Here is a 144,179-nt window from a genome sequence, read left to right as displayed (position 1 = left end):
CAATGAGGGATCAAGTTCCCAGGAAAGTTGCCTCGAGACGAAAAATAGTTTCCGGTTGGGATCCCGTATACTTACTCATTTTTTAATCATTTTTATAACACAATTGCGGACCGCCAAAATTATGTGAAACACTTTATTACGATGTATTACATCACATCGTATAACAATCGTTTACGAAATACAATAACAAGTAATTAACTTAAAGTGATGTATGTATTCGGGTAAAATACACACGATAAAAGAAGAAAAAGAAAGGATTTTTAGAACTACATATAAGCAAGTAATCAAAAGGCAAGTTGCAGCCACGTTTTATACGAAGTGCACTTTTACGGACACAACGTCTATAGGGTCATACTATTATGTCCCAAATTTCATACTATTATGAATAAAAGGTCAATGATCGATGGTCAGTGTCCGTGACAGTGTGAAGTTGGATATGATGAACCGTATGGTAACTCGACAGAGAGTATATTTCTTTTCCGTACTCGTTTACCTACTACTTACACAGTTATTCGAATATTATTTGTTTATCAATACAAAACTTTCAAAAAATAACTGTTGTTTGTCCGCGAATGGTAAAATGATTGTGTGAGTGTTTTATTTGTTTACTATATGGATGAGTAAGTTCAGTGTTTTTTGTTTACGTTGTGGCATTAATAAAGAATAATACTATGTATAGAAAGGACAATCTCCGCGCCGACCAATACGAGCTTGGAGCGAGTTTGATTTAAGACGGGAACCACTTTAGTCTATTTAAACCGTAAGCCGTTAGGGAGCACGAGTGCGCACGAGATATATTTGTCTCCCTCGCACGCATAGGGTAAGACGGCATACCATAAGTACGAGATTTTTGTATGCAGTCTTTCAGCTGTAATTATACCTTTAGATAAGGTAAATAAGATTTAAAAAATGTAAAACCTTTCATCAAAAAAATAATCAATCATCTTTCTCTATTAAAATAAAGCTCGCTCCTAAAGAGCCGGTATAAAGAACCGCCATTATATTCTCAGAATATCATTGTGATAAGTATCTGTGAGACTAGTGGACTTTTACTCTTTCTATTCTGGAGACAAGCGGCTTACCCGGTGTGGGTAGCTGTAAGAAATGAGCTTAGAACTTTGTTCCTCTCATCTTTAATAGCCACTTCACAAAACAGCTTGCAGGAAAGTTTTTATCGTGTTTAAAAAACAAAGGCACCGTTTAACACAAAAAAGGTTTTCCACAACCGAGCATGCATTTTTCGATACTTATCAAGTTATCACACATATTATGCGACATTATACTTCAACTTTGTTGTTTCTGACAGTATATATCACTAATAGGTTAATGCATTTTAGTTTAAAAGCTAATTGGCTTCCTAATTGATTTATTGACCAGGCATTTTTAGCCTGTGGCACAATTCCCGATAACACAATTACGGACCGCCAAAATTATACGAAACATTATTACGGAATATTACAACACATCGTATAACAATAACACTCGGGATACATCGTTTACGAAACACAGTATGTCAAGTAATCTTCTTAAAGTGATGTATTCGCGTAAAATAAAGTGGAGTTAAGTCTTAAAGCAATTTGTATTATTTCGCTCCATGTTCCGCTTAATTATTCGCTACATCTAGGCAGGCAGGTGCGACGAATCTGTATTTATTTGCATTAAAAATAAATTTTGCCGAGAGAGTGGCGTAATTCAGGATTATGATCCGACAGCTGCGCCAGACAAATTCGCATTTGTGGATTAAATCTTAATTTCGCTATCAACTTGATTAATACATAATACAACAATTCCGCATCATGTGTGTAAACGGCTAATTAATCAATAAACCAGCTAGAAGCTTGTGTATTTAAATATTCAAGCTTTATAAATACATTTCTTTATATTTATTAATTCTGTGATAGAAAAAAATATCTTTCTCTGCTGAATGTAGTGCTCATTCATTAACCTATTCATTCCAGAAAGGCGCCCCAGTTCAGAGCTGCATTTTAAGAGGAAAAGATACGGGAAATTCCTGATTTAGATTCTAAATAGATAGAAAAAATCGAATCTGCCATTTTAAATCACGTTCAATCCTGAGTAGGATGCACACAACTACGTTTAACAATCATCAGATTTAGATATCTTTTAAATACAAATACAATCAGGTAATGCCTGTAATGTCCTAACTAAACTAGGGATCACAAAGTAATTTCTGTGCAATGTTGTGCATCGCGTTAATTAACAAAAGAAATTACGTGTTATGTTTCTTCAATCCAGTAGCACATTCAATTTTTTATACAATTAAAAAAAAACTTCAAAATAACGAAGTATAATGTTGCTATCAACATTAGATACTTCGTTATTTTGAAGTATTTTTTTAATTGTAAGTATGAAATAATTAAATGTGCTACTCGTTTGGAAAAACATACTACGTAATTTGTTTTGTTAATTAACCCGATGTACAACATTCTTGTCTGTAAGTAGATACCATCTGCTGACAAGCAAAATAATTTAACTTTGTAAGTATGCCAAATTTTTGTTTATCAAAGAATTAAGTACAGAAACAGCCGGGGGCAGCTTGTAACTGTACGACGAACACAACGCACTCGTACAAAATGTGGAAATGAGGTCTTTTGAAAGAATTATTATACCACGAATAATGTCATTTGAGATGGTTTATGATATCTGATTTTGTAAATATACAGATAAAATACACACGTAGGCGAATACAGGCCCGCGGCGCGCTTGACTATTGCTCACGAACAAAGGGCTGCCACAAACAAACAAAAACGTGATTTAGGTGAATACAGAATGACGGTGAATGTGGAGGGCATATAACTCCCTAATTATAACGGCACGATGGCACAGGTTGTCTCGGAGTCCGCGATGTTCGCTTCCTGCCGACGTATAGAAATGTTTGTGTTGTGTTTATTTCAAATTACCTCCTCGAGCTTCCATGAAAATCGTGTTCTTTGTAGAGCCAAACCACTGGGAATACATTCTACGGTCATTGTTTCATGACTTCAAAATTCGGTGCCGCACCTAATTTTGTAATGTATGATGCCCCTAAAAGCAGAAAGTATTACTGTCCTCTTTATCTGCCCCAAATGGCAATGATAATGACGTTTAGATACTAATCATGAAACATTATTTCAAACAGACATTTGAGTAGGTAAACGAATAGTTTCGCCCAATGATTCTTTGAAAAGACAGAATCATTATAAAAGAAAGAAAGACAATTATATATATATATATATATATATATATATATATATATATATATATATATATATAATATATATGTCTACTAGTTTAATGGATGGATGTATCTACTACATAGTTTAATTAAAACTTTGATAGACTTAACTAGATGACTTTTAGTTGCCTGGAGTTTGAATATCTTAGACGTGATTTTTTTAAATGTAAGTAGGTAAAGTAAATAAGCCCATTCTTTATAATAATAAATACCTATATTCAAAAGTGCTAATGAGTGTTTGTATGTAAACGTATATATCGTCATTCCACATCATTTACCTGTGGCTTCACGGCTCACACTGCTTTAAGCTCTTGGTTAAACGACTGTTCAACTGCGACGCTAGATTGTTTTACAAAATGTCTGTCTATTTATTTTAAGCCACATTTCACCTTTCGCACGCAAGAAGCTAAATTTACAAACACAACCTTGGCAGTGGGAACACAGTAGGTAGATAAGGGAATATAATAATTGAAAACATTCGAACATTGTTCAGTGATTAAGTAATGGTTGTGTGGTGGTTTAGTAGAGGTTTCTTTAATTAGTACCAAAACATACATATGGAGTGATTGTGACTACACAATCACAAGTCATTGTCCCGTTTTTCACACGGTCCGCTTACCTAACCTGAAGATTTGACAGGTCCGGTTTTTTACAGAAGCAACTGCCTGTCTGACCTTCCTACCCGTGACAGGAAAACTACCCTAGTACAGGTTAGGGCACATACCTCCGAAGATGTTTTCGTTCACCGCTGAGCACGTCTTTATTCTGCACATTTATGTTCTAAAAAATAATTCGAAAACAAATTCGATAATCATTGGTTTAGGCCTGTGCTGGATTCGAACCTGCGACCTCAAAGTGAGAGGAAAGCGTTCTACCAACTGGGCTACCACGGCTACACCAACTACACAATCACAAGTGCGGAAAGAAAAGATTTATTTATTTATTTGCACACAAAAGAAACATAAAGGAGAATTCTTCCAGCTAACCTACGTGACAAGGAGACATGCAATGTATAATGCTATAGATAGTATCACAATTTGTACGCGTATGTAGGTATACCTCAAATCTGCATTTTGCCATTTTTAATATCATGCTTAATTTTATTATTAATAAATAAAAAGCTTAGTTTAACTTTCACTTTACCTAGGTTAGCAATTAATTGAAAACAAAACTACAGAAAGTCACGTCAATAAAAAATATAAAAACGATATTATCGTAAACATGTGACCAACCCTTCGGGTCACAAGTGTTAAAAAGCCGGTGTCTGACAATTTTGACACGTTAGGTAAGCGGACTCCGGATCAAAGGCTGGGACAAAGAGAAGAAACTTAATACGTTGGATAAATCTTTAATCCTTGAAAATGCATAAAATCAAAAGAAGTTTTTCAATCAGATACAAGAACATTCAAATAGAAAGAAAATCCTTTGTCCGACAGCTAAGAAGATGCGTAACTAAAATACATATCTCACGGATGTTATCCATATTGGTGTCAAAGCCGCAGTATGTTTCCGATTTCCTTTTAACTTTTCTCATTTTTCCTAAAAGGGTTTTTAGGGAAAGGTTTTTCACGCTTCTCCAAACTCGTTGTTAGATAAAAGTGCGTGTGAACAAGGCAAGGTGCGGCCCCTATGCTCCATCGGTCAATACTGTAATGAGTTGTTGCAGTTTGCTTGAATATCCCTTCCGGAAGAATAAGACCCAGCGATATCGGGTATTTACGCTTCCGGGAGTTTATTTACAACACACATTCGTACACGTATTCCCTATTTGTATTTCTTATCCCCACACATCGTAAAAAACAGGTTGCAGCTGCTTGAGGTTTTACGGCGCAAATTAAACATGTATGACATACCACACAATTTAATCATGCAGTCAACTTGCGCATCGTATCTTATGTAAGTAATATATATAATATCACAACAACATAACTATATTCACATTTAGGATAGTTAAAGATACGTCCATCGCAAGAAGAACTAAGTACCCACGCTCGAAATATTATGATGAATGATTACTAATTCGAATAGGTACAAAAATATCGAGATAAACTTGTTAAAATCGAACCACCAAATGCGGAGGATGTAATTGATCTTCGATAATGATGATAATCCAGGCGTATTTGATTGTCGCTCATTAAGCAAATTGAGAATTCTCAGAAAACATTTATGTAAAAACTACCGCACACAAAATAAATGAAGGTAAGCTTTGAACCTCCGCCTATTACAGGAATGAAGGGCTGGTTTACACAGTTTACATCACGTCGCTAATTCGAAGGCAGCAATTGCGGTCTTTATCTAACAGGGACCTTGGAAATTTCAGCTCTTTCGCTTTTATTTTCCGCTTACCTTTGTATACATTTTCGTCGACCCATCGCTTTGAATTAATTTCACGCCAGGGCGGTCGTTTGTATTTCTTTTGTTTCGAAGGTAGGGATGCTTTTGGCCCCAGTTAAAGATATATTTGGGCCGTTAGCACATTGCGTCGAATTTGAAACCGGCTATTTATTTGCTTGTCTCAATAGGCGTCGCCGCGACTCGTATTTCAGATTTAATCAAGTCTGACAGCATGATTAACGCCACCTTGCGCGTTCGACGAGCTATCAATGCAAACGCCGACACTTGATTTCGGCCCTATTAGTAGAACGCTTTTAATGGAGAGACGTTTCAGGCCGTTGTTGTTCGAAATGTTTGCGCGCAAATGTGATTAGCTTTGAATGAGAACGTTTCCGATTCTCGGGGTTATGGATCAGACGGTCGTTGACATTCTGATACGTTTTGAAAATGTCTAAAGCAAATTTTAATCTACTTCGGAAGTTGTATTCGAATATGTAATATTTTCATTTGAAATTAAATAGATTTCAAACCCTGGAAAATGGCCACTCCTCTAAATTGTAACAGAATTCGTTATTCATAGGCGCAAAACATTGAAAGAGCAATCTAATTTTGTATGTAATGGATTCTTTTCAAATGAGAAAGACTACCTAAATCTAAATAAAGATAAACTAACATTGTACATACATCTCAAGGTAATGACACTGACTAGGGCGCCATATTTGTTATAAAATTAAAACAAGTAGGTAGTAACAAGTAGGTAGGGTTAATCAAATCTTTTATGGAACTATCGGGATAAGCATTAAGCATGTAATAATGAATGAAGGTAGCTCATTTGCAAACATTTGATTCTGCTTTGTATACAGACTATGAACTTTTGTTTACCCGTGGGCATTTCTATGTTTGCCCTCAGCAGGCATTATTGCACGCGAATTGCAATAGCAAATTGACTGGAAAAGCTAACAACATGTTTATTTGACGTATTGTATTGTATCCGGGTTTATCCGAAAATACTAAACAGATTTTTTTCTACCATTCCATTTCCATTTACAACTTTTAATTTAAATGATTTTTGCAATTAATCAGTTTGTATAATATCCATAACTCACCTAGACGCCATGGCCACGTCGCGTCGCCAGCGACTTTTACTAAATCATTTATATTGAAATGTATGGCAGGTACCTACCTAACTCACTTGACGACACATTGGCAACTTGGCGCCACTTTGGGAAGACAACAAAACCATATAAATTTGACGATGTTGAAGGCGACGTGACCATGGCGTCTTGCGTGAGTTATGTATCTTATACAAACTGATTAATAGCAAAAAACATTGAAACATAAAAAAAATTGACGACATTGGAAGCGCTCCATAAAAAGGATATGCCTTAATTTTGTATTTTCATCCAAGACCAAACTCTTAGCGCTATTTCATGTTTTAGTGTGGTTTTAGTCCTGAGGTTAAAAGTGATAAACATACTTAATCAGATTTCTACTCTAATGATTAACGCTCTTGACCTATTCATTCAGAATAAGGTCAGCTACTTCCGTACTGGAGATAAGCATCGCGGCTCCTAGAAGTTGTGTGCGCAACTTCTCAATGTCGTTATGTGAGTTTACCCATCGGCTTAGGAAACATTTTCGTAAGTTTAGCTGGCAACTATGTAAAATATTCCTTGTTCACGCAGATAAGTTAATTGCGAGCGGTAATATATTTCGAGGCACGTTCCTCCGTCTCGATCGCGACTGACTTATGGAGCAAACTTGTTCAACCATGTGGCTTTGCCTCTGACACCTGGCAGTAATTAGCTCAAAATTTATCGCTCTTACTTACACCTTCGTCGTTACTCGATCTAAATCATTGTTTCATTTTCACTGACAAAGGATGCCGAGTTCGCTTGATAAATGTATGCAGCAGCTAGACAGAATGTAGACTAAATTACACTGCGCTGTCCCTCAAGGCTTAATGTTGTTATGGTGATAATTTGTGCAGATTTCTGTAATATTATTATATTACAGAAACCGTCACCCGTCGCTATTGCGGGTGACGTTTACAGCACTAACAATTTATAATCTTATAAGAGAAAAAAAAGAAGTATGTTTGCTCTCTTATATATTATGTCATGTCAGTATAAGTACGAGTATTTATGTATTACTTATTTAGTTTATTAACCTACATCACTACCGTATGCTGACTGACTCGAGGACCTTGATGCATAAAAGATTTCAGAGTTTTGCAAATAGTTTGTGCATATAGATTTGCACGAAAGTGCTCCGTAACGGTCATTAAATATTCTATTAATTGTCAACAGTGACCGCTGCATTTCATTCCCTCTAAAAAGCGGGCTGCCAACTAAAAATTTAGTCTCCAAAATGTAACAGAAAAGTAACTCCATTACGGTAATGGAAAACAGTGGGCTCTCACGTTGCTTGCTAGAATTTTTTTTCGCTTTACCATCGCACCGATGCCGCAGTGCAGTTACAGAAATACATGTATCAAAGCTCTCTTTCATTTGGATAGGTGCACAGCAGCTGCATGCAGGAAATATCGGCTTTTATTAACATTACACCGAACCACAAATTACGAGCGAGCTCCAGCTTTTGCCAGTCATTTTAATAATTTCAATTTAAACGCAAGCGCTCTTCGCATCACAAAAATAGCTTATAGCCTCAAAAGTGACTACAGATTCTGTTCATGACCCGCATTTAAAGCCAAACATTTAAAAACGTAGTTAAATGTCTGTAACGGTTCGCTTCTAAATAAGAATGCCCGTTTAACAAAGAAAACACTCTTTTTCTATTTCTAGGTTTTTCTAGTTCAATTGTTTTACCACCGCGCAGTTAAAAGAAACACCTGTATTTAACTCGCAAGCAGTATAAATAAGAAAGGCATGCCTAATGAAAGTGTGTCTGGAAGTTTATTGCCTGCCGTACTTTTCCTCATTTAACCTTTGTCGCGGGCAGCTCAACAGTTGTTCATTCGACAATAAAGGCCTTTCTTTTATTGCGTGTCCACTAAAACGTATGCACCGTTCCGTTACGAGCGCGAAAATTAAGTTTTACCCTTAGCGCTTTCAGCAACGAGCTAAATGTACACGTTATACATAAACAACCAGGGAATTCACCACGAGTATAACGGAATACTATTTAATGGAAAAATTTAATTTACGATAGGTAAGGTAATCTACCCGATTTTCATATTTTGCATACAAAATAGTGATGAATTTCCCTTCGCAGGTGTGTCGGACGCGTCGTTGATGGGTGCTGCCCACAGGGATTTTGAAAAATGTAACCTGCATGTTTCCAGGTCACTCCCATGCTCTTGTAAGATGAGATCGATTGCGATTACCTACCTCCACTATTGAATCAAACTATGTCAACATGTGAGGAAGCGTGTGTTGCGAACTGTACTAGATAAGATCGCTTTCCTTCCACCAAAACGTTGAAAATGTTTGATTCGTACTGATCCCATTTTCGAAGTAGAATTAAAGCGAAACATCAAACCTACATTTTCGGCAATATAAGGGGAACGACAAAGGCCAGTAGTTCGATTGGTTGGTCCTTGGATGTCTATTCATGGTTCTGTCGCGTAATGGGGGCTTAAAAGTTGCCATAATTGAGGTTTTCGTCACAGGCGGCGAGCTCTCATTGGAATTCTATACAAATTCCTTTAGACATTTTCTGTTTGCGGACAATCATCTTATTTATCAATTCACAGTAGCTTCACTCGCTTTGTTCTACAATTCAAAATTTATTTGTTAAGTTAATATTGCCGTTCTGTTTTTGTGTTGGTTACGTACCTACTTATTTGGTACTTAATAATAGAGTGTACTAACTTCATAGATTTATTATAATAAGCAAATCTAGCAAGATAGGTTTGGGAAAGGAAAGTTAGGTTAGAAACTTTAACTTAATGTATTCCAGACTTTCCAGTTAATATTTATTAACTTTGGGTACATTCATAATTTTGATAGGTTTTATTTGATTGTTTAAATAAATCTTTTAGTGATTACGTTTCAGCATAGCACAGATTATTAGAAGAAATTAGAAGTGTGATGCTCCTTGCCGGAACACAACTTCTAGGTAACGCGATAAAAGCTATAATAACGTGCATACCAAGAAAAAGAAATAGTAAGTATATCAAAGTATTAAAAGAATATGAACATTATTTGTGGTCCGGCTAGGGAGCAGTCTCCCCAACCAGACCACTGTGGATCTCAGAGATTACGTGATGTAATCAAGCAATAAGGACGTAAAACAAGTAGGAAAAATCTCAACGAAGTATCTTCAGTGCGCAAATCTTAATCTAGCTTAGAATTATTTAAAAATTGAATTTTCTAACCTAACTTTCCTTTCCCAAACCTATCTTACTAGATTTGCTTATTAAAATCAATCTATGAAATTAGTACACTTTATTGTCGCCACTTTATGGAAGTGAAACTCTAAACAATACTAACACATCATATACAAATAAGTAATATAGTCACGATTTGATTTTTGTTTATAAATTAAAATTAAGAAGACATCTAGACACCACTCACTTAGTGAAAAATAACTAACTGAATAATAGATAAAAAGGAATGATGGCGTTGACAGCGATTCCCGCTAAGGTGAGTCTCTTAATAGAGAGATTGTGTTTTGTTTAAACTGTACAAAAAACTAACGTATCTGAAAATATTGGCGAATCCGATTTACATCTTTTGCTATTTTCAATAAGACACATTATTTTAGCAAAATATTGCAGATACGACAGTTAGCAAAGTCAGCCACGAGTTGACAAACACGATCGCGCCACTCCCTGTAAAAAGACTCGCACCATAGGGGGGGCTGGGTGATTCGCTGGCAACGCCAAAATTTATAGTGGTAAAAAAAACTGTGATTTGAATAAAAACACTATCCACCTTTGAATAAAATTATCAGAAAAAATAATGGTTACATCTCGATGAATAACTCGTACCACCGAGCTTTTGTAACTAATTATAAATTTATTTGTTTATTTACGCTATCCCTCATTTTAATTCATGAAACGTTGTTACGGCGTTTAATATATTATTTAAGAATTCATAAAACAAATTCCTATTCATAACCTGTTTGGCTTTATTAGGTGTTTATTGGGCGTTTGTAAAGTGACCGAGACAGGATGTTGATTGTGGAGCTGGAAATAAAATGGAGGCAGCAATCGAAATGCTAAATTTCATGCAATCACATCGATTTCGGCTGGTTGATATTCCAAGGGTTCCTCCACCTGTGAGCATTATACGTTCATCTTCCTAGCATTATCCCGTTTTTCACGGGGTCCGCTTACGCAACTTGAAGACTTGACAGGTCTTGGTTTTTTACAGAAGCGACTGCTTTCCAACCCGCAAAGGGAAAACCAGCCCAATACAGGTTAGGTCACGTACCTCCGAAAAAGCATTTCTCGGGAATGTAGGTTTCCCCACGATGTTTTCTTTCACCGCTGAACACGTGAGAATCATTTATAATCCAAACGTGAATTCGAAAACCAATTCGACAATCATCGGTTTAGGCCTGTGCTAGATTCGAACCTACGACCTCAAAGTGAATATTATTCGTTATTGAACACAAATCTCCCTGAACATTTAATAAACCTATTCCACTTGTGTCATTCAGTACTTCGAAAGCTAGAGAAACTAAAGGGTCTCTCAAGTCCGCTGAGGGCTCTCGATCCCCTGGTTAGACTCATTACACTACACTATAGACCTTTTAAACTGTCCATATCTTCACCTTTACTTGGCGCGTAACTAAGTATCTCGCAAGTGTCAAAAAGTAGCCTCCTCCCTGTTTAAAAAATAAAAAGTAGAAGTTTGTTTTCGAAAGTTTGTGAACGCCGCACATCTATGTCCTTATGTTAATTTGTTGTCAATGTTAAACAAAGACCTTCGAATGACGACGTTACCGAACATTTTAATCGTCACGTGTTGCGTCAGTTGTTTCCTAGTGAAATAGGTACATGACATTGTATAAACAGTAACGCTACGTATAGAGGGACACTTTCCGCCCCGCACCGACACGAGCTTGATTACCTCACCCCTCCTTTGCGAACGGCTACTTTAGCCTATTGGACTTTAGCCTATCTAATAAGATGTGCGTAAGGAGTAAGGGGAGTGCAGTCTGTCTGTCTCGTTCGCACAGATGTGGTAAGGCGAAACACACTGCGTCGGTGTAGTCTCTGTGAGAATAGGGTTTTTGTATGGAGTGTCCGGGGTGTGACATGATTAAGTAGGTGTAATATTATACTGTGTCAAAAATTAAGAATAACTAAGTACATAGTATTACCTCCATTTGACTACAGCTTCACGAGATCGGGCATTATTCTGAGCGGGCTCGTACGTGGCCGGGGTACGGCCCGGCTTCCCTCACAGCCATTTACATGTTTGTCCATTTCGAAATCAGCGCGTGTGTACGGATGGCACAGATAGTAAGCTACATAGACAGTACATAATTTTTACATTCTTAGGCCGCGGTCAGGGACGCGCGGCGCGTCAAGCGCTGCAGGAAAAACAAACGTATGATAATGTACTGAGCCTTCACGGAGAGGCGTTTTTGCAGGCATTTGTTTGAATTGTAGCATCACATATGACGCAACGGGCAACGTGGCGAGTGACGTGATATAGGTGACGCGGCAGGAGACTTGACTGCTTGACGCGCCGCCTCTCCATATGAACGGAGAAAACGCTTAAGGCTGCCCCCACATTGGGCGTTGGCCGAGCGTACGCGTTTCCTGAGCGTGCTGCCGGCGTCGGCGCGGCGCGGACGTCGCGTCAGCGCACCGTCTGCGGGGCGCGGGCTTCGCGTTGTCCAGCGCCGCACAAGCGCTGCGTGAACGCCGCGATCTCAGGAAACGCGTACGCTCGGCCAACGCCCAATGTGGGGGCAGCCTAACGTCCCACGCAACGCGCCGCGTGACGCCCCGCGTATCCCTGAACGCGGCCTTACACGTACAGTTGAGCAAATAAGGCTACTAGTAAAACAACTGTGATTAATATTTGTCTATGAGTGTTACTCGGTAGAGCGTTGCAAAGTTCGCATCGCAGCATAATAATATGAGTATGTACTTTCATCGGTAGGTAAGCGCTAGAAAGTAAACACCAATAAACGTTTAGTACGCAACTCGTTTAGACTGACCTACGTCGCTCTTTGAATAACTACTTAGGTAGCTATCTAGCGTCGACTTTACGGCAAAAAAGGAAACGAAACTAATTTCTGTTCCACTCAAATAGAATAGCCACGAAAAATCGATGATTTGAAAGCTCGTTAAGTAACGCTGGCATGGGTATGCGCCGTAATGCGAAGTCTAGTAACTTTTTAGTCTGTGACGGATCGCCGCTAATAGGCCGGTTGTCTCCCGTGCGGTTCACGGAGATTTACGCTTCCCGGCCAATTTGCATAGTAGTAAATAACAGCTCTGTCGGTACAGCCCCGCTTATTTAGACGTTATAAACTGATTACGCACTTGATAACACCACCCCACATGTAAATGTCTGACTACAGCACCGGAATATAACAGCCACGGCAATAAATAACACGACCCACGCAATTTTCGGCTGGGAAATAAAACCATTTGCGACCGAAATATTTGTAGAAGTTAACCGAGTCAATTTCTAAGTGTTTTCACACCGGATAATGCTGGGTAACGAAGTTGGTGCGTGCGGTTGTAGATGAGGTACGCGAGTGCAATAACTCAAAACGCTTATGTTTACACAAAACCTGTTTATGTTGTGACCACAGCCCGGTCACTCCACACCATAATCTCATTCTTAACGTCTGCCACCTAACGTGTAAGTGAGAGCGAGACACAGTCTCCGCGCTTTCCCCCTTACTCTTTAGCGACTTACGGATATTAAAGACTAAAGTAAGACCGTTCCGTTCTATACTTATTATTATTCTTTCCTTTACAAGCTGTTAGTGACATCGTAACGAATACTAAAGAGGGTGATTCAGACGATAATTCTGAGTTAATATCAAGTGGAATTTTCTGTCGCAAAATTCAAGTTTCTTTTTATATTTTTTCCTGTATTTTAGCTTGTGACAATACGATTTATGACGATTAATAAAATCATGTATCCAACACACGGAGTGATCCAACGTAGTAACATAGTCGTCTGGTTAATGGCAATAGCTGGCCAATGGGAACGGAATTCATATAAAGTGTGAAGTGTGATCAATAAAATGTGTCAGTATCTGACTTCGGTATGATTCATTGCAATTTAAAAAAAAATCAATAAAAAATATTACTTAAAATAATTAAAATTTGTAATTTCTGGTTGTGTTCACGTCTTTTTTATTTTTATTTAAGTACTTATATATTATTGCACTGCCTAATAATAATATGCAGACTAGCAACAAGTTGGGCGACATTTCATAACCAACAATTTTTACAACGTGAATAAACGAAATAATATTTTCACGTTACAAATGTATTCCCATAATAAAATTCGCAATTTAAAAAATTGCCGACGAAAAACAACTTTATCGCAAATAAGTGGAATCCACGTATCTGTGTAATGACATTTTGTTTCAATTTACGCGAATATTTTTGTTTGTGGGTCGTTGTTTGCTCCGGCCCGCGACTGCAGCCCCGAACCAATGTGCAATTCCCCGTGATTGAAGATTTAAACTTGTTATGGCGAGATAAATTGGTTGCACTTTGATTGCGAAACAAATCAAACGAGCCGTACACCAACCGCGGGACAGTTTCATGCGGCCAGTTAAAGTGGACTAGACTAACTGCCGCTTTAGGATTTCTATGAAGAAATAAATGTAGTGAAACTGAGACAAATCACATGCTTTATTGTTTCACGAGTAACCTATCCCATATGATGGTATAGTCAAAGGCATATCCAACGCAAGATAAATTAGGTACCCACACCTTACCGAGCTTTGTAGACCTACGTAATAGGTGGTAAGTCGCTCTTTACATTAATGATCAAACCAACAGTGTTAGTGAAAACTGCACTTAAGATAAATTAATAAATCATTGGTGCAAGTCTGCCACCGAGGTTCGAACCAGCACAAGCGAGCCGGTGTACCATAGAACAAGAGTGACTACATTAGGTTCAGATAGGAAAAAATAGATATCAATCACGTTGATTTTTTATTTATTTATTTAATCTTACAACTATCATTACAGGTTATACCGAATGCGACAGTGTATCTTATACAGGGTGTTAGTGACATCGTAACGAAAACTTTGAGGGATGATTCAGGCCATAATTCTGAGTTGATATCAAGTGGAATTTTCCGTCGCAAAAGTATGGAACGGAAAATAATTTAAATAAGCTCTAAAATTTTCATGACTTCTCCGAAACGGGAAATTCCACTTGATATCGACTCAGAATCATGGTCTGAATCATCCCCTTCAGTATTCGTTACAGTGTCACTAACACCCATACCTACTTGTATGGCTACTGTATGTACTTGTATGGGGTGTAAGTGACATCGTAACAAATACTGAGAGGGATGATTCAGCTGATTATTCTGAGTTAATATCAAGTGGAATTTTCCATCGCAAAAGTATAGAATTGAAAATAATTTAAAAAAAACTAAAAAATATTAACTCAGAATCATGGTCCGAATCATCCCTCTGAGTATTTGTTACGATGTCACTAACACCCTGTATAATGTGTAACTTATAATGGCTTATAAATACGATCTTAATTCAACTAAACATTATAACAAATTACAAACAATATTGTCCTTATGAATTCACTCTGAGAGCAGCAGAATACGTCGATTCTCTCTGCCATCATATTCAGATAGCATAACGCGCGCGTGAACGGCGCGTTCGCGAACAAGTTAGTACGAGAGCGTGGTACCGCCAGCAAGCTCGGCCGCCGCCGCCGCCGTCGCCGCCGCCACACATACCTATCAGGCGCACACAGCCCTACTAAGAGCAACACCAGCATTTATTAGAAATAATGATTAAGTTATTCTGATGTTCAGACCCAGTAACCATGCTTCGTTTTTGCTTGAGTTGTTATGTAAAAGTTAGGGTGTAAATTTTTACGACGCATTTTTATTTTCCCGCTCCTTACATTCATTATATTCAACAAAGTCATACCAATTCTACATCGTATTTCTTCATAGTTATTTCTTTGGCATCAAATAAATTTTCATTCTAATTTTGCGTATGGCAATTATACTCCAACGAATTCCCTAAATTATGTTTTAAAGGTACTTATTAATACTTCTTCAGAAAACAACGGAAACCGAAACTCTTCTCATTAAGTTTCGCTTCGTTGAGGTTTTACAACTTTCGGCCGACCTCAGATCAAAGGTATATTTATTCAACAGGATACTAATTTAATAGGATCAAGATGACCGCATTCAAGTTAGTTTCTAGTTAATGAACCACATAGTTACGGAGAATGGGATTACGGCTATACCCACCTACTTAAAGTTTGCTGCAATCGATCCTATTGAGGCTCCATAGTACTTCGAAATATCTCGTAGTATTACGAGACACTATTTATATTATAAACTCTAGAATAATCTATCTATGTATATCGAGCACTTCATATAACTTTCCTATTATTTTTCTTCTTTTTAGCGCTCCAGTGATCAAGAATAGGCCTAAAATACATAATACCTAGTAGAAATTCTTTAATGCGTTTGCGTGGGAGCAGACATCATTCAATTTGAACGGGATATTGAGATAGATTGTGTAGTACAAACACAAAACGGAAACGTGTAAAGGATTTACGGAGTATCTTGCTACATCTCGTTAAGACGTGGGAAAAGTCAGGTTGGGAATATGCACGTCGTAAAATATCGAAACTCTGCCAAGAATATATCAGAGACGTGTATAATGTGCACGTTGATTTTGACATGAACTTATTTAGATTTAAGTTGAAACTAGTAACAAAATGGTGCTGATTCCTGCAAACGCCATATTATTTTATTTTAAGTTATACCTGTCATTTTCTCATCCGCTGAAAAAGAAAGGGACGGGTAATCGACAGATAGAATACACGTCAATTTTAAGCAGAAATCTAAAACAACCGTCTAAAAATTTTACATCGGCCAATAACCCGACAGAATTAAGTTGACAGCACACGTCAAACGTTTTGTATACCAGGGAGATACCTTTTTGATTCGGCCGGGTTATTCATTCATTTACTCATCCTTCCTAAAATTAAGAGCTGTCAATCATCCGTCCCTTTCCTTTTCGGTGGATAAGAAAATGACAGCCATAACTTAAAGTAAAATTAGGAGGTGTTTGCTGGAATTGGGGCCACTGACTAGTTATCAAACAATAAATTTTGATAAAATATTACAATAGAGTTCTGTTACCTGGTATTAAAATATAAAAAACCGTTTAAAAACTAAAACCCGGCTACTTATCACGCTCGAAAAAGTATGAAACAAGAAAATATTTCTCTAAAATTCATGTGAATAGTGTAATGTTTGAGTGATAAACCGTACCACGGCTATGTTAGTTATCACTATGATAACTATTATTTTTCTGATAAGTGAATTAGGAGTTAGGAGAGAACCAGACGTGCATGCACACATACATTATATAGCGCTCCTTTTGGCTTCGCCACAATCTGGTAAAAAAAACAAAAACCAATCCAAAAAGACCGTCAGCTTCATTCTTGTCTCACAATCAAGCAAAACGCTGAATATCGTAAACGTTTCTGTTCATTTAAGTATAGAAATTCTGTACAGGTACACCATATAATTGAGTACATAGCATAGTGCGCGATGAATGCAGACGTCCTGAATACAAATTACTTTAAAGCTATCGAAGAACCGAACGGAGGTAAGCTCGCTGAGAGTGTGATGGCTCATTAATCAGTCTTAGTTACAAGTAATCGACATTGAAACAATTAATATACCTATAATATGTTACGTCAGTAGGCACATAATAGGACTTGCTAGGTCTGAGAATAAATATAATATATATTATTAGTGTAGGTTGACAGCCTCCGTGGTCTAGTGGTTAGAGCGTTAGGCTCACGATCTGGAGGTCCGGGTTCGATTCCCGATGGGGACATTGTCGAAATCACTTTGTGAGACTGTCCTTTGTTTGGTAAGGACTTTTCAGGCTTGAATCACCTGATTGTCCGAAAAAGTAAGATGATTCCGTGCTTCGGAGGGCACGTTAAGCCGTTGGTCCCGGCTATTAGCCGTAAAAACACCTCCACCAACCCGCAGTGGAGCAGCGTGGTGGAGTATGCTCCATACCCCCTCCGGTTGATTGAGGGGAGGCCTGTGCCCAGCAGTGGGACGTATATAGGCAGTTTATGATTATATGATGACTTGTCTATACCTTACTGAGGCCCAGATTATAAAAGAAACTAAGGAAAAAAAGAGTCGAAAAAGGGGGGAAGGTGTCTAGTATTAGGGAAGGTGTGGTAAGGGGGGAGGGTGATTATAATGCCATATCAATATGAATAGTTTTAAAACAATTACACAACTCAGCTTCGTAAGCTGGCGTCCTCCTAGCAGATTAGTGTAAAGCAATCGACTGGGAACCAAGCGAAGGCTTCGCGGCGAATGTTCGCCTCATTAATCACTGCAGCCTAGACTACCATTTATATAAGTTCCACGTGTCCTTGTAGTTTAGAACGTGACGTGTTAGTGACATGTGTGAAGAGCAAAAACGGTATAGTAGACATGCGAATTTGCTAGTACTATTACCTATTAATCAACATAAACAGCCTATATACGTCCCACTGCTGGGCACAGGGAGATACCGAAAGGGGTATAAGATCATACTCCACCACGCTGCTCCACTGCAGGTTGGTGGAGGTGCTTTTACGGCTAATAGCCGGGACCAACGGCTTAACGTGCTCTCCGAAGCACGGAATCATCTACGTCTACACCAATCTACTACAATCTGCTACGACTACACCACGGAGGCTATTATTATCTTTGTGTTGGCATTATTAATCATTAGATAAAAATGAAACGCAAATTAATACAAGTACGTACTATATAGCAGTAGTAGTACTTAGTAGGTACGTATAAGCACCTATGACCTATACCACAGAATATGGAATAATACTACGGATATTACTACTGCTTATACTTTGATTTCAAAGTAAGTTGGTACATAATACAGACACATATTGTCTAGTCTCAAGAATTTATTTATCGACCAATAATAGCGGTGAGGTTTTATCTGGAAGCCAGATTATTTTAAATTAATGTAGTTTCTACTTAATTGGCGGACGGGGATTCTGTGCCTAAATAATAATAATACCATAGCTCAAAATAAATTGTAGGTTATGATTTTTGTTTTGTATAGCACTTACTCGTGCTTATAGAAACTCACAAAGAGAAAATTTAGGCTTCGGCTTAATGACGATACATAGATCGAAAGAATTTCGCATGGACAGGAGGAGGACCCGGTGGTGTAAAGGTTAACAACCTCGTCCCGGCTTGAAAGAGCTGCGGGTTCAAGTCCCGTCCGAGTCAGATTTATTTTCGATTAAATTTTTTCTCTTTGTAAATTGTAGGTTGGTATATGTTACCTATATGTATCTAAACAGGTTCTCCTAATGGATTACTGTTAAGTAATTATGTAAGTAAGTACCTAAATGTTGTTTGTGTGTTGCAAAATTACGAGGGGAGGTCTAAAAGTTCGCGGAATGAGGGGGAAGGGGGTCGAAATTAAACACGAAACTATTTTTCCTTTTCAATATATTCTCCCTTAACCTTAACACATTTTCCGGATCTATCAAATAATTTGTTTATTCCATCATAAAAAAAAGATTTCTCTTTGCTGTCAAAATAGGCCGAAATTGCAGACTTGACTTCTTCATCATCGCCAAATTTTCGTCCACGCAGTTCCTTTTTCATTTTTGGGAACAAATAATAATCGCTGGGGGCCAAGTCTGGACTGTAAGGCGGGTAGTTTAATTTTTCGAACCCGCATCGGTGAATGGCAGCCGTCGCAACATGGCACGTGTGGACGGGTGCGTTGTCGTGCAAAAGGAGCACACCTCTTGACAGCTTTCCTCTTCTTTTTTCCTTGATAGCCTCTTTCAATCTATCCAGTAAAGAAGCGTAGTAATGTCCCGTTATAGTCACACCACGATCTTTATAATCAATCAGCAAAATACCTTCTGTATCCCAAAAAATAGTGGCCATGATCTTTCCGGCCGATTGTGACACCTTAAACTTCTTTGGAGGAGGTGTGCCTTTTTTATGCCACTGCATCGACTCTTGCTTCGACTCAGGTTCATAGTGGTGAACCCAGGTTTCATCTCCAGTAACAATCCGGGCCATAACTTCTTCCTTATTCTCTCCACAGAGCTCTAAAAACTGGCGAGAACACTCGACACGCTCGCTTTTTTGAAGTGGCGTGAGCATTCTTGGAACCCATCTTGCGCTGACCTTAGTCATCCCAAGATGTTGATGTAGGATATTTAAAATACTTGTTTCGGATACACCGACCATTGCTGCAAGCTTCTTCTTCTTCAAGCGGGTATCTTCTAATACAAGTTTCTCTACTTTTTCGATGATTTCCGGTGTGGTGGCCTCAATGGGCCGTCCGGAGCGGGGGTCATCTTCAATCGACTCTCTTCCTTGCTTGAAAAGACTATGCCACTTGTAAACCATGGTTTTACCAGGGGCAGAGTCCGCGTAAACTGCTAACAGCTCTTGAAAAATCGTCTGAACTTAATGACGGCGCGGTGTTCAATTTTCTCCATATTCGCTGAGTTCTTCCCGATTCACTTGTTTGCTGGTCGATAGTTCAAACGTTAATGACCCGATTTGCTTCAAACTTGGTACATATACTGTTAATGAGGTGTGCAACTAGCGGCTACCTGTACGAGCAAACCAACCCCCTCCAACCCCTCCATTCCGCGAACTTTTTGACCTCCCCTCGTAACTAAGCCTGCCAAGGTAGACAGGAGAGCTTACGCCAACCATCCGCTTGAAGTTTTAATAATTATCTTCAATAACCAGCAGTAAAGCGTAATTTCTAAGAAAACCTGTTTATGATAACTCCAAGCACAAGAACTAACGTATACAAATCAAATCTTTTCAACTTCAACTTAAGGCTGCCCGCCCACGTCAGTTCAGTTTGTAGGACAGATAATCGGGCTGATTTTTCCTCCGATTCTAATACCCGGCCGATACATTTCCGAACGATAATCGGATCGATCGGGATGCACCGATTTTATTTGTGACCGACTTTTTGAAGGACGTGGGCGTTGCACTATTGCGAGCAGTACGTTCTATTTTTCTGATATAAAAAGTCGGTCGCCGATTGTCTGACGTGGGCGGGCAGCCTTATGGTTGTATGGCAACCGGTCGTCATAGAGAAGAGACTGCCAATGTATTCAATTCTTTTCTAAAAACTTAATCATACTTCATTCTGATTCATGGTCATTGTGACTTTAGGGATGCGACACGAAGCACGTAAAGCAAAGTGAGCGAGGTAAGCTAAGTCAGACAAGCGGCGTGAGCTGTAGCGGTGAGCTTCAACTATAAATCACGCGAAGCCAGCGGCACTGCATTTTATCCGTCTCGACTCGATCGCGGATTGATGGTAACGGATTCCTTGTCAAACTGTCTCCTGCGAATGGCAAACGCTAATTTTGCTTTATGTACGTCATTACGGAATGAACGAATTGCCAATAGAAGAAAGATTTTGTTAAGGAAATCAGTGGAAATGATGGTACAATAGTGAAAATCACAATACATCTTTGTCATCTGTTAACACTAGCGCATCGATTTCATCTTAAATAGATTCATGTATGACTAATGTCAAGTGTGATATGCAATTTTTAAAATAGACTAAGTACACAATAAGTATTTCAGTTACCGTCCGGGTGAGAGCCTTCAGCGCTCCCCATTTGTCCGGCCAAGTAGTTAATGCCATCTACGGCAAATCTACAATAAGTCAAGTCAAAAAAAATCAGTTACCGTCCTACAGGACGAAATCAGCTATTTGGCTTTTGTGGAAATCAACCAAGTTACACGCGTGTAATAAATATATAACGGACTCTATCAAATTGACTACTAAGTTGTATTAGTTAAGATTTTAATTAGGTTTACTTCCGATTATTCGCATTTGGTATTTTGAGTTTCGTATGCAAATCGAATCGGGTGTTTAATATCGATTTGAAGCGGCTCATCTTGAGTGGAGTTGTAGGTGGCGCTGGTGTAGCTAGTGTCAGGAGAGTAAACAGGGCCCACTGCGAAACCATTTGCTCCAAACTTCAATACGATATTATTTACGAAATTAGTTCTATGTTAGTGTTAACATTAATTATATGGTGACCACAGAGTGCCCTAACCATGAAATATCAATCAAGCAGTTCGGGACTCCGTTATATAATATACAATGTCATTTTTAATTTAAAATCTTTGTCTTTAGACAAACATTTTTGGATAACGTATTTCTAGAGATTCAGAGAACTAGGTTGGCATAACAAATCTTTAGACGAGATTTAAGTAGACAGTATTATTGGCTTGTAGATTCTTTGGACAAATTGTCTTAACGAACCTTATTAGTGGGGCCCGTGAGACAGCCATTACTTGTCTTCTTTCAGCCGACTCATTGCTATAAGTAATTTTTTTTAATTATTTTCAAAGCAGAGCAACAGTAAGGGAGAGGGAGAAGAAGGAAGAAGGGGGGAAGGGGAGGTGTTAATAAGCGAGTCAAAATATGAATCAATCCCAATCGAAGATACACAATGTAGTATACATGACCAGTTTTTTTTTATATTAATTAAGGTACGAAGCACACTATCTAGCAGGGAACCTTACAGAATGCGCCAGGGACTGTGCTAAAGGTGCTACTGGAACACGGCTGTTAAAGTGAAGTAATTAAATTAAGGTTTTCTGTGACTAATTAATTACCTACGAATGATACAGTAAAAATAACGTAAGTTATTATTTATGTACATTTTTTTTTATTAAATTGTAATCGATCATATCGTATGTACATTGAAAGAAAATTAAGAAAGAAATCGATCTGGTATATGATCTCTTGTTTTGATTCTGGTGTCAGCGTTATTACTAAGCCGCCAAAGGCCCTTGACATGGTTGATGTAACAACTACTTAGGTACTTACATCAGTAAGCCTTAACCAAGACCAACGGCTTAACGTGCCTCCCGAAGCACGAATAAGATGATCTTATAAGATGACTTTCGGACAACCAGATGACCAGGCTGTAATGTCCTAAACAAACTAAGGATCACAAAGTAATTTTTGTAATATTTCCCCACAGAGATTCGAACCCGGGACCTCCGGATCGTGAGTCACGAGTTACGGCCGTGAGATTTATGACAAAATTATGATAGTACCTAACACAAACTAGTCAAAAATAGCTTCGGGATTCAATCAATAAATCTGGCTATTACATTATGCAAATCAAGCGACATTGCGCGGACATTCCACGTAACGACGTCCCCCGTCCCTAGAGCACCTACTTTTCACGGATTTTTATAACTTTAAGCAAAAATCGGTGTAAAAAAACTACCGTTGAAATTGTTCGGAAGTTAAAATGTCATTCCTTATTACAGCGGCAGGAATGGTCAGAATCTATTGAACTCATGACGTGGGGGAGTTCGCCTCCTATATTCAGTGGTAATTCCTAAGAGGACGTCGATTCCCTGACTTCCGGACACGAGTTTCATATTTCTGTTTTGACGTGGCTTATTGTAGATTTGCCGCAAATGGCATTAACTACTTGACCGGACAAATGAGGAGGGCTGAGAGCTCTCACCCGGTACAGAATTTAAGACAACAGGCCTGAGGGTGCCCAGTTGGGCGCGAACCCCGGGTCAGGGCAAGAGGTTCATCATTTATTATTTACTTTATTATATAACCGATTGATGAATGCGGAGGAAGCAAGAAAAGTGTGTCCGAATCGAAGCAAATTGATTTCCATAGTCTGTGCTTAGCCGGTGGGAAATAGGCGTGAGTTTATGTATGCATATATTATATAAATAAACAACGAATTACCTAATACTTATAACTATTAATAACTCTGTTTTATCAGAGTTACTAATTGGTATTTCTCTTCTTGCAACTTTGGCCATTACTAATAGGTTAAGTACCTAATGTTAGTAACTATTTATCCATACGAACATATTTCTTTTTGAACACATTTCTGTGTGGTTCAAAACCAAAACAATAGTTTGAAGAGTTGTTTAAATTTTGGTGTTTCGTCAACTGGGCCCCTCATTTCTCTTTCACACGCGTCAAAACAGGCTGGTAAAGAAAATCACTGCAGCTTTCATTGTTTGTGACATCTGGCCGCCCGCCAACAATGCAGGTTCGCAGCCTGCCACGTTCACGCCCAACTGGTTTTCACTAAACCTAACATAGTTCTAAGACAGCTTCATTAGCATGTGCTAATTACAGAGAAAATGTAATCGAAAAATGTGACCGAACGGGATTTGAACCTTCTTGTCACGCCTCCACCGGGTCCACATCCTGTCCATTCGAAGTCAGTATGCCGACACCACGTCGTTATTTGGGGCTTATAATGTATGGCGGTATATGCTAATTTATAATGAACGAAATTAACATTCAATCGGTCAGTAAACATTTGTATGCTTATTTTTTCAATCTCCGACACGACCTCATAATCACTTTTAATTTGCCTTTTTTGGCATAATTTACTGTAAAAAATTTAGAAGAAATTATTCATTATTTGGCCGGATAAATCGGTCTCATTTAGATCCGTGACATATTTAATTTCTGTTTATTCTTTGCCCGTATCAAAGCACAATAGTCAACAACAGTCATTGTTTCTGCCAAGTCTGACCCTCTGGCTGCGTGCCAACAATGCAGGTTCATAACCTTCCACGCCCAAGTGATTTTCACTAAAACTTGCCTAAGTTGTTCTAAGATAAGTTCATTAGCATGTGCTAATTTCAAATGAGCCCTTCTAAAGTATTTGGTTCTAATGTTACATGTCTCCTCTCATCTGATAATTTTACTGAAGATTCCACTGTATGTGAGAATATAGATATAGAAGTTTATTGGTGTTAGGGATTTTTTGGTAGTGGTGGTAATACAACCTGTGATATTTAAACATTATATTATATTATTATAAGATATATACCAAACTATACCTGACTTCCTTCATAAAATTAAGTAAGTACCTACTAAATCTAGCATTCAGTTCCATCATCTACGTATCTCTCGAGTGAGAAAATGCGAACAATCGCATCGGTACACTTTATTTGTCTGACCAAGCAATGCCATCCAAAGCAAAAGGTACATACAGTAAAACACATCAAACAAAACTTCCTCGGTTGAAAATCGGCGCAATGTGAGAAAGTAGTAAAGTTTAACAATGCAAGCTTGATCAATGAAGCAACAATCAGTTCTAATAATAATATCATTATCTTATTTTACAAAGACCACTCACCACCTCTGTAACATCTCTCAGAAGATTACATGTACAGAGTCAGCTTAGCTCCATCTACTTTCTGTAAAATGATAGGAAATATAATTTTTCATCGATGATTTCTGACAATTTACAGAATCGTACAAGGTCATGCGTACGTAGGATCCGTCTATCGATCTTTCAAACCCACAACACAACATAAAGAATAAAATAATAAACCTAAATAAGCTTTAAATTAGAAGTTAAGATAAATATATACATTATTGATAAGACAGGACACAAGATACAGAAAATAAGAAGACATCAGTGTAAACGACTATATTCGTATAGTTACTTTCTGATTAAACTAGAGCCGTGGTAGCCCAGTTGGTAGAACGCTTGCCTCTCACTTTCAGGTCGTAGGTTCGAATCCCGCATAGGCCCAATAAACCAATGATTGTCGAATTTGTTTTGGAAATCATATATTATTTGAATCATAAATAATTATCACGTACTCAGCAGTGAAGGAAAACGTCGTGAGGAAACCCACATTCCCGAGAAATGCATTTTCGGAGGTATGTGACCTAACCTGTATTGGGCTGGTTTTCCCTTCGCTGGTTGGAAGGTCAGACAAGCAGTGGCTTCTGTAAAAACCCGAACATATCAAATCTTCAAGTTACGTAAGCGAATCTTGTGAAAAACGGGATAATGCTTACTAATTAAACTACAAATAATTCCTTAAAAATATCAAAGATATCACACAATTTAAAAAAGTTAATGCCTAATAAATTATAATTAAGGCCTTATATTTTTTTTAGAGTTCAATAAATAATTGAATACACTACTGCGAAATATTTATCAAAATATTATTCTCGGTACATATTAAATTCATTCAAGCCTGTACACGTATTCATTATTGTAAACAAGATTATCGTTCTCAATTCTCCAATATACACAATTGCACATTAATGTAAAAAGCTTTAGTATTTGCTTTCACAATGTTTGTGTAAATATCACAACACGAACTGTGATTTAAATAAAACATTGAATAAATGCATTTATGGTAACTTTTTATATAACTTTGTAAATGACATGACTGTTTTGTAATACTTTATCAAACATTTTGTTATCTAAACAGTTATGTTGCTTAGTAATACAAAGTTCAGTAGTCACTCTGTTTTGTAAACAATAACCAAAGTTGTGCTAAATGTTCTTCTCGGTGATACTGCTTGTCTTCCAAAATATGTTGAAGAGGTCGGAGGACTAGGGCGAAATTAGGGTTAATACAGCTTGGACTTACTATTATTGTACAAAAGTCCCCAAAAAACACTACAATAGGATGAGGGTTTCGGTAATAAAACTCCAAAATCCTGATGTGGAAGATTCCAAACGAATTTATTGATCGCCACCAGTACAGATCTCATGAACCAAATAATAGCGCGTTTCAAAATACAACTAGCGACATCTAGTGGCGTTCGGTTGGTACTAACCTTTTAAACTAAATAAAGCATGCAAACAAAGTGTGACGCGTTAACATACCGCCCGCCATGGACCAAGTCCATTAACATATAATTAAGGCGTTGCGATATGTCTATAACTATATATGTGAATGAAAAGGTAAAACAAATGGTATTGTTATCTAAATTATGTGAAAAATCTAAATCTAACATGTGGTCAATTGACCGTAAAAAAAAGTAAAACAACGCAAAAATAATAAATGATTAACAAAACTTAAAACAACTAGGGCATGCAGGTCAACTTCAACGATCCATTGACAATAATAAGTATGTAAAGCATATATTATTCTGATTTTGGTAATACAATTAACTTCGAGATTGGCCGCTTAATAGTATGTCCCTTGCACTTCAGACTGACAACTCGAGTGAGTCCATCCTGACCTAGGTGTTTGTGAGTTATCAAACCATACAACCACCGAGCTGGAGGAAGTCCGTCCTCTTTAATGAGGACTACATCACCGACTTCTGGTTCCGGAATTTGGTTCGCCCATTTATATCTGTGTTGTAATTGTGTTAGATATTCTTCAGACCATCTTCGCCAGAAACCTTGAGTTATTCGTTGAGTAAGATGCCAGCGTTTCAAGCTACTTATACTGGACGTCTCATAATTATTTTCGGGAACAAGTACCAGTGGCTCACCGACCAGGAAATGGCCAGGTGTCAGAGGACGTGGATCGTTTGGATCACACGACAACTGTGATAACGGTCTCGAATTGAGACAAGCCTCGATCTGGGCGAGAGTAGTTGTCATCTCTTCAAAGGTAAGAGTGCTTGTGCCTATGGTTCTTGCAAGGTGGAATTTTATGGACTTAACCGCAGCTTCCCATAGTCCTCCAAAATTTGGAGAATGAGGAGGTATGAAGTGCCAAGATGTTCCATTTGTAGCAAACCAATCTGCAATCTCAACAGCAACACTCGAGCTTTCGACATCAAAGAGTTCAGCAAGCTGTCGGGCAGCTCCTACAAAAGTGGTGCCATTATCACTCCAGACTTCGGCTATATGACCCCTTCTGGCTACAAACCTCTTAAAGGCCGCCAAAAATGACTCTGAAGTCATGTCACTGACGACTTCAAGGTGAATGGCTTTTGTGGTCATGCACACGAAGACACAAATGTACCCCTTAGTGGAGTGATGTCCCCGTCCTTTATTGGCTCTGATGTTGATCGGACCCGCATAGTCTACACCGCTTTTAAGGAAAGGCCGATGTGCCGTGACTCTAGAATTGGGCAATTGCCCCATCATCTGCTGATTGGCTTGGCTAGAATGGCGTACACAAGTTGCGCATTTTTTGACAAACATGCGAACTAAATTTCTAGCTCCAATTACCCAATATTTAGACCTCAAGTAGTTTAGAACTAGTTGAGGTCCTCCATGCATTGTTCTGCGATGAGCTTCATCAATTAAGAGATTGGTCAGATGAGATTTATGAGGGATGATTAGGGGATGTTTCGTGCTCTCCTCAAGATAAGCATTATGAAGTCTACCATTTACTCTCAATGCTTGTTCGTCATCTAAGTAGGGGTTTAATGAAGAGAGCTTACTCTTCTTATCAACTCTACCAAATTTTTGAAGACCTTCAATCTCCCTTTGAAAGTGTTTCCTTTGGCACATCCTTATACAGGTAAGTAACGTTTTATTTATTTCTTTAGCTGTTAACCCATGGTCTAATCTTTCAGTTTCCTTTATTTCAGATGTCTTCCAGCGCATGACTCTTCGGCAGAGCGACAGTACGCGGGTAAGTTTTGTCAATGAGGAAAAACGCCTCATCAAGTCTTCACTATCATCTATTTGGGTATCTACCGTCACGTGACTCTTCAACTTTGTCTTCCTTTCTTCCAGGTTAGTGTCTTTAATATCTTTCTTATTATAATCTATGTGTAAATTCCATAAAGATGCAGGTCCGTGGCGCCACATGGGCGACGCAAAGTGTGACGCGTTAACAATTATTATTACTACTATTATTATTACTACTAATATTATTATTACTACTATTATTACTACTACTATTATTATTACTACTAATATTATTATTACTGCTATTATTATTACTTGTATGTCGTTTTCATATCTCGGGTCTATGGAGGCCCCGACTTTTGGAAGCGTGTGTGGGGCCGAAGCCAACACGTAGAGGCCCCTTAAGACAGTTTAATCTAAATGTGGTGTGACACCAACCGGCGATTATCCTTGTATGCACTATGGGAGTGCACCCAAAGACAATCCCCGGTTCGTGTAGGACTATTGCAGATTATGGGAACAAAGGGAACTGGGCTATTGGGTTGGGGGTTAGTGGACCGGGATTTTGGAGCTATGGGGGAGTATGGCGCCTGCTCATTAGCCTATTATTACTAATATTATTATTAGACTTGTTATTATCATATCTTCCCCAAAGTTAAATAGTACATAAAGCTTGTATAATTTACCTAATATATTGTGTAGTTAAAGCTAGGTATTTATCAAGTATATTCCCCAAACAAACTAAGTCAAATTCATTTAAAAACATTCAACGTTATTATCAAAGTTAACATTTTTAAAGGTCAATTTTACAAAGACTTTTATGACTCGTCATTTAACAAGGTTTCAGCTGAGGAAAAGAAATCACTAGAAACTCAATAGAGACACTATCTTTACTTCTACCCCTCCGTAGGTGTATTTATCAGGTCCACGACCAAAGTACTTTGTTGTGTAATACAAGTAGTTTCCAAACGGAAACTCCCAACTCATTTAATAACATTATGAAAATCACTTGAGACATCGCACAGAATGGAAGAATATTTAAGCTACAATTAACAAATTATAAGTAAGAAACTCTGCCTGCACAAACATCTTTCGCTCGCGTGTTTGGAGATAAAGTTTCTGAATTAATTTGCCAAATAACGCCGAAACACGAGATTTAAACTTACCATCCAACTTTGCTTGTTAAATGTTAATTGTTACCAGACGGAATATATGCCGTTTAAATGACTCAAATTTATTTATTTTAATTTATCCGAGTACGCAACATCAATAGACTAGGAATGTCTAAGTAGGCTGATAACAAATCTAAACCAAAAGAAGGCTTAATTTTCTTTTTATATTGGTTTTGTTAGAGTGTGAGAGTGAGTGCAGAATAGAGATGCTGTAACACTGTCTTATACTATGGTATACTATGGTATACTATGGTATACTATGGTATGGTATGGTATCCTAAGCGAATAAATGATTTCTGATTTCTGTAGAAAATAAAAGTACTTAGACTAAAAAACAGTTATTATCGCTGTAACTGGAACTATCGACCACAATTTTAATTATTGGAGAAACCTTGCTTCGACCCCCGGGGTTTTCTAATGAGGACATTGATAGACTAGATAAGGCGAATTCAATTTTTAAAACGGATTCATGAGGGCGCATTACTCTGCAGGAAATGGAATGTCGTCGATTTATTTTAACCACCCAGCCCTGTTCCAAACCATTAGCTTTTTCAATCCAAAGATCGGTATAAAGTGGTAATGATGACACAAGAGTGTTATTATTATTGTCCCGATATTCTCGTTTTATGATACGGCTTTCATTGTCGAGCAGCTGCAATCTAAATAGTCACTGCCACTGCTCAAGTTACTTTACATCCACCGTTGAGAATTAGAGGAGAGCCTCTAATTCTACTTAAATTAGCTGAAAAATAACGCCCTTCAGCCCTTTTCGTGTATCAAATAAATCTTCACAAGTTACTCCGCGCTACAAAGTATGTATAGGGGCCTATATTATCAACACACTATATCAAAACATACTCTGAAAAGGCCAAGACTCAGGCGAATAGTTTCAATGTATTGAGAAGGGATGTGAAAACAGTTTAAGTAGAAAGGATAAGTGTGTTTTCGTAGCATGTGTAGAGAAATTCGACACCCACTCGGCTATTTACGGGCGATGGTGCGATAAGCATTTTCTCTTTCAATACCATCAAAGAGACTGGCCGCCTATTCAGGGCTACACCCGACAAAATGTAGCCCATAAAGGGAATAAGAAGATTGCAACGCTGTTTCTGACTAGCTCACAAAAACAGACCAGAACCTATTTCAATAGCGTGTAACGTAAACCCAATGCTCGCGTTACTTAACTTTTTCATTTGAAGTTGGCTAAGCGAAACATTATCCGCCGTAGCGAGCTCCTGATGAAGCCTATCAAATCATTTGTCGGCATAGCGACGCGAAACTTCGGCTATTATTCCGGTCGGTTTGCTAAAACAAAAGTGTTCTTAATTCTTGATCTGGGATTTCATGTGATCATTACTTTCCTCGGTTCGTTTCCCGCGAGTCAGGGCCCACCACTGCCGGCGCCCCACGGAGCCACCGCACCCGGCCCGCGCTGCTCGAGATGAGGATTCGTTCTTGTCACAAATTAAATTTTAGCAAGCTACCACAACCAGCAATATTATGAAACATTATCCTTTAGACGAGTTCCACGCTTCGTATAAAAGCCCAAATTGAGCTATCTTATTTTATGCTCGGTGTTATAAAATTAAACCGCCTGCGTTTACATTGTGTTTAGACAGAGCCGTCTTGTGTAAAAATCAACTAAACAATCTGCCTTATTTGATAGAGCTAATAAAAGTTATCGCGTTGTGCCAAATTACCAACTTATTCCTGAGTATTATTATATTACTTAAGGAATCTATTGAGTTTGCTAAAGTACCGAAGGCTTAGTCAGTAAGAAATAATTCCAAATATTAGTGGCACGTGTTTATCATATATTTTTTAACATATAAATATTGCACGAGGAATACGTTTTCAATGCCTATACGAATACTTATTTTTTTGATTTTACAAGCATTTCCATTAGACTGAATAGAAATGTTTTGACTGGCGTCAATATTTTTATACACGATTTTTACACACTGATTCAATTAACTTACTAAAAAAAATAGTCTGAATGATTACATAATCCCAAATCATCTTTACGTACCTACTATATATATATATAACATATACCTAACACTCAGGTTTACTTGAAAAATAGTTCAACCCGCATTACAACAGTCTAGTCATTTTTCATTGAACACCCTTGTTTTATTCCCTTAGTAAGTTCTCATAAACTCTACTTTTACCTCCATGTCAAAGACAATCCCACAAATTAATATGGTTACTTCACCGCAAGATCTTTTTTTATATTTTGTATGTAATGATATGGGAATGTTCACGCCCATTTCGCGGAACTTTTATTTCGTTGAAAGCTAGACCAGCGCAGAAAAGAACATGAAGAAAATTGCACCTCCTTTATTGGGTTATTCCGTTCCACATGTAGTAGGTAAATTGTTACAAAAATCGGCTAGGTTCCGCGTGAGCGCCAAAAGTGGCGGCGGACGAAGCGGAAGTCAGTGTTGCTAGCGAGGAAAAGGTAAAATGCGGGACTAACTACAGAAGAAACGGGACACTTATTTTTTATCTAGAGTTAAGATAAACGAACTTTCTTTTCAACTACACACTTCTTTCTAGCTCCTATGTATCTACATCGGAGTTGACCTACTTAATGTACCGCCGAATTTTATTTAATCAATTCATTTAAGTATATAATAAAATAAAACCAGTGAGCATACATGATGATTTTGATGAGAGTAGTGGAAGAAGCGAAAGAGGTGTTTCAGGATCGTAGTAAATGGCATTCCGTAGTATCTGCCTGCCCTTACTTGGAAATAGGCATGATATTATGAACGTATGTAAGTTATAAATAATTGGCGGTGTTTTAAACACTAATTGCAGGAACTCTTAATTAGTTTTAAACATCTATATATAAACATTTATCTTTCTTTCTTTATAAAGCACTTACATTCATAAATTGCAGCATTGGAATAAAAGATTGATTGTGTTATATACTTACGTAGAAATTCATACTCTACTTACCTACTTATAAAGCTTTTATTAATTTATAAAACTAATAAAAAAAACTCTGGCAGTTTTATCTCGCTTTAGCGAAGTCAAAACTTTGCTGATAGCCCATTTGGAACTTTACAACTATCCTTTAAACTTCGGTGTAGTCGATTAAAAAGACTTGGTTTTTAAAAGACATCTGGCAACACTAGCGGAAGCATTCCGCTCGTAAATCCGAGGAGCAAGCCTCTTCCGCTCGCACGCTACCAACCTGATTAAATTCTCCAACATTAGCGCGTTCAGGCAACAGATAATACATTCAATCGACTCGCTCCCGTTCGATTCATTGATTTATTCACTGATAGCTTTTTACCCGAGAATGAGCCCGCTCTATAATAAATCTTCTAATCTTTCCCAAAGAGACGTTACGTTTCGCTCTCTGTACCTAAATTACGAAAGTTTTGAACGTAAAAATGTGCATTTGAATTATTTTTTCTCGCATAGGCAATAATTTGATTTCAAATAAAAAAGGATTTTAATTCTTCATACAATTCATTATTAAATAAGTGAAACATTGGTGCTGATTCCAGTAAGTACACAACATCAATTTTTTTTTAAGTCAAATCTGTCAGTTTCTTATCCGCCGATAAGAAATGGGACGGGTAATCAACAGACATAAAATTTATAGAACACACGTCAATTTTAGGCATAAATTTAAAATAACCCGACAGAATTAAGTTGACAGCACATATCAAACATGAGACATGCATATTTTATTCGCCCGGGTTATTCTTTAAAATGAACAGTTGTAAATCATCCGTCTCATTCCTTTTTGGCGTATAAGAAAATGACAACTTAAAATTAGGAGGTGTCTGCAGGAATCGGGGCCATTGTGTACTTAAAGTGGAAACTTTGGAAACCAAACGTCCAAACCCCAGTTTGGCACCGTTAATGAGGAAACCAAAAGCCATAAATAGTGCAACCCTATTATCGCGGCAGGTAAGGTCCGAGTCGCGACGCTCGCGTTTTGATTGCGATCACAGTAGCCGCGCTCCAATCAGATTTGCCGCTGATTTGCGGTCCGCAACTCGCGCTAAAATCCACTCACCTCGTTGCAGGGTAGGTAATGGACTTACATGAAATAATTGGACCTAAAGAGTTCAGTAATTACGTTTAACACACGAATGTGAAACTCTTGATACACTATAGTACAGCCAGATTTTAATACGACTAGGTGCACGGAATAGTTCATAAAAAGATAACAGAAACTAAATCGTACATTGGCAGCTGTTCAATCGACGAAGCGGAAATTGGAGACGAGAAATGTCAAGAGACCACCGTGGAAGATATAAAACATGATAATGTGCATAACACATGTAAGTACTAAAATGTATGTGCAGATATTTATACGCAGTTTTGAAGTAACACTTACCCATAAACATGCAAACTACTTAGGGATTCGGAAGACCAGTATACAAATTTAACCTACTTTAAAGAACAACAACTTTGATAGATTACACATTCATAAATAGGAATATGAAGATATTTCAGTAGCAAAGGCCGGAGGCTATTAAATATGAAAATACCCAACGTCACTTTAAATTCTGAACACAAACAAACAAAAGTCCCAAACGACCAAAAAGACAGAAGCCAACTTGAGCTATTCTCGACCGATAGCAGTTTTTAAAAGCGTTTTTATTAAGCCAGTAAAGGTATTGACTGCAACTTGAGGGGAGTGAAACTTGTGAAATAAGATTGGGCCTGTCTGGTAATGGCTTTCTTGTGTACCGGAGACAGTTTGACGGCTAACTCGAATTTCCTACTACGATATCCCCGCGGAACTTCGCGATGCAGTCCTTATGCGCTGACACTACATGTCCTAGATTTTGTTCTTTGCTCACTGTTTAAGACAGCTAAAGTGCTGTGAAGTTCAACTGTTGCTGTTTAACAAAGAGAAAACTTGGCCTCTTTGTTGTTTTCCAGCTTTAAATCTGTGGTTTGGAAAATCGCTCTTGTGTGTAAGCGATAAAAGGAAGAAATATGGCTAGATTAATGTGATATTGTATACCTTCCCAAAATATTTTTTGAACTGTATTGTTCAAGGGGTAACACATAGAAGTAAATACATCAAAAACTCTCCTAACCATTATTATACACACAATCAAGTTATTCAATATAAAATATAGCTTTAAAGTCCGATAGTAAAAAAGTAAAGAAACACAACTAAAGCAAAAATCGCAGCCTTAAGCTTTTACTAGCAATATCGTGCTCCAATACTTTGAAACATTTTGAACCCGTGTCCACTGAACCGTGGACTAAAGCCCAGACTATGAGTTTTGATTTAGACTTCAATACTTCTGACGGCTCTTGCAAAAAAAATAAAGAATCTTTCTTTAATACTTATCTAGATAGGCAGAATCATAAATCCTGTGCAAAATACATGAATACTTTTGTGAATATTTACCTGAAAACATGTAAAAGCGGTAAGTGTTTTCCTGACAAGTCAAACTGTTTCACAGTTTGTTGTTCAACATGTTGATAGGCTGGACTCACCAAAGGCACTTACGACTTGGTTGAAAAAAATGAAGTCATAAATTGTCTCTTTGTCAACCAACAAAATAAAAATAAGCAAGTTAATTTAATATGCCGTCATAATGACGATCAAAGTAGAGATTACGACAATAATGTTTTTGTAATGTTTGAAATCACGAGCTTCCTGATGAATAAAATAAATAATATTTACTAGTACTTAGAAGTTTCTTCACTGATTATGAGTGGAACAATGAAAGTTTTGCTCCGTAACCAATAATAATCGTTCCCTAATATCTTCTGCGTGAATGATTCCCTAAAGTTTAGCCATTTATTTTTATTGCCCATTTTCCTGCCTAACAATGGAATCTGGTATTATTTAAGTTTCATGTTTTATTGTCCTTTTAATCGAATAGTCGTAACTTTTAAAGCCTGTGGGTTAATTGTACTTATAAATATAATCTAATCTGGTTATAAAAGAGTGTACTTCAAGTTTTAAAATAGATCCTTTTAAATCAATATAATTTCATGCGAACATACTGGAAAAATAAATGTAAGTAGATTCCACCATTTTTTTTGACGTGACTTATTGTAGATTTGCCGCAGATGGCATTAACTACTTGGCCGGTTAGATTCCACCAAAGTACCACCTAATAATATCTAATACAAGTAGGCAATCACATTTTTTACTAAGTTATTCAAATCACATAACCTAATTTGACGAATTACAGCTCCTGTCTGGAGTATGAACCTACTTACTTATAAATAGAAAGTTCAATATTAGCAATTACATATTTAGTAAGTAGGTATAATGTGAAACATGTAACAATATAAGTAGGTATGATAGATAGGCGATGTGGGTTCGACAGCGTAGTGGATAGATACCCTGTCCAACTTTGACTGGAAGCTGTCGATAACAAACAACGCATACACCAAACTCTATATAAGTACCTAAGTATCTTAACCAAGATATCTTAGTTCACCAACAAGTGAAAGAGACATAATTTACATGACAGGCAAGTACACGGTAATAATATATTATAAAAAATATATTTTTGTAAAGATACATTTATATAATTTTATTTAGGGATCCGAATTCCTGTGGCACAGCGATGCACTTGAATAATTCTCTTTTTTTATGTCCCGTCTCACACTATTATTGTCTTTCGCTGGTACAAGAATGAAACAGACAATAGTTACCTTATGCTCATAGTGACGGATGCAATGTGGTTTTTTCACCTTACGCTCATGTGATGGTAGAAAAACGACCAAGCCACATATTTTGCCTAATGTGTAGAGTTTGTGAACTTAGTTTTTGTATAGTTAGGGCATGTAGAGTTAGAAACACTACATGAGATCTAATAACTTTTTGAGATTGCGATTCAAGTACTTATACTTATTCTCACACATAATATTTAAAACAACTCGTGTAATTATTATACTGCAGTTAGTTCATATACAGCCATAGAGACACTTAATACTAGTTTTAAGGCAGTAAATAAACAGAAACTTTGTAAAAAAGGTTATGAATGCATGAGATTAATTGTTTGGGGACTGATATTAGGCAGCCAAATTACGAGGCTGCTATTTTTAAAACAAGACGTATAGGGCCCCTTGTCGAGGTTTTTCTTGCAGCGTCTTTTCCGCGGCTATTTAGGCGGATGAGTTCGTTATATAAAAATTGACGATTCAAATTATAACTATGTTATCTTCTGAATAAAGATAATTTTGAATTTGTATAAATCATAATTGATTCAAATAAAATCGTAGGTTATTTACACGTGCCAAAACAATATTATAATTTCGCAGCCGACAGAAAAATAGAGCTAAGTAAATATTTTTTTTATTCTAAAATACTTTTCTAAAATACTTTGCTTGATTCTCAGTCAGAAGTCAAATATGTAATCATGAAATTGACAGTGTTCAAACCTACGTAAGTATCGCTTTCATGATTTATTATAAAATAAATAGCGGTTAGTTAATGGAAACTTTCACTTCTTCTTTTTTTCTTTCTTTTCTTTTTTTTTTCGATATCGATTTTGCGCGGGACTCAAAGCTATTGACACTTTTCGAGCTTTATATACGTCGAACGATATTACAATGACGGACTTTCCATACTCCGTTTTTCAAAATAAATATAGGTGGCGCTGTACAGTTTTGCCCTCGATTAACCTTATTCATGGATAACAGACATATCCATCGTTTATTTTTAGTTTTAGCTATAAATGATGACCCTTGTTATTACACCTAGGCACGTCACATTTTCCATCCATTATTATTCTAACCACATAATTCTACACAAAATCTGATCAAAATATGAAGCAACAATTATTTTTATATATGCCTCTGTCATTGCATTATATTATTAAATAATTATGTACCCGAGCAATGAGAAAATAAATAAATCTGTACAGCGCTATCTATATTTTTTTAGGGGAACGTATTCTGGAAAGTTCCTCATTGAACTCACATAGGTACTAACAATGCTCGTTTCAAATCCTACCACTTCACCGTCTAAAAAGTAGCATTTTTTGTAAATTATTTAAGTCAACAAAAATTGCACAATACTTAAAAAAAAATAGTCACGGCCTCCGTAGTCCAGTGGTTTGAGCGTTGGGCTTACGATGATCCGGAGGTCCAGGGTTCAAATCCAGGTGGGGACATATCACAAAAAAAAATGTGATCCCTAGTTAGTTTGGTTAGGACATTACAGGCTGATCGCCTGATTGTCCGAAATTAAGATGATCCGTGCTTCGGAAGGCACGTAAGTGTTGGTCCCGAATACTACTTACTGATGTAAGTAAGTAGTCCTTACATGAGCCATGTAAGGGCCATTGGCGGCTGAATAGTAACCCTGACACCAGGGTTGATGGGGTTGGTAATCCACCTCACAACCCACACGATAGAAGAAGAAGTTATTCCGTTTATGAGTACTTACTTCCCTAAGAACCTGCACAACACAAAGTTTAATATTCCAATCCAATGTTTATAACCTAGAACAACTAGTTTTTTTCCAAAAATATCGTCACGTAAATTTAGATGCAAAAATGGTGCCACACGTCATGTGACCTGACAGGTAACATTGGAATCAGGGGCCCCGGCCAACCACGGGCAACCACAAATCAGACGTAAATCAGATTTCGAATCCACGTCCGTGATTGCAAACGAATTTGTGTTCTGCTGTTGTGTTATGCGGACGGCCACTAACTATGTAACCACTTGCGTCAGTGTGTCTGTTCATTTACACTACTCGTATGTTGCCACGTATGTGTGGATATGCTTTGTCTTTAACGCTGGCATAGAATAAAGAATAATAAATAATTCGTAGAACGGACACTCGGTGGTGCCTCGGATAAATTTATCATTTTTTTACAAATTACGTATTTTCTACTAACGTTTGCCCGCCTTATTACAAAATGAAGGCTAAAGATAATAAATACCAGGTTAAAAATATAGTTCGTCCCACAAAACTCCTGCTGTCGCAGATTCTGCTTAGATATTCATTGTCAATTAGTCCCTTTAAAATCCGTTGACTACTTACGTGGCGCGGACTAAGTAGGATTTTAACCCGTATTAGGTATTATATTTAGTCTTCTTTTTTATAACAAGGCAGTGTACGTTTAATATTGACTTCTGTTAATATAGTAGCCACATAATACATATGATGTATATGTAGTAGTAATGTGTTATGTTAGTGTAGTAGGTATTAGACTAACGGAAACTAACGGTAGGTAACAATGTACCAAACCGCAACACAACTACAAGTCTGCAACTGATATAACAGTTGCAACGTAATTGATGCGTTTGTCTATCTACAAAGATGCTACAAATACTTTGTTAGACTAGTTCTATGTAAATTTAATAATTGGTTTCCTTTGCCGAAGTTCGAGAATAGGTACATTATCCAAAACTCTAACAAACGAATGACTCTATATCGTCACAGAATTAATCATTGTACTACAGCTTGTGTCAACGTTGCCAGCAGTACTGTCTAGTTTGGTATCTACATAATTAATTAAAAGATAAAACTGATATATTGCTAACATCATTAAAAATTTCGCTGCAAATTTTCTATTTCATTAGCTACATAAACTTACATATTTAAATGGACGTTTTACATGTACTCTACCTACTACAGTTTTAATCTCCACTTCCTTATTTACAAAGTTAATTTTGGTAGCTTTACCCACTGAAAAGTCAGCAATTAACAAAGTTGCACACTTTTAAAACAGTAAAATTTTCTGTTATATCGACATTTCGCCCATTGTTTGTGGCATGACACGAAAAAGCGAATGCATGTGACTTGCCGACCAATCTACTTAATGAACAGCGAATTTCCATTCCGTTACCAAGTAGGTATTTACTACGGGTAAATTATCGTTAAAATTTAAAATTGGAGGGCAAAACAAGTGGAAAAAAGAATACAGTGAACTGTGGCAGAGTTGCATCGCTGAATTCACTCGGGTTTGTTTGCATTTCATTAACTTTGGTCAACAAACGATCTAATTTATCTTTTTCTTCCGCGCCTCCTGATTATTTTGTTCGACCCGACCCGGATTATAAAGTATTTATTGATTAAACACAGTTTAGGTGTTATTATTTGGATCTACAATTATTTAGGCGGATAAATTGGTAGTCTGCATACTTGAGAAGTACTTTTTAACGAAGTTAGTATAAGCAGCTATTTAATATGACGAGATCGCATAGACCCTACTACTATTCCACTGCTCTACTATCTTGTACGCGTACAATGCGTAACCTACTCAGTTCTATAAAAAAAAACAAGTTTAAAAACATAAACCCAACTATGGAAAAATGCGCTTTAATAAGTATAAAACAAGAAAAATACTTTACATTTTTTCGAAATTAAAAAAATAATAATAAATAGACAACTTATTTATTTTACACACTATTACTATTTACACTCCGCAAAAAGGGGTTCCAGAAGTTCGTGACCTAACCTGTATTGGGCTGATTTTCCCTTCGGGTTCCAAAAAATCGGACCTATCAAATCTTTACGTTAGGTAAGCGGACCCTGTGATGACCTACTACTTAGCTATTTTAATTCAATAGGAAGGTATTAGAGTTCGCTGGAAGCCGTATTAAGTAGGTACGTTACTCAACCAATGATCTATCCGACACGAGGGTGTGTTTCTTGTTACATCGTCTGGCCCCAGATACGTAGCGTCCAATAGATTGGATACCTAGTTTAATAGGACCTTTGCTACGGCATGTCATACGACCACCATTCATCAGTTCATATCTTCTAGAGAGCCCATCATTGAATTTAGCGTGACGTCATAGCCTACAACAACACAATCATGACGCTTCTAGTGACACCTCATTTTTTAAATTGTGATAAGCAGTTTCGAAGTTAGGCGGAAACAGACGTAGACACCTACATATACGAGTATACATAGCGGTCAAACAAATAATCCTCCTTTTTGCATCGCCGGCTTTGGCGTTGGTTATACAACTGTTTTAGCGTAGTAAATAGCAAAATAATCCGTTTTCATGTACGAAGGTAAGTAGTACCCGCCAGTGTGCCTATTAGTAGACGAATTAAGGACCTCATATATTATTAATAGTTCGCTTCCTCATTGTTTCCTTTGCCGGAAATCTCCTGTAATACCTTCCTAATTATACGCTGAAACTTTTGACCATTCATTAGTAAACCATGAACTCTATTATTACTTTATCAGTAAGAAGATATCTGGATATTCTATTATAGGTTTATTTTTTTATATTTAGATAGGTATACCTATAGTATATATAAAATGCAAGTCTTAAATTAGTTTTTGTATATGTGCCCCAATTACAGGTATGGTCACGAGCACTAATATGTATACACTTTGAAACCATGTCACGTAACTTTTTTGACAAACTAAACCGCAAGTCTCATTAAATGTCAAATATGATAGTACGACAGGATTCTAAAGTAGGTACATTACATTGCTCATGGCTGTACACACTGCATTAATAATTACGACAACAAAACGTATATATTAAGGTGTATATAATTATATATATAAATAAGTATGTATAAAACTTAAACAGAAATTAACTTCTAAATGAAAACAGCGATAAGATCTTAATATTGTAAGATGTTTCGGTGATATTTTTAACTAACACTTTGCTCGTAGTATACAATATAACTTGGAGTTAAAATTAAGGTAATAATAAAAAATAAGCCTGCTATATTTTATTTACAAGTATAACATATACATACACAACTTTAACTAACACAAAGACAAATTAAAAAATACAGCGCGTGTAACAAAACCAGCGCTGAAGCAGAACGCCCAAAATACTGGCTGCATTTCCCACGGTTTCCGTTTCGGTAAATAAAAAAGTGTAATTATAAAATATCACAATCTTATTGATATAAGTTGTGATGGCGCAAGAAATTATTTCTCCAGTCATCATAGGTAACAAGAAGATCCCTATGGAACTCCGCTACACTGCTTACTACATGTTACGGAAGTACATGCTCGTATGTACAACAAGAACTTAATCTATTTGTACACTCAAGTCATATTAACTAGGGAAGTAATTGCCAGTTAGGCAAGATAACACGGAGAAAGTTAGGCAATTAAGTGAGGCCAATATTTTCTAAATGTGCAACTATCTGTCTCTCAAGTGTCGTAACGATACACCGTGAAGTAATTTGTATTCGGTTACCTTCAGTACATCAGGTTGATAACATAACATAAGCACAACTATATCCGATGATGATGATCCCAATTAGGGTTGTCAGAGGCACATCCATTGTAAGATGAACTAAGTACCTACACCTCACCGTGCTTTGTTAGACCAACCAGATAGTAAGCCGTATCGCCGCTTCAGGTCGATACTTAGCAATATCCATACTGCTCGTAATATTATTACTACAAATGCAAAAGTATGTCTTTCTGGAAATTTTTCACGCCGCTTGATAGATTTGGATACAAATTGGCACACACTGAAGATAAAATATCATTTCCAAGAAAGTAAATTACTTAGAACATCTAGGAAAGTGTTACTGACGCTGTTAAAAAAAAATTTTGAAAACAACTAAGAAAATGTCATGTCATACTAGTTGAATGAAACTTACATGAATGTTAATTTAAATAACGTAGCTGCATGTTCCTCTGGCTACTATTCTGGTGCCTATTCGTTGAATAGAATCACAGTACTCGTACCTAATTTATAAACTTTGTTTCCCGCGAGATATATTGTTTTCAAATTTAATAACTAGCAGCACTCGCTTTTGCCTTAATTAATGAGTTTGTAATTGCAATTGCTGATGAGGCTCTACAGTACTAGGGCATTACGATACGATTACGAAAATACTGTAGTTTTTCGTAATCTTTTGCAACTTGGCTAAGGCCCCTAGTGTTCCCAAAACAGTCCCGGTAGTCCTATAAATAGTGTTGTCAGTGTGCAGTAAGCACACCTCGGACACTTCATACAAAAAGCCTCGTTTTACACACACTACCTACATATTGACGTTATGATACACGCGCATCTGTGTGTGTGACGTCTGACGCCCATACGATTGAAGACTAAAGTAAGACCGAGTGGGGGTGAGGTAAACTTAGCTTGGCCGCTGGTGGGGAGCGGAGAGTTGCCGTTCTATATGTAGTATTAATCCTTATTGTATAATTACGGTCTTCTCTCTATATTTATTCTGACCTGGACAACAATCTCGGAGCCACTACAAGGGCTCGATAAAGCGATTGGGAACCAAAGCAAGCCTTTGTAAGAGAATGGACGACCGTAATTGGTGCGAGTCCAATAGATTTTACTCCGCTCTGTTTTTTTCTAGCCCGAAGCTAAGTCTCTAGGGCTCAGAAGCTCCGATTTAAACTTTAATCACGAACTATTTGTCCCGGGAAAATGCTAACTAGATTGGAAAATTAACTTCTTTTATACCACCTTAGCAAGTTTTGCCGCATGCGTACATTGCCGTTAAATTGAGTGGAAGAGTGTGGGAGGTCGCGGTTGCAGAAGTTGGCATTGTTGTCAAGTGTTCTTAAGGCCATATACTTGTCTCTTCCAGATCCTTTATCCAATGAACATGGTAGGGGTATATAATAAATAAACAAATAGACTTATTAGTCTATTTAATACATTACTTGCGCAGGTGGTGATTCAGAATTAAATATTTTTCAGACTTAACTGACAAAGTACCTACACAATTTATTTTGAAGAGTATTTCAGTAGAGTGCGACATAATAAGAAGAGCGAGTAGAAAAAGAACGAAGAACTTGTAAGAGAAAAATCGAATCGCTAAAACAACACATTTTCTGATTAATTTTAATTACTTATTGGCCCCGATTCCAGCAGACACCTCCTAATTTTATTTTAAGTTATATCCGTCATTTTCATATCCGTCGAAAAGGAAAGGGACGGATGATTCACAGCTCTTAATTTTAGGAAAAATGAGTAAATGAATGTGTCGGGTTATTGACTGATGTAAAATTTTTAGACGGTTGGTTTAGATTTGTGCTTAAAATTGACGTGTGTTCCATAAATTTTATGCTTGTCGATTACCTGTCCCTTTCATTTTCGGCGGATAAGAAAATGACAGATATAACTTAAAATAAAATTAGATGGTATTTACAGGAATTAGCACCATTGTGTTACTAAAAAATCCTTTCGTTTAGATACCTGCTTAAAAAATCTAATTGATTTATTCCAGTGTAAATAAGTTACAATTAATGCAATTTAAAATAAACCAGTGCGTGTACGAAACGATTGATGATGAATGAAGAGGAAGCAAGAGAAGTGTATCAGGATCGAAGCAAATGTAATTCCATAGTCTCTGCTTACCTTGATGGGATATAGGTGGGAATTTATGTATGTATTCCTCAACCTGGATTAAATAAAACCGTAAGACATCAAAAATTTTGCTTGCTTGCTTGTTTACCTTGCTTGTATTTAGTATAGTATTGTATAATTAATGCTATCAGACCGATTTATACTATGTCTATTTGTGGAAACCTATAATTGGCTCCCCTGTATCGTATATATTTTTACATTGTTTAAAGTAGCTGTTGGTTTTCCGAAAATAAATAAATAAATAAAATTTATAACCTCCGTATACTCTAAAATTAAAAAAAAATCTAGCATGTCGCTATTATAATATAAGGGTCGGATATACCGTAGACAGTGCATAATAAAAACACATTCAAAACAGTCTTTGGTTTAGTTCACTTTTTCGGGAATATTTGAATAGTAATTTAATAAACTTCAAACGCCACAGTTGGACAGCGGGTTAGGTAGCACTTTCATAAATGTCACCGACGACGCAGTAAAAGTTTTAACTCGACGAGTACTGCTTTTGATGTGCGTTTATACTGCAGTATATGTCGGTTGTCTTTTTGGTTCAAAAAGCAGCCAAATAAGTTGATAAAAATCGGATCAGTTCCATTTTCACATAGGTATAATAGGGCACGGTATATACAGGGTGTTAGTGACATCGTAACGAAAACTTTGAAGGATGATTCAGGCCATGATTCTGAGTTGATATCAAGTGGAATTTTCCGTCGCAAAAATCGTGATCTTTTTTAGTTTTTTAAAATTATTTTCAATTACTTACTTTTATTATTACTTTTTTTTACTTGTGCGACCGAAAATTCTACTTGATACCGAACACTGCATACAAAAATCTTATTCTTACCGTGTGCCATCTAATGCGTAAGTTCGAGCGAGATAGACATTCTCTCTCTCCTTTACTCCTTAGTGGCTTACGGCCATTTAAAGCTAAAGTGAGACTCAGAGGGGGTGGGGTGCGCCCGATACGTATTGGTACGGGGGGCGGAGAGTTACTGTTCGTACGTCGCGACGTATTCATTATTCTAAGCTGTTGGCTAGCAAATGCCTATTAACCCTTGCCATGAAAAGTCAAAAGAATTGGTTATAAGTACAGAAGGAAAAAAGTAAAAGGTTAGGAAAGTCCAGAGAGTGATTTTAATTTATTGATTTATTTCTTACAGACAGGCGACTGGTAGCTGGAATTACAACACATTGTCATGAAGTAAGTAGTGCTTTGTTTTAATCCTATTACCCTACTCGTATATAAGTGTAGGAACATTCACTATTAACATAAGTACTGTTGCATCGTTAAGAATACCTATTACGAGCACGTTCTAAATTGCACTTCCTTAATTAGTCCGTATAATACCGGTGAATATAAACCATTAAATTTCTCAATTCGTTCTCAACGTAAGTCATTTATTTGTATCTTAAAATTACTTATCAGCTAAAAATACTAATATATAAACTAACGACGTATTCGCATTCTGACCACTTTGTCGTGTTGTGTCGTGACAATCGTCAATAACCCACAAGTGGCTGCAGCGACGCCACGGCACTTTATTTCCATAACCCATTTTATAATTTAATCACTTATTTACATTAAGTACAAGAAAAAACTACTTATCAATCCTTATCAGAACAAGAAAAAAGTTTACGAAGTGTCGCAGAGTAATTTATCTTTGTGCATGCTAACGATGTACATTGTACACTCTAGAGGCACATTTCTATTCAAACAAAAAGTTGATACAGATAATCAAAAGGATTTTCATAGACAGATTTCTCTGCAAAGCGACAGGACGCACCAGACAGACACAAACGAGTGTCACTTGACACCAGCTAGTATGTCGAACTCGAACGCTGGAAATAAAATTCCGACTGCAAGGCGTAATCTCAATAGTGGCGGGCGAGTGACCCGGCGACGTCAATGCTACTCTATTTGCTCTCATTGACAAGTCTCGCGTCGCCGCTCGCCGGGCGATTGCTTGTGCCCACTCGATGAAATTTTTAAATCAACATAAGTCCGCACAGTCACCGCCGTCAAGATATTACCCCACTTTTGTTCGAAAAGACCATTCAACCAAGAAGATAAAAATTACCAACTCTGAGGTGCCGCGGCGTTTTTATCAATGCCCAAAACAAAGGGTTGTTTAATGACGGTATTAGTGGAAAGTTCACGATAAATTCTCCGTCGTTAAGAGGTTCTTTGTCACCGTTGTATTGTGTCCTGACTCAAGTGCTTACGAATCGCTTCGGTGGAAAGCATTGTGTCTCAATATACTTCAGTTGATATAACTCTCGCCTGATCGCCTTCAGCGCAAAATCACACGCTTTGAAGGATACTGCAGTTAGGTATTTCTATTTTATTTCAAGAATTTCTTTCAGATTCTGCACGCTGAATGCGCGTAACAAACTGCTACGGCCGTAGTGTCTACGGCGATATTCTGCTACGGCGCTTCATGTTTACTGAGAAAATCTGTTTTTAATAAACAGTTATATTTCCTCGTTCTTAGACTACAAACGGAATAAGAGCAGTAAATGTACATATCTCAGCGAGTTACTCGTTCAGTATGTTCCAGTAATTTACTCGACGTAGCAGCGAGAATCTAGGATTTACTCGGTTAAGAGCGTTGTAGATTACATTAACAACATTACGTTAGCACACAATGTTGCAATCAAAATGTCTTACGGCGAATTTATAAAGTAAAATGCGAACGCTTGTTGAAGATTGCCTCCGCAGTAGTCTTCATAAGAAGATTTATGAAGCATTTCTTGTTAAGCTCATTACACAGAATATAATAATGTTATTTTCCAGTACAATGTAATATTATGTTTGCAAAAAGTGACGTGTTTTGAAACGTGATTATGTATCATTATTACAATCGTTAAAGCGCCTTTTTGCTAGCAGCTCTTTTTTACACCATGCAAATTCCAACAAATTGAATGTCGTTTTAGAATAAACTATTGGATATTTTTAAACCAACCAAGCAATTGTTTTTTTTTTTCAATAGAACTTTAGTTAAGTACGTAAAAACCGAACGACGTGAATTTTTAAAAAGGTACTTAGTTTAATGCACGACATATTTATCGAAAATTTAACTTTTGTATCTATGTATTATTTCCATTCTGTTTTAACTAGTATTTCAAATAATGTGTATTTAGAAGGGGCAAAATAATACGTTTAGGTATAGGACAAAAGTTGCTTATAAATACATGGAAAGGCTCGTCGTGTAATGGGATAAAAATAAGCAAGTAAATAAATAAACTCACATTACCAATCGTAGTAATCAGAAGATAACTTGCATGCTTTTAATACGAACTCCTGAGATGAATTATGACGAGCCGCATGGTGACAGGTCATCAGCCCATCGTTCATGTAATGATCCAACATATTAGTAAGGACACAACCCCTCAGTTGGGTTTTATTATTATGCGCGGGAATAAAAACAGCTGAACGCGTATTGTTTTGCATTCGCTCCCAATATCTGGACTAGGACTAAAGAGCTAGAAGACTAATGGGATAGAAAAATTACTTACCCTCTCGGAAAGTCATCAGCTAAAGGACCAGCCAAGTGGCGGGGAACAAAGCTAATGCCTGAGCTGTTGGCCCGAGCAGTGTGGCGCACAATCCATTAGCGCGGTGTGTTATTACGCGAGCTGACACCACGTCTGCCCACAATCCCGCTAAAAACACACAATCTCGCTCCTTGCGCCACCTCCCGAGCTAACGGAGGGCGACGGGTTTAAATACGTACCTCCAGTTAGAATACTTAAGTGTTGTGTGATTCGCTCCGAGATCTTGAATATTTACTTACATGTAAATTTAGTAATTGTTATTGAATACCCAACCGGCAGTGGAGCAGCGTGGTGAAGTATACTCCATACCCCCTCCGGTTAATTGAGGTTTTTTTTGACGTGACTTAATGTAGATTTGCCGCATATGGCATTAACTACTTGGCCGGACAAATGGGGAGCCCTGAAGGCTCTCATCCGGTACAACGTGTTAGACAACAGGCCTGAGGGTGCCCAGTTAGGCGCGAACGTCGGCTCAGGGCGTCGTCTGAGAGGAAAAATATTTGAAAGAATTAATCGACCCTAGTGGGTCGATAACGCTGCTTGAGGGAAGTTAATTGAGGGGAAGCATGCGCCCAGCATTCGGACGTAAATAGGCTGTTTATGTTTATGTATGTTATTTATGCTAGGCTTGCTCACTCAAACAACTGAAATATTATCTTTATAAAAAGGTAGCCCTAATATCTTGTCATGTGGAACATTTTATGGAAATGAATATGATTAACGGCAATCACACTGTATACTTCCAAAAAAGCCAACAATACTCATTTCTTGATATTTTATTCCTTGAGTCTTCACGGGGAAATGATTCTAAAATCATTTGACACTGTATCTATCCTTACCTCGCGGTATGTATCTTTGTAATGTGCAGTGATAATTAAAAGTCTCGTCAAAAGTAGTATCGCAGCGTTATCGTTGGATACGGTAACAAAAACTCTTTTGTGATAATGAATACTTACCCATTTAATAACGTCATTACCCATAGACTTACCACTTTCTTCTTCATCTTTTAACACATGAAACATAGGTACCTACTCTCAGGCCGATTAAAGTTTAATAATAATAAAACACTTTATTGCGCACAAAACAAGACATTTACAGAAATTAAAGTTTACTTATGTTCGAATAAAAATCGTCACCAAGGAAAAGTTATATTAGGTTAAGGTTTAGCCCAACAGAGAATGACGAATTTGTCGCTAGAATAAGTAGCGTATGATTCGCTCCGAGCTCAGAATTATTTCAAGTAGAACTACATCTCCACAGAAATTGCGAAACGTGGGTCCTTACACGCGACTGCGTTTACTCGAACGTGTCTTCAAATTTCCTACAAAATTTACCTTCCTTTTAGTAGGTATAAGTACATATTTTACAGAATTCTTAATCTCGCTCTTGGAACATTAACCAAGTTAAATATTATTCAGGCGTAAGACACGTGGTCGTACAAGAATGTAGCAATATGGTACATAGGGTTACCGACCTGTTGTTGGCGGACTACGGTTTAGAGAAATTTTAAAATACAATCACCCCGAGCAATCACCCAAATAAAAAGCCGGTTAAGGGAAAGGTATTCTGGGAAGCTGCTGACGCATTCTTCAACGGTTTTACAGACTTTATAGCTCGACTTTACAGTCGACTAAACTTGTTTTTAAGGGTTGAGTTAGAGTTTTCGGCAGGAATCAAAGCAGATTTTAGGCGGGAATCTTAGTCAGTTTTCTAATACCTATTATACCTAAAACAAGCAGTCGAGCAATGAGGGACTTTCCAGCCTACATTCCCAAAAAAATAGACATGGCTTTGTACAGAGTTGCATTCGTTCAACCTTCTAATTCATTTATATGGTCTACACATATAGACATATGCATCTTTTATCTTTGTTTTTAGGTATACATGATGACCTTGATGCTATTACACTACACATCTTCCAGCCATTATTATGCTGATCAAAATACATAGCAACGTAATTCTATCTGATCCCAATATCAACCAACAGTTATTTTTAAATATGCCTCTGCCATTATATTTACTTTTGAATAATTATGTACTTAACCGAGCAACGAGAAAATGGGCAACTATCAGGTTAAGTCTGTACAACGCCATCGATATTTTTATTGGGGAACTTACCCTGGAAAGTTCTTCATATGATGGAGTACGTACTCACTTTCTTTAACTATCGCCTCCAGTTTATTGAAGGGAGATCTGTGACCAGGACTAGTAGACTACGTAGACCACGTAGACTATTCATGTTATTTGATGAATTGTGTAGATATAACACCCAATTAGCGCAGATGCATCGGCGCTCATATCGACAAGATAACTGGCACATGTAAGTGAACCTGATATTTCCGACCGGGCCGCGCTCGCCGAGCATCGAGCGCTACTATGACCTACATTGCGGAAAATAATAATAAACACTTTTCCAGCCTGTATCATCGAGGGCCGTTAGCGCCGATTTTCCACTAGCCTTAATTAAAAATAACCACCAGAAGTGAAACGGTTTGAGGAAAGCGCTTCTGAAGCTGAATACAAACGGCGCCTTCAGAACAAAAGAAACTGCAAAGTAAGAGCACGTTTATATTCTTTACACCAGAATCAAAGTGCTTTCGAGAACAACTGCAGAACGCACTATCACTCGACAAAGTTAGAATTTTCATCACAATATTTTAATTGGCGAGGAACTTTTTAACCAAGTAGACAGGCGAGAATAAAGAAAACAATTTCATTTATTCATAACTTTTCAAAGTGAATAACTCGTTTAAATGAGCAAAAACAAAGCGTTTCAGTGTAAATGAAAACAATGGCGGCTGGGCTAGTGGTTCGCGTTGCAAATCAAATTACAACTTTTACATTACGCCAGTTCCTAGATTCATTCAACACATAAACTTGTGAGGCCTTTTGCACTTAAAACTTCCTCCGGGAAACTGCGGCCACATTATATCGTCGAACGAATTGTTATTGTTTCTGAAGGCAACTCTAGCCAGCGTGGATTAAATTCAGACAAAATAGCTACACCGCTTTTTGTTACAAATAAACTGTAACATCGAGGTGACAGATGACTGCAACATGTGTTGCTCGATAGTTTTATGACCAAAAATGTTTTGATAACCATCGCATACGTAGTACTTAACTACTCGTGTTGCGCGTTCCCGTTACAACCAGAATAAACCCTCTAACTCTTGTTGTGAAAGCAAACTGATGTTGAAATATGGACCGAAACAGAAAAAGCCATCGACAAACTGCGCGATGCTGTTTTATTCAGTTACTTTGTGACGGCGTAGAGATGCTGTGCAAAATGAACGGTGTATTTTCTTTCTAAATATTAAAATTCAATCACACTCGCTCATTTCCTCTTTGTGCGAGTAGAGAACGACAAAAGTTCTTTGTCTCTCGAAAATCCATTTTCCCGTAGTTTCTACATGCCACACTTTTCAACGCCACTTTTGAAATTACGTCTTTGGAAGTAGGTAAGGACATGTTAATGATATTTTCAAAGAATTGCGTTTAGATGGGCCTCACACGTCGTCCCCGTGGAGTATAAATTTCAGACGTTTTCTTCCGTTTTCTGTAGGAAGGTATGCAATTATTCAGCCAGTACATATTCGTATTAAATCAATTTTGGAAATAAGCCCTCGCAAAGCATTCCCTCGTGGCTGTATGTTTCTTTTCACGCGAGGGAATTCAAAACAACCATTAATGCTACTCGGGTAATCATGAATATTCCATTGGTAAACCTTTTTAAGAGATAACGTATCTGCAGAATGCTTTTACAAAATATATTTTTAAATAATTAATGCAGGACAGATTCTAAAATAATTCATGGCTTGTTTTACTTAGGAAATTGTACGTATTTAATTTTGAATTCCAATAAGAGAATGTCCCATCCTCCGTGAAAATTACATTTTTGCGGAACGTTTCTTTGTATAAGTTAATTATTTAATAAATTGTCCCGACGTTTTCTTCTAGTAGCGTCAAGTCTCAAAATACATTTCCCAGAATTACTTTGTTGATAGTACATACAATAGAAGGGAAAAGTTTATTTTAATAGGTAGGAATTTATTTAAGCTAAAGCAGTTAAAGTATAAACTTAGTAGGTATCAGGTGAAGTAGTCCACAACACCCAAAAGAACGGTTATGTAGACTTCTCAGAACAAAGAAGTCAAAAGTGGAAAATAAAACGTAAGGCTTTATAGAACTTGTGGAAACGGAAAGTTTTCCAATTGATAATAATTTCCATTGTGATGCAACACAAAGGAGCGCAGGAAAGTATGAAGTTGGAAAATAAATTCTTAATTTAAGAGCTGAGTGAACGCTATCTGAAAAGAAGTCGGATTAGAAGAACAAAGACGCGGCTCAGTCCAGCGGTGCTTCATTTTTTGTTGACTCGTGTTTCGCTCTTTGCTGCTTTAGCAAAACTGCCTTCGACTTCTTCAAACTTTTTAACTTCACAATTAACTACGAAGACATATTAAGTACTGCGGTAGGTAAGTACACTGTAGAAAATGAGGCATTTACTATGAGAGCATCCTAGAACCTTCCAATGTGGTCTTACATAAATGGTAGCGTCGGAAGAGGAAGGCCTAGACGGAGATACAATGATCAAATTCAAGACGTCTTACAACAAAGTGGGTGTCCAGTACCAGGTCAAGTGTTCTAAACTATATCTTTGTTGGGAGTGGATGAAGCCGGAGTGGTGTGTCAGGATAGTCGCAATTGAAATCCTGTAGTTTATACCCCTACGGGAAATAGACGTGATATTATTAAAACTCCCAGTCTTTTCGTTGGTGAAAACTGTATGACAATCTGTTCGATAATTTTTGAGTTAGCTGCGAACAGACAGGCAGACGCCGCGGGAGACGATGATTTTCTTTTAGAATATGTACTAATACTTATCATAATAATATATGTAAGTATGTATTGATGTACCTATAATGTGTTTTCACGTTAAGGAGCACGCGGTACAAATGTAGGTACAACTCATATCCGTATAACGACTTTGTATCAGGAGAGTGACTACAAGCCGTCATCTGATTACCTACTCATGGCTATGCCCACCCTATTAAGGATTACCTACAAGCGCGAGTTTACTATTTATGGTCCCAAAGTATGAGAGGTTGAATTAATTACATCACGTAATTTTGCCGTTAATTCCTTGTCAAGTAAAAGTAAGTACTAAATATTTTCGCGGCCTTTTCACGCAATTGAAATCGTTAACTTTAAAAAAGTTTGTACAAATACCTAATTAAAGAGACAATACCCAGAATACCCACCTGAATTTACTTGGTTAATCTCATTTGTAACTTTTACTTAAGCTCACTTTCGTAAATTGTTTAACTTAGAGAGTCGTAGCCAAAAAGATTAGTAGGTACTTACTGAACAGAAAGATTTTCTTGAAAAACCAGGGACCAATGCAAACATAATTAATTATCTACAAAGCTTTTTTTGGAAAATTCAGAGCGTAACGTTATATAATTTAGAATAACCATGCCTTATACCTACTCACTTTTAAAATAAGAACAGTACTAGTTTTAAATTAAAGTAGATACAACGTAATAAGAAGGCAACTACATTTCTAATGGTTAATTAAATGTACCTTTAACGAATATAATGGCGTAAAGGGGGTAGTTTTTCGAGTGCGCGGGCCGGAAGCGGCGCCGGCCGTAAATCCGAGCTGGTTCCGTTCCGGCGCCCCCGGCGATTACATTCCCATTCCGACTGCATGCCTGTATGCACACATGTTTATATACCGCTCTATGTGCCACCGCTTCCCCAGGTATTCGCCTGTTTGTATGCCTTCATGCTTCGAATTAAGCCGTTCGCCGCCGCAATGCAATGGTTCCTGCACTACAAGACCATTCTCCCCATAAATATTAAATGCTTCCAAACATCAGGCTACGATAAATATGACATACTGAATAGACCATAAATATACAGATCTATAACAGGACCTTTGTTTGACCATACTACGGAACGTTGAAATTAGTTGGGCTGAAGTTCATAAACTCGCGAAGTACTTACCTACTTACTTTGTTTCTACTTGCGATGCGAATGTTTCAACGAGAGTTTATTGGAAATATTGAAACAGACTTTGAGTAATATTGAATCGCATTTGAATGCGAACTAAATTACTTTCAGTTGGAATGCAATTCGTAGCTAACGAACATAATGCTCATCATAACATTCCTATTAAAATACCTTTAGTTCAAACATCACTTCCATTTGCCTTATGACAGTTTACACTTCATTTATACCCAGCCGGAAGACACCGAGACGTTTGGTCGTCGTAGTAATTTATAGTCATGCAAATTACATATCCTCCTCCACATATATACCTAATATCTGTAAATGGATGACACGGCTCACGCTGACTTCATGTCTTCCTACTAGTGTTGGGTTCTTACCCGGAAAATTCCCGCGTTTTGGGAATTTTCCCAATTCTGAGGGAAAAAACCCGAAAAATTCCCATTTCAAGGGAAAATATTTTTTATCGCATATACTGGGTGTTAGTGACATCGTAACGAATACTGAGGGGGTTGATTCAGACCATGATTCTGAGTTAAAATCAAGTGGAATTTTCCGTCGCAAAATTCATGATTTTTTTTTAGTTTTTTAAAATTATTTTCAATTCTGTACTTTTGCGATGGAAAATTCCACTTGATATTAACTCAGAATAATCAGATGAATCATCCCTCTTAGTATTCGTTACGATGACACTTACACCCCGTACAAGTACGTACATACGGTAGCTATATAAGTAGGTATGGGTGTTAGTGACACCGTATCGAATACTGAGGGGGATGGTTCATGATTCTGAGTTGATATCAAGTGGAATTTCGTGTCAAAAAATTCATGAAATTTTTTCTTTTCTTTTTAATTATTTTCCAATCCATACTTTTGCGACGGAAATTTCTACTTGATATCAACTCAGAATCATGGCCTGAACCACCCCTCAAAGTTTTCGTTACGATGTCACTAACACCCTGTATTTGTATTAAAAGTAAAGATTTCCAACAAAGACCATTTAAATATAATGTATGCCTACTTATGCCCAATTTATTTTCTGTCGTAGTGTCGTATGAACTCTTAAAAAACTTATCTAAAGGAGATAGATCATCGGATTTCGGCCCAGAAGTCAAAGTGCCGGCCAAAAAATAATTTTGCTATATTCCGTTAGATCTTATCCGTATGAGCATTTATTACTATGGCACCAAAGCTGTAGGGTCAATATCTTCGGTTTTATTCGATTTTAAAAAACTGTATTTTTCATACATTTTTGGTGAAAATGTAAAGTGCCGGCCAAGTAACAATAATGGTATTATCCTTAGAACTTATCTGTCTGAGCATTTATTACTATGGCACCAAAGCTGTAGGGTCAATATTTTCGGTTTTATTCGAATTAAAAACAAAACTGAATTTTCATACATTTTTGGTGAAAATGTGAAGTGCCGGCCATGAAACAATATTTGTATATCCCGTTAGAACTTATCCATTTGACCATTTATTATTAGGGCAGCAAACGTCTATGACCATTATTTTGACTTTTGTTGGACTTTACGTTATAGTTTCTATGTGAAAAGTGCCGGTCAGCAAAAACACATGTCAAAGCTATCGAGACATTATTAACTATGACAAAAACGTGTATGACCATTAATTAGTTTGGCTTTTGTTGGATTTAAAAAAAAACTTGGTTTTTGATTCATTTTGTATAAAAATAAAATACAACAGGCGCGTTATTTAAAGGATCGTCAGAATGTTTATTACTATGGCATTAAACGACTATGACCAATATTTTGAACTTAATTCGATTTTTCAAAAATCAAAAAAAAGTTTTATCTAGTGATAATGGAACTATCTTGCTAAAGGCGTAATATGGTGGTCGTCTTTTGAAAAATAGGTTTGCGTTTGACCACTACCTTACCTGATGGTGATACACGCTTAAGAAGCTACTTTTTTAAAGAAAAGTGTATACAAGGAATAAACAGTGGGGTGATAGAGGTAAGTACTATGTTATCGGCTGAGTAGCACCAGGACATTGTGATAGGCATACTTGCAAAGTAGAATAGAATAGAAAAAGTTTATTATAAGTACAACTACCCGACTCCTGTTTTCCCTAACAGATACTTCAGACGTCATGCCAAAATACGAGTTTCGTCACTAGATGGCAAGCTTATCTTTGGAGGGTAGTAATCATTTACGGTCAAGGTGAATCAATACCATAATTCAACCTAAACTTAGGCCGTAACGTTGAGTCGAATGCAAAAACTACAGTCAACGTCATATCTAAAATCAGATAGTATTAATATAGAAGTTCACCTAACAACACACAAAACAAAAACACAAAGTATTTATCTGACTAATAACTAGTCATTGGGAAAGCTCTGCTTGTTGTCATTGTTAAAATGTATAAAAAAAAGTTTTTTTAAAAGTCAAATAAAAGCCAAAGTCGACATTTGGTAGTATCGTAAAAATACGTTTCAGGTCGTTTACCAAAAGATTTGACTTATTTTGTTTCGCTGGCTGACATTTTCCCATTTGAACCAAAACGGAAAGAGAGACGAATAAAAAGAACATAACGGTCAAAAATGTTTTGCGCCGGATTATTAAATGTTCTAAAGGTCCTTTGTAATCCGCCGTACCGCATTTTTTACCCAAAGCACTTTATTTTCATACAAAATAAATAAGAAATCAAGATTTTTAAAATACACTAAAAGCCAAACTAATGGTCATACATCTTTGGCGCTATAGAAAAAAATGTTAACAGGCATCTACTCGATACTCTCAACATGATATTTTTGCTGGTCGGCATTTTTCACATTTGAACTAAAACGTAAATTCCAATAAAAGTCAAAATAATGGTCATAGATGTTTGGTGTTATTAAAAAATATTGAGAAGCAACTATTAGACAGATTCGACATATTTTTTCGATGGCCGGTATTTTAACATATTAACCAAAACTGAAAGTCCAATAATGGTCATAGAAGTTTGGCGCCATACTAATAAATGTTCTAACGGTCCTTTGTAATACGCTTGTATACCTCTTTTTCCCAACGGACATAATATTATTTTTTACAAAATGTATGAAAAATCGAGATTTTTAAAATCCAATTAAAGCCAAATTAATGGTCATACACGTCTGGTGTCATAGTAAAAAATGTTCAGAACAATCTACTCGAAAGGTTTGACACATTTTTTTTCTCTGACCGGCACTTTCAAATTTGGGCCGGCCAAAGTATGGAAAGCCGATGATCTCCTTTGTAATTATTTTAAATGGAATGTTCGATTTTCATAATTCCATGCAAAGATATCTACATATTATAGGATATATAGGATGCTTTTGGCACGAGAGAATGTCATCATCGAGGAGCAACATGGTTTTGTGCAAGAAATTGGGAGGCACGAATACCTACAGATATTATTTACTTGGACTATGAAAAAGCTTTTGATCGAGTTCCTGTCACACGATTGATTGCTAAATTAGAGCCCTTTGGAATCAGAGGCAATGTCGTGAAGTGGATTGAAGACTTCCTGTCAAATCGCACATTCTCTGTGGGCATCGGAGAATCATACTCTGTTCCCAGAAAAGTCCTCAGCGGTGTACCGCAGGGATCGGTGTTAGTACCTATTTTATTCAGTATCTACCTTACAGATCTTAAACATGGTATCATGTCTGATATATCACTCTTTGCAGATGACACGCAAAAAAACGGGGAATCCACTTATTAGCCATAATATAATCTAAGATGATCTTGATAGAGTAATTGCTTGGACCCGAGATTGGCTAATCATATTAAACATAGACAAATGCACTGTGTTGCATGTTGGCAGTAACCACTCCACGTTGAGTTACACCATTGACTCAAAACCTCTCGAGTGTGTTAAAAAATAAAAGGACCTTGGCATAACGATAACACATAATCTAAAGTGGGACGAACACATTATTGGAATCACTAAGAAGGATAACTCCCTCTTATACATAATTAGAAAAGCTTTTTATCATATAGATACGGAATTGTTTCTTAGGCTTTACAAAACTTACTTACGTCAGACCGCTGTTAGAACATGGGTTTCAAATATGGAGACTTTACTATCGGAAGGACATTGCACTATTAGAGAGAGTCCAAAGAAGAGCAACAAAGATGGTGACAGTACTGGCTGGCCGGAGTGGACCTTAGCGGGGGCCGCAGGACTCTCACCTCTGGCTTGCCTTCATTGGCCAGCCAGAGTGGGGCGTTAGAGCTATACGCTCGCAGGGTGGAAGTGAAAGATGCATAAGTCGCGAGTTGGTAAGGCGGGTAAACCGCCTCGCAGAAAGCGGTGTACACCTCTTGACACCCTGAGATGCTCACAACCATGTTGCTGCCTTGGCTTCCAGTCGCGTCGGCTAGATAGGTGGCCCAACCAGTGAGTGACGAGTCACCGCCTGCCCAATGTATCTCTGTTATTAAAATTGGTCGAGCAGGCGCCATAGTCCCCCATAGCCCCAGTATCCCGGTTCACTAACCCCCAACCCAATAGCCCCGTTCCTTTTGTTCCCATAATCTGCAATAGTCCTAAACGAACCAGGGATTGTCTTTGGGTGCACTCCCATAGTGCATACAGGGATAATCGCCGGTTGATGTCACAACACATTTAGAGTAAATTGTCTTAAGGGGCCTCTACGTGTTGGCTTCGGCCCCACGCACGCCTTCCAAAAGTCCGGGACTCCATGACAGACCCGACCCGAGACATGGAAACGACATACAAATAATAATAAGATTAAAAATAATTAAATAAAATATATTTTCCCATGATTCGGGAATTTTTCGGGTGTTTATTTTATTTTCCCATATTTTCCCGATATTTTTTCTTTCCCACCCAATTTTTTCTTTCCCTGCCCATCACTACTTCCTACATACATGCCGGAGCGAGCACGTCAAGCCACTTATTAAAATAACCCACTCAACGTATCACCCCGGCACCTACAGCGTAAATAATACATAAAAACAGAAATGGACCAAAGTTAAAAGGGTTGTGTATTCTGTAATTAACATACCGCTGACGAAAACCCTTTTCTTTTCGATTTACAAGGGATGGGCTGGATTAAATCCGCACACTTTTTAAAGGGTTGGTGCAAAGGTCAATTTAAAAAGAAAACAAAACTGGAAGTACTCAAAATCTGTTATTTTCACGGTTGAGATACAAAGACGAATGGAAGGGACTTCCATTACGGTATCAGGATGTCGTCCGTTTATCTGCAAGTTCATTTGAATATTATCATTGACGTCCGCTCGTCGCTGCGCCACAATGCTATCAGACTCACTTTGCCACGTTCACGCTGCCTCTTCCATTTTTATATCTTTGTTTACTTTATACGGAATTAAATGAACCGTTTTCAATATTCAAATATTTCAAATAATATTACAGAGAAGTATGTGGTATTCTGTAAAGCTTTTGTGTGTACTACAGTCGTATTCTGAAAACACCAATCACAGCCAGAAATCACAAAACAAAAGAAGACATATTGTTACAAGACCTTATTCAAAATAAGTATTAGAAATAAAGCAAGGATCGTGAAGGCTCAGTGCAAGTGGCGTGGAAGGTGAACCGTTCAGAATGATCACATTTCCATACAATCACTATTGGCACCATTGCACTCTTCCACCGTTGGATGGACGATCACGGAGCTCGTTTCACGCTGCCACCCGAGTTCAATTTTATCATTATTTAATACTGCGTATAATGTTACGATGGCGGTAAAAAATCTTAATGATAGAACACAGCTTGAAAAATTCGACGCGGTAGTAACATAAAAATATTTTATGAAGCTACTGAAAGCGTAAAGACATGTTAATAAGTTTATTAACGTTTAAATTTAGTACCTAGTCATTTAAGTTTTTAAAGAACATTCGAAAAACCAAAAACTACACTTAATTTGAGGGTTACATGAGTTTTCTCAGATTTCCTCATTGTTGTCACAATTTAACCCTGAAAGCAACAAACAATCAGGGACGCCAGTAATAAATAGAAAATGGGAATCTATTTAATATTTCCCACAAGACAAACAACGGGCGCACGAAAACAAAAATTAGCAAATATATTTTTTAATTGAAACCTCGTTTCATTACAAACACTTTCTGAACAAGGCCCATGTTTGTGCGTTTAAATTTTAATCCCTTAACATAAAAAGTTGATATTGTGGAGGCAGACGGGCCAGCTATCGGAACCACCCGATGGACAAGGTAAACCTACAGTGTTTGCTTTTAATTAACCCATAGTCAACATCAGCTTTGGCCCATACACTTTTCATCAGACAATTCTACTGCACTTACATACCTTCATATTTGATTTGAGGTGGTAGTCATAGTAGTATATCTACTACTCAATTTAACCAAATCGATTATCTACATTGTTGATTTCAATTTATAAAACTTCCGATGATGCAGCAACATCATTTTGATCGACGCTAATTGCGTATTCGAATACGATTTCAATCGACTATCATCGAGTGATGAATCGGTTTTTATTATTACGAAAATGATATTATAATATGCATGATAGATGCTATCAATTGACGGGCTTAATTCTACGACTCATCCGAGTTAAAAGCTTAAAGTAATAACGTTGTACCGACGGGGAAGCGTATCGCCTTAACTTAAAGGATTTATTGGGGTTGAAACTTTGTTGTACTTTCTATTGCTGTGCTTAGATGTGTTAATAAATACATTCGTGGTTCGTTCAATTGACTCCTCTTCATATGTATGTCATGGCTTGTAACGCGCATAGCATAATAGACATTTCCACTTCTAGATACTAATCCACGTAAGTATATTCTCTTGTGATATGACGCAAGTACGAGATTCAAATTTTCAAATGCTAGCGTAGGTATTTCGTTCGCTTTGTCCAATTTCATCGTCAAGTTATTATGTAAACTTGACGATGAAATGCCTCAGGGAATACATCTCACATTTGACCTTACCATTTCCGAGTACTTGGATTTCTGTGTAGGTAGGTATAATATTTGTATTACTAAAGCCTTCAACAAACTCAAGAGCAAAGTCTGAAATCAAATCTATGGACTCTTTTGACTTGGAATTTTAAAAATGCTCTTTTCTTGATATTTCTTAGAGTAATATCGACTGTAAGACTCGGGGGACAAAACCGGCCGCAAAGCGTTCTGCTCAGAGCTAGCAAAGATTCCAGTTCCAGTGAAAAAGTTAAATGGTCTGGAATGGAGCATCGGTAATAGAATGGACGACAATCCTCATTTCCTTGTTCGATTCCATTCGCGTCAGATAAGTCGTAATGTTACGTGAAATAGTTTTAATATTTCAAAGTTATATTATATATTTAAATATTATATAATTTTTAAATTCTAAAGTAAGTTTAGTTATATAAAAAATAGTTTATATTTTTTTAGTTTTAAGTTATTGTTGGAATAATTTTGCGGTGCCCTTACAGGGTGTCACATGCTTGTACATTATCTACTTTAAGAACTGTAAGCCACCATGTGACATGCAACAAATAAATAAATAAAAAATAAATAAAATCATAAGCGGGAAATTTTATTCCTATAAATATGTATATCAACATTTAAAGTTAATTTGAAAAACTTCAATATTTCACTGTAAAATACGAAATGTCCTATAGAACATTTCATTCACGAATTTCCTACTTAGATGTAATTAGACGAAAAATAAACATAAATACTTTAAAGTAAAATAATACGAATTCGAAAGTAACAATCAAAAGTATGTGATCCTGTTAAGTTATCAGATCAAAAGTAATGTCGTATTTAGCGATCGTAATCTCTTTCCCCCCAACATAATTACGTAGGTTCATGGCTGGATGGGCCCGCGTAACTTAACGTGGCATGTCCACCTCAAGTCACAGATGACTGTAATCAAATTATCCAAAGAAATTATTCCAATGTGCCATTCCTTCCCATTTCCTTTTAATACGAACGAATTACATTAAATACAAGCCTACACAATTCGCAAAAGGATATAGTAGAAACTACAACGCTACGCTACGAACGCTCTCCGGAAATTAAAATTTTCTAAAGCGCTTGCAAATGAAGGCGCATACATCGAAATTACTTTCCAAAGCCTTTGTTACGTCTACATTCCTCACGAATCCCGCTCGGTTCAAGGGAGAATGATGATACACTTCTAATGAAACGTTTTTTCGACTTTATTTGCTTAACACTCGATCTGAGGTTCAATAAAGGATCCCTAAGATAGGGACGCATTTAGATATTCATAATGCAAAGGGAAGCACAATCAGATTTTCATTGGCGTCCCGACGTCTGTGCAAGGGGCCAGCGGTGCGGGGGACGGTGAGGAATGAATACTTATTGCGAAAATGAAGCGACCCATTAATGAACGCCGGCTCCGTTGAAGCGATCAGACGCGATTTAATTCCCTTCGAAAAATATTCAATAATCGCCGCAGAGACCCTCGCGGATCAACGGCAAACAGGCCGAAGCCAATCGAGAAGAAAAATTGCACGGAGTCGGAGAGTTATGAACTGCACGACGGCCGAATAAACACTTTTTACGATCGAGAGATACTGAATAGTGTCGATGGAAAGCTCTGACTTGCAAATGGATAATAATTTTATATTCAATGAACTCGTAACAGTAGGCTGGTGGAGGCTGATGTCTTTTGCGTACGTCTCTTTGTGCTTTTCGGTAATCTTTAGTTACTTAGCCATAACCAAAAGACATTTTTCTATTCTATTATTGTCTCACATTATGCCGTCTCGCTAAGATGATTATTACAATATCATCACAGACAAGATTATTCGCAGACTTCATAAAAACCCACTTGTGTTCACAATAAGAGAGAATCATCTATTATGTTCCTTTGTTGCGAGTGCTGCTTACAATAACGTTTGGGTTTACTTTTTGTGCTAACAGAGGTTGTTTTTGAAAAATTACTTCATACTTTTACGCGCGCACTTTCAGTAACAATTGGTGCTTAGAATTTTCTTCATGTATAACAAAAACCCTTTTTGGATGAGATAAATAACAATTGCATATTATATTTTATAAGTAAACGAAATTATACTTTATTACTTTACATATCCTTCAATGCTTTAACAACACATATATTGTACATGAGCTGACTTTGCAGTCTCGACCATGCTTTCGTTGCGGTTTCCTCCACGGAATCTAGAATGTTTCGTAGCTCTTCGTCCTGGGCTATAGTATTTGTGTGCGTCTTCAGGAACAAACTCAAGTATGACTGTGCCAGTTCGAAATCTCGATTCGTTTTCAGCATAGTACCTACCATAACAAGGAATTGTTTCATGACTTGTATAGAACCTCCTGCATCGGGGGCCATGCTCGTCACTTCAGCTTCAATAGCTGCGGGAGCCATAAGTTTTAGCTTCTCTATACACATTTCATACCCTTCTTCGTCGTCACAAGAGACCAGTTTCTTCGCAAAGACTGTTAATGTGGATAAACTATCCGGTATTAGAAGTTTAGTATCTTTGTTTCCATCTTTGTCTTTCTCCAAGTCAAACTCCAATTCTATACTAGGGATAGTGGGTAGGAAGAACGGCGCGGACTTCGGCACTGTCAATGGCGTCTTGGGCTTATTTCGTCTCTTCACAACATCTAAATTGAGTAAGTTCAGCCACCTAGACGTAGGTTGACCTGACAATGTTATTAATTCTTCGCTAATTTGTACGGGGGACTTGTACTCTGGTTCCTCTCCAAGATCTATAGCTCCTATGTCTTCGATGCTTGGTTTCTCGGGCGCCGTGTTTGGAAGTTCTAAGAAGACAGAAAAAGTAAAGTCAACAAATACGATTAAGGATGTAGGTATGTGGTCCCCCACGGATTTTTAGACTACTCAGATGCACATCTGCTTGAAAATGTAAGATTATAATGGGTCTTGTATACACATAATATGCAATATGTGCCTATGATAAATTCTAAACCGCAATTGTATACCGCATACCGCTACGGCATAAACCATTAGACCACGCATTCGGCGCTCCATGTAAATGTTTATTTCCAATGTTAACAAAAATAATATAATTTCCCGTTTCATTAAACATATAATAAATCTACCTAATCGGCAGCCCTACATTCTACCTAACACTATTGTGGGTATAAACTTTCTGATCGTTATTTTTGCTTGGCAAGCAGTGCCGCAAACAAGAATTTAACAACGGTGAGTTTAAAATACGATCGGTATAGAACAAATTGAATCGTTCTATCGATAAAAATATAATGAAGCATTTTTATCAGTTTATATTGCTAATCAATTGCCGAAAAATCAAACAGAAAAATAAACTTATTAAGTCACTTATTTTCAAATATGACTGAAGAGAAACAATGTCAAATTTCGGAACCATGCATTCAAAAGACCAATAGTAAGTGGTTGCAATACATACATCATTATAAAGTGCTAACATTAGCCGGTTTCTTTTCGCTCAATAGAGCGAACTTTAAAGTATATAAGTACTCACTTAATCTGGGGATGTCAACGGCGCTTCTGTCGATGGGTTTGAGGAAGACTCGTTCGTAGAGCAGCCTGTTGGCCCAGAGGAATACGCCTAGTTCGCCCACGTGTGTCGTCGCGAGGTAGTCACCCGTAGGCGACATACTCAGCGATGTACACGGTTGCTCCACCTACGTCATTTTAACATGTCAGGCGTTTCTTATCCGGTTATTTAAAGATATGCTCGGTTGGTCGATATGTTTTGTACACATAGGGCAACTCGGGCCTCCGTCGGCCTTGTACAGCCTCTGTGGTCTAGAGGCTTGCCTCTAAAGTTCTTAAGCTTTGGCCTCACGATCTGCGGGTCCAGGTTCGATTCCCGATGGAGACATTGTCACTTTGTGAAACTGTCCTATGTTTGGAAAGGACATTGTAGGCTTTAATTCCCTGATTGTCCGAAAAAGTAGGATGATTCCGTGCTTTGGAGGGAGGAGCTATTAGCCGTAAAAACCTCCACCAACCCGCAATGGAGCAGCGTGATGGAATATGCCTCATACCCCCGTACGATTGATTGAGGGGAGGCCTGTGCCCCGCAGTGGGACGTATAGTATAGGCTGTTTTTGTAGTCGTTTGTTGACTGGCTGAATAAAGCTTGGGCGTAAAGACGGATTATTGTAATGTTTGTTCTAATGTCATAGTGACGTAATGCCGCAAAATTACGTCTATTATGCTGTTAATTTACCTTTTTGTCTGCAATTGTATTGAAATATATTTGTTACTTTTGTAATAGTCTTCATATTTGTAAGGTATAAGAATCACTAGGTCAGTCGCATTACCAGAACTTTAATTGTTTTATAATTGCAAAGTTTTCAAGTTCCTTTATATTAAAAAGCAGATTGAAATGTTAAATAAAAAAATATGTACTTACAGAAAATATGTCGACTAATTTAGCGCTTGGTATGTCCCAAGTACACACAGTACAATCCATTGATGAACTGATCAACCATCTAAAATAGAACAAAATATTTGAATACCTGACATCTTGGCATATTATTAACAATAAGAGTAGAAGATCTAACCGCACAGTATTACGTACCTACTGGTCCTGATTCCCGCAGACTCCTAATTTTATTTTTAGTTATACCTGTCATTTTCTTATTCGTCGAAAAGGAAAGGGACGCATGATTGACAACTGTTAAATTTAAAATGAAAGAATAACCCGAGCGAATAAAATAGACATCTCGCTCGTATGCAATCCGTTTGACGTGTGCTGTCAACTTAATTTTGTCGGGTTATTGGTCAATATACAACTTTGGAAGGCTTTTTTAGTTTTTGTCTAAAATTGACGCGTGTTCCATAAATTTAATACATGTCGATTACACGTCCCTTTCTTTTTCAGCGGATAAGAAAATGACAGGTATAACTTAAAATTACGTAGTGTGTACGGTCACAAGTACTAATATGTATACATTTTGAAACCATGTCACATTAACTTTCTTGACAAATTAAACCGTAAGTCTCATTAAATGTCAAATATGATAGTGCGACAGGGTTCTAAAGTGGGTATATGATTTTGCTCATGACTGTACAGGAATCAGCACCACTGTCAGGAGTCCCATCTGACTAGGTACCTATTAGCACACCCAGGATCCTCCATACAAAAATCTCATTCTTACCGTCAACCGCCTAACGCCCTTACTCTTTGGCGGCTTGTAGCCGTTTAAAATAAGACCCAGAGTCGGTAAGGTCGGCGTCCGATACGAATTGGTGCGGGCGGAGAGTTCTATACATAATATTTTTCTGTCCCATATGTCTAGTCCATGGCAGCGAAATTCGTGTTACAAAGAATAAGCAACCACCTACTATGCAGTTTCTTCGCAAGTTGTGACTCTCCCCACACAAATAGAGCCACAACTTCGAACGTAGTTTGCTTGTTAATATTATAATGAAAATTGTATTTTCTTACCTACTCTGACAATCAAAGTCAATAGCGTTAATTTTGCCTAAGTGTCCTTCGAACTTCCTCACAATATTCATAGTGTCGATGTCAATGAGTGTAATTGTGAAGACTTCATTCGCGAGGGCCAACAGACCACTGTCTCTGTGACATTTTGTGCTTGATACTGATTCCTCTAGTCGCATTACGTGGTAGGGAGATGTAGCTGTAAATAATTATAAGTTCAGTATTGATTCATATTAGGTTAGTTAAGTTAGTATAGTAAGCTGGACCCCACGAAACAACGCCAAAAGGAAAAGAGGCCGACAGATGCAAAGATGGTCAGACGATCTGAAGAAAATAGCGGGCCCACTATGGCTAAGAAGAGGAAGAAATCGCTAGAGGAGGCCTTTGTGTCGAAAGGACGCACTACACAAGGGACTGTTAGTACTCAAGTTATATTTATTTATTTTATCATTGTAAACCTGTCTTGTGTTTAGTTAAATAAAAGGCTTTGATATTGAAATTGAAATTAGTAAGCAGATTTATATTAGTTAATTAAGCACCTACCTCTTACCTTCTAAAATTTCGCATGCTTATATCTAGCGGATCATGTGATACTTAGAACATAAAACCTACTTTAACCTACCAACTGTTTACTAAACCATGAATCCTATGCGAATAAATGATTTGATTTGATTTGTATTTTTTTGCAATATAGTCAATAGACATCTAGCTGCGGAAACCGGTCCATGTATGATAATATGTAGAATTAATTTGTTTTATTCTTTTCTCCATAAACTTCGTATATTGCTTCATATATTGATTTTGTAATAAATTACGTATTTCGCATTGTACCAATATTTAAGTCAGTAAGTAAAGAATTGTATAGCTTACTCTTCTGAAAAAAATACCCTATCACTGTGTTGCTTGGTACAGTATAATAAAATAAACAAATGTACCAAAAACAAATGTGTATTATATACCTGATTTAAAATGCCAGAACTTCAGTTTATCGTCAGCCCCAACAGTGATAACCCTCTGGTTGCAGAGATCAGTCTCTACTCCCCTCAATGCCCCTTTGTGAGCCAATCTCTTCTCCTTACCATAGAAACCTCTGTGAATACCAGATTGCATGTTGAACTTATGAACCTGACCATTGCTGTAACCTGAGAGGAAATAAAAAGTAATTAAAATAATGTTTCATTTATTAACTGCCACAGAAATAATCATACTATGAATTTAATTATGAACAAATGGAATTGATTATTTCCAAATAAAAACTCAGACATAGACAAAACTCAGATTAAACTGTATCTATGTACCTCACATGACTAATTTAAGAGCCACACTCTTGTCAGTGTAGCAAACTCCATGCTACTTTTTATGGAAAAATAGGGCAGTGTTTTCCCTCTTGCCTGCCACCCTAAGTACCTATACAATTATAATTATACGTAAAATAGTTGTTGTATAACTGGCCTTAAAAAACAACCTGCACTTACCAATTATAACAAAATTTCCACAATGTGTAACAGTCAAGCAAGTAGCAGTGACTCCCTTCTCAGCCTGTGGTGGTTTGAGCTTGTGATCACCCATCCTGATCTTGTTGTATGACCATGTTGTAGCCATGTATAACCCCTCGTGAAGAGATGCTATGCTGTCCCATTGCTTGTCTCTTTGCATGCAAGAACTTAGTTTGGTGATTGGAGGCAAAACCAAATAGTCTTTTTGAAGTCTATCTGTAGGAAAACAGTTTTGAAATTAGAATTATGTTGACAAGAACAATAACATTTAAAGTATACAGATATCAGACATCAGAATTATTTATTCAACAATAAACTTGATGAAGGTCAATAAAACATTTTTGAATCTATATCATTTTGCAAAGTATTATGGCTGAGGAGAAGAAATGCCAAGAAACTGCAACAGCAAAACAATGTAGATTAGGTATATAAAAAGGTATTTTATAACTAGAGGAACATTTACTTTAAAGACTTTACATTACATTAAAAAAAATAAGAAAGAAACTTACTTTTTTTCTTAGAAGCTTTCCTGTTATGAGAGGCTTTCCCCATGCTCTTGTTAAAGGTCTCTGTGACAGTATTCATGATATGGAGACTACTGTCACTGCCTGCTGCTAACATATTCTCTCCCGTCGGTTCACAATGCTGAACCAAGTTGGGAGGCAAGGAATGACCCTCTCTGCAAAATCACAGGTTGGTTAGACATCTTTCTATTATCTTTCTATATTATTCATCAAAGTTTAACCTAACCTAACCCAAGTTAGTAAAAACATAGGTATAGCATTAAATTATCCAGATAAGTTACGCTACATTATTAATCATCATCAATTATATCATACTCATTTAAAATAAAAAGTAATACCATAGAACAAAATACATATTTTTTTGTTTACCTTTTCCTCAGAAGTCTAGCACCACCATCAGGGAGGTCAAATATCCATAACTTTAAAGAGTTGTCTTCAGAGTTAGTCACCATAAGGGGCTCTGACATCAAACATTGTAAACCAGCTATCTTAGATGAATGAGCAGACTCCACTTGAGATGCAACTCTCTTTTCTTCCAAGTCCCACATGACAATGTGGCCTTCTGTACTGCCCGTGACCATTACAGGAACCCCATCAAGTCTAAACGATAAACTACTGACCATCCCCCAATCATGTGTGAAATCCACAACCATCTGGTCATATCTCAGATTGTGCAGGATGATCTTCCCATTAGCTAGAGCTATGGCGACCACGTCCACTGCAGGAGCAGGCTCCGTAATAGTTACGGCACTTCCCCATCCTTTGAATGTAAACACCAGTTTTGATGTTCTCAAGTTCCATAACTGTAGTTGCCCTTGCTGGCTTCCAAGCAACACTTTGTTGAGATAAGTGGGAGGGTGACAAAGTGTAGACACTTTGAAATGCTGCTCATCAAATTCAAGCTCCAAAAACTGCGATTCTTCCTTTATATCAAAAACTTTCAATACATTGTCTTCATCTATAGAAATGAGGTGAATTCCAAAGGGAAATATTAGATGAATGGGGGCGCTATGACCTTTGTACACGTGCTTGAGTTCACAGCCTCTTCTCCAAGCGTAAACATTACTCTCACTCGCGGTGTAAACATGGAAGTTATCTCCGCTCATACATGTTATAGGCCCGGGATGCTCACCGCTTACACTCAGCAGACGAAACTTATCACAACCATAGGTGTGGAACCACTTGCCTACACTCGTACAAAGAAGAGTTTCGCCGCGTCTTTTAATAAATCTGGCAACGAAGGGAACGTGCGTGCTGACATAACCTAAAACTCGTGAACCGGTGAAAACACGACTACTTGTCTTCTCCGACATATTGGCAGAGTACTGGAACAACGTCACAATATATAATAACAGCACATTACTCTGTGATAGTTCACTAAAGAAGCATTTTTTTGTTTAGTTTTACAGAACGTAAAAGCACGACAAGCATGGGCAATGTTTTGACTTTTGACATATGCTCGCTGTCGCTGTCAAATTGTTTTTTTTTTCCTTAGCCTTTTTATTTATAGGTCAGGCTAAGATCATGAGATCATACTGCCTAGTGTAAAATTTTGATCAATAACCTAAATAAAAAATCATACTCTTTTGTTTATTGCCATAAAACAATGCACGTTCTTTTTATAGGTACATACACCCAACGCACTTATAAAGCAACACGGACCTCCGCGGATAAATTAAATTAAAAGAAAACGTTATTATTACAGTACACATGAATGACTGGATTAGGAAAATGTTTAATCCTTCGAAACCATCTCAACCTACATTCTAAAAGGATTATTAAAATAAGAAAGTTTTGCCACACTTAATCGTATTTAATATATAATTTTAATAATGGGAGGTACATAATATGTATTCATTAGTTTACAAAAGTCCTTGTCGCTTTAAATCCTCATACGTTTTCCGATTAACAACATTGCCCAACGAATCTTCAAATTCTTCATCATTTTCCGCAACAAATCTCTCATTCTCTTTCTGGTGCTTGATTTTTTCCCAAACTGTAAACAAAGAAATTTATACAATCAATAAGCAAGGAGTTTACAGATTATGGGTAAGTGGTGCGTGAACAGAGAAGAGACGTGCAGAATGGACCAATAACAACGTGCGAGAGAGCGAGAAAGAAAACTTCTGTCACTTCCGTTTTCGTGGTGATTGGTCGCTAGTCTCTACTCTGCTCATCTTCTATGAAAACTATTGAAAACACTTCCTTAGACGGCAACTTTTTGTATCGATAGACAGACGCGATACTTACTAATTCGCATTCTACTATCGCTGCAAAAATGATCCAAAATAAATGCCCTTAATCTTTTAGTTACAATACTTACGCGCGAGTGCATCCTCAATTTGAGTGACATTAGCAAAATGGGCAGTGTTGGGAATGCCAAGGCACCGCATGCCGTGAGCGTGACGCCATTCAGCGAAGTGTCGTTGGAATGCCTTAGGTCCCTTGTACGTGTAGTTGCCGCATATCTCGCAAGTGTAGCTGATGTTCAGTCCGTGCAGTTTATACAGCCAATATGGGATTGGCTGGAAGAAAAAAGAACGAATAAAATATTATTACTTTACAATACAATACTCTCTAATAAATTTCTTTACTTTTTTTTATTGCGCATGGAACCAAGAAAGAATACACTAATAATTTGTTTCGAATACTGTACGCCGATTTCGAATCGTCAGATTATGACTACACTGTAGTGTTACTTATCGATTGTGTGTGGATACTTGAAAAAAACAATAATATCGACAGGCTATCGATTTTAAAGGTCAACTGCCGATAGTCAAACTATCGATAGTTCTGCAACGCTACTGCACATGAATACTTTTTTAAAATACGAATTCTCTATTTTCTTTCTATAGTCTTTATTGATGAGTGTAAATTGACAAATTAGAAAAATCGTTTGATAGAAAAAATCAAACATACTTTTCCGTCCCAGCCGAGTGGCAGATTCTTAGGGTTGTACGGCACTTCGTCGTCATCGGAGTCGATGTCGGGCGCGGCGGACGCGTCGCTCTCGTCGCCGCTGTCGTCGCGCCGCTCCCCAGCCGCCCGCGCCGCGCGACGTGTCACATTCTCTATGGTCGCCGCGCGGGTACTGCTCACTATACCCGCGAATCTGTTAAAGAAAAAACTTTATTTGTGCACCATACATTTTTACATATTGCATTTAAGGTACTAATTTACTTAGTGTCAATGGACAGGGAACCCCGAACTAGGCTGGGCCTGTATCTCGGACGGATGGTCAGTATGATTGATTAATTAATAAAATAACCATGATGTATTTGCGATTGCATATTTGTACATTGACGTCGCGTTTTTTACGGTGAAGAAAAACATCGTGAGGGTTGAGTTTCGCTAGTAGTGAAATTAAACTGCCCATAAATATGATAGATATTTACAATTACTGCCGCCCACCCGCGTGAAATTATAGCCTATATTCTAATGTATGTAAAGCTTCATCAAAATCTGTTGAGTAGTTTTTGGGTGAAAGAAGAAATATCCATACATACAAAGTTTTGACTATATTAGTAGGACAGATAGTGACAAGTTTACACAGAGTAGTACCTGTAAACCTGGGCTTCGATAGCAGCAATATCCTTGTGTCTCTGCTGAGTGGAAGCCTTTGCTTTGTTGCCGCCTTTCTTAGCGACCAGGGACTTATCCAACGCTGTCTGACCTTTGGTGCTGAACAACCTGTCAGGAAACGGGTATTATGAAGAAATACGTATACTGTTAAAACACATAATACCGGGTTCTTACCGCGTTAAAATCAGGAATTTAATACTCGCGGTTAAGCGGTAAGAACCCGGTATTATGTGTTTTAATTGTGATAATAACCGCGTAAACCTCAAACACCGTATACTGTTGTTTTGTATTCTCAGTCGTGAATCGGTATGTATGCTATTATTATAATTAAGATATATCTTATCATTCTTATCTCACCATTTGCAAAATGAGGAGTAAAATAAACACAAAAATATTTTTATGCGAGACAAATCAGTCCCGCTTGGCTGTTTGACTATGTGGTAGAAAGGTGACGAACTTTTTTATGGCCTATAACTGCCAGTGTATAAAAGTGCGTGTTGACAGATAAGGGTTGCACTATTTCCGGCCGCACCGCATCGCTCTTTCCCTTGCGTCTATCCTTTTCTGTCACTGTGCTAAAGCGAGATAATGCAACGTGGTGGTTGGAGTGTGGTCGCACTCACGTTTTATATAACAATTGTCATTTAATTGCCTTAAAAATGGAACAATTTGTGCGGTTCAACTCCAAGGACTGAGATTAGGCTAAGATTTTACCTCTGTGCTCGTTCTTCCAGAGTGCCGCCACATTTGAGCCCTAAAGCCATGAGCGCGGATTTCAATCTATCAAGACCCAATGAAGCCAATTCTTCCCACGAAGAAAACGCTGAGAGATCCAAGTGGGCGCCCACGTTAGTTAGAGCGCCTCCAGTTTCTTTCTGTAAACAAAACAAGGCACACATGTGGAAACTTATGGGGAAAACATTTTTATTTCCAAAATAATCAATCCCGGTTGATAAAGATGAACGCGCACCTAGCCGAGCTACAGGAGCCACACGCGCCAAAGTCATCGCATTTTGCGGTAAAATGCGGGTCGTGCTCCGCGGATAGGTTCGCGACGTCACATTTCATAAGATTTCTAAAATGGGATGTCTTCGGCGCGTGCTGCTTCTACGGCGCATCGGGGTGCGCGTTCACAGAGAAATAAAAAAGGATTTCGTATCAAAATTAAAAATAAATAAAATGTCAAAGTCAAATTAACTCCATATCGTCGCCTTATAGTGAAACGCAAGTAATTTTGTTTTTTTAAACCCCATTCGGATGTAAGTTTGCTAAAAAATCTTCCCAATAGACAAGCTAGCGATAATGCAGGTAAAAATTTCATTTGTTTTTATTTTTATTGAGAGGTTTTTTTGAAGAAAATCACATCTGAATGTGATACGCTTACGTGGTTTTCACTATGAGGCGACGGTATGTACATAATTTTTATTTTTACGAGTTTTTATTTACTTAAATTCTTTAAGCACTTACAGGCCATCCCGGGAATGTACCAGCCTCCCATTGCTTTAAGAACTCCTGATGAGCTAAAGCCATCTCTTGCGCTTGATCCTGCAACGGCTTGACACGGTTCACGAAGTCTTTCAAGTAAGTCAACAGGGCACGAATATAGTTCCTGTATTCACTGTTCTTACGTTCACGGGGTATGTCAAACAGATGGTCGAATATGCTCAGGTAGGTGATGTAGTCCACTTTCTGCAAGTAAAGATGTTTTGAGACATGTATATGTATTAATTAAAGACCGTAAGACAACATTTAGACGCACAAGGGGACGGCCCCAAAGAGACCTGGCGACGCACGGTTGACTGAGAATTAAACTCTAGGCACATCATGGAAGCAAGCTATAGAGACTGCAAAAGATCGCGAGGAGTGGAAATCTGTTGTTCAAACCCTACGTCCCAACAGGGGATAACAGATATCTTTGATTTGACTGGTTTTATTTTTTCAGCTTGTGGTTCACTTCCTTACGAATAGGTATGAAGTAAAACAAAAGTTATTAAGACAGAGATAGCAACAAAATAATGATTTCTGAAGTATGGTACTTCAGAAATCATTATCTTGAAAAAGGTACAAAATGTCCTAAACCATAAATAATTGCTGAACATACATGGGGATCTTTCTGGTAGCCAGTGATTCTCTATCTAATTTTTCATTTTGAATGTAAATCACTGAGCCATTCTGTATATGCTAACATACCGAAAATCTAGTAAAACCTCAAGGAAGGCCGCTTACTAATGACGGGGGCCTATACTACTAACCACTAAAAACACAAAGAAACATTATATATTAGGGTTATTTCTATTTTATTACAGCATGTGTTTATCCAAATTGAAAATTTAAACACATAATTAGAATAAAGTCTTACTTTTTTCATGTTTATCTTGGAAAACATTTCTTACCTCAATGCCTTTCAAATTAATGTACTTTTCGTAGCACTCGTGTAGGTCCAGATACTTTCCATAGCCCTCTTCATCTGTGAACTCCACAGGACCTAAATACAAAACAGAAGTATTTTTGTAATTGAAAACAAAGTGAAAACATTTCAATAAAAATATTCAATACTATAAATTCCTCCAAAATGAGATTTTAGGTTGTTACTGGTTGTGGTGGTATATATTTTAACTTACATGTAAAATCTTCAGCAGGGTTTTCTCTTAAGTTTGCTAACTCTTCAAACTCCACCGACATTGGTACACAAATCTGAAAACAATACACAACAAGATTAATTAAGTTTATTTTGTTTGTAGTCTATAAACAAACAAATAATTTATTTGTGTTTATGTTATGAATTTCTAACAATTTCTAACAAGTTGACAAATATTTGATTTCATAATTGAACTTTTCAAAACAACATAATGTACCTAATTCTTTTGATAGTAACACAACATAAACAGCCTATACATGTCCCACTGCTAGATACTGGCTTGCCCTAAATCAACCGGAGAGGGAACCTTTTGGACAGACAATAACCTAGTTTCCAATTAGTCAAATTAGTTACTTTTTGCAAAATGTCAAAACGCGTAATTACAATGGAATTTGTATGAAATAGCACAGTATGACGTCATAGAGAAACGTGATAAAATGTCGGACTTATTATTAAGTTTCTCTTGATTAAAATTCATAAATATGTTAAATACAAAAAAGAAAAAGTTTTAGATTTGTCTTTATTTAGTAATCAGAACTTCATAATTTATCTTGAACCTAGTACACAAACCAATTATACCAAATAGGTAATTACTGTAAAGTGTAATTAACAAAATATTCACCTCATTAGGATGTTTTCGATGGAATTCCTTGATTTGCTTAAGCCTTGCATAAAACTCCTGAAACTCATTGGGCCCTGATAGGGCTGCAATCTCCTCTTTCCTCAGGCCATCCTTATCTTCGTACAAGTCCTTCAATCTTATCGTTGATTCAATGTATCTCTGCAACATATTTTACTATTAGTTATAAATATGTTTTATATAATTCATTAGTTAGTCTAAGAGCCTATTTATTTATGAATAAGACAAGCAAGATAATGTTCCCTTATAGTGACAAACATAGCGCCATTTTGATAGATCACATTCAGATGTGACTTTCTTCAACAAAACTTCTATTTTGTTTATTAATTAATTTTACCTGGATTGAATCTAGCTTGTCAGTTGCAAAGTTTTTTAGTTAGGAAGGCACTTCACTGTTTTCACTGTAAGGCGACAATAAATACACAACTATAAAGCCAGATTTACATAATATTCTTTATTCGTTTTTAATTAAATATAATATAATTTTTAGCTGACCAGATTTTTGGTTGCAAGAATAGTTTTAAACCTTTACACAAGCTTATATTTGTAATATAATACTCAATTTTGTATATCTTAACACAAAAAAAAACAAAAATGCAGGAATAGCTAAAGCTAACCCACTTACATCATGTAAATTCTTCAATCTATGATCTCCGTTTATCGTTTCTCGATGCTGAAACAAATATTATAATTAATACTATTGAGTGAAGCTACAACTTTTATTAGAAAAAGTTCTGATAAATAATGAAACTGAACTCTTGAAATTTTAGGTTATGTTATTTAAAAAAACATGTTTATATTAGATACAGATTTCTCACCAAACATTCGATAAAATTTATAATAAGAAAAGTTATCTGAAATATTAAAAGACATGCAATCATAATAATTCTACTTACTCCTGTCTTTTTATGAAGAATTTCCTTGACCATAGCATCCATGGTACGCTCCCGTTCTTCATGGTAACTTCTCTGCTGTTCCAAGATAGTATCCATATCGTACAGCGATAGTTCATCAATATCAAAAGTAGGTATAATATTTATTTTTATCCTATAAATCTAACAAAATCACTTTATTTATATTCAAGAAAAAGCTTTACGTATTACTTCATTCACAACATGAATGAATGAAATCATGGGCGGTTATCTTCATACATATCATTCTCGCATTAAGTCTATGGTGTGCTCATATTGAACATGACAGTTCCACCCCGCCCCTCCTTCATACTTCTTTCCTATTTCGCCTGCCATACCAGAATGTAAAGACCAGTCGCCATCTTGTTCGACATGACATTTTCAAAGTTCCTCCACAACATTTAATTCGTTTCATTCCGTAACTTATCCTCTCAATTTTTGTCTAACTTTCACCATGTACCATAAGTGTAGTGTTGTGAGTTGTGACGAAAGGACGTAAATTTTTGTAGATTTCCGAAATCTGAGATAGAACTCCAAAAATGGGTAGATTGCGCATTGGTTCTGAAAGATTGTGAAGTGTCCTGAACTTACGAAAGCAGAAAAGATTTTTCTCATCGCCACGCGTGAGATCTTGCCTCCGCGTCGACGCCTATCCAACATTATTTAGTGCTGATGATATCACTACTGATATACCCCAAGGCTTACACCACGACGCCGATGGAACCAGTTAGTATCCTCAGAGTTATTCAAAATAATGTATCACATTATTTATTATTAAGTGGCTATTCTATTGACAATTGATGCTCTGTTTGTTGTTCTGCTTAGATAAGTTGGTCTGTTTGGGACAGTTGGTAGTAAAAAGAACAGTGGCAGAAGTCTGAGAATGCGACTCACTGAAACATTTATTACTTTTCAGAAAATGTCTCTCATGAGCACATTTTTTGCAAGAGGAGACTGCATGAAGACCATTCCTACAGCAAAATAGAAGTTCCAGAGAAACGTACAAGAGTCGAAAGTGGTATGTTTCACACATCTTGAAACAATGATTAATATGTATGATATACACAAATATCCAGTTACGGGCAATTATTTTGATATTGTTTTACTTTTCATATTTATCTACAGATAGAACACAAAAAAAAAATGCCCTCGACAGGCTGGACTAGGTATGGGTGTGGCGTAGTAGGATGTTTATTTGTTTCTGTCGATTTAGAGCTGTTGTGAGGTTATTATTATTTTTTTATTTTGTATTTGAATGGAAAAAAGCTAGGATTGTACCAATTTATAAGAAAGATGATCAAGCTAATGTAAAAAATTATCGTCCTATATCCATTTTATCATGTTTTTCGAAATAGTTTGAATCCCTTGTTTATCCCCTGATATATAATCTTGTAGACGAAAATATAGCTGATTTTCAACATGGATTTAGAAGTGGTCGGTCAGTCGAAACTAACTTAGTGTCGTTCATAACAGACGTTTCAAGAGAAGTTGATAAAGGTTTACAGGTTGACGCTATTTATACAGATTTTTCAAGCGCATTCGACAAAGTAAATCATGTAATTTTACTTAGTAAACTACATTTATTCGGAATTGATGGTGCTGTTCTGAAATGGTTTAAATCCTATTTGGAAAAAAGACCTCAAGTTGTGGCTGTTAACGGTTTTGAATCTACTGTATACTTTGCGAATTCAGGTGTTCCACAAGGATCCCATCTTGGACCAATATTATTCCTCATTTTTATCAACGATATTCAAAAAATCATACGGCACAGTAATGCATCCCTATTCGCAGACGACTTAAAACTATTCAAGACCATTAACAGCCCAACAGATGCCGCATTATTACAAACTGATCTGAATAGTCTGGGCACTTGGTGTATTGCAAATGGAATGACATTAAATAGTAATAAATGTTACCACATCACTTACACGAAAAAAAAAATCCACTCCGTAATAAATATTCCGTAAATGATAGTGTTATATGCCATGTCAATGAGATAAGAGATTTAGGAGTTACACTTGACAGCAAACTTAAGTTACGCCTTCGCCACCCACTTCGATAACATTATCAGCAAAGCAGCCAGTATGTTAGGATTTCTCAGACGGAACACAAGAAAGTTTAAACGGCTACAGACCAAAATGGTGTTATTTAATAGTCTTGTACGTAGTCATTTGGAATTTGCCAGCGTCTCCTGGAATCCAGTATACAGCGAACCCTCACAAAGGATCGAAAGTATACAGCGATCATTTACAAGACATTTAGCTTTTTTATCATCCGGAATAACGCACAGACATCCTTATAAGCAACGATTGCAATATCTTAAAATGGACTCTTTACGAACTAGACGGACGCTGACAGATATGTTATTTCTTCATAAACTTATTAACGGACAAATCAGATGCACTCATTTGCTCAACAAAATCAATATTAGTGTTCCGTACAAGTATCCTCGGCACCCAATCCGCAGAATTTTTAATGTTCCCCGTTCTAGAACTAACCTAGGCCTACATAATCCGGTTTCTAGAATATTGTTGAAGTTCAACGAATTAAACAACAGTGATGTGGACATACACAACGATTCATTTATTCAATTTAAAAGTAAAATGCTGAAACTTATCCACACCACTAATAATTTTATGTAATTTTATAATTTTATGTACTTAACCACCTACCTCTAAGTTTTATTGCGATAGTTTTAGTTTTCGTTTGATTTTTTCATACCATTTAAACGTTGTTGTGTTGTATTAGACGATTTATGTTTTTCTTTTTTAAATTTTATTTTCAATTATTGTTCTTTTTAAGCTAACTTTAGTTTAGGTATACTTTTTATTATCAGTGTTGTGTGCGTCTATAATTGGCAGGCATACCGGAACTTTTCCTATGTGTATTTTATATTGTGTGTTTGTGTATGTACTGCTGTTGATGTACCATAATAAATAAATAAATTAATAAATAAGTATTTCTTATTTTAGATCCACTCATTTACTCCACCCCTCGACGCCCTAGACGAAGAAGGCGTGTGATTGTTACGAAAAAACCTCTGATATCAATTTGTGCAAGAATTTACTCTGAGTACATGAGATCCAGAAAACAATCCATTAAAAAATAAAATAATTAATAAATAGCACTACCTATTTCATTTCAAATTCCCATTCCAAATGAAAATAATTAGATCTAATCATGAGGGTGAAAAGGGGAGGCGATTTAGGCTTAAAAAGGCTAAAATTTCTACCACCCAAAGCTATTAACTTCCAAGGCAAATAATTCAATTAAAAAAAAGAGCTGTCATGTTCTATAAGAGCAGTTTCCACAGAGCAATTTTTTTACTATGGAACATTTCCGTCTGTTGCGTAGCATCTCTACTTGGTCTGTGAATGAAATGAATGATTGAGTGGCGAATAGTGGTAGAAACAAGGTAGAAAGAAGATAAAAACTTATTGATTTTTTATCTTCCTCTCTCTAATTTGTAACATTGACAAAACCGAAGCGAAAATCACTCAGGAAAATCATCTATCTATCCTTTTCTAATTGTCTATGGTTAATGAATAGAGTAGTGCACACATTTACGATTCCATAATTATTATATTTCATATATATATTTTAATCGATTTCTTTAACTAGTAACCACATCTCGATAAACTAGAAACCGGTGACCAGGTTTCCTTTTGTGGAAAAGTGTCGCTCGTCACTGTTTCGTAAACGTCAGCGCTGTCATTTGGTACACGTTCTAGTTGTCTATCACTGTTCCTAATTTTTCGCAACTAACCGGTGTTTAGAAAATTATATACTAACCATGAGTTATTCTTCATGGATTAGCAAGTTCCACACGTGTGTATTTGTTGTCTTTTCATTTGTAATATGTGCGCAGTCCGATGTACCGAGACCTCGCGGGGTATCTTTATCTAAAGCGTCCCTGTACCCACCGGACAAAGATTTCACCTGTTTTGATGGAACTATTACAATACCTTTTAGTTATGTAAACGATGATTACTGCGACTGTTTCGACGGGAGCGATGAGCCGGGTACATCGGCCTGTCTGAATGGTGTTTTCCATTGTGCTAATGCAGGGCATCGACCGCAGAATATTCCGAGTTCGCGGGTCAACGACGGTGTTTGTGATTGCTGCGATGGCACCGACGAGTATACCACCCCAGATGCGTGCCGCAACATATGCGAAGAGCTCGGCCGAGAAGCCAGGGCAGAAGCTCAGAGGCTGGCAGAACTACATAAGGCAGGTAGCCAGGTGAGAATAGAACTTATTGAGAAAGGAAACAGAAAACGGAGCGACATGGCTGAACAGCTTGCCCAACTAGAAAAAGATAAAGCTGATGCTGAGAAAATCAAGGCTGAAAAGGAATCCCTAAAAAGTGAGTTGGAGGCAAAAGAAAATGAAGCACTTAAAGTGTACCGTGAAGCAGAAGAGGAAGAGAGACAAAAGAAAGCAGAAGAGGAAAGACAAACCCATATGAAAGAAGCAACAGAACATTTTGAAAGATTTGACTCAAATAATGATGGAGTACTTACCAAAGATGAGATTCAGGTTGTAAATGTGTTTGACAAAGATAAGGATGGACAAGTAGATGAAGAAGAGTTCAAATATTTCCTCAATGATCATGAAAGTGTTGATAAGGAGACCTTCATTACCACTACCTGGCCATTGTTGAAGCCTTTGATGATGATGGAACAAGGCATGTTCAAACCAGCTGAAGATCCAGCTGAAGACCATGAACTTGAACATGATCCTGAAGAAGAAATAGATGATGTAGGTAAAGAAATTGATGAAGAGTTAGACACTGATGATGAACATGGTGATACTGAACTTCCTAGTGATGACATTGAAGACCATGATGAACCTCAGCAGGCTCAAACTTATGATGATGAGACACAGAAGTTAGTTGAGGAAGCCTCAGAGGCCCGTCGCCAGTTGACAGATGCCGAACGTACAGTTAGAGAAATTGAATCTAATATCAGAAATATTAAAGAAAACTTAGAAAAAGACTATGGTCTAAACCAAGAGTTTGCCACACTTGATGGTGAATGCTTTGAGTATGAAGATAAGGAATATGTTTACAAGATTTGTTTGTTCCAAAAAGTTACTCAGAAATCAAAGAATGGTGGGTCAGAAATTGGGCTTGGTAACTGGGGAGAATGGGCAGGTGATGAAAATAACAAATACTCGGCAATGAAATACACAAATGGTGTTAGCTGTTGGAATGGACCTAGCCGATCTACCACTGTCCAGATCCAGTGTGGCCTAGAAACCCAACTTCTGTCTGTCACAGAACCATTCCGCTGTGAATATAGAATGGAGCTAAGCACTCCAGCTGCTTGTGATGATACCCATACACACCAGCAATCATCACATGATGAGCTGTGAAATAGTTCACAGCATACATTTCACACCTTCAGGTGAACAGTTAACATTAATTATTGTCTAAGAAACGAAGTGAATCAGTCATCATGTCCAATCTACGTTGTATAATATGTATGTGTATTTTGTCACAACCCTTTTCTGCCGTCATTGAATGAAATGTGTAACTTCAATGTTATTTTCCATAGGAAAATTAACTTGTAGAGTAAGTAGAGAATAATAATAATTTTAGAACGTAATGCAAATCACAACTTCAATTGTTTCAGTTTTTCTAATTTATTTTGAACTATTTTATCTATAAGTATGTATGAAGACTGAAGCAATATACCTAACAGCATTTCAAACAGTAATTTATAATTTCTTACACATTCCTGAAACACAAGGCTGTTTTAGTACATGTAATAGTAAGTCAAATAAAAATTGAAGAAGTGAACAAAACAATGTGAGTGATCAATAAATGTTGTTTTTTATTGAATTTAATTTATTTGTCATCTTTTCCCTTATATCTGGGGGCACGGAAGTGTCCCCGCCAAGACGAGCAAAGTGAGCGCAAGGGCAGGGCACTACCTACCATTTCTCGAACTGTGTTTTAAACTTCATTATGGGCATATTTTGGTCACCTGACGTCATGTTTCGTTTTAATTAGGTAGTTAGACTAACTAGAACTAAACACGCTAAGTGTATTATTATCAATAATAGTATATTACACATTCAACAGTTATTTACAAAGTTTATATGTATAGGTACTCCGTTATATCCCTACAGAAAAACATAGTCGTTAAAATCTGCCGTTTCAAACCGTAAAATATGGTTGATTTCGGTTTTTGACGGCTTTTTTCGTCTTCCTCTATCGTGTGGGTTGTGAGGTGGAGTACCAACCTCATCAACCCTGGTGTCAAGGTTTACTATTGATCCGCCAAAGGCCCCTTACGTGGCTCATGTAACGACTACTTACTTACATCAGTAAGTAGTAACCGGGACCAACGGCTTAACGTGCCTTCCGAAGCAGGGATCATCTCGGCTTTTTTATTTTAAACAGATTGGTTTAAATGGTTTTAACCCGGTCTTACATCTATAGTTAAAGTTAAAACCGTTGAAATGTTTCGCGCTGCCTCGTGTAGAGCCAAGCATGGTCTTATACCATGGAGCCAAGCTTCTAACTTTACAAACCCTAAGTTTAAAAACGCGTACGCGCCACGAAAGTTCCTTGTTTTATTTTTTTTGTAGCGGATTATACAAATGAAATAAGCGTTGAAAAACAAGAACTGTGTATCCAAATTCAGAGGCTGAGGCCAAGAACCAAGTACTGAGGCCTAGTTGCAAACGATTTAAAAAAAAATACAGTGCATGTACTATGTAATAATCGAATAAAATTTTCATAAGAGGTACATTCCATAATAGGTACATGCTTCTATACGAAGGCTACGGTACGAAGGACATTTTATTATTTTGAGATTGGTCACGTACCTATCCGATCGGAAAATTGTGTTTGTTATTGTTGTTAACTAGGTATTTTTAGCGCCATTGTAACGAGGGAAAGAGAGAAGAAAATACGTTTTTTTATGTTATCTCTGTCTATTAGAATGGATGCGGATGCTAATTATTTGTCAAAATTGCATATCTGTCAGTTGCACGTGTTACGTGTTTACATTTTGTTGCTGAATTAATAATTGTGCAGTAGAATAGCTAGTATTTTCTTTTATCAATAAAATTCTTGTTGTTATAACTGAAAAATATATCAATTTACTGTGTAGCAAAGTGTCCGTAGAGTGTGGAACAAGTGCTGGTCCCAAAAAATAGGTTAATTCAAAGGAAATAAAACACCGCAACTATTTTAATTTCTCGTATTCATTTACTGTAAAATGGATGTAAATAAAATAGTGGCTGAGTCGAGTTACGCAATGCTTGAGGGGAAAATAGACAACAGAATCCTCCACACCTTGAGATCAATGGGTATCGAGAAGCCGACGAGAATCCAGGCTGAAACTTTACCTCACTTTCTACTACAAAAAGATATAATAGGAGCTGCTAAAACAGGCAGCGGAAAGACTCTAGCATTCCTCATACCGGTAGTTGATAGCCTAATCAAGTTTAAGTTTACCAGAAAACATGGTAAGTAATGATTTTTTAATTTTTCTATTGTTATCCCATATGAAAACTCGATATTATCTAGCTAGGTAGCTTTAAAAAACTTGACCTAACCTTTTCATAAAAGATGACTGTGACTGAGTTTAGAGAATTTGAGGCTACTCTTCAATAGGCATAATATTATAATAATATAACCTTTAAAAACTAATTGGGATACATGTTCTTAGGTACTGGTTGCATTATCTTATCTCCTACTAGAGAGTTGGCTCTTCAGACATTTGAAGTGTTAAAGAAATTGCTATCAGACATAGATTTATCATATAGTTTGATAGTCGGAGGAGAAAAGAAAGTTAAGGATATCATGAGTTTGAAGAAAGGTATGTTTTTATACTTTTAATTATGTAGTACATATTCAATAAAAAGGACTGTGACTTTGCCAATGTTTGATCATCCTTAAAAACACTAAAATTTTACTGTAAATAATGTTATGATGACCTTTCTTTTCTACCTAGCAGTGGAAATCGTAAAACTGCATAGATTATAATTATTATACAGATTGACACATGTTTTGGCTAGCTTTTTTCCTAAAAACAGTTTATAACAAGTAAAATAGAATATTTAGGTAGGTATTCTATTTAAAAAAAAAAAAAAATTTTAAGATTATTTCATCACATAATTTTTGCGTGGGTTTAGATTGAATTGTGATTTTTTTGTAATTTTTTCAGGAGCAAATATAGTAGTAAGCACGCCAGGTCGCTTGTTAGACCATTTACAAAACACTCAAGAATTTAACTGTACAAACTTAAAGTGCCTAGTGTTGGATGAGGCTGACAAATTATTGGAGGCCGGATTTGAGAAGCATGTTACAGGAATTATTGAATTATTACCAAGTAATCCTTTTGTCTAAACATATTTTTTTATTTATTTATGTATAAATAACAGTTAATTTTATTTTAAGTTATATCTGTCATTTTCTTATCCGCCGAAAAGGAAAGGGACGGGTAATCGACAAGCATAAAATTTATGGAACACACGTCAATTTTAAGCACAAATCTAAAATAATCCTGTAATAATTTTGCATTGGCTAATAACCAAAGTTCTTATTTTGCACTAGAGTATTGAATTAATCACATGAAATTATAATGACAAATGGAAAGACAAAAATATTTCCTTTGCAAAAAAATTTTTCATTTTTTTTAAGGCTTTTATTTATTGTTCATATTTCAGAAAATAGACAAACAGTCCTGTTCAGTGCGACAATAGATGGTAAAGTGGAAAATTTAGCTAAGTTAGCTCTGAGAAGCAATCCAGTTTTAGTATCTGTTAGCAACAATACTCAGTCTACAGTTGCAGGGTTACAGCAAGGGTAATCTATTTTACTATACCTTAACAGCTTATAAAATATCCTACCCTACAATTAGGGAGGGAAAATCACGACCCGAGATCGCAAATATCAATCCCGCGAGATCCTGAAATTTTCGGGATCTTGTTTAGTTCATACAAAATTTAAAGTTAGGATGGCTGAAAACAATGAAAACTGCTTCTTTATTTTGTGTTTTTTTTTAAAGAAAACAAAGTACCTTTATTCTTCAATATGACTAACTAAATAAATAAGTTTTTTTTTAAATTTTGGAAATCAGCGTATTTAAAACAAAAAGTATAACTCAAGGAGATCGCCTAATCCCGTCAATCTCGAATTGGATTTCGTCATATGGTCGTAAGGCCCAGATGCCTTTTAAAATCCAAATCCCATTGTTTAACTATTGTGTCTGGAAATCCGGGGCGTTACGAGGATATTATGCTTCGGGATTAATCCCGAAAAATTAGACGAGATCTGGCGAGATCGGGATCCCGTGAAATCGGATTGCATACACACGTCTCTTTATTAACTGAAGGACGTATGGATAAGAGCCTACTATGCTATGGAACCCTACGATCTATATACATAGGTATATTCACTGTTGGTTCAAACACACATTGTAAGTAATAAACGGTTCTGATATTGACTACTAGATAACAAAGTCTCTTAACACATAAAATATGCATAAAATACATCCATCGAGGTACAAGATAACAGCTACACATATAAGCCAGAAAGCCATAGTAAAAGCACTTATTCTGCTACTATCGTGTGGGTTGCGAGGGAATTACCAACTTCATCAATTAACTTATGGATATTATTGAGCCGCCAAAGGCCCCTGAGATAGTTCATGTAACAATTTCTACCTTATACCTATAATTATATCAGTAAGTAGTGACTGGGACCAAGGGCTTAACGTGTGTTTCGAAGCACGAATCACCTTACTTTCGGACAATCAGGTGATCAGCCTGCACTTATTGCAATCATTGGAACATACAAATATTTATAGTATTTCTTGATTAAGTACTTAACGATACGTTTTCATCATAACTTAGGTACATAGCTTCTTAAAATTCAGAAAATGGACAATGTTTTGATCATAGCGTAATATCAGCAAATATTGCTATTCAGTGCCGAACCATACTAGTAAGTAGGTACTACTGGATATCTCATAAATTCATAAGTTCATAACCAGTTGACAAGTGCAGTATTTGATGTCGTTTTGATCTATTATGTTTATTTTTTTCCAGGTATTATGTATGTCCAGTGGAAATGAGAATACCCTGGCTCTACAAAATGCTGAAAAAGAGCAAAAAATTAAAGGTCATGGTCTTCTTCTCATCTTGTAAATCAGTGGATTTTCACAATGAATTCTTTAGGCTCCATTGTAAAGCGAATGTTTTGAGTATACATGTAAGTAAACAAATATTATTTTGTATGTAATCTGTGTTATTGAGTCGAGTACGCAAGCTTATCGCTCTTACTGTGAATATGATTTAAACCCACGTAAATAACTAGTTAAGTTACCTATACATACATATTTACAGCAAATCAAATGTTTTATCAGTTTGTGAAAATACCTACTAAAATTTATCAAACTTAAATTATAGCTGGATTTTTATATGTAACTTTTGTAAGTAATGAACACAAGAAAGTATAAATGCTATTCGATAGCCCTTTACTGTGTTATACGGTGTTATACAATTTCGAATTAAATAAATCAGGCGACCGATAAAGTTTAGTGTGAAAAATATTATAAAATACAATCTGTTACCCGCGACTTCTTTCCCGTGAACCCCTACTATTAAAACTATAGAAGTTGCATTACAAACTTTGCCACCCTTTGTTAGAGATTGAATTTGTCTTAAAAGGAACCCCCATGATAAGTTTTAACTCCTAGCACTTGTAGTTTCTGAAGAGTGAGTCAGTCGGTCAGTGACCTTTCGCTTTTGTATATAATTATATTTTATGTAATATAATATAGATAATGCTGCTTCTCTAGGGTAAACAAAGTCAAGCAAGAAGAAAAGAGACATACCTCAGCTTCGTGAAAGCACAGAGTGGTGCTCTGTTCTGCACTGACGTGGCTGCTAGAGGATTGGACATACCAAGTGTCGATTGGATAGTGCAGTACGATCCACCTACAGATCCTAAGGTAAAACATATTTCAATTTGTATACGTAGGTACGGTCACGAGCATTAATATGTATACACTTTATACCATGTCACATTAACTTTTTTGACAAATTGAACTGTAAGTCTCACTGAATGTCAAATATGTTAGTGCGACAGAGTCCTGAAGAGGGTACATTATAGTGCTTATGACAGTTATGACTGTACATAAAGTCGTAATTTCGTAAACTTATTGTAGAACTGTCTGTGTAAACTTGTTGGTCATTTTTATTACGCCGAATAATATTTATTTGTCTTTATTACATTACCACAGTTCGTATACTAGCTAAACAGATTTCTCTTTTTCCGTTATGCTTTACGCTGCGCTGTCACAAATCAACCAAAAGTTTCTTATCTTCATTTGACGGCTATGTGGTAGTAAAGTAAGCAGAGCTCGCGTAACATAAATACTTTATTGCACAAACAGGAAAATACAAAAGAGAAATAGAATGAGTACCTTATTGCCTTATTGGCGTTATTGCTAAGTAGCAATCTTTTCCAGGCAACCTTGACGACGTGGATGTTATTTTCTTTTCTAAGACACCCACCCGAACTAGGGTTTACTCATTAACGTTCTTTTTTTTCCCAGGAGTATATTCACAGAGTAGGTCGTACTGCGAGAGGGTTAAGCAATACTGGCAACGCGGTCATTCTACTTCGGCCGGAGGAGGAACCGTTCGTCGATTTCTTACGTAAACAGAATGTTTATTTGGATAAATATTCTTTTGGTGATCCTCCTGGTGAAGTTCAGGAAATGGTAAGTGGAGTTGAGAAGATATGCACATCTGCGGGAGACCTTAAACATTGTGGCCATCCTTATTGAAATGTGAGGACTTTCTTTAAAGTGCAGGTATAACTTACATAAAAGTTGGCCTGTTACTTTAACGGCAGAGCAACAAGATAAAGTTATTAATCGGCAATACCGTGAGAAATTCATTTTCAGCAGTCTTAAATTGTTATGTGTTTTATTTTATTTCAGTTACAACAACTTATAGAGAACAATGGAGTAATGAAAGTTTTATCAAGGAAAGCATACCTCTCTTTTCTAAGATGCTACAAAACGCATCCACTGAAGAAAATATTCGACATTAATACCTTGGATTTAAAAATGGCAGCGAAAGCGTTTGGCTTTTTGGAGCAGCCACATGTCGATTTTTGTATCCTTTTGAAATAGTGATTTGCAGAATGTAAAACTAATAGCCTCAAAAAAATCCTTCTCTATGGACTCGTATCTTTCGTGTGACTGGTCTCGAAGACACGAGAAGTCAGTCTGATCACCTGATTATCCGAAAGTAAGATGATCCGTGCTTCGGAAGGCATGTTAAGCTGTTGGTCCCTGTTACTACTTACTGATATAAGTATCTAGTCGATACATGAGCCATGTCAGGGGCCTTTGGCGGCTCAATAATAACTCTGACATCAGGGCTGATGAGGTTGGTAATCCACCTCACAACCCACACGATAGACGAAGAGTTGTGCAAACGACTGTAGAGGTATACCGCACTATACCTGTTCTAGTTGCATATGGATTGATCCACATCCAGCAAACTTATAGCACTTTTCTATGTTTCTATCCTTTTTTGTTATTCAGAACCGTCATTTGTTAGAGCGAGAGACATGTAGTAGAAAATTCGTGAAATTCGGTCGGTTTCTCATTTATTATAAAATTCCTATTTGTTCTCAACTTGACATTATACAATCGAAAGTCATTTAAGAAAATTCATGTTTTAAACCAGTGACGATTTTTTGGGTCTGTATGACAACCGCGCGCCGCTAATTATATTGAACGCTTCGACCAATAAACGATACGAATGCTATCTACGTAGATGGACGTCAAACGGCTATTGGTCGACGGCCTCGATATAATTCGCGCCGCGCTCGGCGCGGTTGCCGTGCAGAGCCCACAGATGTTTTATCAACTTGCATTTATTCAGCTGAGTCAATAAAAGGTTAACATAAAATTTCCAGTTATACCTTGTAGCGATAATATTATTGTTGATGCATAGTTGCAATCATATTCAGCTATGCTATCGCATTATTATCGTAGATCATGGTCAAATAGGTCTAGGAAAAGATAAGTTATGCAAGGTTTCATATTTATTTCCTTAAAAAAAATCAGTGAATAAACGAAAGAAGAAAACATGAAGACTACTAGCGACGTCCTCCGTGGTCTAGTGGTTAACGGTCCCCACCGTTAACGATCTTGAGGTTTCAAGTTCGAATCCCGGTGGAGATATAATCACAAAATCCCTTTCTGATCCCTAGTTTGGTTAAGACACTGCAGGGTCAACACTCGATTGGCTGAAAGTAAGATGATCCGTGCTGCGGAGGGCACTTTCGGTCCCGTAACAGTCGGTCCCGGCTACAATTTACTTATGTAAAAGTATGTAGTCGTTACACGAGCCTTATCAGGGGCCTTTGGAAGCTCAATAGTGACACTGACACCAGGGTTGATGAGGTTGGTCATTGATCTCACCCACTCACGCACGAGAGAATAAAATAGAAGCCTGCAGCGAAGCTTTTCAAAGAATGCGGCAAGGATAAAATGACTGACGTCCTAAAACAAAATGTTACTAGCCCAACGTAAATAAATTTGTTATACCTTCAGGACGTAATCTTTTAGTCGACTACGAGACCTAATGGGGTTAAAAAAAGAAAAAGGGGTTGACAGGCAGACGGACGGACAAGAAAGTGATCCTATAAGGGTACAGTTTTACCTTTTGAGGGTCGGAACCCTAAAAAGAGTAATTATCATGGTAAGTATATTGTTTTTTTTTCATCCCCCAACTAGTCAAATCCGTTACTTTTTACTACGCGTCAAAACACGAAATTACATGGAATTTGTATGAAAAAGCAAGCCGAGACGTCATAGGAAAACGTGACAAAATGTCGTGCTTATTATTACATTTTTCTTTATTAAAATTTATAAATAAGTTAAATAGAAAAAACAAAACATTTTTTATCACCTTTAGATCTGTCTTTATTTAGTAGGTAAATAATCAGAATTTCATAATTTATCTTTGACCTTGGAAACTACCCAATTATTCTATGAAATGTTTGACATTTCTCGTAATCGGACAAATAATGTAGTGCGCTGTCAATTAAGTTTCTAATCAACAACTTGGCATTTGCCCTTGTCTAGGTGACATAGGGTGGTATTAATAAACTAATCTCAGCTGAGACTGCCCTCAAGATCGCGCTCAAGTCTCTGTTTTAATATAAGAACTGTCACATTGACATAATCTTGAGGGCAGTCTCGAAGATGAGATTAGTTTATTAATACCACCCTGAGAGATTACTCTGCAAGTTATGCAATATTTCATATTTATAGAACTATCGTTTCTAACTGGGATAACAAAATTGCAAGCTTAAGTGTTTGTGATATTATGAGGAAAGTCGGTAGTTATAATATCAATAAGGAAAGTGCTCAATAAAACATTTTTAAAGTTAAATATTGTTTTTATTTACGATGATAACTTATAACAATATGTCCCGTATAAGATGATTTCAACTAAAACTTCTCTTGTTGTTGCCTTTCTGTCGATATATTTTCGTTTTCTCCGCTCTCTTCTGATTTCCTGGGTCGTTGAGCGATTTGAAGTAGCCATATCCACCGCCACCTTTCCTTTTAGTCGGAGGACCTTTGCTCGCCACTTTCAATTCAACCGCTGGTGGAACAATGAAACCGAATGATTTTGACACCTTTGCCATGTCGATCGTGTCAATATCGAAGATAGTTTTCAGATGGTGAGAGTCGTAAGCTCTGAGGTAGCTCTTGAAGGCTTCTTTAGCGGATTGGTTGAGGAAGTAATTCCTTGAAATTAGTTTTTCTAATTGCATTTGTATGTCTGAGACTTTGTTCCATGAGAACTCGAATTCGTTGAGCGTGACCTTTGACTGTTTCAAGTATCTGAGGAAGCCGAGCTCCTCCGGCCGCAGGAAGAGCAGAGCGTGGCCACTCGTGCCGAGACCTCTAGCTGTTCTGCCCACTCGGTGGATGTATTCCTATTACAAATAATTTCTAGTTAATACACAATGAAGAAAAAATAATTAATTTCTAAGAGTGTAACAATACCTACAAATACATTGTTTGAGGTTTACGCGGTTATTATCATAATTAAAACACATAATACCACCCGGTATTACCGCGGTAAAATCAGGGATTCCGTAATCATGGCACTTGCAATATTGGTCTTGAAATATCGGGAGTCTCATATCCCTGATTATAACGCGGTAAGAACCCGGTATTGTGTTTTAACATTTTCGGAAGCTTGATTTCGTTTAATTTTAGACTTACACAATAAATATTAATCAGCGAATTCCGCGGCTATTGTTGATTTTAGCAATTTTGTAAAGTCACGATTTATCGAAAGAAACGTGATCAACACAATTTTTTTTTACATAAGAATTTGCTTGAATATCTTAAGTGTTGTTTCCATTTACATAGTTGGCTCGACCACTATAGATGACGATACGGCTCACCACCTAACACATTGGTACTTAGTTCATCTTGCAATGGGTGTACCTCTGGCTACCGTGTGCGTTACCCCAACAAGAAAGTATCTCCTAGAGTTATATGAGTAGAACGTATAGTTGGTGCCTTATCTGCTGTAAATGTGCCCCCACATAAAAAATGTGTGCCCCCTGTCGTTTCGAAAAAAAATCGAAAAAACGATTCTTGCTGGGGTAACGTTTTTCTAGCAGGAAAATTCTAAACGAATGATCGGAGAGAGAAAAACTGTGCATGGCCAGATAGCTTATATGTGTGCCAAAATGTGCCCCCAAAAATAAAATCTGTGCCCCTTCAGATTTTCGAGATATTGCATTTCCTGCTGGAGTAACGTTTTGATGAATAGTATATCTCTAAAACCATTGCATGTGCCCCTGTAGAATAAACATACGCGAGTAGCTCTTAATGTGTGCCCCTTTGTGCCCCAATTAGATTTTAGAAAATATTTATAGTTTTCAAGTTATCGCGGTTTTATGAAAACCCGAAAAAACATCGCAGCGCCTAAATGAGACAAGGCATAACTTCGCTGAAAACTGTATTCGGTCTTTCTTGACGCTAATAATAACCATACAAAGTTTCAAAAATGTTCATGCATGCGTTTTTGAATAATCTTGCTAAAAGTAAAAACGATGGTGTCATAACTTTGACGGCAAAATACAAGGAACTGGCACAATCCCAGATGTGTAGGTGTAAACCAAAATCTTGTGCCTTTAGTCAAAAATATATGGTGAAAATATTGAGCTTCAAATGTTACGCATTAAGTAAATATAAACAAAAAACCAAAATATGTAAACAACGGCTGGTTATCCGACCAAATTTGAATGACTACTAAAAAGCGACGGATTCATACATATCGATGACCTTCTTTACTTTACTCACTAACCGGTTCACACGTGTTGTGCCTGAGTACACTGAAGTAGAAAAGTAATAACTAATAAAATAAAGTTGTTATTGGATTATATTTTAATAGCTGTTTCTATGACCTTACACATGATTAAGTACATTTATAAGAGCCATTTTCAAATAAAATGTACATGTGACTAACATGCTCAAAATCGTGACCAAACTGTTTTGTGACATACCTGTATTTTTATACTAATGTAAATAATAATTTCCACATCAACAAGCTGTTTCATTTATATAGTCACAAGGTGCATTTAATATATTTTTTAATTAGCCCTCAAAACTTTTGAACGCGACTGTAAGGACAACAGCTTAGGTATAATACGTCCAATAAAGAAGGTCCTCGTTAAGTATGAATCCGTCGCTTTTTAGTAGTCATTCAGATTTGGTCGGATAACCAGCCGTTGTTTACATATTTTGGTTTTTTGTTTATATTTACTTAATGCGTAACATTTGAAGCTCAATATTTTCACCATATATTTTTGACTAAAGGCACAAGATTTTGGTTTACACCTACACATCTGGGATTGTGCCAGTTCCTTGTATTTTGCCGTCAAAGTTATGACACCATCGTTTTTACTTTTAGCAAGATTATTCAAAAACGCATGCATGAACATTTTTGAAACTTTGTATGGTTATTATTAGCGTCAAGAAAGACCGAATACAGTTTTCAGCGAAGTTATGCCTTGTCTCATTTAGGCACTGCGATGTTTTTTCGGGTTTTCATAAAACCGCAATTACTTGAAAACTATAAATATTTTCTAAAATCTAATTGGGGCACAAAGGGGCACACATTAAGAGCTACTCGCGTATGTTTATTCTACAGGGGCACATGCAATGGTTTTAGAGATATACTATTCATCAAAACGTTACTCCAGCAGGAAATGCAATATCTCGAAAATCTGAAGGGGCACAGATTTTATTTTTGGGGGCACATTTTGGCACACATATAAGCTATCTGGCCATGCACAGTTTTTCTCTCTCCGATCATTCGTTTAGAATTTTCCTGCTAGAAAAACGTTACCCCAGCAAGAATCGTTTTTTCGATTTTTTTTCGAAACGACAGGGGGCACACATTTTTTATGTGGGGGCACATTTACAGCAGATAAGGCACCAACTATACGTTCTACTCATGTAACTCTAGGAGATACTTTCTTGTTGGGGTAACGCACACCTGGCTACCACATTGATGTGTAGTTGTGAGCTTGTGTTTATACTGGCAAAAAACGTTTTAAATACTTTTGGATCATCCGGAGGGTCGTATTGTACGATCCAGTCCACAGCGGGTATGTCCAATCCTCTCGCCGCTACGTCGGTGCACAGAAGTATGCCTGACTCAGCATTGCAGAACTGGAAGAATGTCGTCGTACGCTTGGTTTGTTGCTGCTTGCCCTGTGAATAGGCTGATAATTAGTCGAAATACAGAGTGGTTTCGGTGGGACTGTACGTAGGTAGCCTGTTTATTGGTGCAAGTCGATAAAAATAAAGATGTGGTGGATGTTTCCATTAACCATAGTCACACCATGGAAGCTCCACACAAAAATCTTATTCTCGCCATGTGCCATCTGAGGTGTGAGTGCGAAGGAGCCACAGGCTGCGCTCTCTCCCTTTCTCCTAAGCGGCTTATGGGCATAGTAAGACCCAGAGGGGTGTGAGGTCGGCGCTCGATACGAATTGGTATGTGACGGAGTTACCGTTCTATACATGTATTCTTTATTCTATGCCACAGTCCAGTCATGAGCAATATCATATAACCACTTTAGAACCCTGTCGCACTATCATATTTGACATTTAATGAGGCATACGGTTTAAATTGTCAAAAAAGTTAATGTGACAAGGTTGCAAAGTGTATACATACGAAAAAGTAACTACTAATAAGCATCCAATAAAACCAACTTCAGAAACTAACTAAAAAAAAACACATTTTAAATATTATGTTTAAGCTCAATATCAGGTTTTTATGTTTTGGTTATAAATATTGTTTATAGTTAAGAGTTCATAATAAAGGCCCATAGTAACATCTTCATAGTACCTACAACACTCTTGTGCCAACAATGAGCCTGCTAGAATAGATATAAATAAAATGTTGCAGGAGACGTGCATAAGTCTAGTCTTAGTTAGCGTACCTTAGTACGTGAAATTATATTATAAAGATATTTGAATCAAATATATTTATTACTTACATGAATAGACATGACTGGTAGGTCAATGTAGTTGAACAGCTCGTGGTGGTACTTGACAGACATGCAGGTAGAGAAGAACACCATCACCTTCTTCTTTCTGTTTTTCTTCAGGAATGTGAACAGCACTAAGAATCTCTTCTCTGAAGGACATACTATGTACCTGAAAGATAAAGTTTATATTAATATATCTCATTAGTCTTGAGCTTGAAAACTTCAAATTGTCGCTTTATGGCATTGATTTACAACTACCGTAGATTGAACATCAGCGCTCAAAAAGTGGGACGCCAAGTTACTGTTAATATAACGACGTTGACAGTACTTTACTTCAGTGCGCGAATCGCCGAACTGGCAACACGGGGAAGTGCGTAGAAAAATAGAAGCTTAAAGCGAAAAAAGAAGATCAAATTTCCAATAAGTAATGATATTGTGCATGTTATCATAGTATAAACATCTTAATTTTCGCAGTGAAACCCACCAAAATTATTATTTTAGTTTAAAATACACTAAAACAAGTACTCCTGGTCAATCCGAGTCGCGGAATAACCCGATCGCGTTTCTAAGCACCACGCGCTAATATACGTAATAAAAAGATGCGTACTTCCTTAATTCCACACGATTTTATTGAATGTTACCGCTGTGTACGAATGTACAGCTAAGCAAGCGACAAGTTTTTGCCGCATTCTTGTATTAAGCGCTGTATCTGCGGTAGTAGTAAATCAATGGTTTATAGTGAAAATCTAGCAAGCGCTTTTTGAAAAGTCCCTCTCGGATGTGATGTTTGTTAACAAAACCACGCTAGTATCAATCCTGGTAAAAAATTGTGGTCTTAATTTTTACTCGGAATCAAATGAATGAGTGTATGAGTACTGACCCCTGTTCCAATGAGTCGACGGTTGCTTGTTCCCTGTGATCGTCAACACCGACATAGACAGGCTCGTGTTTCACGGCTAGAGCTGTTAGCGCTTCGGTTTTCTTCGTCTGTGTCGCACTGAACAACATGGTTTGACGCCGCTCTGAAAATAACGATAGTGTACTACAAATTCCCTTTGCTTCATTAAAGGGAGGTTTGTGTGCGCACAGAAATGCAAAATCTGGGCTGTTTTAGGGAAACCGTTTAAGAGGTCTTAAGGTATAAAAATAAACGGTGATGGCTCACCACCTATCACGTTGGTCTAACATAATATAGCTTGGTTAGGTGTGGGTACTTAGTTCCCTAATACCTTTTGACTACCTCAATTGGGATATAGTTGACAGCGTATGTTGTTATGTTACTATACTAGCGTTAAATAATGATTTAAGTATATTTACTTTAAATTATACATACTGATTAATAATCAGTCCGTAAATACACGCATATAAGCATTTGCTTATCAAGTCTAAATTATGCATGCAAAATTATGCAAATGAGAAGCTGAAAATTATATCCTAAACTAAAAAAATATATCTTAATAATAATAATAAAAAAGTTTATTTACGACACACAATCTTCAAACAATCTTTTAATATATAAGATATATCCTAAGATATCTTTTACTTACTAGGTAACAGCTTAATAATCTGTTTGACTTCTTCTTCGAAGCCAATCTCGAGTATTCTATCAGCTTCGTCGATGACGAGGCACTGCAAGTTCTTGTACAGGAAGTCTGGTGTGTTCTGGAGGTGGTCCAGCAATCTACCAGGTGTCGCCACTAAGATGTTGATACCTGTTAATGACAAAGGGTATAATTCAAACTCAAGAATATCTTTATTCAGTTGGTAACATAGTTACACTTTGAATCGTCATTTTTTACATAAATATAACTATTTTTGTTTAACGTCTGATCAGCCTAAAACTACTGCAGCTTCTCCCAACGTGTATAGCCGAAAAAAATACCAGCAAGGAAAACCTCGGCATAGGCCCTAGACATTCTAAAAAAAATATTGAATAGAGACTACCCTATTTTTTTTCTTAAACTTTTTAATAAATGTGAAAACACGAAATTACAATGGAATTTGTATGAAAAAGCAACATGTGACGTCATCGAAAACCGTGCAAAATGTCGCACTTATTTTATTACTATAAAATACATAAATAAGTTAGATAAAAGAAAATGTTTTTTGTCACGTTTCTGTCTGTCTTTATTTAGTAATCAGAATTTCATTATATGTATATCTTTGACCTAGGAAACTACCCAATTATTGAATTTGTTTTCTAGGCAGTCTTCTTTTTGTTCTGTTTTATTGTGTACAAAGAAGCGTCGTGCGATATTAGGGTAAGTTAGTATGCCAGCATTCGGCCACAACATGTAATGTAACAAAGAGCTGCATAGTGGAAAATGTTGACTAGGAATTTTGACATCATTATTTTCATAAAGAATGTTTCACAAAAAATATTATATCAATTTATATCATGTTTTGGTATTTAACTTTTAATTGTTGCAAATATGTTCAACAGCATTGCTATGGATTAAACAACACTATTATTATCAGAGCATTGATGTACCCCATGTTTGGCACTCAGTCTTTCCATGAGTAGGAGAAGCTAAGCGTGGCGAAATGCATAGGGATATTTATATTGCTTATGATTTTAAATATATTTTGTGAGGCTCATTACGCGCACCCCAGACACTCCATTGGATGTGCGGCCTAATGCGTAATTTCGAAAGTCCGCGTGCGCTTCTCACTCCAGCTTATGGCTATGCAGACTAAAGTAAGGTCCCAGAGGTGAGGAAAATCAAATTTGCGGTGTGGGGTGCCCACATCATGCCCAATTCTTCCATGTTGATAAGAGAAACTTTATTATGAAACATTATAATTTTGTTTTACCTTTAGAAAGCTTCTGTGCTTCGGTACTCCTGTTGGCTCCTCCCATCACCAAGCCATATGTATGGTGATGATACTTCATCAACTCCATTAACACTCCAAATGTCTGCATTGACAACTCTCGTGTTGGCGAAAGTATAATCACACCAGTTCCTGAAAGAAGTACCAGTTCTTTAGAACATTTCAATGAAAGGAAGTTTTCACAGTATCAAGAATGCTATCAGATATCCATTCTGTGTTCATGAAACAACTCATTTACATATTCCTACAATGTAAGCTTCAAATGAACAACAAATGTGCCTCAACAGAGATCTGGAGACTCAATCTGTTGTTGATTATCAGCACACACTGCTACGGACTTATGGAGTATGTTTTCACATTCGCCTTTTTATCATCATTTTCCTTATGAAATGCCCAGGTAAAGTTCTTACTTAATTGTCAATAGACAAATTATTTTTTTAATGGTAAATAGAAGATAAATATCTCTAAAAAATAACTAATTCCTATTTAAACTGTACCATAGGCGTGGAGCAGTTAAGGGTTGAACCACATCTGCCAGCTTACTCTTACGCACGCTTTCGCCTCGTCGATTCTGATGCTTTCTCTTGCTTTAGCAAATGCCTGTTCTGAGCAACAAAAAAGGATAGAAACATAGGAAAGTGTGATGAGGTGCTTGCAAATGTGGTTTGACACTAATAGGGCAATACCTGGGCTTTAAAGTAAGCCAAATTTTGATGACAAAATACACATATCTGTACAAACCATTTCTCGGCTTAAACTTCAGCTTGTAAATGAGATCTATAGCTGGTATGAGGAAGGCCAAGGTCTTGCCGGAGCCAGTCCTGGCAGCTCCCACAAGGTCCCTTCCTTCGAGCAGCGGTGGAATGGCCTTAGCTTGGATCTCTGTCATAGTGGTGAAGCCCATATCCTTGATGCCCATTAAAGTAGGCTCACAAACTTTGCCTTCCAATGAAGAGAACTTCTGGTCCGATAGAATTCCCAAGCACAAGTTGGACCCTGGCACTGAAAGAAATAACCTACTGATTAAAGATAGGTATCTTAAACAAATTTTCGAATTATCAATAGTCCTTTTATCACCAATTGGTACAACTACAATGTGACCTGACACACCTACTAAAGCTATGGCTACTCTTCACCAGACTGCGGACGTTTCTGTTGCTCTATGATCAAGTGAGATTAATAATCCTTACAAACTTTTTTTAGATTATTTCCATCTTTAGCCTGATATTAGATAAACAGTATAATAGTACTGTTTCTACTTAGTTTAATTATGTGCATGTCTGTAAGTGATCCATTAAATAATTAAAGAATTAGTCAGTGACTTATTTTGATGAATGTTAAATCAATGTATTACTTGACTTTTACTTACATTGACTATCTTGATTTTGTTTATTTTCAATTTCCTCCTCTTCCGTATCATTCTGACTGTCTTCTACGTCTGAACCATCATTATCACTGTCAGATTCCTCTTTTACTTTAAGTTCTTCCTTTACTTCTACTTTCGCCTTCTTTTTCTTTTCTGTTAGATGGAGAATAGTGAATAATAGTAATTCGAAAAATAACATTCTTAAGTCAAAGTACTGCACAATTCAATATTGTTTAAGAATAGTTTTAAGTCCTTTAAGCAATCTATTAGCTTACCTTACCTTAGAATTTGAGAATGCAGTCATAAGTTGGACAAAAGTTTTGAGAAAACTTATACTAAATTATAGAATAACTGTGTAACAAGACGTGTTTTTAAAGGTCAAGAGTTACCCTAACTTACTTTTTTTGGATAGTGTTTGTTCTGTAGCTTCATTATTTTCTAGTGGTCTTTTTTTCACCTCACTTGCCTGAACATCTTCTTCTGTAAAGAAAATCCAAAGAATTTGAATAGCACTGAGATTCAAACAATCACGCAGTCGAAACACGTGTTTATTTTTTGGAAGTAAGAATAAGTAGCTATAATAGGTTACCTGAAATACTTTCTGAAGTTCCATTTGACTTCTGTGCTATAAGCTTTAACTTCTTCTTTTCGCGTTTTTTGATCTTTCGCATTAGAATTTTGTCTGGTGTGGGCATTTTGCTTAAAAATTAACAAAAATTACAATGAAATAGCATGCGTGCACCACACGCGGATTTGACATTAATTGAATGAATGAATGTGCTGCAGTAGTAGAGTCGAATTCGATTATGACACAACAAAATTGAAATTGTTTATTCTTGCAAATAAACTTTTGATTTGATTTATAACAAAAATATGAAGACAAGTTTCTGTTGCACATTTATACATGAAATGTACTTTCTCTACCAGCCAACAACACTTTTTTTGAAAAAAGCGCGGGAAACTTCCGAAATTGGCGGTCGTGTTTTTTAGTGAAAATTTAATTTAATTGATTTCGTGTGGGTTCAGTGGAGTATTTCTGTATTATTTTATCTGTTAATTCATATTTATATATATTCTTCTAAAATACTTGCTGCTGTGTAGTGGTAAGTGAGTTTTTCTTTTTACTATGGGGGTTGATCCCCCCGACGACCCCGGTGGCGACCGGGATCGTCATCGTGTCCCTCATGTAGGGATGGAAGTTATTGTTGACGATACTTCGTCAATGGATACGGAGGACGGGTGCTCCTCTCAAGTCAGAAAACGTGTAAGACCCTTGAGAAAGATTTGCAAACATTGCAACAAAAAGCGCAAAAGTAAAAATGGTAAAAACGTTTCGGGTGTAGACAAGTGCAATTGCAATTCTGACGAAGACAATTCTCTTTTATCAACAATACCTGATCCTCCACCTCCACCACCAACAGTCACAGTAACTAATCAGCAAACCCAGCAGCAACAGCAAGTTGGTAGGAAATATGTTTCTTCCGACCTAGCACCCTATGTGGTGCACATTCAAAAGGAGCAGTCTACTCCTGACGATCCTGTTTCACTGCATCCCATTCAGTTTGGTAGCGTTCTAAAGAAAAATATGATTAAAAACATAGTGAACGGTAGCTTGAAACGGATCGGCAGAAATAGACTATCCATGGCCTTTTCCACATATTCTGATGCTAACGCTTTTATTGAAAATCCTTGCCTTGCCAGCCATAGTTTGAGAGCTTTCATTCCAACCTTTATTATCACACGGATGGGTGTTGTCAGGGGTGTCCCTGCTGACTGGCCTGAGGATGAGATTTTGGATAATGTGAGTGTCCCCATTGGTTGTGGGAAAGTTATTAAAGCTAGGAGAATTAAAAGTAAAAAAATTATAAATGGGTCTCCAGAATTTACTAACACTGAAACAGTTGTTTTAACTTTCGATGGACAAGTACTACCAAAACGTGTGTTTATGTGCTATACTCCATTGACTGTCGACTTGTACATTTATCCAACCATTCAATGTTACAGCTGCTGCCGTTTTGGTCATACAAAGGCTCAATGCCGCTCCAAGCCTCGCTGTTATAAATGTGGGCAAGGTCACACTGCCGAATCTTGTTCAGTAGAACAAGAGGATGGATCATGCTGTCTTTGTTCTGGTTATCATTTTGCCACTAGTAAGGCTTGTCCTGAATTTTCCCGACAAAAAAATATCAAAGTGTCAATGGCTCAAAACTGCATCTCATATTTAGAGGCTTCCAAATTACACCCCGTTGTCTCCAAATCTTTTGCTGACGTTCTTAGAACTTCGCAACATAAACAATCTCAAGATGAGGCTGCTAACCCAGCAGCTCGATTGTCCCCATCTTCCAGCTCATATAAAAAAACAGTTTTCCTTAAGCCTCGTGCTCCTCCTACGCCTTCGGCTGGGTATGACCGGGCTGCACATGCATCTCTAATAAAAGATTATGATATACCTCTATCTTCACCAAATGGTTCTGCTCTGAAAAATGATAACTCAGAAAATGATAAATCAAACCAACCCATAGCGAAATTAATTTTGTCTCTTATTGAGCTTTTGTTTAAATCCAGTTTAATTCCCACCAATTCTATACCGTCCCACGTTGCCCAACTAATTGAAAACACTGTGTCTATCAATCCCAATAATGGATCAGGTACTCCTACAGTGGAATTGTAGAAGTGCTGCTGATAAAAAACCTGAAATAATATTTTTAATTAATAAATATAATCCTTCAATAGTCTGTCTCTCAGAGACATGGCTTTTGCCTGAATATTCTTTTAGAATATCAGGTTTTAATATTCTTAGGAAGGACAGAGCTAGTGATGCGCATGGTGGTGTTGCCATCCTTATCAATAGTTCTGTTCCTTACAAACAAATATCTCTTCCTCCTGTAAATAATGGTGTTGAAGCCATTGCTATCTCTGTAAATAATGTGTGTATAGTTTCTGTATATATTGCTCATCCTACTTTAGCTTTGTATAGTGATCTCACTAATATATTAAAATGTATACCAAGCCCTTTTTTAGTACTAGGTGATTTTAATGGCCAGCATCCGGCATGGGGAGGTTCATCTAGACATATTTTTTATGGAGAAGAAATGTTGCGAATTTTAAATTCTCTCAATCTCTGTATTTTAAATGATGGTACTCCTACTCGGCGTACTGGCCCTGACGAGGGCCCTAGTGCTCCAGATCTCTCTATATGCACGCCTAATCTCGCTTCTATTCTTTCGTGGTCAGTTCACCCTTCTACTTGTGGAAGTGACCATCATCCCATAACTATTAAGTTTCCTTCGTTACATCCAATGATAGCTCCGAAACCTACTCCCCGTATGAAATATAGATTACCTAGTGATTGGTCTGCATTTAGTCAGCAAGTTGACAGTAAAGTTTCAAACCTCCCTTCTGTCTGTATGGGTAATGAGATGGCTTGCTCTGAGGCTCTTGTCAAAGTCATGATTGAGGTTGCAGATGCTTTATTCCCAATTAAAGTGGGCGGCTCCAGAAAAATCCCCTGTCCACCTTGGTGGGACAACGAGTGCACAGAGGCTATAAAAAGAAGGAGGGAAGCAGAAAGGGTTTATTCCTGTTTAATGACATCTGTGAACTATGAGCTTTACTGTCAAGTGGCACGGGACACTCGTAAATTTTTGAAAAAGAAGAAGTTTGAGGGGTGGAGAAGATTCTGTAATAATATTTGTCCAGATGTTAATGTTTCTGTTGTTTGGCAAAGCGTTAGGAGATTCAGGATGGGTGTTAATCCATCATCTAGAGGCTCTTTATCTTCAGAGCTAGCTGAACAATTCCTAGATAATCTAGCTCCTTCTTCAGTTCCTGAGTTACAAATTCAGTGCTTGCCAACTTCAATTTCTAATAATTTATCAGGATTAAATTCACCTTTTTCCATGTCTGAAATTAAAGGCATTTTAACAAGTTTAATTGACACGTCACCCGGTCAAGACGGTATACCCTATTCCTTTTTCTGTAACAGCAGTGATAAAACTTTAAATTACTTCTTAAATATTATAAATTCTATTATGTTGTCTGGCAACATTCCTCTCTCATGGAGGTCCCAGTTAGTAATACCTATCTTAAAACCAAAGAAACCTCCTTCTGACGCTTCTTCTTACCGACCTGTTGTTTTATCTTCTGTACTGGCCAAATTGGCAGAACATTTAGTCAAAAATAGGCTAGAATGGTATTTAGAAAGCAATAGATTGCTCTCTGAAAGTCAGTTCGGCTTCAGAAAGGGCAGAAGTACTTCTGATAGTTTGAGTCTGTTTATGACTGACATTAGACTGGCATTTTCAAAAAATGAATCCATCCTCTCTGCTTTTTTAGACATTAAAGGTGCCTATGATAATGTTGTTATTTCTATTCTTCTTAAGAAATTAAAATCATTAAATGTTCCGGAAATGCTCACTTCATTTATTATTAGAATGCTGTCAGAGAGATCTATAAGTGTTACACTAGATGGGTCCCAGATATCTAGAGTTGTTTGGCAGGGCTTACCTCAAGGCTCAGTGCTGAGCCCTTTACTATATAATGTATATACTTATGATTTAGAGGATTCCTTAAGTAACTCAGTTAACATTTTACAGTATGCAGATGATCTTTTATTGTATTGTTCAGGTAAATCTGTTTCTAATTTATGTAACACACTTACAACATCTCTTGGTTTATTGAAGGGTTGGCTGAATGATAATGGCTTAGAATTATCCGTTTCCAAAAGCAATGTAGTGCTTTTTTCTCGTATGAGATCTCCCCCTGAAATTAATGTTTTCTATGATAATATCCCCATGCCTGTAAGTTTACAATGTAAGTTTTTAGGAGTTATACTGGATTCCAAACTTACTGGTATCCCACATTGCAATTATATTGAGGCTAAATGTGAAAGGAATCTTAATATTATTAAATGCCTCAGAGGTGTATGGTGGGGCGCTCATCCTACTTCTCTGAGAATCATTTATAATGCACTAATCAGGAGTGTGATTGATTATGGATCTTTTTTGCTGGAACCATGTAGTGCTGCTGCTTTAAATAAACTAGATAAAATTCAATCGGTAGCTTTAAGGATTGTTCTGGGCGCAATGAAGACTAGCCCTATTAATGCAATGCAAGTCGAGTGTGTTGAACCCCCTTTACAACTGAGGCGGCAGTTTCTTTCAGATAGTTATTTATACCGTTGTTTACAACTAGGTGACCATCCACTTTTAACCAAGCTAAAAATCCTCTCTGAAGAAGTCAACTCCTCAAGTTACTGGACTCATAAATGCACTCCTTGTTTAATTAACAGTTTTCAAAAATTACTGGCAATTGATACGCCTATTCACAACTCAATATGCTTCCCTCTTTACACCTCAAACTATGAATCCCTTGTTTATAAACCTGATGTTCGTTTAAACTTGGGTATAACTAAACAAACTTTTGAGGCATCCAATGTTTTCAATTTCGTTCTAGACACGGAATTTGACAATAGCACTGACAGTTGGCATCATGTTTTTAGTGATGCGTCCAAACGATCCACAGATAATAAAGTAGGTGTTGGCATATATCACTCACAATACGATATAGTTCAAAAGATTAAATTACCTCCTGAGAGTTCTGTTTTTACTGGTGAAGTTTTTGGTCTGTATAAAGCGGTTGAGTATGTACTTTTAGCAAAACTTAGGAAAACTATAATCTTTTCAGACTCAATGAGCGCTCTACAATCTCTATCTAAATTTTTATTTAAAACAAAACTTATTAGTCCATTGATAATAGAAACCAGAAACATGATTGTTCAGTGTGCTGCAAAGGGATTATCGATTATTTTTGCCTGGATTCCGGGACATAGGGGTATCCGTGGAAACGAACAGGCTGATAGGCTTGCTAATGACGCCATTGATTGTGGAGATATGGCTTACTATAAAATCTACCCTCATGACCTTCTTGCTCTACCCAGAGTGTATCTACGTGATTCGTGGAGGGAAGTGTGGTCTGTCAGTTCTCAAACAAAAGGAAAATATTTCGCATCTATCCAACGTGAAATTCCTGCAAAACCCTGGTTCTCGCGGTTGCTGTTGGGCAAGACGGCATCGTGCATCCTGACTCGTATGAGATTAGGTCACGTTTGTACGTCTGCTCATCTAGCTAAATTTCATATAGTGGACAGTGCTTTATGTGAGTGTGGTGAGGTGGAGGATGTGGATCACATCTTCCTGAATTGTCCTAAATATGATAATGCTCAACTTTTTCAGGGACTTACACATTTACACATTCCTTTTCCTACTTCTATCCAGATCCTTTTATCTTCAAATAATCCTTCAGTCTATCGTTTATTAAGTATGTTTATTAATACTAATGATATTAAAATTTAACTTCCTCTTTTTATTATTATTTTATTATTATTCCTCTCCTGATCCTCACCTTTTCCAAATTCCGTTCCTATCCGGTATATTTTATTATTGAAAAGTTTCCTCGTTTTTAACGACTGCACAGTAACAACATGAAAAGATAATTATTATTGAAGACTAACTCACGATTTATCACTCAAGATTTGTCATTGGCGCATCGCTAGCCGCGGAAGCCAGAAGAAATAAAAAAAAAAAAAAAAAAAACAACACTTTTTCATCTCAAAAGTGAATTACCGGTTTTATAACAGCTCTAAATTCATAGACAAGCAGAATAATAAAACATTTCATTCACTCTTAATGATATTCTTCCTCGTTGGGTTATAGGACTCGTTTCCAGGCCAAAACACTTTAAAAAAGTTAAAGTTGTCATTTTTACTATGAAGGGCTTTTCGGCGGGAAACGGGAACGGGACAGTTGCTTTCTTCATTGAGTAATCTAAATAATTAATACGAAGTGGTGTTTTGTGGTTAATGATCGCATTAAGTTAGTTGGAAGACATTCGCGAGTGTTATTATATTGGAGTATTCAATAAACAAAGTGTATCTGCCTATTTTCGCTTCGTGCCGGGAAGCCGCTTCATAACTCAAAAGTTTATGCGGACTTTTGAGTTAATTCGTTTGGGGTTCGGAGTAGGAGTCTACTCCGAGGGTGGGGGCTTAGGTTTCATCATCATCACCTTTCATCATTTCATTAATCATCAAGAAAAAAAATACGTCAGACATGGCTGTATGGGCATAGTTCCCTTTGCCTTACCCTTCGGGGAAAACCAAAACAAAAAAAAAACTATGAAGTGAAGTGAAATTCAAAACAAAGCGCGTGAGTTTTGTATATTTGGTTCCCTTACAGCTATTTGTGTTTATTGCAGAAAAACGGCCATAAAGGTATAATTATGATAAATTATATTTTCAATTTTCGTTCACTAATAAAATCTTTACTAAGTTTACTTACTTTACATAACCTTACCCTCCTGTTTACTTCTAGATTTTGATAATCTTCCTACTGATACTTGTTTAACATGAATGATGAAGATAAAAAAGTTAAATTCAAGAGTTTAAAAGAACAAATATCGAAAGGAACTTATAGTGCTATCAAAGGCATGGGATTTAAATACATGACTGATATTCAAAGTGAAGTGTTGCCCAGAGCTTTAGATGGTGCGGATATAGTGGCTACGGCTAAAACTGGTTCTGGAAAGACCCTGGCGTTCTTAATACCAGCTGTAGAAGTTGTTGTTAAAAGTATGGAAAATCAACAATATCCAGGTAAAAATTGGTTAATTTATTCTTACTTACTATAGACTGAATGTTACTTAAATAACTAATTTAACTCTTCCTAAATAACGTTATTAGGGCGATATTTAGATTTAATATTCAAAGGATAGCAATATTATCTATTTTAAGAGTAGTCTCTGTTAACTTGTAAAGATTTTTAAAGATTGGCATAGTTATTTTTATAATTGTTAGCTCATACCAACACATGATCATTATGAGGTTTACTTTTTGTTATACGAGCTTGTACTTGCAATTATATCCTAATATAAGTCTTACTGTATTATATCCTTCCTTTTTAGGCACTCTTTGCATCATAATATCTCCCACTCGAGAACTGGCAACCCAGTCATATTCTGTTCTTCAAGATCTGATTTCCTATCATGAGGGAATGACGTCCACTTTGATCATTGGTGGAGAGAGTAGACAAAGACAGAGTGCTGAACTTTCTAAAGGTAAGTGACATTTTTTGAATAACTCTTTATGATGACTTGTGGCTCTGACCACCCCAAATAGGGATACAGGTGCGATAGGGATATAATAGGGATATCAGCTCAATAAGATTACAGGTCAAATTGTTACTATATACATATTTTTCTGTATTGATAAACCTTCATTTGAAGTATTACATTTCAGGTATGCACATAGTAGTTGCCACTCCGGGGAGGCTGTTTGATCATATGAGGACAAAAGAGTTTGATTACAAGAGTGTCTTATGCCTTGTGTTGGATGAAGCTGACAAAATATTCCAGTATGGCTTTGAGGAAGATGTGAAACAAATTGTAAACAGACTTCCAAGTAAGTTGGTAACACAGTCTTCAACCATTGTTGATCAAATGATGTAATATTCAATACCTATTCAATGATCATAATTGTATACCTCATTATAGCATACAGAATATTTTACTTATTTACTCAAATATTCTTGTTGCACGGGTATACGCTACCGCGCGCGCGCTTTTATATCAATAGACATATAAATGTTTTACAACTATGGTGGAAGCCTGCTATATACTTCGATAATAACTTTCTATATAAAGGATTAACAGAAGACTGTTCTAATAGTCCAAAAAAAAATATACTGTCATGAGAAAATAATAATCAGTATTGTATCTTTCAGAAAATAGGCAGACAATGTTATTTAGCGCGACACAGTCAGAGAGGACAGATGCTCTGGTAAAATCTGCCATGAAAGATAATATTCAATCTATCAATACTGATGAAGATGACCTAAGGGCAACAGTTGAAGGTTTGAAACAGGGGTAAGTAGTACAGAATTTATTAAGTAATGCTTCAGATTTGTCTCATTTAGAGGTTCCAGTTGTAGTTTACTGCTGAGGATATGTCAGTGACTATGTCTCTCAGAAAGCCAAGTTCCCCTTTAGCTCATCTGCTCATACTAACACAAACAGACGTTTACTGATTACAGATACAACTCAAAGAAAAAAAAAGCTGTAGTTTACTGTTGTAAAAGTTTTATACTGGAGCAGTATAACAATCTATTTAGGCAGTTAAGTCACTTTTCTGAGTTTTATTTTCACCTTAAGTTTCTCGCTTACTTAGGGCTTTAAGGGTCTTCTGGTAAAGCATTATACCATGTTCTTCTTTCAGGTATGTTATTTGTGAAACCCAATTTCGCCTGTGGTGGCTCGATAAACTATTGAAGAAGACGAAGAATCAGAAAGTTATGGTATTCTTTTCAAGCTGCAAGTCTGTAGAGTTTCATTATGAATTCTTTAGCAAATATTGTGGTGCTTCAGTATTATGTATTCATGTAAGTGTATAAATGCTATTGTAAGGAAAGTTTCTCATATGACTTCTTATAAATGTTTCAGTCGTGTATTTTTGGCGAGTGTGTTAATTGTAAAAGGATGTTTCAGGGTAAAATGAACCAAGCTGAAAGGACATCAGTAATAACAAACTTCTATAATGCTGAAAAAGTGGCTTTATTTTGTACTGATTTAGCTGCGAGAGGATTGGACATTCCCGCGGTGGATTGGATAGCTCAATTCGACCCACCAGCAGATACAAATGTAAGTTTGTTATTGTCTTGTAACATTTTCCGTTGAATGTTTGCCTCGTTTGTAGAGACTGTTGATGAAATTCTAGATAGGAACTTCCAACGTTATGTTATTGTTTGTTTTATTTTCAGGAATACATTCATAGAGTAGGTAGAACAGCCAGAGGTTTTGGTACCACCGGAAATGCCGTGTTACTACTGCGACCAGAAGAGAAGGAATTTGTATCTTATTTACAAGAAGCTAAGATATATTTGGACAAATACGAAATGTGGGACAAGCTGTCCAATTTGCAACCTAAGGTGGGTAATCTACAGGTATTAGGGTATTTTATACCGGATATTTACGAAAATGCAACATTTTTTACCAATTTTCTTTTTCAGTTGGATAAAGCATTAGAAGATCCTGATTTCCAGAAACTAGCAATAGAAGCTTTCGAAGGTTATATAAGGGCACTTGAAGTCAGGAAATTGAAACATGTGTTCAATATACTTACTATGGACATGGATGCTTTAGCAAAATCTTTTGGATTGAAGGAAAAACCTGAAGTGGATATTCGTAAGTTTCAAGAAATAATTAGTTATTAAGTAATCTGGAGTACCTATCTTGTTCAACAATACCTTGGCTTATGTTTTACTTCTATATTGTTTTAGGCGTAGGATTTAGCAAAAAGCACCGACCAAGAAAGAGGATGGCAGCTATGCTTGAAGCCCAAAATGAAACAAAACACCGCAAGATGTAATATAATTATGTATATACTTATCAATACGAATCATGTAAATACTGTAAATAAAACTAATTCGTTACTTTGAAAAGTAAATATATTTTTTCTTACTGAAGACCTTTTCAAGTTTTTGAAACTTACAAACTAATGATAAAAGAATCAAAATAATCTATATTCTGACTAGAAATTCTAGGGTATATTTTTGTCAGACATAAAAATAACTCTGATAGCTGAGAAAATACTATGAAGAAATTAAATATTATAAGTAGGAACTTTACATTCTTACATCTAGGAAATTACGTAGCTGTATTTATTTGGGAGAAACGTTCATTTCGTAAATGTTGTTTCTGGATAGCTTTTCGTAACAATCTTCGTGATTGTGTTGGTGGTTGATAGCGTAGATCATGGCGTCTATTGTCTCGACTGTGGCAGGACACCGGTTTAACGAGAAATACTGCACACATCGCCACGATGTCTTACCGTGGGTGGTTGAATGTTTCGTATACACGAAGTTCATATGTACTAACTGTTTGTGCCCCTTTCTGCTGTAGATATATTTGTACCGCACTGGCAGCTGTTGGCTCTCACACGACCCATTCACATTGACTACTAACGAGAGCGCACCTGAAACCAAATAATAAAATACATAGTAACATTTCATCAATTCCAACAGGAGAATGCAAGGTTATTCATTAAAAAAAATAAACTATGTTTGCTTTACGCAATTTATTGATAAGATTATAAAAATACATTCGCTTAATCAAATTCACACAGATATAAAATCACACAGTACAAAACACCGTTAATTTTGCTCGAATTACGTCATACGATGACTTGGTCTAACAGTGAATAAATCTAAAAATTTCAAAACCTTTTATAAAACTCTGGAATGTAAATCTCAATTTGGCTTCACAAGTCAAGCATACAACTCATTTTGCTCATAAGAGATCAATAAAAATTAAGAACTCAAATTGTAAAAAATCCAAAGTCTAATCTAATTACAATTTTACACATTAAAATGAGTTTTATAAAATCCTTAATACAATATAGACTAGAACATGAGCAATAAAAAGTCTTTTTTTATTTTACTGTATATGGCAGAATGTTGATGGCACAAATCTGATGTAACTTGCTCATTGTATAAAAATATATTTCCTTTGAAATTGGCACTTCGAGCTTGTGTTTACTATCACAGTTGATTACCTAAGTTATTGTGCTTCTTGAGTATAAGTGCTAGTACTATGTACATTAAAATAGAATTTAAAAGTGCCTGTAGATTTTGCAAATAGTTTTCAAACTTATCATTTCAGATTTGCAACTTGGTCCCAAATATTGTTTTATTAATCCATAACATCTGAATCCTGCACAATCTCAGGCTAATCTAAAAGCAGCCAGCTTGAAAGTATATTGTAAAAATAGTTATGTCTTACATTACCTCTTTAGAGGGCTTAAATCTAATTAAAAATATATATTTAAGTTGCATAGTAGTCCCCTTGGAACTGAGATACTTTGAGTACGTCATTGTAATGTATTTCGAAACATGGAGATTTACAGAAAGGCAATTCACAAGCACTGCACATGAATCTGGTGTCCCGTCTCTTTCCCATTTTCCAGCAGAGCCTGCAGGACCGTTGGGGGTACTTCTTCTTTCCATCTTCTTTCTGCGGAATCGTGACAAGGCGGTGCTCTAGGCTGTGTCTAGGGTACTCCTCTTGTGTGTTAGTTCTCAGCATGTTAGTTACCTTACCGTTCACTAAGTTCTTTAGATCCATAAATAAAGAGTTGAGGCTGGTGCAATCTGAAAGCACGATGGGCATTTTCATTACAACATTCTCCATTACAAATAAAGATTGAGACAAACACAATTATGTTGAAAATGCCATCGTGATTTCATGGTTTGAAAATTCGCAAAAGAAAGAAGAAAAATTTAATGAATGAAAATAAAATGATTGCATTTTCAACAATCTACTCATGTTAACATACAGAATTAATTGAATCTACTATCTTTGAAAATGTTCTACTAAATGAGTGCAAGTGATGAATAAATAAAGAAAATATTTAGCACAAAAGCATTAGTATGCAACAGAAAATTTTCTAATCTGTTTCTTAATCAATATACTAGACAAAACTACTTAGAAATAACAGATACTTACTGTCCTGAGGAGATTGGTAGTCTAAAGGCAGTGATGACAAGTCCTTTTTAGGGTCTCTAGAACCATCAAAACTCTTGGGGGTGCTGCATACTGCTGGATCAGTCACTATGATGTCCATATCATCACACTCTGTTTTCAATTCCAATGAATTGTCAGTCAAACTTTGATCTTTGCATTTTTCATTTGAATCTTTACTCGAATGGTTTTGTTTGAAACTTGTAGATATATCTAAGGGGCTCTCTTCATACAGACTTTTCAGATTTTCATAACTGCTGTTTGACAGCATGTGATTATTTTTGTATGAGGGTTTATCTTTTATTTTTGGCCTCTTCTCGGCGCTTAGGATATCTGAGTAGTAGTTTTTTTGGAGGAATTCTTCTGATTTTCTTTTTAAGGTGCTCAACCTTTGGAGTCTTTCTATGAACTGCCTTTGTTTCATAATTTCAATCTCATTACTTTGAGTCGTTTCCTCACAGGGATGTTCACATGTTTCCGACACTGAGAATTCTGCATCTTGGATGTTGTTATGGGTCTCCACACTGTGCTTGGGTATTTCTTGTTCTTGTTCCTTTTCTACATCTTCTTCAGTCTGGAATAATTAATATATTTAAGAATTAGGAATGAAAAATAAATTAAACCCTTGATACAACATAGGTATTTACCTGTAAAATCTTATTTTCACATTTACCAAAATTATAAGATCCAAGTAGACATAATAATTAAACCTGAGAACAACAGTAAACCATGTACCAACCTCTTTATTTGTTAATCCTTTAATTTGCAGCACTTCAGCAGTGCCTATAAAACTAGTGAGATCCTCCCTCTTCACACTCACTTCTCCATGATACATAAATTGAAGCAAATCTCTCATTGCTTTGTGTGTAACATCCCTTAGAACAACTGCAAATAATAATAACAAAATGATACAGCCTATTCAGTAACTGGCAAGTTTATTGGTGGTAAAAAATAGCAATTTTGAAACTATGTTGAATGATTTTTAAAAATATAAATTATTTAAAAGATAATTTTACGTACGTATTATTTATTTTGCAAAAAAGTAAGTTTAACTTTGGCCTAAAATTTTGGTAAAGAATATTTAAAACCAGTTTACTACTAGATTCCTAGTGATTAATGAACTGTAACAATACCGGTATATAATAATCCTTTCTAGTGGATTTAAGCACAATGGAATGTATGAAAGAAGGCACTTACCTATAGGATGTTGACATGGATTCATTTGGAACATTTTCTTGAAGTACGGCGAACATATTGAGAGTATAACTTTATGAGCCTGCAGCAGGTGACCTTCGACGGCAATCGTCACGTCCACGAACTCCCCATTACCAAGTAAACCGGCGAAACCTTTCGTCAAATTCCCGTGGAAATTGTTCCAAGACAATGAGAATTGCTGTTCCATTTCTAATCACTTTTACGTTGCATCTGAAATTATACCACCCATATTATACGACCAGCATGTCAAAATATCTTGGTTACATACATAAAATGCACTTTACTAACAGTTTTTAGAAAATATTTGCAAAATTTTATACATTTAGCACAATTGTTAAAATTGACAGCTGTGTATGTGTGTGAGGGAGTGAGCAACGGGGCTGCGCGTCGCATAGTGTTGTGCGGTGTGCGGAGGACAATAACTAAAACGTGTTACCGGTTTTTTAAATCGATTTTGCACACGGATAATATTAATAAATAGTGCCTGGAAACATTGAAACTGATAACTACTTACATCCCAAATCAACTACCAGAGCAGTCAAATTAATTGAGTTGACGGCTGCACGGCTTTGCATTTGCCTTTCCCCAAAGGGATAAACAAGTTAAAAAAAAGAAATTGAGTTGACATAAAATAAATTCACGCTTATAATTCTCACCGGGGCAAATAGAGCCCGCAAATAACGGACGACGACTAGCCACTTTAAAGAGTTAAGTTATGATGTGGTACTAAGATACTTAGATACACGCATGTAATGCATGTCGGGGTCGATAGAATTATGAGCTATCAGTTGCACAGTCATGGTCATATACCTTGTTACATTCGTATGTACGCGCCCGCGGCTAGGGTTCTGCATGAATTATACCGTGAGCTTTGACCAATATAGCCTGATGGCTATTTAGGGTGTGATCACCCACATAATAGCAATGAATGGTTTGCATAGCGTAACATAACAATATAAAAGCTCACGACTATAATTATTCCCAAATGGGGTAGTGAGAGGTAGAGTCACTGCATGATGAACTAAGCATTGAACTAAGGATTGGGATTTATGATGAAATAAGGATTGGTTTGCATTGGACTTGTATTAATACCTACTAAGTAGTTCGGAAGTTGTTCCCAGAGCGGTCACAGAGTATCCGACTAAATTAAGTTCCACCAACTTCGAGTTAGGACGCTGCGGAATTCTGACCAAGACGTTACAATGACCAAGTTTGCTTTGCCCACATGCATGTAACATTCTGCTTCATATGAAATGTTGGGTTAACTTTGTACTGATTGATAGAGTCGTGCAATTACTTGGTCACCTTTATCTTCTGATTTCAATGTATTCTGGTGACTTGTGGGTAGTATTATTACTATTTACACCAAAAGGGTTAATGGGCGTGAATTATGAGAATTTGTTAGGACAATTTAACACTCCTGACCTACATTAGTCATCGCGTCACTGTCATCATTTAGATTGAATCATAAGCCCTGAAAAAAAATCAGTGGGCATAGGTAGGCACTCCCACTGTTGGGCACAGGCCATCCCTCAATCAATTGGAGGATTTATCGATCATACTCCACCCCGCTTCTTCAGTGTGGACCAAAATCTTTGTTCAAAAGTTTTTTTTACTCTATGAGTAGGTAAAATTATGGTTTGTCGAACATCTCATCCGCCTAAAACTATTTACTGTTATGTACCTAGCTTTCCAACCTGTATAGCCGGGGAAAAAGTAACTACTAGAAAAACCTCGGTACAGGCTCTAGACGTATACTTGCTTATAATACTGTTGTGACATACATACATACATTAACTCATGCCTATTTCCCACTAAGGTAAGAAGAGACTATGGAATTCCACTTGCTTCGATCCTGACATACTTTTCTTGCTTCCTCCACATTCATCAATCGTTCATACACGCACGCCGGTTCAGAGTAGATGGTACTTAAACCTTTTCTAAGGATATCTCCAAAACTATTGTGACATACTTATATTTAATTGATAGTTTGATATTTTTAATGTACCTATAGCAAGTACCTATTAGCTGATTGATTGTACTTGAATCTGTCACGTGCAGTTCATAATCGATTTCATCGACATGCCTGATTATTAAACAGCCTCTGTATGGTCAAAATGTCTCCATTGGGTCTGCTGGGTGAAATTTCCTTAAGAAAAAGAAAAGAAAACATAGTTCAGCTCTTGTATGGTACCTTTTCCTGCATCTAACTCAATAAGTTAATTTTATCTCTTTCTATGTTCAACATAAATTACTTATATAACAAATATAGGGACCTAATTAATAGGATTTTATTCTGCCAAAATATAACCAGATTTTAGTATTAGTGTGTATCAAATGATGGAAATTATTGCATTGTAGTCAAGCCGGGTTTTGGCGTTGTATCGATTATACGTCACTTGCAGGTCGCGGCGAAACATCCGCGTCAATAAACCGGGTATCTTTAACCGGGGTTTGTGAAGGATTTTATTTGTAATTACATTACTCTGTTCATTACCCAAGTTCTACTGTAGTTCTGTTCCCTAGTTTGGTTAGGGTATTACAGGCTGATAACATGATTGTCCAAAAGTAAGATCCGTTCTACTGTAGTTCTGTTCCCTAGTTTGGTTAGGGTATTACAGGCTGATAACATGATTGTCCAAAAGTAAGATCCGTGCTTCGGAGGCACGTTAAGCCATTGGTCCCTGTTACTAGGTACTTACTGATGTAAGACAGTAGGTAGTCGTTACATGAGCCATATCAGAGGCCTATGGTGGCTCAATAATAACCCTGACACCAGGATTGGTGTGATTGGTAATCCACCTCACAACCCACGCGGTAGAAGAATACTCTAGTTTATTTGGATTAGACTAGAAGGGTATTTTCTTGTAAAAAACGCAGTGACAATTTTGACAGGTTAGGTAAGTGTTACTAACCCAACCCGCACTGAAGAAGCGTGGTGAAGTGTCCGCGTAATCCGTAAAGAGTATGGAGTATAAAAATAAATTATTAATGGATGATTCAGTGTAGGCCTGTGTCTAGCAGAGGTACATGTAAAGACTGTTTATACTTATTATGTAGATAAGTGTACCAAGTGTGCTCCGCGTTATGTGAATAGATATTTAGACTTTTTACCATAGACTTATGATTTTTTTGGGCTTACGACATAAAAACAAAACATATGATGTAATATTAACTTATAATCTAAGATGACATAAACGTCCTATATACGTCCCACTGCTGGGAACAAGCGTGCCCTCAATCAACTGGAGGGGTATGGAGTACACTCCACAACACTGCTTCACTGGCGTTGGCGTTAAATCTAAAAAAAAAAACAACTTATTTATTGGCCCCAAGGACTGTCAACTGAGTGAATGTGTGAAAACAAAGTAATTACTTCGTAAAAAGGCGGTCCCACACGGCCGCAGCTGAACGCACGCTCACGCCTAATTCCCGTCACAAAGGATGTCCAGCACACGCGTCCACCAATTAATGAAGTTCACAACCGCCAGTCACGTCGGTCTTCAAGATAACCGCACCATGACGCTGCACTTTTAATTTTCTGGTGTCACGAGTTAGCGATAAGACCCCTCCCTCACCCGGCTAAAGGAAAAGTATGCGATGAATAGCCTTCTTATTAAAAGTGTAGAAAAGTTTCATCAAGACAAAGTTCTTTTCTCCATTGTGTTGTTGTACACCATAATAAATTCGCTGTACGGCACGGCATTTTCGCAGAATGGCCTCAATCTGGCTAAACGTATTTCGTTGGAAAGAGCTCTAGACATACAAAACAAAAAACCTTGTTATTTCAATCAAGATGTTTGCTGAAGAGTTACAGAATTCATATTGAAGACGATTTGATAATATCTTACTAAAACACATATTAGTTTGATGTGGAAATAAAAAAAAAATGTATCACAAGTCTCTCTCTCTATTTAAGAGCTGCGCTCTTGTCGGTGGAGTTATCGCCATTCCTCTCTTCTTAACCTGCACCTTCTCTTTTATTTGTTTCATAAATGTTATCCTAGGTCTACCCCTTCCTCTCTTCCCTTCAATTTTTTCTTCTATAATGTTTGTTATAAATGTATCACAAGTAAGTGTGAAAAAATCCAAGTATGTGGTCACAATAGTGACGACGCAATAATTCATAAATCTTGACGACGACGCCTTGCTCTTATTTTGTTTACAAAAATCGTCTAAACAATTGCCCATTCGAATGTAATTGAAAGAAGTGGAGTATATTAGTGATATTAGTTTTGCAGTTAGTGAGCGGCGCGGCGTCGCCGACGACGCGTGGTCACCCGCCAGCCTGCCGCTGACAGGTAATCGATGCGCGCTAGTTTATTTGGCTATCGGCTCCATCCCCACATGTATCTACTCGATATAATCGCACCCTAAACGATACGGTTATGACTCCGAGCGAATTCGATTACAGTCTCCGATAGCTTTTGCAGTAAATAGAACGCTACGGCTACGAGGGAGCTACGATTTTCGTAGACCGTTGCTACGTCATTTTATGCAAGATACTTTGGCCTGCGCATGGACCGTGTTCCGTTATAATAGGTTCCATGACGGTTTGTTGCATTTCAATTTCGCGTTTGCCATTTTTTGTTTGACATCCATCGGTTTTGTAATTGAATTTGTGCCTATAAACGACGTAGGGTATCGTATAGGGTAGGTAGGTGTAAACTGTATTTTGTAATAAGGGACTTTTCAGGCTACGTTCCCAAAAAAAATGTAGATAGCGCTGTACAGATTTAACATAATAATTACCTATTTTCTCATTGCTCGGGTACGTAATTATTCAAAAATATAATGTAGTGGCAGAGGCATACATAAAAATAAATTCTTAGTCCGTTCAAAATCTGAACAGAGCGATGACGATGCGATGTTTCTAGGCTTTACGTATAATATACTAGTTTTTCGCCCGTGACTGCGTCCGAGTAGACTTAGATAATATGATAAATAATATTTATATATTATTATTTTTCTTTTCTTTTCAGGCTTGAATCACCTGATTGTCCGAAAAAGTAAGATGATTCCGTGCTTCGGAAGGCACGTTAAGCCGTTGGTCCCGGCTATTAGCCGTAAAAACACCTCCATCAACCAGCAGTGGAGCAGTGTGGTGGAGTATGCTCCATACCCCCTCCGGCTGATTGGGGGGAGGCCTGTGCCCAGCAGTGAGACGTATATAGGCTGTTTATGTATGTATATAGCATGTAACAAGAATTATTAGATTCTTACTGTATAGATTTTATTCACTCAAATATTGCACCAATGAGTTATTTATTTATCTCAAGTGCATTTTACACTAACACAGTTGGCTCGGTGAGCTGTGAGTACTTAGTTCATTTGCGATTTCCCGTCGCAACTTTGAGTACCCCTATTGTTGTCATGTTATTTACTTACTAACGTCTTACTCGCATAATTTTCAGATATTTTTAGATACTTTATTCAGTATCAGTTTCAAACACATCGTAACATTAAATCCAGACTGTTGATTGTGAAGTTGTTGCTTTATACCCTAACAACGCCGTGAGCTATCTGACGGATCCAGTCGATACTCTCAGACAATCTTGTGGCTACATCGATACAAACTTGTATTGAGTAACAGTCTGATTGTAAATGGGTTAGCGATGTGGAAATGCATAGGTAATAGCAATAGGAAATCAGACGCCGCAGACAATAGAAGCTTTGTAACACTATTTTATGTGAACGTTGTTACTAAATTATAAAACGAGATTTTATTGTAGTTTGAAAAATTAGTGTTTTGAATTATATGAAGTAATTTTATATTTTTTTTCCTAAATAATTATATTTGTATTGTTGAAGTAGATACACATCAGTAAGTATATAATAAGTTGACAGCCTACGTGGTGTAGTGGTTAGAGCGTTAGGCTCACGATCTGGAGGTCCGGGTTCAATTCCCGATGGCGACATTGTCGAAATCACTTTGAGACTGTCTTTTGTTTGGTAAGGACTTTTCAAGCTTGATTCACCTGATTGTCCGAAAAAGTAAGATGATTCCATGCTTCGGAGGGCACGTTAAGCCGTTGGTCCCGGCTATTAGCCGTAAAAATACCTCCACTAACCCGCATTGGAGCAGCGTGGTGGAGTATGCTCCATACCCCATCCGGTTGATTGAGGGAAGGCCTGTGCCCAGCAGTGGGACGTATATAGGCTGTTTATGTTATGTTATAAAATAAGTACGTATAGAAGGGTCACTCTCCGCCCTGCACCGATACGAGCTTGAATTACTCCTCTTAAAGATTTGACAGGTCAGGCTTTTGCAAAAAACCGGACCTGTCAATTCTTTAGGTTAGGTTAGTGGGCCTCGTGTAAAACGGGAGGGAGATGACATTCGATATATTAAGTACTTATTTTATACTAGCTTTTGCCCGCGACTTCGTCCGCGTGGCGTGTTATATAAGAGAGAGATCTTTGTGTGTGTGGGAGTGCATATCAAATTTCAAGCATCTAACTTATGCAGTTTAGATTTTTTCATACAATTTTTTTCCCATTAACTCCCATTTTTCAAAATACAGCCAAAAATAAACTTTATATTTACTAAGGTATGCATGCATGCTAGATTGAATCAATTGATTGAATTGATTTTTTTTTAATTGATTGTTCATTGAGTTTTAATTTTAATACACACTTCCTCTCTTCCCTTCAACGTTGCTGTGCCCTACAGGGTCCATGTTTTAGTTCCTATGTCTATGTAACACCCCATTGTACTACATGGAATGCAATAAATAATTTAATTGAATTGAATTGAAAACATCTATCTTACGCGGTTTCGATTTTTTCATACAAATGTTTTTTTCCCGCTAACTCCCGTTTCCGTGGGAATTTTGCAATATCCTGTTGCAACTAAGGTTTAAGTTAACTAAGGTACCTGCATGCCAAATTTCAAGCGTCTAACTTAAGCGGTTTAGATTTTTCATACAAAAGGATTTTCCCGCTAATTTCCGTTCCCGTGGGAATTCCGAGAATTCCTTTCTTAGTGCACCTCTACGGTACCTAAGCTATGTCCCTTCCAAATTTCAAATGCCTACATTTAGCCGTTCAGGCTATGCGTTGATATGTCAGTCACTGAGTCAGTCAGTTTCTCCTTTTATTTAGATTTGATTTTTTCATACAAATGTTTTTTCCCGCTAACTACCGTTCCCGTGGGAATTTTGTAATATCCTGTTGCAACTAAGCTTTAAGTTTACTAAAGTACCTGCATGCCAAATTTCAAACGTCTAACTTGAGTGGTTTAGATTTTTCATACAAAAGGATTTTCCCGCTAATTCCCGTTCCCGTGGGAATTTCGGGAATTCCTTTCTTAGTACACCTCTACGGTGTCTAAGGTACCTGCGTGCCAAATTTTAAACATCTTACTTGAATGGTTTAGATTTTTCATACAAAAGGATTTTCCCGTTAATTCCCGTTCCCGTGGGAATTTCGGGAATTCCTTTCTTAGTGCACCTCCACGGTACCTAAGGTACCTGCATGACAAATTTCAAACGTCTAACTTGAATGGTTTAGATTTTTCATACAAAAGGATTTTCCCGCTAATTCCCGTTCTCGTGAGAATTTCGGGAATTCCTTTCTTAGTGCACCTCCACGGTACCTAAGGTATCTGCATGCTAAATTTCAAATGACTAACTTGAGTGGTTTAGATTTTTCATACAAAAGGTATTTCCCGCTAATTCCCGTTCCCGTGAGAATTTTGGGAATTCCTTTCTTAGTGCACCTCTACGGTACCTATGGTACCTGCATGCCAAATTTCAAACGTCTAACTTGAGTGGTTTAGATTTTTCATACAAAAGGATTTTCCCGCTAATTCCCGTTCCCGTGGGAATTTCGGGAATTCCTTTCTTAGTACACCTCTACGGTATCTAAGGTACCTGCATGACAAATTTCAAACATCTAACTTGAATGGTTTAGATTTTTCATGCAAAAATATTTTTCCGCTAATTCCCGTTCCCGTAGGAATTTCGGGAATTCCTTTCTTAGTGCACCTCTACGTTATCTAAGGTACCTGCATGCCAAATTTCAAAAGTCTAACTTGAGTGGTTTAGATTTTTCATACAAAAGGATTTTCCCGCTAATTCCCGTTCCCGTAGGAATTTCGGGAATTCCTTTCTTAGTGCACCTCTACGGTATCTAAAGTACCTGCATGCCAAATTTCAAACGTCTAACTTGAGTGGTTTAGATTTTTCATACAAAAGGATTTCCCTTCACTACTCTGCTCCTATTGATTGTAGCGTGATGAAAAGTATACTATGACCTGTCCAGGAGTGTGAAGAATAATTGTACCAAGTTTCATTAAAATCCGTCCAGTAGTTTTTGTTTCTATAAGGAACATACAGACAGACAGACAGACAGACAGACAGACAGACAGACAGACAGACAGACAGACAGACAAAAATTTTACTGATTGCATTTTTGGCATCAGTATCGATCACTTATCACCCCCTGATAGTTATTTTGAAAAAATATTTAATGTACAGAATTGACCTCTCTACAGATTTATTATAAGTATAGATAAGAAGGGAGGAAAATCTCTGGAAAAGACTTTATAACCGTATTTAATTAGTTAAATTTTAATTTGTTTGATAATTGCTTAGATTTAAGCATTTTTTTGTATTTCTGGGGCACAGCTGAAAATCAGCGTTGTGGCACTCCCTCAATGTCGGAGTGCCACAACATATTGCTGAGCTGATGTCCCTTTTTAGAAATAAGGTTTAATTATTATGTTCACTCCTACTGTGTACCTATACCTACTTATATCTAAAATAAATATATAAATATTTATATAAATATTTTTAATGATTTCTATTCTATTATATTCTATTCTATTTTTTTTCCGTAACTAAACTAAATCAGATAATAATAAAGAAGTAAAACCTACCAGAAAACGGATGAGCCTGCTTTACGTACATTACCTTAACAATAAATTCATCAATTGGGGGATTTTTCTCCGAGGAGTGCGAACTGGCACTCAGCTAGGGACGTGCTTCTGCCCTCTCGGAGGTCTCCGCTTGATTGGCCCATTGTGAGTGTGGGCCTCAATGCTCGACCACTAACTGAGACGTTTCATGCTCAAACTGTTGGCCTTACTTCCAACCAGTTCGAATAACCCATGAATTTGTATACCTATCAACAGTGAAACTGTATTTTTGAATAAGGAAATACTTATTTTTTTGTACACAATAAAACAGACAGTACAAGTACGCTTATCTCTAAAAAAAAAAACAAAGAGATTTCTTCCAGCTGACCTACGTAACAAGAGAGATATTCAACGTATATTATTATATATCTATATAATGATATGTATTATATAGCGTACAAATTATTTATTATTTATTCCTTTACCTTCATTACGTAACAAATATTTTTAATTAAGTTGCTAAATTCGACAAATTATATTAAACCAATATTTACGAAAGAGGAAGGAGCTATTTTTGACGAAGGGACGAGTAAGGGTAAGTAATAAGTCGTCGTTTAAAATCGTAATTACTAGCTTCAGCAACAGAGGGCTCAATCAGCCGCCGGCGGCGAGTGACCGCTTACCAATATCTCAGCTGAATGGACCTCAATTAAGGCTCGCTAGCGACCTAGAATAGAATCTTTCGCCTTAAAATCCGATCCCTTACAATAATGGAGTCGGCGACAATCGAAATGTAGATTACATCCTCCCTCGCGATGAATTTTTGTGAATTATTCCTTAGAAAATCTATAATCCAATCTGCGACACCCGAAGTCACGTTTACCGCGGCATGGAATTGGCAGAATTTTGTAGAATCAATGAATCCACAAGCTCAATTAAATTATACGGTGGACTCTCTCATCGAAAATATTCCTTGCTTTTCTCTCTTATTTTAGAAACAGAAAAGTGTGTGCTTTCTTTACGAGCTCGTTTGTTTTCAATATGCCTGCCATCAGTGTCTAGTGGCTTTTTGTCTCACATTGGTCGTTTAGAGCGATATTTGGGAAAGATCCAAAGAGACAATGGCCAGCTTTCACGGAAATTACTGCGAAACCATAGCCGTGACCATATCGACGTTACTGGTATAAAAACTCGCATTTGCATAAAATCTTTCCGATACGTATCTCCTTGCACCGTTTTATAACTGAGAACGAGTCTGCGGTCCACCAAGCTATCAGACGAGCTATAAAAACCTTGATTTTGTTAAAACGTAAAAGGTTATTTGACTAACGCGGAATTGATTTCTCCGAAACACTTTTACGACTATTTTTGATAAGTGTGCAGCGTCTACACCAACAGGAGCCTGTCTGGGACGTTTGTAAAGAGGTTTTTAGGTAAAAAGCTCTTGTCAGAAAGGTTAGTACCAGAAGTAATGGCCGTGAAGACGATGTCACCAACGTCTTACTTAAGTATTTCTCGGAATTCAATGCCGAGCGGTCCTGTATTTACTTGTTCCATATTTCACTTGTTCTGTTCACTTTTGTATTTACAGCACTCAACTTAAGTTTAGGTTGGTAAGTACTTAATTTTGTTCTCTGGCTTTTAAGAGCTCAAAATAAACTTTTATTTAGGAATCACCTTATTTAATGATAGTTGAAAGTATTCTTTATTTATTACTTGAGGTGTTATCTCTATAGCACCTAAACTACTGTTCTAAGATAATCTCAAACGATTGTTAATTATGTTTCCAGACCACAAGCGTTGGTTCGGGTATTGATCATCGAAGTATGTATTAGTCTATCTGTAAGTAAGTAGGCATAATGTATAATGTATACAAAAGGCCATAATAAATCCTGCGATCCTTTTTGATCCAAGAAAACTCAAGAGAATCAGCAATGCTTAAATAGCGTATACTTATTAGTAATCCCGATAAAAACTTAAAGGAAGGTATCAATATTCAAAAATATGCAAAAGTCCCGGTCTAAGTTTCAAGACAAGAAAACTTAGAAGACTACTTTTTTATTTCATACTTAAGTAAGTACTTAGTCTGCAGCTAGATTATTTAAAAAGCTTAATAATTTAAATACCTTTTCTGTTGGAGAGCCACGTTCGCGAGAGTGACGGCAGCCACTTGATCGTATTGTCAGTCGGGAACACGAGTGCTAAGCGCAAACGATTCACGAAGTAATCCTCTCCAGTAGTATTACCGTCCTCTCGGTGCATTGTCATACTCCCAGTCTCTCATTGTACGCTTTCACTCCGCCACGCAACAAAACATAATACTCAGCTATTTATTTACGACCGGCTTTTCGTCAGTCTTTTTGGGCGCGGGCAAAAACGAGATTGGAATACTAAAATTCATTTTAACTAGTTGGAACTATATTTAGCCAACATTCGTATATAAAACTCTGTAGTACTAAGCCTTAGAGCTAAGTATTGTTGGAGCTAAGCTTAGATGCTGAATCAGTAGTTAACTAGCCACTTTGCTTAGTAGTATTACGACATGCCCGGTGTGATTAAATGAAACATTCAAGAGTTTTGTCAGTCAGGCGGAATTTTGTTTCTTATGTCGTCCTAGACTATATATGGTCGTAAGGCCCAAAGTCCTTTTAAAATCCAAATCCCATTGTTTAACTATTGTGTCTGGAAATCCGGGCCTTACGAGGATATTATCTGATCGTTCGGAATTTTCTTATTAAAAAACGAAAAAATATATATCGAAGTTTTCTGTTTCAACTGGTAAGAAAATCCAATAGAAACAAAGGGTAATCGCATCAGAGGCGAGCAAATCCCGGCTTCGTCGTCCGCTGCCATCGAACGCCTAGATGAAGAAATAAGCCAACAATAAGCACATACATTTTCTTTATACGATTCATAAACTATTTTCGTCCCGGCCTGTGACTCCGTCCGTGCCTCTTGGACTATATAAGCTAAGCCGACATCTCTTCCCCATAATATTACCACTATACCAATAATTTATCATCATCTCCCTAGCGTTATCCCGTTTCTCACATGATCCGCTTACCTAGCCTGAAGATTTGACAGGTCTGGTTTTTTTATAGAAGCGACTGCCTGTCTGAACTTCTAAACCGCGAAAGGAAAACCAGCCCAATACAGGTTAGGTCACAAACCCCCGAAACGGAGTTTTCTCGGGTATATGGGTTTCCTCACGATGTTTTCCTTCACCACTGAGCTCGTGATAATCATTTATGATCCAACCATGAATTCGAGAAACGATTTACCCATAAATATATAAACTTATTCACGACGGTAAATTGAAAATTTCTCTATAGGTACCTATCTACGTTTAATATGAGACAAAACTAAATAGAATTTTCAACGAAATCTGCAACTAAACATACCTCTATATTTTTAATGGAGAGCAAGATAGGCGCTGCATAGTAAAAATGCTTTTGAACAGCTGGTGAGTGTTGTCTATGGGAGCTATTTCTATCCCTAGTAGACCAGGTGTATAATAGTAATTTTATAGACATGAAACATAACATAAGCTGACGACAATGTATAAAGGGTTCATATTGTTATCTATTTATATTTGTGAATGTGATTTTTCCCGTATTGTAAATAATGTTTGTATATGTCTGCAAAGATAGAGTTTGGTGGGACTTAGCCATAACATTAATTTTAAGACCAAAATATGTACCTACCCAAATTCATACAATAAATGATTTGATTTGATTTTTGATTTGATTTATAGCTCGGTGAGGTGTGGGTACTTAGTTCATCTTGCACATATGACTACCCCAATGGGGATACACATAATTGTGTGTAAAAATGTATTTTATTTTAAATGTTGTAACAAAAGTAGACACAAGATGTTATCTAATGACCTGTAGTTCTGTCGCCTTAAAGGGTATTACGGGTGTTAGATGATATATGAAAGCGTAAAATTATAACTAGTTTGGACTGCGGTCCATTGTTTTGCGGCGGTTTAATTATTATGCTTATTATTTGGGCTAACGGTTCACCTATTATAAAACCACATTCAATTCAGCTGAATATGTTTCAAACGAAAATCTAATTACATTTACGTCCGCTCGTAGCCTCCCTAAATATTAATGTTTACAATAAAATATGCAATTATGTTAACAAATATCTGGAGGTCTAAAAAGGGCCATATTGAAGAATATCATCTAAAAAGTAATATTGCAATTTTACATTTGTTGACATTATACGCACTGACAATCCACTTGTATTTTTTTTATTTAAGTATTTATATATTAATTTAAATTAATTGCATCCGTGGTACAGTGGTTGAGCGTTGAGTCTATGATCCGGAGGTCCCGGGTTCCAATCTCGGTGCGGACATATCGCAAAAATCACTTTGTGATCTCTAATTTGGTTAGGACATTACAGGCTGATTGTTCGAAAGTAAGATGATCCGTGCTTCGGAAGACACGTTAGAACGTTGGTCCTGGTTAGTGCCTACTGGTGTAAGTAAGTAGTCGTTACATGAGCCATGTCAGAGGCCTTTGGCGGCTCAATAGTAACCACCTCACAACCCACACTATAGAAGAAGAATTTAAATTTATAATTTATATAAAATGTGGTTAAAAAAGGCGCTTATGTGACAAATTTATTCGCAATACAACTAAATTGCAGTTAGGTATAATCAAAAGTAGGTACCACAGATACGTGCAATAAACTGAGTCTGTTTTAAATCAATAACTATTATTGGTTTCCATTGGCACTGGCAAAGTTTCTGTAAGGAAGCCAATAAAGGGGACGAAAATAAAAAAGTTCCACTGAAGTTTGTCCAAGTGTCAAGCAAACTTCGACAATTAGGTTGAGGGACTCCGGGAATATCCCCGACTTAATTCCCGGGACACTATCAATATTTTTATTGGTGTTATTATTATGTTATTTTCTTATTTTACATATTATATAAATTTACGATAGGGTTGGTAGAGCAACATGTAATTAAAACAGCTTGATACTCGCGCATTAATTGCGCGCTTGATATTCAGGACGTCCACTATTATGATCATTCTGATAGCAGCATTGTTTTTCTTTTTTAATTATAATAATAAAAACACCACATTAGATTAAAATGTCTTAAGGGGCCTCTACGTGTTAGCTTCGGCCCCACGCATGCAAGTCCGGGACTTCATAGGCCCCATATATGGAAATAATAATAATAAACTTTATTGCACAAAAAATATTTACATTAAATTACCTACAACTATAATTTGCTCTTACAAACTAATAATATTAAAAATTGGACAGGGTTCTCCAAACTAGGCAGGTACTTAACTGTTTTTTGGGAATTGACAAGTAAAGTAAGTAAGTATAGTAGTAAGTGTAGTGTAGTTTTGAATCTGAAGTTTTTGTATTGTTTTTCGTGTGTGGCGTGGCATCCTTTTATAACAAATAATTTATTTGTTTCTTTACAACACCATCTATATTTTTTTTGGAGCGTGGAAAGTCTCTCATTGTAAGATTAATCTAAAGATTTCTAGACTTTAAGATGCTTACATGTTTAATTCCTGATTTCTGTGTTCCTATTATTTTTTACCTCGTTGTACCTGCCTATTATTAGCTAAGTACTTATTATTATTGTCCGCCAGCCTTTGTATACTATCTTCAGGCAAAAATTGTAAAAATCATATGGCCACTGCGATACAGGGGAAGCCCTACTGCAGGGCCCGCTATTAACCTGTGTTAATTTCACTTTAATTAAATAAATATTTTTTACTTTTTTACTTTCTTTACTTGTGGCTTTTTTCACGTAACATCCACGTTTGTGCCGTGAGTTTATGTATACAAGTAAAGATAAAATTATAAGTGAATGATAGAATATAAATTGTTTATTATAAAGTGTACTTACTGGTAGTTGTCGGTCGGCGCCTGTGGTCGGTGCATTTAATGCTTCTCGGAGCGGATTAGACTGGGATGCTTATCTGCGTCTTCACCGCACACTGACGTCATGCTTGTTGATGCATACTGCATGACCTATTAACATTTAAATGTGTATATATACATCTATATACACACACATATATATACGTACATAATATCACGGACTACAGAGATCGTTATCTTCTAAAATATGGTAGGTACATATGTATCATCATCACTAAAGGTGGTATTAATAAACTAATCTCAGCTTCATGACTGCCCTCAAGATCATGTCAATGTGACAGTTCTCATATAAAAACAGGGACTTGAGCATGATCTTGAGGGCAGTCTCAGCTGAGATTCGTTTATTAATACCACCCTTAATTAAGAGCCACGCTCTTGTCTGTGTAGCATTCTCCATGCAACTTTTTAGGGAAAAATATGGCGATGTTTCCTTCCATCCAATAATTACAAATGAATAATATTATAGAATATAAACTTACATATTTAAGCATACATAATAATATATTTATGTATTTCTATTCGTTTGTTATGAGTGTGTTTTATTGTAAGAGATCGATCTCTGCCTTTAATTTCCTGCTTGGGTACGTATGACCCGCTACTATTACAGTTAGTACAAAAATTTCCTATACCTATCCAAATGTTGATTGGAAGAAATTTATGCTTGAGCAATAAGGCCGCCTATTGTGTCTTTCTGTGTCTGTGTGCATTAATCTTATTCGTAACGAGAAAAATAAAACTTATAAAAATCTTTTACAAAGACTACATTCACAGCGATACCTTCCAGCGTGACTCCACCTACCACAGACCTCAAAAGTAGGTAGTTGGTTCAACAAGGTTCAACACAAACACAGACCCAGAGTAAACATTTGAGTTTTGCAGGAATATTTGCTTATGCCAAAACCGACACACTTTTGGACATTAGACATAGCTGTTGACTGAGTTAATGGTGATCATAAAATTAATGTATCGTGCAATTTAGCAGTCCATTCACAGATTTATGTCTAACTAGTGGACACTCAGTAGATTTGCACGGTCATTTGCTAGCTGCTGAGCTCATCAATGAAACATACTTAATTCGGATTTTGTTAACATATATTTTTTTTTATATAAAATACGAATAATGTGACTCTTTATAATGTAACAAAAATGATCTTTTACCTATTGTATTTAAGTTCTTTTCATAATAGTCAAGAATAATACGGAGTTTTGATGATAGATATGCCGCTACTTCCTAATATGCGTGATACCTATTCCCTTTAGTAGGTACAAGTATAAGGAGTAATAAGGGAAAACTTATATATTTTTTCTTATCTAATTTATCTTTACCGTAAAATTGGAAGTAACACAAACAAAGTGATTCATTAGTAAGGTAGTAAAATTGTATTACTTTCTGGCCTAAAACTATCACAAACACAGAACTTTGGAGATTGACTGGTCAAAATACTGTGGAGGCTGATATCCGCACATGGAAATGGCGCTGGATTGGTCATGTAATCATGTTCTCAGAAGACCTGTAGAACACCCGTCTCGACGAGCTGTGACCTGGTGTGCGCGTGGAAAACGCAAGTTAGCGGCCCAAAGAGTCTTGGCGATGCTCGTTCACCGGGAATTAAAAACTCTCGACATCTCATGGGAGCTAGCTACATAGGCTGCAAAAGATTGCGAAGAGTGAAAATCTGTTATTCCAGCCCTACATCCCAATAGGGGATAAACGTACTTATTAAAAGAAGAAGAAAAATACATGAAATTAGTAAGCATTATAAAAGCTTAAAGGTTGTAGCCTAAACTAGTATATCCTGTGATATAGGACACCAGGCCTCCACAAAGTTATAAATTGCTGGTAAAGAGAAAATAACAAAAAATATAATTTAAAATTGTTCATTATTATATATGTCGTAACAGTGGGGGGTCGTAACATCATCATCAGAATGGAGGGTGGGCGTTAGAAGACAATAATGGCCGTCATCAGTATCACAATCATTTTATTTACTTCCACATAGTTTTTTGTATCACGATTAAATAAAGTCACAGCATAAGGTACACACTCACGGCAACGTCACGGTATTCGTAACGGTTACACAGTCTCTCGTTATCTAGCGCGCATAAGGACGTTAGCGCGAAGGGGCCCTCCACCACCCATGGTTCCAACATTCGGACCGAATCATCGGGACATGTGAACGTACTTGCTAGGTGCTCTTTTCCGATCACACTTTCTTGACGTCCCTACAAGTTATAGGTGAGCGACTATAGCACTCCACGTTCCGATCGTAATTATTCGACACGTCCGTTCATGACGAAGGTTAGCGGTAGACTGCCCGACTAGAACGGCAGTCCACGTCCGCTCGACACGACGACTCTGTAGTGACTCTCTCAACTTCACGCAGCTCTGGCCGTACGCCACCTTTCGTCGGAGCGTTGCAACTTCATAACGGAAGTGATGTAACTTCATTTTATTTTCCGATTTGATCAATTTCTCTTCTTAATTCATAACTAACGCCGACACGGCCATCCTGCGTTACACACGTCCTCGTGTGTTAATCTGAAACAATATACCACAGCACAGTATCCAAGTTCGCTCGGTCATTCCTGACCTAACATGAGACTCTACATGAGCTCTACTTGTGACTCTACATGAGCTCTACTTGTGACTCTACATGAGCTCTACTTGTGACTACATGAGCTCTACTTGTGACTCTACATGAGCTCTACTTGTGACTCTACATGAGCTCTACTTGTGACTCTACATGAGCTCTACTTGTGACTCTACATGAGCTCTACTTGTGACTCTACATGAGCTCTACTCGTGACTCTACACGAGTTCACATTACATCATGATAAATCAACTACTCCGACACGGTAAACGGACCATTGACCAGTATTCACACACTATAAACAACCAAACTTGAAAATCCAATTACTCTTTACACGTCTGTCGTTACTATCACCTAAACGAGCGATAGTAACTCATGCCACTCTACTGAGCGACGATATCTCAAAACCAGGCGTCACTACCACCTAAATCGAGCGGTAGCAACTCATGCCACTCTACTGAGTGACGATATCTCACAACCAGGCGTCACTACCACCTAAATCGAGCGGTAGCAACTCATGCCACTTACACCAAGTGACGATATCTCAACACAGCTAGCACACAAACTTTACATTTTAGTTGGTAGAATAGTGGTCTATGCGTTACACAATTTCTTTTATATCACTAATTTCTAATTTGTGCAGTTCGACTAATTCTACCGGAGGTCAACTTGACTTAGATTCAGGTACAATGTCATGACCAAATACAAAGTCAACATGACATCCTGGCCTCGACCGCATACCTGTAGTTTCTAAGACGAGCAGCACAAAAGTGGCTGCAGCCCCGAACACTACAAGTGCGCAGCTCCCTACCAGAGTTGCTCCGAAACAGGTCAATGGGTTACACAATTTCTTCTACATCACTAATTTCTAATTCGTTTGACTAATTCTACCGAAGTTCAACATGACTTAGATTCAGGTACAATGTCATGGCCAAATACAAAGTCAACATGAAATCCGGGCTTCGACCGCATACCTGTAGTTTCTAAGACGAGCAGCACAAAAGTGGCTGCAGCCCCGAACACTACAAGTGCGCAGCTTCCTATCAGAGTTGCTCCGAAACAGGTCAATCATAGCTTTCATTGCTCAATTAAATCAACCAACATTACACATCTACTGCAAAGCACAACAGGCTGTAATATTCCTCCCCAAACTTCGGTTACGCTACAAAACAGTCATGAGTCACAACATCCCCTCCCGGGATGGCCACCATGGTCCACGACCACAAAACGACAGAGCACCCTGCTCTCACACACACAAGTCATAAAGTCACAATGTAGCGACCAACACCTTGAGGAAATATTACCGCACTTACACAATTACTGATTTGGTATGAACATCATTTAGAATGTTTTGCTCCAATTTTCTCACTAATGATTTAATCTGTTTCGGGCATTTTCTAAGCCTATTTCATTTAATCATGATCCAAATAATTTTACTTCGCAATGTTTACTTCACTTCATTACAATTTCCAATTTAACTAAAGTAAAAGAGAACTTTCTGCACTAAGTTCGTTTGTATCTTATTACAACTTCCCATATTTCAAATCAGGTAAAACAGATACGACTCACCAGGACTTATAAGAATTTCCAATAAAAGATCAACCACTGGTCTTGTGACATGGTTTAGGTCGTCAACAGCACCAGCGCAGTAAGTCCGGCTGGTATACAACGTGCTGCCATGATGTCGTCACTTTACACGGCTACGGCTCAGCCCGCGCCATTTTCATCCTCGCTTGCAATCCACCAATTGCCGAACCAAGTTATGACATGAAACAAAAGAATTCACTGTATTATCGTATTTACATGACTTTCTTTCAATCAGTTTAAAAGATTACAATAAAGAATGTTGAATATTGAAACATTTGATGAATGACGGTAGATTACAAAACACGTTATTTAACGAGACTCAATTATCATGTCATGATTAATTTCTTTTTGCTTGGAGTGAGAAAATACAACTTTGATCACGCGGGTTAAGCGTGTCTACACCAATTCGAAATATTTTTAGACCAAAATACAAAGATTTGACAATGATGAAAACAGATTGGAAAACGCGGTATGATTGACACGGATTGACACAATATTTCTCGTCAATTTTCTTTTTAAACAAACGGAAATAGTAATTTCCAAGTTAATTTTAAATCAATTTCCTCATTATTAGAAACGAAAATTCACCCAGCAATGAAGTCAATAAGGTTCCAGTATGAAAACGACTCACCGTAATTACAGTTTCCAAGTTGAGGTACCATAATTTCCTAACACGATTGCACACATTACGGAAATATTGTGATGTTCACGCCATCATATCTCACGGCATGTAGTGATGCCGATCATTAACAAGGTCCAGGTCACTTCAAAGTCAGGTCCATCTCCAAATTCAGGCATGGCTGTAGACTACATCTTCATCACTTGGTCACACGAATGTGATAATCATCATAATCTTCTTCTGATTGTGGTAACGAAACTTGCATTGTCTTGTTGTGAACGTCGCATCACGTTGTCTTCATCCAAGTTCACTAATCCCGCTTCTGATGTCGTAACAGTGGGGGGTCGTAACATCATCATCAGAATGGAGGGTGGGCGTTAGAAGACAATAATGGCCGTCATCAGTATCACAATCATTTTATTTACTTCCACATAGTTTTTTGTATCACGATTAAATAAAGTCACAGCATAAGGTACACACTCACGGCAACGTCACGGTATTCGTAACGGTTACACAGTCTCTCGTTATCTAGCGCGCATAAGGACGTTAGCGCGAAGAGGCCCTCCACCACCCATGGTTCCAACATTCGGACCGAATCATCGGGACATGTGAACGTACTTGCTAGGTGCTCTTTTCCGATCACACTTTCTTGACGTCCCTACAAGTTATAGGTGAGCGACTATAGCACTCCACGTTCCGATCGTAATTATTCGACACGTCCGTTCATGACGAAGGTTAGCGGTAGACTGCCCGACTAGAACGGCAGTCCACGTCCGCTCGACACGACGACTCTGTAGTGACTCTCTCAACTTCACGCAGCTCTGGCCGTACGCCACCTTTCGTCGGAGCGTTGCAACTTCATAACGGAAGTGATGTAACTTCATTTTATTTTCCGATTTGATCAATTTCTCTTCTTAATTCATAACTAACGCCGACATATATCTAATTATTTAGTTAATCTTTATTATTTTTGTTCTTGGTTTTCTGTTTTCATTGTGTATAGTTTTATGTTGTTATTGTAGTTACAGAGTTCCTGTTTGTACTTTCCTCTACTTTTAAGACCTCTGTAAAAACATCATCATCATCATCATCATCAGCCGTACGACGCCCACTGCTGGGCATAGGCCTCCCCCAAGGATCTCCACGACGATCGGTCCTGCGCTGCCCGCATCTAGCGGCTTCCCGCGACCTTCACCAGATCGTCGGTCCACCTTGTAGCGGGCCTACCCACTGAGACACACGCACGCCACGCCCAACACGCGGCCGCCACTCCAGAACCCTTCCGCCCCAGCGGCCATCGGTTCTCCTCGCCATGTGTCCTGCCCACTGCCACTTCAGCTTTGCAATTCTCCGAGCTGTGTCGGTGACTTTAGTTCTCCTGCGGATCTCCTCATTTCTGATTCGATCAAGCAGGGAAATACCAAGCATAGCTCTCTCCATTGCCCGCTGAGCGACACCGAGCCTCCTCACGAGACCCATAGTAAGCGGCCACGTCTCACTGCCGTAGGTCATCACTGGCAACACGCACTGGTCAAAGACTTTCGTCTTGAGACACTGAGGTATTTTGGATGAGAAGATCAACTCGGTAAGCTTCTCGTCGGTCCTCAGTGTGCACGTGTTATATGTTGCCAGGTACAGTCGTCGTTGGTGGTAGCCGAATCCAGCCCGGAGATTCTTCGCACCCCCTGCCCCGCCGTTACCGTAGCCGCTACCGTAGCCACGGACAGCGGGGCTGCCGGGGACTGGGGGCCGTTTTTTAAGTGTTGAGGTCATATTGGGGGGGATTTGGACCATAAGCCCACCGCGCTGGTCCAGTACGTGTTGGTGGGTCGCCAGAGCCTCTTTCATTGAACAGCAGGATGTACCGCGTGCAGGCGAGGTTGGCTTGGGCTCCGAAAGATGTCATTTGGAGCCCCTTACATACCACAACATCAGAATGCAATAAATATCTTATCTTAACTTATACGGCGATGCGTTATAGGTGGTGAGCACCACCTATAACTGAGAGCTCGAAGATGTGTGGGGTACTTGTTCATCTTGCGGTAGATGTACTTTTGATATAGTAGTGAGCTATGTTATGATCAAAGTAATAATTAAATTTAAAGTAATGCATTCGAATATTCTAGGTGCATACATCTTCTCGCGTGTAGGTAAATATTATAAAACATATAAGTATAAAATGAACAGCTAAAAGCTTCCCACACAGAATGTCCACGCAGCGGCCCGTATATTCATGTTTTCATATTATAAAGTTGTCCATCATTCGCTGTAAAAGTTGGAACATGCCTCTCTATTTCCGTGAAGGGACGGACGGTCGTCACACAAGCAGACATTTATTAAACGCTCCAACTTGGAATAACGTTTCAGAGTTCGCGTTTTGCTTGTTTCAGCATTGGCACCGAACATTTCATATGGAAAATTGCATAGAACATGTGTATGAATTTAGGTAGATATATTCGTACTACCAACGCTATTTTCTGTATACAGTGTTCAAGTAGCTTGTTAAAGGAATGTACTTACTTATCAGTCTAGTCTTAGAAGGCAAGTTGATCTTTATTTTAGTCTTTCGCATTATTACTATTGCGGCTGAAAATATTTAGTAAGTCGTGATAGTAATATTAAGGCGGGTCGTGTTTACTTATGTTTTGTTATATCATAATCATCTCATCATGGTGTCCCTTGTAAATATTCGTCGTCATTATATCGCTTTACCAGGAATTGCCAATTTCCAGAAATTTATAATAATATGATATTTAAAAAGGATTATACATTTAAACTGTAGACTACTTATTAAATTGAAGCAGTAGACAACAGTTGCGTGCTATAAGGAAACGGCCCCAATGCATTAATTTAAATGACGACGAAAAATAAAGAACAATAAATGGCTCGCCTTGGATACGAGATTTAAAAGAATGAATTATGAATTAAACTACGACAAGTACATTAAACGTTGCTGAGAAAGTAAAAAGAATGGTAAAGTAAAAGCCGCTCTATTGTTACTCCAGTTGTAATTCTTGTAATATTAAACCGCGCTCTATTGTAACTCCAGTTGTATTTTTTTTCAATATTGATGCGCGTTCTATTGTTACTCCAGTTCTAATTCTTGTGATATTAGAGCGCGCTTTATTGTTACTCCAGTTGTAATTCTTGTGATATTAAAGCGCGTTCTATTGTTACTCCAGTTGTAATTCTTTCAATATTAAAGCGCGCTCTATTGTTACTCCAGTTGTAATTCTTGTAATATTAAAGTGCGTTCTTGTTACTAGTTCTTATTCTTGTATATTAAGTAGTAACTGCGATGCAGTTCATGTATTTATTTAAGTAATTTTTTTTTATAAAAAAACATAACAATAGTTGACAATCTTATCCTCCTAGCTTTATCCCGTTTTCCACTGGGACCGCTTACTTAACTTGAAGAGAAAAAAAACGTCATAAAGCTAATTCCAGTAAACATTCTGAAACTTAACAATAAATATGTAACCTACTTACTTTATATGTCTGATTAGCTGTTGGCTGCGAATCATCCGCGTCTACTTCCGTTAGCGCGGGAAGTATTTTTGCATATCATAATGGAATATTATGCAGAAAAATAGTACGGATTTTGTACTTAAAAGTACTAAATAAAGAAAATATGTGCTTAAAAGCTTTGAGCGTTGTTGTACGGCAAGTCTTATTCACCGGCCATCCTGACGTCGGAACCGCTAAGAAAGTACCACATACCTCATACTTCAATTTCAACATGTAGAAACATGTCATCTTTACAGTTAGCAGCAGCGTCTGAATCGATTTTATGATCGCACCTTATATAAGACAGGTTGCACAGGCATCGTTTCACTTTCACGGGTGATAAAGTAGCTTAGATCAATTAAAATAATAATGCTAGAGTTGGAAAGCGGATAAGGGTCAAGGTACTCTAAGTCTGGTGTACATACCTAGATTGCGTAGATCCTATAAGTGAATTGGTTGGAAGCCAGTCTCTATAATGTCCGCATTATGAATTGAAACATGTTTGAAGAAGTTGTCTTCAGGCTCAAACTTAATGGTAGATAATTGATGTAATTTTAAAATGGGTTGTAGCCTGGTTATACTGTATAGTCATGATATTGCATTATTGTATTTCGGGAACTTTATAAAATACATTGTTTTAAGTTTACGCGGTTATTATCATAATTAAAGCACATAATAACGGGTTCTTACCGCGTTTAACTGGGGATATAAACGCGGTAAGAACACGTTAATATGTACTTACTTTATAAAATATTTTCGTTATTTAATAAAATAATTTAAAGTAAATATAAGATTGCCGGTTTGCTCTCTCAATGAAAAGTTGAAAATAAAACATTGTTTGAGGATTTACCTACTCACATAATATAGAGTAATAACTAGCATATACATATAAGTAGTGGTTTTAGAACCGCAAAGGTTAATTACTCTCTGAACCAGGAGCACATAAGGTATTGTAGCAAATGGAAAGCGTTATCAGCGGTAACGATTCCTGTGTTCGTAAGCCGAGATTAGGTCGGATTGTGCCGGGACGTGCCGAGCAGTGTATGGAAGACGTATGGGGGCATACTGTAATGCCCATTACTCCAAAGCTTCATTAATTCAGCCCACATTTTAATTGATTTCATTTGTACCTACTTCCAAATGGCGATAAATTTGGCTTAGAGGTACGAGTATGATTGTGTTACAGCAATATTTTAACTTATTTATAACAGTGTAAGTGATTCGATACGTAGGGGGTGCTGCTAGGTTGTGAACTTTATTGGTAGTTGAGTTATTGTAGAATACGCGAATGATTCCGCTTAAACAGGTTGTTACTTATATCAAATTAAATATATGATATACTTACATCGATCGAAGGAAGGAAGGGGAAGATGAGACGCCACTACATCTGCTATGCAGCTGTGAGGCTCTCATACATAGTAGAAGCCGTACACTTGGGGGCCACATAATGGACCCCCAGGAAGTCATGGAGCTTTCTCCCAAAAAGACGTTGGATCTATTCGAACGGATCGGTCTAGAGGAGGATATTTAAATGTAGGGATTTAGGGTCACAATAGATCTGTCAAGGTCGCAGTGACCCCGCGGGCTGCATTCGGTCCGGCCCTCACAACTTTCAAATAATAATAATAATAAATACATCGACCGAGTATAGCGTCGACCCGGAAATTCGGGCCTTAATCAAGTTGTAAACGATTATGAAAATCGACAGTGACACTGATGAAAATATATTGGGATTCACATGTTACCTTGTACAGGCCTCAGGTGTGTTGTCCGATTTATTTTTCTGTGTGAAAGCTCTCAGCGCTTCGTATATATCAGCGCGTATGTGCCGCTACATATTACTTATTGATGATAATGATGATAAAAATGATAATATCGTTTGAGGTTTACGCGGTCATTATCATAGTCGGTTATCAGTCATTCTGTGATCATGACACTTGCAACAATGTTGAAATGTCGGGAGTCTCGTATCCCTGATTTAACGCGGTAAGAACAGTATTTTGTGTTTAATGATGATAGTATCTAACTAATATCAAAATATAATCAAGTTTTCTTTAACATTTACTTAGTATTGAATCGTAAATACAACGAAGTACTTAATAAAATTTTATTATAAATATATTTCATGCATGATTCATTTGAATAATTATTTAAAATGCCAAGATTACTTACTTACTTATTATCCAACTTGAAAGTCTATACTCACGCTGCGCTTAGTCTGAAGACTTGTTTACAGATAATAAATCACATCAAGGGTATTCGGTTACTGACAAATGTGACGTGACCTTTTACGAACGCTTTTAAATTAATTCTTAAAAAAAATATCCAAATAATTAAACAAAGATCATAAATTATTTTATTTATTTACTCGTATCATATCGAGCTTTAGTTTTGGAGAAGGTAGGTATGAAGGGGAGGGGGAGATCCTTGGGGGAGGCCTATGCCCAGCAGTGGGCGTCGTACGGCTGATGATGATGATGATGATGATGTATGAAGCGGATGCAAAGGATTACGTACATATGTATATTTAATATGTTTTTTATACTTCTTATTTATCATTCTTCCAAATGAAATAACTTCAATAGTTTCGTTTAATGAGGGCTTTTCAGGCTATGTTCCCAAAAAAATGTAGATGGCGCTGTACAGAGCTGCCTTCGTTTTACCTTCTAATTTCACGGATAACAGATATGTTATGCACATTTTACTTTTGTTTTTGGGTATAAATGATGACCCTTATTATTACACCCAGGCACAAATCACAACACAGCTTCCACCCATTATTATTCTGATGAAAATAAAGAGAAGTAGTACAGATAATAGAAACATAATTCTACTCCACGTCTGATCCAAATATCAAGCAACAATATTCTTTGTATATGTCTCTGCCATTACATCATATTTTTTTCTTCTTCTTCTATCGTGTGGGTTGTGAGGTAGAGTACCAACCTCATCAACCCTGGTGTCACGGTTACGACTACTTACTTACATCAGTAAGTAGTAACCGGGACCAATGGCTTAACGTGCCTTCCGAAGCACGGATCATCTTACTTTTTGGACAATCAGGTGATCAGCCTGTAATATCCTAACCAAACTAGGGATCACAAAGTGATTTTTGTGATATGTCCCCACCGGGATTCGAACCCGGGACCTCCGGATCGTGAGCACAACGCTCAACCACTGGACCACAGAGGCCGTTATCATTGATCATATTTTTTTAATAATTATATACTTTATTGCACTTAACAACTAGTTACATCACAAACAAGAAATGGACGTTTACAAGGGTGGACTTATCTCTAAGAGAGATCTCTTCCAGCCAACCCAGAGGTAGTATTAGAATAACTGCGGAAGAATAAAAAGAGGTGCAATGTATTAAATACATTATAATAATTACGGTCGTAAGGCCCAAAGGCCTGGAAAATTGTGTCTGGAAATCCGGGCCTTACGAGGATATATCTATATATAAAACCGTTTAAAAAATAATAATAAATATACACAAACATATGACTAAGCCTCTATAAATATATACACATATATAATATACTATCTACATACATATTATGTACCCAAGCAATGATAAAGTAGGTAATTATCATGTTAAACCTGTACATTACCATCATTGATTTTGGGGAACGTAGCTTGGAAAGTCCGTCATTAAATTAATTAACGATTTTAATAAGTCCTTTTCATGAGTACTCCATATTTGTTATTAAAATAAGTCAAGCATATATAAACAGCTTCTAAATAATTTGTCTTTCATATGATACGGTTAGTTTAGGGTTCGGTTCTTCCCGTAAACAAGGTTACCTCAATCTTATTAGGGTACCTTTGAGGGTCGAGTTAGTGGTCCCTCCTTGAAAGCCACGGATAGACGTAGCTACTTATAGTACCTAGGTAATACGAGGTTAGTGAAGTCATTCGACGTGTACAGTCATGAGCAATATAATGTACCCACTTTAGGACTCTGTCGCACTAACATATTTGACATTTAGTGAGACTTACTGTTCAATTTGACAAAAAAGTTAATGTGACATGATACCAAAGTGTATTTAATGCTCGTGACCGTACGTAGGACAAGTTAGGCTTGGTGCAGTGTTTACCAATTTATACCTACTATATTATATAAATGTGAACTCGCGCCCGTGATCCCTAATGGAGTGGGCAGGAGCCACTAGTAATCAAAGACTTGCAGCCGCTGTTGATAGGTAGTCCTTAGATGGATATGATGATCCTTATGGTGACAAGTGTCTATCAGCCTTAACAATTGTCCATCATGGTAGAAAGGAAACATTTCTCTGTCGAATTTTATGACATGCCCGGGCAAACTGCTAGACTGTATTCTATCTTTTTATGCGCTCCCAGAACAGAATAGATTCTACCAATTTTTTTTTATATGACTTATCGTAGATTTGCTTCGAACTTCGACTACTTGGCCGGGCAAATGGGAAAACACTATTTTATTTAAAAAAAAACAAAACTCTATCTTCAAATAAAATCCGAAGAAAATTGCCCATAAAAAGAACCGTAGATCATCTAAATGCTTGGTAGCCTAATTAGCAAGACGGACTTCGGAGGTTTTCCAAAATAAAACATTGCAGAACTAATTTGGATGTTAAGTGCAACGGCAGAGAGTTGTATAGAGGTAGGGTGAGCCTGCGGGTTCATCTAATGAGCATCCTGCCTCCACAATGTTCCGAGATGATATTCCGAGCCTCGACGACTATTATTATATTCCGCCACGCGCGGTGCCTCGGGCGCAAGCAAGCCTTTTCCGAATAACTACCTATAAATGTGGCTTTAAACTAACCTCTGCGCTCTGACTGTGCTATATCATATTGCATCTATTAAGTATAGACTAATGTAAGCTTTCTCGCCTTTGTTAGAAAACTCTCCGAATAAGTAGATAGACATCTTTAAGTTCATATTCCTTTGATTTCACATAGGTATATTGTTGAGTCATAAAGCTTCTAATATAACATAGCATCACGTCTCTGTCCCTGAAGGGGTAGGAGAGGTGTACAATACAAAAAAACACACAAACAAACTCACGAAACAGAAGCACAAAAAGTTTGTATTGATTACATTTTTCATCTTTATCTGTTATACATATATGTGTCTTATCAATCTGTTTCGTAACCTTCGAGTACTTTCTGAATTCTCATCACAAAATGTGGTCACATTTTTTTAAAATTAATATTTTTTTTCTCAATATCACACGTTTATTGCATGTAAAATTTTAGTAAAGTTAAGTATTTTAATACTTTGTTATTATGTACCGTTCCAAACACAAAACTCCCATTCATAACAATTGCGGGTGAGATGGTAATAATGAGTGTTGTAACTAAGTAAAGTGACATCTTAGCGAGTTCTTGAAGCCAATGTAATATTTTAATCTTATCAGAGTTGAGTTCCATGTCTCGTGAAACTTTGATCCGCGGTTCAACTTCAGAGACTGTGACTGCTGCGCTGAGTTCGCTCCTATAAAGTGGGGGCAAGGAAACTGTTTGTTTTTCTCCCATTCGACTCCACGCATATAAAAAAAAAAAAATGGAAGCGCTGTAGGCTCCAAAAATGTCTTTGAAACTGCTTTGCTTAATTCTGATAACAGCATATTTGCTTGTTCAAAAACGTGAATACAACCATTTCGACGCAATCAGGTTTTCCACTACGTAGCAAAGCTACGATGTAGGTGTAGCACTAGTAGCAGTCGGCGTAGCGCGTGGCTCATTCTCGTAGCGACGTTTTTCCTCTACCTAGTATTTGTATAACATAGGTACTTATATTAGTACCGTACAGTTGAGTTCACGCCATTGATCCAAATTGAATTTTGAAGCGATGAATGAAACTGTGAACAATATAAACAAATGACGCGGCCGATCAGGCGCGAAACTCGGAACAAACACACACAAACAAGCACAAGAGTGAACGTAAATTGAAAGTTGAACTTTTATCGTAGATTGTCCCCAAAACGTGGCACCTATTCTCTGAGTCGCCGTTTGTTTCCAAGTTATCTCTTTGTTCCAGCGCGCTGACTAAGCACCTTCAAAGTTAAGGAGCCTTGTTTGGACGTTCCCGATATTTGTTAAGCCCGTGTCGGTTTTACAAGATGCCAGACTAAGATAATTAATGTGTAGAGCCTCTCCTGAACTCCGTCTAGTTATTTAACAAACTTATAATTGAATAAAATTTAACTTTGTTACTTATGTATAGCTATTGATGTGCTAAAATACAAATGTATTTGATTTTGCGATACACTGTAGGTATTATTGACATCCTGTTAAAACAATTTTGGTGCGCACGTTATTTGAATATTTTACATAACAAAATAATATGATGTTCATTGAATTATTCGAATCACACACAATTCAAGTCAGTGCACAAACTTCATTTTAAAACGTGACGCCTGTTACTGACAAGAAAATTGCTTGTGCTCTTTCATTTTCTGTTTTCATTATTGGGAAGACTATTAGTTTTATTGAAATTATTGCATGTCTGTCCATGTTTTCTATACTTATATAGCAATATTACTATATAGATAGGTACTTATGTACATTATCAATATACTTACAGAATCACGGGATACAATATCATATTAGTACCTACAAGTACAGGGGTGTTAGTGACATCGTACCGAATACTGAGGGGGATGATTCAGACTATGGTTCTGAGTTATCAAGTGGAATTTTACATTAATTTTCATGATTTTTTCTTTTTTCGATTATTAATTCTATACTTTTGCGATGGAAAATTAACTTAGAATCATGAGCCAAATCATCCCCCCAGTATTCGTTATGATGTCATTTAAACCATGTACATGTATGTACAGGTAGCCATACGGGTATGTGTTAGTGACATCGTAACGAAAACTTTGGGGGATGATTCAAACCCGGATTCATGCGAAACCTTCTTGTTACCTATCATTTAATTGCTTTATAAGTTACATAAATATTCTTAATCGAACTTATCTCGCCCAAAAATAGCGTTCCTTACCTCAATCCCAATATGAATTTATAATATCGTCTAGAACAGTCTAGAACCTTTCAACTAATTCCCGTTACCCACACAAAATCGAGCCAGCAATTACGTGAGTTTGTTAAGGTTTCGTTTGGTAAACTATAGTTGGTGCCTGATCAAGATGACATAATAAATGGAGGGCGGGAACACAATTAATTGCTGTTAGGAATGCGCCCAGCTGCAGCGGTGCAGTGATAACGTACGTAAGATAAATAGCCTTCGCTCTTTAATTAACGACCTATTTTTAAGAACCTGACTATCAGCCGCCATTAGAATACAAAATTTTAAAGCGATACAGTGTAAGCTAAGTAGATGGTGTAAAATGGATATTACTTAGAGTCTTTAAAAGTTTCGATTATTTAAACAGTACTAAATCCTATAGTTATGTTCTGAGTACTTTAAGAATATTGTGATCGAAAAGTGTTTTAATGTATAGTTTATACGTAAAGTTCTTTTAGTAAGTACTCTGATCCTAATTAAAGAGATAGGGTAAAACGAAAAAGAAAGCTAATTGTATTGTCCCAGATGACGTTGCTTATTTTAAGTAAGGGCTCAATAAATGAAGTCAATGCTTATTCTGCGTGGCTAGCTACTTAACAGTGCGGCTGCCTAATTACAGAGTAAAACCAGAAACCCTAATCGGATCCATTGAAGGTAATGAAACCCATAACTCCGTCTTGTCTAGATGCCGCTTAATCCCGCGCTCGTGAAACTCCGCAGATCCAGATAGAGAATAGAAATACGATTAGTGTGGTTTGTTTAGTTTGATTGGAGCTTGACTAAGCCTGCATTACTGGGAGATAGCACGATTTCTTCGCGGCCGCGGTTGATAACACCAATTCGCTGTAGCGGCGGGTTAATCTGTAAGCCGGTCTACACGATACGGATCTGAGTCAAGTAAGTCAGATGTCTGTCTTGCTTAGAGCGGGAAGGGGTTAATGACTCGGAAATCATTCGGGTTAAGTTCCCGACGGATTGGAAGATAAGGGCCAACAGATTTGTTGGTGTCAGAGCGACGACGCCCGCCGGGGCGCCGGGGCGCGGCGCGACTCCAGTCGTCGTAAAGTGGCCGCGATACGAAGCCTGGATCAGCGACACCAGTTCCTACTAATTGGATTGCGCTAGCAAAACTGCTAAATAAAAACTTTACCAATCAAAGAGGAAAGACCAGGATGTCTAAGTAGGTATAGGTACCTACTTATACATTCTGATCTATTACAACCTCAGAACATAGTTGAGCTTCACAAGAGTAATCTAAACATTGTGTCATCATCATCTCTCTAGCATTATCCCGTTTTTCATAGGGTCCGTTTATCTAACTTGAAGGTTTGACAAGTCCGGTTTTTTACAGAAGCGACTGCCTGTCTGAACTTCCAACCTGCGAAGGGAAAACCAGCCCAATACAGGTTAGGTCACATACCTCCGAAATGCATTTCTCGGGAATGTGGGTTTCCTCACGATGTTTTCCTTCTACATGAATTCTAAAACAAGTTCGACAATAATTGGTTTAGGCCTGTGCTGGATTCGAACTTGCGACCTCAAAGTGAGAGGCAAGCGTTCTACCAACTGGGAAACCACTTTTTTTGGTAACACTAAAAAGTTTTAGTTGAATCTTGGTAGTGTATTCGTAAAATGATATCTATCAATTAACATTAGTAATTACACCTACGTGCTTACCACAAATCTAAGCGTATGACACAAAGTTCGTCTTTATGGCTCACGTACCTATGTAACGTACTTAGTCGGAAGCTTTGCGCAGTGCCCGCATTGTAAGCACTAGGTATACTGTGACCGTAAGACCGAGATTTCCGGTCAAATTCAAATTCAAAATTCAAATTCAAATTCAAATTCAAAAATATCTTTATTCAGTAGGTAACATAGTTACACTTTGAATCGTCAATTTTACATAACGAACGTCTCATCCGCCTAAAACTACTGCAGCTTCTCACAACCTGTATAGCCGGGGAAAAGAAGCTGCAAGAAAAACCTCGGCACAGGGCCCTAGACGTTCTTTAAAAAAATAAAAATAAACATAAAACATGAAATATTGGTATACAATTGAGTAATTTAGCTGCCTAATATCAGTTCTCAGACAGTTAATCCCATGCATTCATATCTTCTAAATAATCACTAACTTTATAATAACCTTTTTTGTAAAGTTTTTGTTTAACTACTGTCTTAAAACAGTTGAA

General features: G+C 37.1%; 9 protein-coding genes across 15 annotated transcripts; 3 read left to right on the top strand and 6 right to left on the bottom strand.

Moving 5' to 3' along the window:
* Positions 1–26,694: 26,694 nt before the first annotated feature.
* Positions 26,695–28,326, bottom strand: LOC126370387 (uncharacterized). The gene has a single exon (XM_050015224.1). The coding sequence runs from the start codon at positions 28,324–28,326 to the stop codon at positions 26,695–26,697; it is 1,632 nt and encodes a 543-aa protein (XP_049871181.1).
* Positions 28,327–62,163: 33,837 nt separating this feature from the next.
* LOC126370459 (WD repeat-containing protein 36) lies at positions 62,164–69,005 on the bottom strand. The gene is made up of 8 exons (XM_050015319.1): positions 67,931–69,005; positions 67,547–67,716; positions 67,017–67,253; positions 66,501–66,683; positions 65,545–65,740; positions 64,507–64,585; positions 63,607–63,769; positions 62,164–62,905 (listed from the first exon to the last, which is right to left on the bottom strand). Exons 1-8 carry the CDS (start codon positions 68,872–68,874, stop codon positions 62,202–62,204), a joined length of 2,676 nt encoding a protein of 891 aa, XP_049871276.1. The 5' UTR covers positions 68,875–69,005; the 3' UTR covers positions 62,164–62,201.
* Positions 69,006–69,353: 348 nt separating this feature from the next.
* Positions 69,354–75,540, bottom strand: LOC126370469 (splicing factor 3A subunit 3). The gene is made up of 11 exons (XM_050015339.1): positions 75,318–75,540; positions 75,047–75,094; positions 74,404–74,562; positions 73,765–73,837; positions 73,537–73,628; positions 72,611–72,832; positions 71,858–72,018; positions 71,123–71,251; positions 70,481–70,673; positions 69,885–70,086; positions 69,354–69,557 (listed from the first exon to the last, which is right to left on the bottom strand). Exons 1-11 carry the CDS (start codon positions 75,411–75,413, stop codon positions 69,424–69,426), a joined length of 1,509 nt encoding a protein of 502 aa, XP_049871296.1. The 5' UTR covers positions 75,414–75,540; the 3' UTR covers positions 69,354–69,423.
* Positions 75,541–79,027: 3,487 nt separating this feature from the next.
* LOC126370465 (glucosidase 2 subunit beta) lies at positions 79,028–81,183 on the top strand. Its single transcript, XM_050015334.1, has one exon. The coding sequence runs from the start codon at positions 79,126–79,128 to the stop codon at positions 80,707–80,709; it is 1,584 nt and encodes a 527-aa protein (XP_049871291.1). The 5' UTR covers positions 79,028–79,125; the 3' UTR covers positions 80,710–81,183.
* Positions 81,184–82,331: 1,148 nt separating this feature from the next.
* On the top strand, positions 82,332–89,464 carry LOC126370471 (probable ATP-dependent RNA helicase pitchoune). The gene is made up of 9 exons (XM_050015343.1): positions 82,332–82,815; positions 83,019–83,168; positions 83,517–83,681; positions 84,019–84,157; positions 85,402–85,564; positions 86,154–86,306; positions 86,913–87,080; positions 87,303–87,480; positions 88,443–89,464. The coding sequence occupies exons 1-9, from the start codon at positions 82,566–82,568 to the stop codon at positions 88,466–88,468; spliced, it is 1,392 nt and encodes a 463-aa protein (XP_049871300.1). The 5' UTR covers positions 82,332–82,565; the 3' UTR covers positions 88,469–89,464.
* A 297-nt stretch (positions 89,465–89,761) lies between these two features.
* On the bottom strand, positions 89,762–98,885 carry LOC126370464 (probable ATP-dependent RNA helicase pitchoune). The gene is made up of 10 exons (XM_050015333.1): positions 98,698–98,885; positions 98,508–98,588; positions 98,112–98,261; positions 97,484–97,744; positions 96,725–96,874; positions 95,458–95,622; positions 94,791–94,932; positions 93,920–94,079; positions 92,976–93,128; positions 89,762–90,328 (listed from the first exon to the last, which is right to left on the bottom strand). The coding sequence occupies exons 1-10, from the start codon at positions 98,801–98,803 to the stop codon at positions 89,831–89,833; spliced, it is 1,866 nt and encodes a 621-aa protein (XP_049871290.1). The 5' UTR covers positions 98,804–98,885; the 3' UTR covers positions 89,762–89,830.
* Positions 98,886–99,954: 1,069 nt separating this feature from the next.
* On the bottom strand, positions 99,955–104,663 carry LOC126370487 (uncharacterized). 6 transcript variants are annotated; one of them, XM_050015368.1, is made up of 4 exons: positions 102,958–104,663; positions 102,769–102,869; positions 100,686–100,799; positions 99,955–100,584 (listed from the first exon to the last, which is right to left on the bottom strand). In XM_050015368.1, exons 1-4 carry the CDS (start codon positions 103,046–103,048, stop codon positions 100,567–100,569), a joined length of 324 nt encoding a protein of 107 aa, XP_049871325.1. In that variant the 5' UTR covers positions 103,049–104,663; the 3' UTR covers positions 99,955–100,566. The 6 variants fall into 6 exon arrangements, 2 of the variants coding, with proteins under 2 accessions (XP_049871325.1, XP_049871324.1); XR_007566880.1 differs by having other exon boundaries at positions 101,451–104,663; XR_007566878.1 differs by having other exon boundaries at positions 99,955–100,799; positions 101,451–102,869; positions 102,958–103,857.
* A 218-nt stretch (positions 104,664–104,881) lies between these two features.
* On the top strand, positions 104,882–108,605 carry LOC126370467 (probable ATP-dependent RNA helicase pitchoune). 2 transcript variants are annotated; one of them, XM_050015337.1, is made up of 11 exons: positions 104,882–105,378; positions 105,479–105,759; positions 106,068–106,220; positions 106,402–106,563; positions 106,886–107,027; positions 107,195–107,275; positions 107,377–107,539; positions 107,646–107,798; positions 107,918–108,085; positions 108,167–108,341; positions 108,437–108,605. In XM_050015337.1, exons 2-11 carry the CDS (start codon positions 105,513–105,515, stop codon positions 108,523–108,525), a joined length of 1,533 nt encoding a protein of 510 aa, XP_049871294.1. In that variant the 5' UTR covers positions 104,882–105,378; positions 105,479–105,512; the 3' UTR covers positions 108,526–108,605. The 2 variants fall into 2 exon arrangements, with proteins under 2 accessions (XP_049871294.1, XP_049871295.1); XM_050015338.1 differs by lacking the exon at positions 107,195–107,275.
* A 613-nt stretch (positions 108,606–109,218) lies between these two features.
* LOC126370473 (zinc finger and BTB domain-containing protein 44-like) lies at positions 109,219–112,279 on the bottom strand. Its single transcript, XM_050015345.1, has 5 exons — positions 112,179–112,279; positions 111,873–112,100; positions 111,415–111,560; positions 110,661–111,249; positions 109,219–110,305 (listed from the first exon to the last, which is right to left on the bottom strand). The coding sequence occupies exons 2-5, from the start codon at positions 112,075–112,077 to the stop codon at positions 109,980–109,982; spliced, it is 1,266 nt and encodes a 421-aa protein (XP_049871302.1). The 5' UTR covers positions 112,078–112,100; positions 112,179–112,279; the 3' UTR covers positions 109,219–109,979.
* Positions 112,280–144,179: the final 31,900 nt, after the last annotated feature.

Source organism: Pectinophora gossypiella, chromosome 10 (genome assembly GCF_024362695.1).
Source record: "Pectinophora gossypiella chromosome 10, ilPecGoss1.1, whole genome shotgun sequence".
NCBI classification, from domain to species: domain Eukaryota; kingdom Metazoa; phylum Arthropoda; class Insecta; order Lepidoptera; family Gelechiidae; genus Pectinophora; species Pectinophora gossypiella.
The sequence above is the reverse complement of the archived record's forward strand: the minus strand, read 5'-3'. Positions and strand labels throughout refer to the sequence as shown.

Excerpts from the sequence above, each read along its gene's own strand:
- LOC126370387 (XM_050015224.1), bottom strand. The coding sequence starts at position 28,326 with ATGTGGCGCCACGGACCTGCATCTTTATGGAATTTACACATAGATTAT.
- LOC126370459 (XM_050015319.1), bottom strand. The coding sequence starts at position 68,874 with ATGTCGGAGAAGACAAGTAGTCGTGTTTTCACCGGTTCACGAGTTTTA. Across the intron at positions 67,717-67,930 it reads GCTAGACTTCTGAGGAAAAG|AGAGGGTCATTCCTTGCCTC; the intron begins GTAAACAAAAAA and ends GTGATTTTGCAG. Across the intron at positions 67,254-67,546 it reads GAAAGCTTCTAAGAAAAAAA|ATAGACTTCAAAAAGACTAT; the intron begins GTAAGTTTCTTT and ends GTTTTCCTACAG.
- LOC126370469 (XM_050015339.1), bottom strand. The coding sequence starts at position 75,413 with ATGGATACTATCTTGGAACAGCAGAGAAGTTACCATGAAGAACGGGAG. Across the intron at positions 73,629-73,764 it reads CCCTGCTGAAGATTTTACAT|GTCCTGTGGAGTTCACAGAT; the intron begins GTAAGTTAAAAT and ends TTTTGTATTTAG. Across the intron at positions 70,087-70,480 it reads CACTCGGCTGGGACGGAAAA|CCAATCCCATATTGGCTGTA; the intron begins GTATGTTTGATT and ends TTTTTCTTCCAG.
- LOC126370465 (XM_050015334.1), top strand. The coding sequence starts at position 79,126 with ATGAGTTATTCTTCATGGATTAGCAAGTTCCACACGTGTGTATTTGTT.
- LOC126370471 (XM_050015343.1), top strand. The coding sequence starts at position 82,566 with ATGGATGTAAATAAAATAGTGGCTGAGTCGAGTTACGCAATGCTTGAG. Across the intron at positions 83,682-84,018 it reads AATTATTGAATTATTACCAA|AAAATAGACAAACAGTCCTG; the intron begins GTAATCCTTTTG and ends TTCATATTTCAG. Across the intron at positions 84,158-85,401 it reads GTTGCAGGGTTACAGCAAGG|GTATTATGTATGTCCAGTGG; the intron begins GTAATCTATTTT and ends ATTTTTTTCCAG.
- LOC126370464 (XM_050015333.1), bottom strand. The coding sequence starts at position 98,803 with ATGCCCACACCAGACAAAATTCTAATGCGAAAGATCAAAAAACGCGAA. Across the intron at positions 96,875-97,483 it reads GAAGTTTAAGCCGAGAAATG|GAACTGGTGTGATTATACTT; the intron begins GTTTGTACAGAT and ends TACTTCTTTCAG. Across the intron at positions 90,329-92,975 it reads ACCCTCCGGATGATCCAAAA|GAATACATCCACCGAGTGGG; the intron begins GTATTTAAAACG and ends TATTTGTAATAG.
- LOC126370487 (XM_050015367.1), bottom strand. The coding sequence starts at position 103,048 with ATGAGCGCCCCACCATACACCTCTGAGGCATTTAATAATATTAAGATT. Across the intron at positions 102,870-102,957 it reads AATTGCAATGTGGGATACCA|GGGGAGATCTCATACGAGAA; the intron begins GTAAGTTTGGAA and ends CATTAATTTCAG. Across the intron at positions 100,800-102,768 it reads TCAATAAACCAAGAGATGTT|GTTTTTTATCAGCAGCACTT; the intron begins GTAAGTGTGTTA and ends ATATTATTTCAG.
- LOC126370467 (XM_050015337.1), top strand. The coding sequence starts at position 105,513 with ATGAATGATGAAGATAAAAAAGTTAAATTCAAGAGTTTAAAAGAACAA. Across the intron at positions 106,221-106,401 it reads GAGTGCTGAACTTTCTAAAG|GTATGCACATAGTAGTTGCC; the intron begins GTAAGTGACATT and ends ATTACATTTCAG. Across the intron at positions 107,276-107,376 it reads TATAACAATCTATTTAGGCA|GTATGTTATTTGTGAAACCC; the intron begins GTTAAGTCACTT and ends TTCTTCTTTCAG.
- LOC126370473 (XM_050015345.1), bottom strand. The coding sequence starts at position 112,077 with ATGGAACAGCAATTCTCATTGTCTTGGAACAATTTCCACGGGAATTTG. Across the intron at positions 111,250-111,414 it reads AAGGATTAACAAATAAAGAG|ACTGAAGAAGATGTAGAAAA; the intron begins GTTGGTACATGG and ends TAATTATTCCAG. Across the intron at positions 110,306-110,660 it reads CTACCAATCTCCTCAGGACA|ATTGCACCAGCCTCAACTCT; the intron begins GTAAGTATCTGT and ends TCGTGCTTTCAG.